A 125568-nucleotide genomic window follows, 5' to 3' on the forward strand; every position below is an offset into this window, starting at 1 on the left:
ACCCTCCTCACTCTGTGTTCATGCCATGATTATATTGTATTCCATTAATGAAACACAAAATTATATGTCTCAGATATATAACTTGAGTGGTGATCTCATTCAGGTATTATAAAACAACTGAAATTGCTTTACCTCTATCAAAAAATCCTCCATACTTTTTAAGAGTTCCTGTGTCAAGCTACCCTCTGCCATCAAGACTCACAAACTGGTTTTCTAGATCAAATAATGGCTATCCTCAAAACTTCTGCTATTGAATCTGGCCATTTTACCATTAGAAAGTATACAGTAGGCAAGCCCTCTATTGCTTCAGCCTCTCCTCTATCCTGAAAAACTCATAACCAAAAACTGTTTTGCTTCATCAACTGACAGTATAAAGACTCATATAATTGGGTAAAATAATAGGTTATACAATATGTCTTTTATGGCTTCTTCTGGCTCCTCTAAAGTTTTTAAAGTTAAATTTTGGCCCAGGCCAATATCCTTTTTTTAATGGGAATCATACATTCTGCATGATTCTATTGGTATGAAGTTTATGAGTGGGTAAAACTAATCTCTATGGTTGTACAAGTCAGAATATATTCATTATCCTGGGTGTGGAGATGAGTATTGACTGAGGGTGGTCATGTGAGAGCCTTTCTGAGATTCTGAAAATGATCTCTAAGGTTTAATTATAAATAAAAATTCATCAAGCTAGGCTCTCAATATTTGTGAACTTTCTGACATATAAGTTATATCTTAATAAAATTGAAGTCCATAATAAATATTTTCATAAACAGTTGTTTATATAAGAGACCACATATTCATTTTCAATAAGAATACAGTGAACTACATGGAAAAGAGTACAAGAACTGTGTATAGTCTATATGAAAAAAACAACTTTAAAATAACACTGAAACACACATAGTAAGACTTGAAAAACTGAAAATTATTATAAACCACAAAAACATACCCTATTCTTGAATAGGGAGATCAGTCTTAAAAAGTGGCCAATTCTCCCTAGGTTAATGTACATATTTGAGAAGATTCCAGTAAAATATCAAACTTTTGTTTTATTTTTTTATTTTTACATATTTTTAATTTTCTTTCTTTTTATTGAATTTATTGGAGTGACACTGGTTAACAAAATTACACAGGTTTCAGGGGCACGATCCTACAACACATCATCTGTACACTGTATTGTGTGTTCACCACACCAAGTCAAGTCTCCACCGATTACTATTTATACAACTTTTCTTTTTTTCTCTTCTTTTTTAAAAAATTATTTATTTGTTTGTTTCTTTACTTATTTATTTTTAGAGAGAGGGGAAAGGAGAAAGAGAGGGAGAGAAACATCACTGTGTGGCTGCCTCTCACTCACACCCCCAACTGGGGACCTGACGTGCAACCTAATCATGTGCCCTGACTCGGAATTAAACCAGTGACACTTGGCTGACAGGCCGACACTCGATCCAATGAGCCACAGCAGCCAGGGCTTTATACAACTTTTCTTTTAAATAGAGAAGCTTAACTCAACCATTTCTCTGAGAAGGTACAGGGATTAAGGAACATAATTGGTAGGTACAAAATAGATAGGTGGGTGTTAAGAATAGTAAAGGAAATGGAGAAACCAAAGAACTTATATGCAGGACCCATGGACATGGACTAAGTGGGGGTATTGCTGGAGGGAAGGGGGCGTACCATGCGGAGGGGAGCAAAAGAAAAAGAATTGGGACAACTGAAATGGCATAATCAATAAAATATACTTAAAAAAGGAAAAAATAGAGAAGCCGATTCTAAAGTTCATGTAGAAAAATAAATAAGGACATAGCTGAGAAAACTCAGAAAAATATGTGCAGTAAGTGAGAACTAGTCCTTTGAGATATTAAAACACATTATAAAGTCTTGATAGTTGAAAGTGTGGTCTTTGCATATGAATACACAGAGAGACCAAAGAAATAGACTAGAAGTTCCAGAAATGCCCACCAAAAATATGTGCGAATATAGTTTATGCTGTAGAGGGTGATAAAAGTGTTCTTTCAAATTAGTGTGTCAGAGATGAACTACTAAATAAAAGCTGCAGGGATAATTGAATAGATTTATATCTGTACTTCACTTCTATATGTATTTGTGTTATATTTTTTCTTAATTATTAACTGCTGTTCCTGTATGAGAACTATGTTTCTTTTTAAAAAAGATTTCATTTATTTATTTTTAGAGAGAGGGGAAGGGAGGGAGAAAGAGAGGGAGAGAAACATCAATGCGTGTTTGCCTTTTGCAGCCCTCTAGCTGGGGACCTGGCCTGCAACTCAGGTACATGCCCTTACTGGGAATGAAACTGGCAACCCTTTGGTTCACAGGTTGGCACTCAATCGACTGAGCCCCACCAGCCAGGGTGAGAACCAAGTATTTCTTTACACTGCTATGAGGCTTGTGTGTTTCCTTGTGGGAAGAGTCACTCTGCACCAAAGCTACAGCTGACATCAGGGTTGGTCGTGTGACTTGCTTTAGCCAATAGAATTGTAAGTAGATGTGATATACATCTTACCTGAGCTGAAGCTTTAAGAGTCATTGTTTGATTCAGCTATTCTCTTTCCTCACTTCCATGAAAACAGTTTTATCCTCAAAATCATTTGAGTTATGGTCTGTCATTATCCCCATTTCTCTGTGAGAAAGCCAAAGCAGAAAAGTCTAAGTAACTGCCCTAGTCACTCAACTGGTGAGGTTGGGATGGAGCCAGCATTCAAATCTAGACAGTCTAGCTCCAGTGTCTAGACTTTAACCATTGCACAATGCTGTCTGTCTCCAACACATCCTTTAACTTGAATCATTTTAGTCTCTTGTGATGTTCCTTGCTGTCTTAGCTTAGGGAAAAAGAAAAATATTTTCTGTTTCTTCTCAAGAAATATATATGCCTTCCTAGTTTCTATTCAATACTTTTCTTCCCAGCTTCTTAGATTATTGAATGATTTTTTCCTAAAGGTCTCTCAGAACATAAGTTATTTTCAGTTATTGTCTTGACTTTATATGTTACATTCATAGCTGGATTACAAGCAGATATGTTACAAATTTGTACTCTTTACATTATTTAGAACAATGTAACTCTGTGTAAACATGTAATTAATATTTGATGAATAAATGATGGAACAAATAATAGCTTGACTGGAAATATATATTTATTCAGTAAGCCTTTTTTGATGTCTATTTTACAGAGGTAAACAACTTGATTTCTTCTAAACAGATGTACAAGACAGGGGATCCACCAAAATATGTAGCCTAAATATGATCCTCAAACATTTCCTTGCTCTGCATCTATAGTGAGAAGAGAAACATAAGAGTGTTGTGGGGTTTTCTCAGGAATAGTCTCTTAGTTGAGTCTGGGAAGTTAGTAGGTATAGGTTAAAGCAGGGGTCAGCAAACTTTCTGTGAAAGGCCTGATGCTAAATATTTTGGGCTTTGCAGGCCATATGGTATACATCATAACTACTCAGCTCATGATAGCAGACATAGAAAATAGTGATATAATGAGTGTGGCTCTGTCCCAATAAAATTTCACTTATAAAAAAAAAAAGGTGTTGGGTTAGATTAGGCAAGAGAACCATAATAGTTGGCCCTTAGGATGAAGGAAACCAATTAGCTGCAATGTAAAATGTTGCTTATTGGTGATGGCTAGCTATCCTACAAACAAATAAAACTTATTGGCTTTTCTGATAATGGAATGAATATCTTAAATTGGAGAGTCCACCGACAGAGCAAGTTTTCTCTTTGTGTGAGAATATGCCACATGAATTGTCTCAGATCTAGGGGGAAACTTGTAAAGGTTTTTAAACTTAGAGGAATGTTTGGGGAGCAAAGTTAATGGGGTATGTTGGCATGTGACCCCTTACCTGTGCTGCAGGGGGCAACATACTCAGCAACAGCAGACTCATCTGAAAGAAATATTAGGTGAATGGAGAAACAAAAATAATCTATGAACCAGAGGGCATATGTAGTCCAGTCACTTTAATTTTGGTGAAAAATGCATCATATCAGGATTGTTAAAACTCTATTTAAATAGACTAGAGTTGAACAGGATAGAAAACATATCTATATTTCCTCCCCTCTTGAATGGAGGAGAGGGATTGAAGCAGCTTCAAATTTTAAATTCTTAGGAAGATAACCATGGTAGCATTAACTTGTAGCTCTTCCACGTCCATGAACTCTCTTTCTACTCTCTGTGTCCAGTTGCTTCCTGAATCCCTTTTCTAAGATTATTGCTTTAGTCTAAAACACTTCCTACTTGTATTTATTTTAGAAGATGTACTCATCTGTTAAGATCCCACTCAGATCTTTCTTACTCTGTTTCTCTTTCTTTTTCTTTTTTGCTTGGCATTCTTAAGCACCAGTTTTTTGTCTGTTTTCACTTCCCCAACTTCTTATCTGTTAGCTTGCTAATACTCATTTATGTTAACAGTCTTTCCATGTGTATTATGTTCTCCATGTCTAAACTATTTGAAAGCAGTCACCAGATATTATTTTTCTTCTAAAATTATTAAGTTTCTGACTCAAAAAATATTAGTTGATAAATTTGTAGGTAGTTTCTATAGCATGTATCTTGAAGGAGAGAAACAAATAGATATAATATTGAGTGAGTGGTCTAAAACCAGGATCTATTGTCATAATAGAATCTGTTTCTTGGTTCCGGGTTGAGACTAATCATCTCAGTTTTCTCTCACTTACCTGTCTCGTAGTAATCATAGACTTTGACAATTGCTGGCTTTAGGTCTCTTACTGGGATGTCTTGCTGAACCGTGAAGGAAAAGCTTAGTGTCTGATCTGTCACCTAAAAGGAAAAGTGGGAGTAACGAAGTGGCTAGAAATCTTCCTCTCTCTTCCTTGAGTAAAACATATTATTTATTGTTCTCTGAGTCTTATTCATATGCTCTTGTTGTCCTCTGTAAGAGATTAACTTTCTGAGTCTATGTAATGTTTTCTAATATGCAGAGACTTGGCTTTTTACTGTCTGTAATTATAATACCAAACAACTTTTTTTGTGTGTGTGGCTAGATATAACATTCCCTTGGCTTTATAGTTGAATTTGAAGATATTCATGAGTCTACATTTAATTTTGTTTTATATTGTAATATATTAGGACACTAACACTGTCATTAATTAACCACAGTGGTATATTTATTCTTTTTAGTGGGTCTTTAAGATTTTACTTATTTATTTTTAGAGAGAGGGGAAAGGAGGGAGAAAGAAATGGAAAGAAACATCAATCATTGCCTCTTGCATGCCCCAACTGGGGACAGGCCTGCAATCCAGGCATGTGCCCTCAATGGAAACTGAACCAGCAACCTTTCGGTTTGCAGGCTGGTTCTCAATGTACTGAGCCACACCAGCCAGAGTTTTAGTGGGCCTTTAAAATAACACACGTGTAAACATTTTATTCTGTTGATTTTATATTGGAAACCATAGAAGTACTCATATTCAAATTGTAACACAATTAAAAAGAAAGCAGAACATTCTGTGGATTTAAAAGATTTACCTTTTATTCTCTTTAGAATAAAATAAATTTCTGGAAGAGTACTACGAATTATTGCTTTCCTCACATTACTTATCTTTTAGTGAAGAGACCCACTTAGAAAGACCACCAATGTGTATAGCCTCAGCCCAAATGCCAGAGCTCTCACCTGTTCCACATAAATGATGACATGGTTAGTGCTCACTTCTGTCCTGCTCACATGGCTAGATCCTTCAAGCTGAAGAAAATTAGAGAACTCAAAGTTAGAAAATAGATATGAGAACATAGATTTAGAACTAATTGTAGTAAGGGACAAATGTTTAATCTTTAAATAATGTGAGGGCTAGGATGCCTGTGACTCATCTTTATGATTAAATAGTCAAGGTACATTAACCATTACAAAAGATGGGTGAAGGGAAGGAATCACATTTTGCAAACAGGCTTCATTGTTGTCATGTCTTGACTGTGAAAAAAAAAAAATCACTTGGCTTTCTATCAAGTGAAGGAAGCCAGGTATTTACAGGTCAAGATTCTCACTATACTTCAATATCCAAGTAACATATTAGACCTTCTTGGATCTTTGATGATTCTAGTTCACATTAGTTTTATCATTGCCAAATTTAATGATGTACTAGGCCTAAAACACACTTACCATTTTTACTGTTGGTTTCAAAGGAATAAAACCAGATACCATCTTCACATCAACAATCACCATATTGGAGACAGAATGGCTCCCTTTGTAACTATAGTGTCAAAGGAAAAAGGTGTTAGGGTTTATCATGTGAAAGAAAGCCAGATTTCCTCCTTCAGGATCTACTATAACCTGTTCATGTTCATGAAGTTTTCCCTAAGATTATTACCTACAGAGATCTATGTTTCTTGGACATGTATGATACTAATGTATAGACCCCTGAATGCACATCAGATCTGCAGCTTACTAAAATCATAGATGTTTAGGCCCCAGTCCCAAACTGTTGAAACAGATCTTTGGGCATGTAGCTTGCTAATCTGCTTTTTAATGCATCTATACTTTTATTTGTTATTTGGTATGTCTTTTATATTTTCAGTTAACTTGAATGTAGCATGTCTTCCAAGAGTGGCTCCAAGATGTGAGGTTAGATATATTTTTATGTTTTATACTTGGATTAAATTGATGTTTAATAATTGGGTTGGATGTCTAAAATATTTGTTTTATAACATTAATGTCATTAGTATTAGATACAAAGCAATGTCATTTGGGCTATGTTTCCTTAGGACTCTTGTAAAGTTTTTGATGGTTTGTGATAGGGCAACCTCTATATGTCATATGTAATTTATACTTTGTATTTAATATTCACATTTATTATTTTTATTTGATTAGAAAAAATAAGATAGAATATAATCATTCAGAATAGGTAAGAAAGATTTATTTCAACTTAAAATAAAAATATTTGAGGAAAATAATTTATTTGGCAATAAATTTAATAAAAATTAGTGTAAAAGATAAGTAGGAATTGATTAGAACATTTGAAAAAATTTTTATTGACAGATTTAAGACTAGACGTTATTTTCAAATACCTTTAAAATTTATTGAAACTTTAAGAAAAATATTTTACTAGAGGGAAGGATAATTTCATAATGGCAATAAGGAATTTCATTAGTAGATATATTAATTTTAAATTACTTTTATCTAATAGCTTCCACATTAATTACTGATGGTTCCAAGTAGCTTTTAGACCTCAGGATTAGAAGATTCAGTCAGAAGGTTTTACCTGACATTCAGGGAGATCTGGAAGCTGGTATGGGCTTTGGGCCCATTACAAGTGTGGGGCAGAGTTTGTACCTCCAAAGCAAATGGTGAGTCCTTCTTTTCTGGAAGAATATTATATTTCATGGATGTCTGTGAAACACCAAGGACACCATCAGTTTCTCTTTTGGGAGGGATACTCCCTTTTCAACAGAAGATGTTAAAGTTGATTTTTTTCGATATCACTCCAGAGTCTCACCTGAATATACACACATCTTTCTCCAGTCACCGTTATGGCGTATTCCCCAGGCAGTTCTGGCAAGGAGACCTGCTGTAGTAACAGGAGGTTGTTGCTGTCCACTTGGAATTTTGTGGAAAACGTCTGTGAATCACGAATGGTCACCTGAGCGGTTTTCTGAGACCTGGTGAAAGTGGCGGCTCCATATCTAGACAGGGCATGGAGAGCCACCACTGTGTCCTGCAAGAGATGAGTGGAGAATCTGCACTCAATGAGTAAGTTTTTGGTGGCTGAGGTTTTCCTCAAAAGTCTGTGTTAGCTATCACAAAGGGACATTGGTTTTCCCCTACTAATGCTTACTGCTTTTCTTTTTTTTGCTGCCTTTAAGGTGTAATCAAAGTCATGCTACAATTTCTCCAACAGAAATAAAAAGATTATTGATGCAAATTAACCTCACGATTTAATTTCACTCATGTTTGTATTTCTGTACTGAGTTGTGCCCTGCTTTTTCTCATCAATAGTCCTATTTTCTATACCTTTCAAAGTATAGGTTTAAAATTAAAAAGTTAAGACAAAAAAAAAGTGACTGTCATTTACTAGATGACTGCTTAGATGGAAGAATGAGAAAAATTGTCTGTAAATAAAAAGTGCAGTAAAAGACAAGTTGCACTTTCCTAAGTTTCATTTTCCCTTTTCCCTTTATATAGTTTATTATTTGCCCCATCTATTAACCCTAAAAAACAAAATGGTCATTATTTACATCCTAAGTATTGAGAGAGGATGTGTGAGAGGAACAACTCAATTCTCTGGATGTTTAACACATTTTTTTCACTCAACAAAATATTTCCAAAATTGTGGTAGGAAAAAATAATTTAAGAGCTTCAATTTAAAAGCAATCAAGTTAAAGGGGCAGTAAAATGGTGGTCTCAGGGCAGTTAGAAGAGTGAAAAGTCAGAGTTCCTTGGAGTGGTTAAATAGAACTTGCCAATCATTTTATGAAGGTCAAAATGAGCTCTATGTGGTCACTTTTCTTTTAACCACACAATGTTCTGTTCACCTTAGAGAATTTCTTGCAGGATTCTAAAGATGTACACTGTAGTTTAGAACACTTATTCAAAACAAGGGTTGATTTTTGTCTTGTTTCAACTGGGAGTAGGGTGCTACTGGCATCTAGTGGAGAGAGGCTGTTAAACATCTTCCAGTGGATAGGACAGCCTCTCACAATAGTAATTATATGGAACAAAATGTCAACAGTATTGATATTCAGAACTCTGGTCAATAGTGTGGCCATTGACCAATGTGTGCTAATGATATAATACACCTTTAGAGAGGAATAATGTTTATGGTTAAGTAGCCAAAGTGATAGGATAACAGAGAGCTTAGTGAAAATTATTTTTGGGGAATGTCTCAAATCTTTTTCCTTTATTTTCCTACTGTTCTCAAATGCCTCTAAATAATTCTTCCAAGGTTTAATGATTTACTTAATATCTTCTCTTTTCTTTGTAACCGTTGCCTTTTCAAACTTCCCATCTGCTAAGTGAGCTTGGAGGAGACTATTTGGGAACCACAGACCTGGGTGGAGGAGAAGCCCCCATAAGAATTCTGTTGCTTTGTGATCCACTTCACAATGTGCGATGCAGAAGTCAGGTCCTCTGAGCTTGGGGCAGGGTGGGCAGTGAGGTAAGCAAGAAGCACGTAGGCCGTCATCTCCACCTCAGCAGAGGGAGCTCGGGGCTGGTAAAAATAATCTCCTGTTGCTCTGGGTTTTTGAGGTCGCTCCCAGTGGACTGAGTTCTCTTAAGGTTGAGAAAAAAGAGAGATTTATAATTACTGGTAGATACTAAGTGAATAAACATGCATATAACATGGGAAACAATATAGAGATGAAGTAAGGCCCTCTCTGTCATAAGTCCTCAAAACCCACTAGTTTTCATTTCCATGCTGAACTAAGTTTAGTCCTGTGGGCCTAAGGTGGATAATGTTTTTGGAGAAATAATTATAACACACACTTAGCAATCTTGCAAATGTTTTTCTTAATTGGATTGGTGAAAAAGAAGAGTGATGGAGAACATTTTTTAATTTTTTGATATTTCCTGGGAATTGAAGTATAAATTGGATATAAAGCTTTCCTATCACACTTCTCCAAAGAGAGCATATAGATGGCCAAAAGCCTATGAAAAAATGCTCAATATCACTCACTATGCATCAGAGAGATGCAAATTAAAACCACAGTGAGCTATCACCTTACACCTGTCAGAATGACTATTATCAGTAAATCAACAAACAACTTCAGCAAGGATGTAGAGAAAAGGGAACCCTTATGCATTGTTGGTGGGAATGCAGATTGGTGTAGCCACTGTGGAAAGCAGTATGAAGGGCTCTCAAAAAAAAAAAAAAAAAAAAAAAAAAAAAAGGAACTGCCTTATGACCCAGGTATTTCATTTATGGGAATATAGCCAAATAAATCCCCAAAAATAATTCAAAAGAATATGTGAATCCCTATGTTCATTGCAGTGTTGTTTACAATAGTCAAAATATGGACGCAACCCAAGTGTCCATCAATATACAAGTGGATAAAAAAGCTGTGGTACAAATATACAATGGAATATTACTCGGCTATAAAAATAAATAAAATTTAAACATCAGCAAGGTGAAAAGGGAACCAACCTAACGGGACAACTTAATTGCCAAAGATATCTCAGGCAAGGGATTGATCTCCAAAATATATAAAGAACTTATACATCTTAACACCAAGAAGACAGACAACTCAATTAAAAAATGGGCAAGGGACCTGAAAAACACTTCTCCAAAGAGGACATACAGATGGCCCACAGGCATATGTAATAATGCTCAGCATCATTAGCCATCAGAGATATGCAAATAAAAACCACAATAAGATACCATTCTACACCTGTCAGAATGGCCATCATCAACAAAAAACAAACAAGTGCTGGTGAGGATGCGGAGAAACGGGAACCCTGGTGCATTGCTGGTGGGAATGCAGACTGGTGCAGCCACTATGGACAACAGTATGGAATTTCCTCAAAAAACTAAGAAAGGAATTGCCTTTTGAACCAGTGATTCCATTGCTAGGATTATACCTGAAGAATCCTGAAACCCCAATTCAAAAGAACCTATGCACCCCTATGTTCATAGCAGCGCTATTTACAATAGCCAAGTGCTGGAAACAGCCTAGGTGCCCATCTGTGGATGAGTGGATCAAAAAACTGTGGTACATTTACACAATGGAATACTATGTAGCATAAAGAAAAAAGAAACTCCTGCCATTTGCAATAACGGATGGAACTAGAGAGAATTATGCTTAGCAAAATAAGCCAGGCAATGAAAGAAAAACACCATACAATATCACCTAATGCAGGAAACTAATGAATAACACAAACAAACATGCAAAATTGAACCAGAGGCATGTAAACAAGGAACAGACTAATAGTTACCAGGGGAGAGGGGGGAAGGAGAGGAGGGGGGTAAGTAGGGGAAGGGTTTAGTAAAGGAACTAGTATAAATAACCCATGGACATGTACAACAAGGTGGGGATTGACTGTGGGAGAAGGGGTGGGCTGGGTGGGGGGGAGAAATGGGGGTAAAAGTCGGGAAACTGTAATAGAAAAACAATAAATAAATAAATAATTAAAAAAAAGAAATTTTATCATTTGCAACAGCATAGGTGGACCTAGAGGTTATTATGCTAAGTGAAATGTCAGTCAGAGAAAGAAAAATACTGTATGATTTCCCTTATATGTGAAATCTACAGAACAAAATAAAAAAATGAACAAAATTGAAACAGACTCATAGATACAGAGAACGGACTGACGGTTGCCAGAGGAGAGGGATGTTGGGAGGCTGATGAGAAAAGTGAAGGTATTAATAACTACAAATTTTTAGTCACAAAATAGTTCCAGGGAAGTAAAGTACAGCATAAGGAATATAGTCAATATTATAATAACAGGGTACAGTGCCATAGGGTACTTGAAATGTCAGGGGACCACTTTGTAAAGTACACGATTGTCTAATTACTATGCTGTACATCTAAAATTAATATAAAATAATATTAAATATAAACTGTAATTTAAAAATAAAATAAAACCTCCTTATTGATCTCAGAGGACTTTTGAAATAATCTATCTAGCAAAATGAGATAAAAACACTTTAAAAATGCTACTGCACTTTCTTCAGTATGACTGTTGTACCATTTTTCATCCAAGTATGTAGGCACTTATATAATATATATATTTTAAATAAATATTTGTTTAATATATTGGTCTCAGCAGGTAGGACTAAAATTCCATAATTTACCTGCAGCACTGTATCTGTACAGTATAACATATGCAATTGCAGAGAAGACGTTTTTATGAAAGGTGTTTTGATTTCAAAATATGTGACTTGGCTGAAGAATTCAAGACAAAGCTTGTTGCTTTCAGCAGGAATATATTCCTCCTCCTTTTAAAAAACCTGTGTAGGTGGAAGGGAAATTTTTTTTTTTTTTTTTTTTACCATTTGCTCTCACCTTCTTTCACAGCTTCCTCATCCAGAGAGTTCAGTACTTCTCTTCTCCTATCTTGGTTTCCCACTAGGGAAAAAGCATAGGCCAACAATGCCTTGGTGTAGCTATGGCTCCCACGGGTCCCCTGCTTTGTTGTGTTCCAGGCAGATTCCAGGCAGAATAGGGCCTTTTGAACAGCAGAGTGCTGTGAAGACAAAGAAATGATGGTGTTAAACTAGGGTAGGTAGAGGAGGGAGCAAGTCCTGAGCTGGATATTGCTTGACAGATATCATTCATGTTTTTCAGCCAGCCAGGGAGACAGCAAATGTCCACTCTATTTAAGTTGAGAAACATTTAAAATCTTTTAGCTTTCTAGTTAGTTCTCAAAAAATAAGGCTAGAGAGCCTGTGTTTTAGGATTAGTTTTAGTACATAGTCGAAGGGCATTACTGGGCATGTATAAATTCACCTTAATGGACTGATCAAATAGCTCATCTAGCTGAGAAATGTCTCATCATTGAGCAAAAAAACTTGGCTTTTATTAGGGTGCTATTCCAAACATCAGTTCTGTAGTTTTCAGGTTAGGAAATGGGATTGAGGTGGGTCTTACAGTAACTGGAAGGGCACTTTCCAGAAGAGCAATGGTGACGTAGACAGAGAGGGTCACTTCATCTTCTACTCCTCCCTATAAATGAGGGGGCGCGGGGGGGAGAGAGAAGATAGAAATTTTTGATTAATTGTACTTGATAATTCTACTTCTAAATTTTAGTATATTCTCTCATGTATTTTTTATGCAAATTGTTCTCTGTATCTTCTCTACCAAAAAAAGTAACACCCTCTTGCAAAGCACCATTTCTTTCTCTTTATAATTTTTTTCAGGTTTAATACTCCTTCCTGGAGTAATCTCAGACAAGAGATTGATCTCCAAAATATATAAAGAACTTACACATCTCAACACCAAGAAGACAGATAGCCCAATTAAAAAAAGGGAAAATGACCTGAACAAACACTTCTCTAAGGAGGATATACAGAGGGTCCATAGACATATGAAAGAATGCTCAACATCGCTAGCCATCAGAGAGATGCAAATAAAAACCACAATGAGATACCACTTTATACCTGTCAGAATGGCCATCATCAACAAATCAACAAACAACAAGTGCTGGTGAGGATGTGGAGAAATGGGAACCCTACTGTATTGTTGGTGGTAATGCAGACTGGTGCAGCCACTGTGGAAAACAGTATGGAATTACCTCAAAAAATTAAAAATGGAACTGCCTTTTGAACCAGCAATTCCACTGCTAGGATTATACCCAAAGAATCCTGAAACACCAATTTAAAAGAACTTATGCACCCCTATGTTCATAGCAGCATTGTTTACAATAGCCAAGTGCTGGAAATAGCCTAAGTGCCCTTCTGTAGATGAGTGGATTAAACAACTGTGGTACATTTACACAGAGCCCTGGCTGGTTTGGCTCAGTGGATTGAGCGTCGGCCTGCGAGCTAAGTGTCGCTGGTTCGATCTTCCAGTCAGGGCACATCAGAGAAGGAAAACTCTGATTCCAAAAAACCTCCGCTGCCTTGCGGCATACCTCTTCAGGGGAAAGGCTAAGGGAGTAAACCCTGACAGAAAATCCGGAGCCGGAGTCCCTAAGGCGGTTTGACGTTGTAGTCAACACCGGCAACTCCTGCGGCGCACCTGAAGCCAAGCTGTATTGACTCCGTCTTTCCCTTGGATCCTTCAGCTGCGAAGAGAGGGGGGGTCTGCTGCATGGGCAACAGCAGACCCTCCATATCACCCTGCCCAGGCTCTGTAGCTTCAGCTTCACTGGAGAGGACACTCCAGCGTCATCGCAAGATGTCAATTCAACACGGGAGGAGACAGATACCGTGTCACTCCCGAGTCGGACTGCACAGCCATTCTCGGCGGTGCAGATAGACTCTTAAGAAGCTACACCATCGTCTCTAATCTCGAGACGGACGGCTGCCGACGACTCCTTCCTGGTTGCCCTCTCACATTACCTTGGACTTCATCTTTGCAATTTCTCTGCACCTTCTTTCTCCCCTCAGTCTTGGACAAATGTTAATATTGTATCATGAAGTTCAGAATAAGTATCCACAACTCTTTACCTTAATGGCATTGTTGAACAGTGACCCAGAACTTCTGAAACAACCATTTTTCCTCTGCTTTTGGGAGAGCCAAGTGAAGGCCTGAGTAATGTATGTTTCATCAATGAAAATATGACTTCGAGCCTGGGCAAAGGTCTGCAGTACAAAAGCTGTGAGCCTGGTGGGTGAAGAAGAGACCATTTTTTTTCATACAGTATCTTAATGTTATGTTTTGCACACATAGACTCTCTCTCCTCCCAATTCACCCTCATGAGAATCAAAGAGCTATCATTGAAAGTTTGGAAACATTTTTTATTAATCTGTTATATAAATAGGTGGCTAGATGAATGGATGGGTAGATGTAGAGATAAAAGGATGGACAGATACATAGAAAAATAGGTAAATAGATAGATAGAGACACTTCATCTAGTAGAAGGTGGTAAAATATGTACTGAGAGTATTGGCTGCCATTTTTCTAAACTGTTTTTAGAATCTTCTGGCACTAATCAACGTATGAGGGCAAATTACAAACTTATAATGATCCCTTAGCAATATGAGAAAGAAGAAAGCCTTGGTATGTTGAATATAAGAAGAATAAACCTCAATATGTTCTCAGTTTTGCCACTTATTAGTTGTTTGTACTAGAGACATTTATTTATTCACAGTGGATGTCACTTCCCCCTCTGTAAAATGAAGCTAATAGCACTCACTTCACAGGATTGTTGTAAGAATTAAATAGGCTACTATAAAGAGTTGGGAAAAAGTAGGTTTACAGTAATTAGCACACAAAACAGTTTATTCTTATATTATTTATTAATTATTGTATTAATTTCCAAATGAATAACTATAAACCTACTCTTTTGCCCCATCCTCTATGTACATGCTTTGAACTCATAGTTGAAACTCAGAATGATTTTCTCTTCTTACCAAGTGTTGCCCTGGTTCCTGCCAGTCTTCTCCCCAAAGGTGCTATAGGAACCATCTTGATGTTTGTAGTTCAGTTGTCTCTGGTAACCTGCAATAAAAGGTTCAAAGAAGTATTATACAAAGGCAGGTTAATCTGTAGGTGCAGGCTGATGTATGCAAACACCACTGACATTTGACAGTTTCATATGTAGCATCTGTCACGCTTTTATGGCTATTATGGATATGTTAGAATGTGACATCTTATTTGATAGTGGGAAACTTTTAATATCTACAAAAATCACTATTTTAGCTTAATTCCAGTGATATAACACAAGCTTAGGGGGAAAACGCAGTAGAGTAACACAGTAAACTTCTTTATCTCACTTACCACTGATGAGATAGCCAATGGCTTTAGACTTGATCTCCGAAGTCAACTGTTGGGTTTCATTCAGGTAGTTCAAGACATAGATGTTAGGAGCAAAAAGGACCATGTTTTGTTCCCCACAGCCATAGGGCATCTGGAGGAGATTCTGTGTATTTTGCATAGCAGAACCTAGTATGTCACCTGGGGAATGTAAGATTAAATGTCATAGTAATTTAAGTTTATCTGTAGCCAACATTATTAAAGACAAATAATTTTTATATTGAAAATCATATACTCTATCATTTAGGCAAGGAAAAATTTATATTTAGAGAGTGAGCCTCCCAAGATCCTATATAAATAGACATTATCAATAAGTTGATATTTAGCACACAAATATACAGGTAAAACGTATGGTGGCAGCTCTTTTGTCCCATGTTTCCTAGATGCAAGATGACTCACCCAAAACTGAGAAAGAGGCCCTGGCAGATCCTTTCACCACATTTTGTGGGAGCTTCAGGGATAATTGCTCAGATATCTCAGTACCTTTGGAAACAGACAATCAATATCAAAGGATGACACCTATTACAGCAATATAATGCAGTGGTTAGGAACAGGGTTTTAGAACCACACAGCCTCCATGTGATTCTGGCCCTGCAAACTATTAGCTACGGACCTCGGAAAAGTTACTGAACTTCTTCCTAGCCTAACTTGCTCATGTGATGATTCAGTGAAATAATACATATAAAACATGTATGAATTAGGTAAGCCTCTGCAATGTCTTAAATCTCCATGCATGTGAACAATTGTTATTCTTGTTATTATTACATTTAGCAGTAGCATTATGATGTCTTTTTGAGGAACCTTGTTTTCAAGGAATAAGAATTTTGACTTACAATGAGATTACCTTTAACAGTCCAACTTTTCTTGGCACTATGTATGTGACTTCCTAAGTCTTTTCTCTCTCTCATTTTACTATGTTTTGTATTGCTGTGCACAGTAGTTCCCGAAAAGAAAGTTAGGAGCTGGTGAAAATCTATAGTTCTCTGAATTAATTGTATAATTCTCTGATTTTATTAGCCTCTAATTTTATGTCTTAAATTGGTTGTTCTTAAATGACGAGGACAGTGTTGTACATATTATGGACATAGAACTAATATTAATGTAACAATGTAACTTAAAAGCTACAACTGTTTCTTAATGCCTATGTAACTTTAACAACATATATATATATGCAATACCGCAAAATCCCATAATATAGAGAAAAATCCGTGATAAATAATTAAATATAATTTTTAAAAAAATCCTGCGATACAGTGAGGCCGTGATAAGTGAACCGCGATACAGAGAGGGACTACTGTATTTTATTATTAACTTTTTAATTAAATATGTCCTATTACAATTGTCCCAGTTTTTCCCCTTTTGCTCTCTTCGGCCCATCCCACCCCTCCTCCCTGCTCCCACAGTCAATCTTCACCTTGTTGTCCATATCTATGGGTCATTCATACATCTTCCTCGACTAAGCCCTTCCCCTTCTTTAACCCTAATCCCCCTCCCACACTCCCCTCTGGTCGCTGTCAGTTTGTTTCTTGTTTCCATGCCTCTGATTCTATTTTGCTTATTTGTTTGTTTTGTTCATTAGGTTCCTCTTGTAAATGAGATCCTATGATATTTGCATTTTGCCACCTGGCTTATTTTACTTAGCATAATATTTTTCATTTCCATCCATGCTGTTGCGAAGTGTAGGGGGTTCATTCTTATTTTCTGCTGCATAGTATTCCATTGTGTAAATATACAACAGTTTTTTGATCCACTCATCTACAGATGGACACTTAGGCTGTTTCCAGCACTTGGCTATTGTAAACAGCGCTGCTATGAACATAGGTGTACATAGGTCCTTTTGAATTGGTGTTTCAGGATTCTTAGGGTATAATCACAGCAGTGGAATCACTGCTGGGTTGAAAGGCAGATCCATTTTTAGTTTTTTGAGGAAATTCCATATTGTTTTCCACAGTGGCTGCAACAGTCAGCATGCCCACCAACAGTGCACTAGGGTTCCCTTTTCTCCACACCTTTGCCAGCACTTGTTTGTTCATTTGTTAATGATGGCCATTCTGATTGATGTGAAGTGGTATCTCACTGTGGTTTTAATTTGCATCTTTCTGATGGCCAGTGATGTTGAGCATTCTTTCATATGCCTGTGGGCCCTCTCTCTGTATGTCCTCCTTGAAGAAGTGTCTGTTCAGGTCCCTTTCGCATTTCTTTTTTTTTTTTTTCCTTTCACATTTCTTAATTGGATTGTTAGTCTTCTTGGAATACGAGTTCTTTATATCTTTTAGAGATAAAACCCTTGTCTGAGGTATCATTGGCAAATATGCTTTCCCATATGGTTGGATCCCTTTCAATTTTGATGATGTTTTCTTTAGCTGTGCAGAAGCTTTTTAATTTGTTGCAGTCAGTCTCATTTGTTTATTCTTTCCTTTATTTCCCTTGCCCTAGAAGATATATAGGTGAAAATATTGCTGTGTGGAATATCTAAAATTTTACTGCCTATGGTTTCCTCTAGAACTTTTATAGTGTCATGGCTTACATTTAAGTCTTTTATCCATCTTGAGTTTATTCTGGTTTATGGTATAAGTTGGTGGTATAGTTTAATTTTTTTTTGCATGTCCCTGTCCAGTTCTCCCAACACCTTGTTGAAGAGGCTATATTTACTCCATTTTATGCTCCTTCCCCCTTTGTCAAATATTAATTGACCATAGAGACCTGGGTTTATTTCTAGGCTCTCTAGTCTGGTTCATTGATTTATATGTCTGTTCTTATGCCAGTAGCAGATGTTCTGATTACAGTGGCCTTGTAATATAGTTTGATGTTAAGTATTGTGATTCCTCCTATTTTGTTCTTTCTCAAGATTGCTGAGGTTATTTGGGTCATTTTTGGTTCCATATAAATTTTTGAAATATTTGTTCTAAATCTGTGACATATGTCATTGGTATTTTAATAGGAATTACATTGAATCTATAGATTTCTTTTGGTAGTCGTCGGCAGCCGTCCGTCTCGAGAGACGATGGTAGTATTGACATTTTAATGATGCTAATTGTTTCAAATTCATGAACATAGTATATGTTTCTATTTGTTTGTGTCTTCTTTAATTTCTTCCCTTCAGTGTTCTGTAGTTTTCCAAGTATAGGTCTTTTACCTCCTTGGTTAAGTTTTTTTCTAGGTACTTTATTTTTCTTGTTGCTATAGTAAATAGGATCTCCCCCACACCCAGTTTCTGTTTCTGATATTTCTTTGTTGGTGTACAAAAATACCTTTGTTTTCTGAATATTGACTTTCTATCCAACGATTTTTCCAAATTCATTTATTACATCGAGTAGTTTTTTGGTAGAGACTATAGGGTTTTCTATGTAAACTATCATGTCATCTGCAAATAATGACAGTTTTACTTCCTTCTTTCCATTTTTGATGCCTTTTATTTCTTTTTCTTGTCTGACCAATGTGGCTAGAACTTCCAATACTTCGTTGAATAAAAGTGGTGAAAGCAGGCACCCTTGTCTCATTCCTATTTTAGGGAGAAAGCTTTTAGTTTTTGCCCATTGAGTATGATGTCGGCTGCAGGTTTCTCATATATGCCCTTTATTATGTTAATGTATGCTTTGTTTATTCCCACTTTGCTGAGTGTTTTTATCATAAATGGGTGCTACACATTGTCAAATGCTTTTTCAGCATCTATTGATGTGATCATGATATTTGTCTTTCATTTTGTTTATATGGTGTGTGATGTATATTGATTTGAGAATATTGTTCCATCTTTGCATCCCTGGGATGCATCTCATTTGATCATGTGTATGATCATTTTTTAAAAATGTGCTTTATTGTTTATGCTATTACAGTTGTCCCAATTTCTTTTCTCTTTGTTCTCCTCCACCCAGTGACCCCCCTCCCTCCAGTTGTCCCCCCACCTTAGTGCATGCCCATTGGTTGTGCATATAGTTCTTCTCAACATCTTCCTGTCTACTCCACTCCCTCATATTATGCTTCTTAATTCCTGTACCATCTCTCTCCCTTTCCCCCCTTCCCCTACCCCACTGTCCTCCCCCAAGAATGTTCCCCATACCTATAATTATTTTCCCACTCTGTTGCCTACTTAATCTGCCTTTGTTTCAATTCCCTAGCTTCTGTTGTTGGTTGTGATACAGTTTTCATTTTAATGTTCATAGTTTTGATCCTCCTCCTAAACAAGTTCCTTTAACATTTCATACAACAGTGGTTTGGATCTGACGAACTCTTTCAGTTTTACTTTGTCCTGGAAGCACTTTCTCTGCCCTTCTATTCTGAATGACAGCTTCACTAGATAGAGTAATCATGGTTGTTTATTTTTGCTTTTCATTACTTTGAATATTTCTTGCCAGTTCCTTCTTGCCTGCAGAGTTTCTTTTGAGAAATCAGCTGATAGTTTTATTGGGACCCCTTTGTACATAATTCTCTTCTTCTATCTTGCTGGTTTTAAGATTCTCTCTTTATCCTTAATTTTTGACTTTTTGATTATAATGTGTCTTTGTGTGGTCCTCCCTGGGTCCAGTTTTTTTTGGAACTCTCTGTGTTTCCTGGACCTGTAAGTCTATTTCCTTCCTCAAGTTAGGAAAGTTCTGCTTCATTATCTTTTCACAAAATTTTTCAATTTCTAGTTCTTCTTCACCTCTGGCAGCCCTATGATTTGGGTGTTGGCCCGCTTATAGCTGTCCGATAAGTTTCTGAGCCTCTTCTCATTTTCCTCACTTCTCATTTCCTCTTTCTGCACTGGTTGATTGTTTGTTCCTTCCCTGTGTTCTGGTTTGTTGATTTGATCCCTGGTTTTCTTGCCCTCACCGCTAGTTTCATATGTGTTTTTGTTCATTTCAGCAGGACTAGCCTTCATTCTTTCCCCGTCTTGTGTAACCAAAGCTCTGAACTGAGCCTCAGAAAGATTTCCTATCTGCTGCTTTATTAGATTAGGTATTTGCTGTCTGGTCAGCTGTGTCACCAGAATATCTATCATGGTCTTTGCCATCCTGACCATTTTGTGTTTACCTTTGCTTCCTGGGCAGGGCTGTCACACTTCCTACGCTATAGGGGGCAGAGCCCCATGCACTCCTCCCAGCCAGGCGACCCGTCTCACCACGCTGTGGCGTTTTCTGCAGGGGTGGGAGTCCAAGATGGATTACTGCTGTTCACTCTCCGCTGAGAGACAGGGAGCCTGCTCCTCTGTCCCCAACCCCTCCGGGCCTCACAGTCCAAGGCAATGGAGGTCTGCCTTCCCTGGATTTGGAATTGCAAGCTGACGGGTCTGGTCTGCAGCTGGGGGTGCTCCCCAGGCACTTCTTGCCTCTCCCTAAATACAGGTATCTGTGCTTAACTGCTGTCCTGCCTCCATCATTGTTGCTGCCAGAGACAGCACAGCTTGAACTCTCCTCCTCAGCTTCACCCCTCCTACCTGTCTGGATGAGCACCACTTCTTTATAACATCATACATTGGACTTCCATTTATTTTCTGGAACTTCTGGTTATTTCTGGTTTTGCGGTAGTTGTATTCCTTCTTAGTTGAGGAGGGAGATGGAGCGTGTCAGTCTCGTATGATCTTGTTAATGTATTGCTGGATCTGCATTGCCAATATTTTGGTGAGGATTTTAGCATCTATTGATCTGTGGTTTTCTTTCTTTGTTGTGTTGATCTGGTTTTGGAATTAGTATAGTACTGGCCACATAAAAAGAATTTGAGAGTCTTCCCTCTTCTTAATTTTTCTGGAATAATTTGAGTAGGGTAGGAGTTAGCTCTACTTTAAATGTTTGGTAAAATTTACCTGTGAAGCCATCCGTTCTGGGGCTTTTGTGTGCTGGGAGTTTTTGATTACTGCTTCAATTTCACTAGTTGCTATCATCTATTCAGGATTTCTGCTTCTTCTTGGCTCAATTTTGGAAGATTGTATGTTTCTATAAATTTGTCCATTTCACCCATGTTGTCCAATTTCTTGGCATATAGTTGTTTGTAGGAATTTCTTACAACTTTCTGTATTTTTGTGGTTTTGGTTGTAACTTCTCTTTCATCTCTGATTTTATTTCTTTGGGTCCTCTCTTTTTATTGATGAGTCTTGTTAAAGGCTTGCCAATTTTGTTTATTTTTTCAGAGAAACAGCTCCTGGATTTATTGATCCTTTGAATTGTTTTTTTAGTCTCTATATCATTTAATTCTGCTCTGATCTTGATTATTTTCTTCTTTCTACTCACTCTGGGCTTTGTTCTTTGTTGTTCCTCTAGTTCTTGTAGATGTAGGGTTAGGTTGTTCATCTTAGAATTTTCTATCTTTTTAAGATAGGCCTGTATTGCCATGAACTCCCCTCTCAGTACTGCCTTCGTTTTGTCGCATAGATTTGGGGCCATTGTGTGTTGATTTTTATTTATTTCCATAAACGTTTTGATTTCTCCCTTGATCTCATTGTTAACCCATTTATTATTTAATAGCATGTTATTCAGTCTCTATGCTTTAAGTGTTTTTGAGTTTTTTCCTTGAGGTAGGTTTCTTGTTTTTAGCCATTATGAACTGAGAAAATGCTTGATATGATTTCAATTTTCTTGAATTTGTTGAGGCTTTTTTTGTGTACTACCATATGGTCTATCTTTGAAAATGTTCCCATGTGCACTTGAATGTATATTTTTCTCTTTTGGGATGAAAAGTTCTATATAATTAACTAAGTCCACTTGATGTAGAGTGTTGATCACTGCCACAATATCCTTGTTGATTCTCTCTTGGAATATCTATCCATTGTTGACAATGGGGTGTTAAAATGATGACTGTGTTGTTGTCAATATGTTTCTTGAAGTCCTCTAAGATTTTTCTTATGTATTTAGGTGCTCCTATTTTGGGTGCCTATATATTTATAAGGGTTATATCTTCTTGATGGATTACACCCTTAAGTATTATGTAATGTCCTTCTTTGTCTCTCTTTATGGCCTTTGTTTTGGAATCTATTTTGTCTGATATAAGTATTGCTGCCCTAGCTTTTTTTTCATGTCCATTTGTTTGGACTACTATTTCCATCCCTTCACTTTCAGTCTATGCAGATCTTTTGTTCTGAAGTGGGTCTCTTGTAGACAACATATGTGTTGGTCATGTTTTCTTATCCATTTGGATACCCTACATCTTTTGATTAGTGCATTAACCCATTTACATTTAAGGTTATTATTGATAGGTACTTACTCATAGCCATTTTCCCCTTGTACCTCTGTTCCTCTCTCTTTCTTCATTATCTTAAAGCAGTCCCTTTAGCATCTCTTGCAGTGCTGGTTTGATGGAGATGTATTCTTTTAGTCTTTTTTTTTTTTTTTTTGTATGGGAAATTCCTTATTTCACCTTCCATATACTCTACCCTTGCTGGGTAGAGTAGTCTTGGTTACTGGTCTTTGCTTTTCATTACTTGGGATATTTTTGCCATTCCCTTATAGCTTGAAGTGCTTCTGCTTAGAAATCAACTGATAGCCTCATTATGTTTTATTTTCAAATATTTTAAAGAATATTAATTGTGCTTCAAACTTATCATGACTCTGCTCTCTTTTTACCTAGTCCTGTAATTCTCTAAGCTTCTGTATCCTGCTTTGTTAATGAGCAGCCATTGGGCTGTGAAGGTAAATGCTAAAAGTGAACAAAGCCAGTCCCAGTATTAGTCTTCTGTACCCACAATCCATATTAACCCATTCTCTTGGGCTCAGTGTTCCTATCTGAAAAATGCATATAGAGAAATAGTATTATGCCAAATAGGATGAAACATTCTGAAATTATGGGAGGTAATATGTATGAACATGCATTGTACAAACTTGAAAAATATACCCCTATCAGGTGCTGTTTTTAGAATGATTATGAAGATGAACTCTTACCTGAAGCACAGGTCACAGAGTTGAAAGTCTTTTCTTGCTCAATACCTTCAGGCTTGGATGAAAAGAAAAAAATGGAGAAGAGGGATAAACATCTAAGTGACCGAAGGACAACCATAAATTCATTGCTTTGAATGTGCTTTTTACACTGAATGATGTTTAACATCCTTATTATCAAATTAGTATGAATCTGTAAAGCATTGAACAACCAGAGATATTGACCGAGGAGAAAATGGTGTATAATAAGGGCGGAGAATGAAATGTAATACAAGTGCAAGAAATACATGAATCTTACAAGAGAGATAGGAACCAAGAAAAAGGAAAGTCTCCAAACAATATATCAAATAAGTATTTCCAATAAGCTATCAAGGTTATCTGGCATGGTTTCTTATATACTTTTATGATAAAAAATTCAATTAGTGTTATCAGATGAATTGTGTGAGCATGATAGCAATTATCATTTGCTATCTCAAGAATGTCCATACTGTTTTTTATTGTTACTATTGTTAGGGGGTCAGAAAAGTATTCAAAGTGATAGAGACGGACTTACTTCCACCAACAAGGTTTTGATGACTGTGTCTTTCCTCCCAATCTCAGGGACCTCAGCAATCTCATTTCCACACTGCTCTAGAGACTGAACTGACTCTGCACTCACTGAGAAGTTCACATTCCCTAAAACAAAGAATGTAGAAAATATGAGTGCCCATCTTGACAGTAGTCCAAGTCATTGCTAATAGCTGAAAATGAATCTATGCTCTGTAATCAACTCAAAGGTCTGCACTTTAACCTTACAATTGGCTTGAATAAGAAGGAAAGCTGAAAACAAAACAAAACAAAACACTCAAGGCTAATTCTTGCTGGATAACCAATACCCAAGTATAATAATTGTGGGGCCCAGGTGCGATGAAAAAAGTGAGAGAGGGCCAATTTGGGTAGCAAAAGAAACTATGATGTAAGCAGTGCTCAGAGATCCACCACCCTTGTTGACTGGCAAACATTTTGGGGTAATCTCACTCACCCAGAGTTTTAGGAGTTATAGCCCAAGACAAGGTTTGCCGCTCATTTACACAGATGCAGTAGGATTCTTTTCCTTCTTTGTTTTGGGTTGCAAGAAAGGCTGTAGAGGCTTCCAGTTCCACACTGACCTATCACCCACAAGTGAGATGTAGAGATGGAAGTTATCAGAATATGGAGAGACACTGGATGCATGGAATTGGGGCCACATGTGAGATGCAGCACTAGACTGGGATTTGGAAAAAAACTATGACTTTCCTGTATGCTTTGGGAAGCATGCACATGGCAATGACATGCATCAAGTCTGATTATTTAGCAGGAGGAACTGGCATTTAAATTAGGGAAGTTTGGTGACATCTGCAGATATTTTCCCTGGGAGCACTATGTCCTGGTTTCTATCTTCCGGTTCTTACCTCCTGTGTAGATTTTCTTTCTCCTTCTCCTACTTCCTCCAATATATATCATGTCTATTTTATATAAGACATAGCAAATTTTGCAAGGGAAGGTTCCTGAGCTAGAGAATATTGCATTACAAAAGGGATAATCTCTACACAAAACTATGACATAATTTGCAAGTGTTGTAAGAGAAGTTACAAGTACATATTGTAGGAGCGTAGAGACAAAGGCTTAAAGAATGACACCAATGAAATTAAGAAAACTGAGTTTTGTGTCAATGTCAAGAACTTCCCTGTCTAAAAGCTTATCTTGTGTCAGGATTCTGCAAGATTCAGGAAATTTAAAAAAAAGATATGTGGGTTGGTGATTTATGGTTTCAGTACCTATAACTCATATGTCATTGTGTATCTTTCTGAACATGTCCCGTCTTGTTTAGCACTATTTATTTGCAATATTAGCACATAATTTTCATAATTATCCATAGTCCTGGGAACAAATTAGGAGGTGACTGATCAAAGAAGTTCACCTTCATTTTTTTCTTACCCGGATGCATTTGGGAAGGTAGTTTAGGACAGTAGCCTTGAGTGTGAAGGCCTCTCCACGGATCACAGAATAGGGCATCGTGAGTTCGACAAAGAAGGGCTGGAAGGCTCGGAGAGAGGCGGGAAGAGAGAGACCAAGTCCAGTGTCATTGGACAGGCAGAGGGCCCCTGCCTTCCACTCAGTGATGGTGTCAGGGACTGTTACTCCTACTTCAGCCACACCTGATGAGCTGGGAGGATGGCAATGTGAAGAACAGAAAGTGAGCAGGTGAAATGTCTTTTCTCAAATGAGAATCAGTATGTGTAAATATACTGTTAAGGATGAAATCTACTTAAGGGTTCATGTGCAAGGGATCACATGTACCCTAGATTATGTACTGGGAACTGAGGTGGGAAACTAAAAAGGATTAAATGGTGTCTCTTTCCCTTAACAGTCCATAGACACATTACATGTGTGTATTATAAATAGAAATATTTGAATGAGGTCCAGTTTGGTCCTTAAGCTACCCTCATTATTGTACAATCCCCAAAAGCATATTTAAGATTCATGATCCAATGAATAAACCATCACTTACACAGGCTGATTTGTTTATATGCTTATTTCAATCTTGTCTATGAAAGGATCCCTGGATGGCATTAGGCATTACAGAATTTGAATATTTTTAGTTCCCATGTCTGTTTTTTGGCAGTTTCAGGAATAATTATTTTAGACTTATTCAGCTCTGAAAGACAATTATACTAGCAAATTCATACAATAAATGTGTTTTTATTATGTCTCTCATAAAAGGGTAAAAGGTTAAGACAATTATTTAACATTTTTCAGGAAGATTATCTTAGAGTTGAAAATGCTGGAGGGGCCACATAGCCTCACCTGTAGCAAACAGAGTAGAGAGATGTTACTTACTCCACCACTGCCAACTCCCAGATCCAGGTCTCAGGAAAATAACTCCGCACCGTTTCAGAGACAGGCTCTGGACTTTGAATATTATTTTCCGGTATTACATCATGTGCATCAAATTGAGGAATATCTTGACTCCCCGGAAGTCCTAAACCTGCACCTCTGAAACCTAATAAAATAAGAGAAAACAATAACCTAGTCAGGAAAAAGGCACCCATTTATTTTATGGTACATGTGTGTAAGACCTAGAAGGGCAAATTTTCAGTTTTCCTAAGAATTGTAGATGTTTGGAAATAACTTGTTGAGTCCACATTCTTTGAGGAGAGAGGAATCTTTTTTAAAGGGAGACATTCCATGTATTCTAGAGATGGCCTAATTTTATGTTAATGCAGGCTGGAAGGACAAGATACCTTATAGATGGCTTTATGGTTTGTGGAGGCAATGGCAGGTTTTGAAGGTTAAAGAGTACTTTTTTCTCCATAGGAAAGCTAAGCAGAAAAAGTAAAACTCTATTTAGGCAACATGAGTGGTGGTTGTATTGGAAATTGTTTGAATTACCACTGGAGTGAATAGAATTTAGTAACATAAATTCTGTGTGTTTTATTGAATCTTATAAACTCATTTCTCTCTTTTTTTTCTTTCCATTTCTCTCTTGAAACAAGGTTAGAGCGTTAGATTTTATTCTATTTGTTTGATGGAAAGGAGAAGTGAATAATTCAAGATGCCAAAGAGATATTTCCATTTAGAATATCTCTATGGCTGAGGCAAGGAAAATATTTACAAAAGAGAGAGGGTAGAGAACTAAACATAAAGAGTACTGGTCCATGTTGGGCCTGAAATCTTGCTTATAAATTGAGTATCAGTTAGGCTCTCCATTTAAGTATTCCCTCTTATATTTCAGGATTACCTTGTGAAACCATTTATAAGAGAAAACATTTTTCCAGAAATTTTTCTTTAATATTTCTCTCAACTATTAAAAGCATTAATGGTAATTTCTTTAATAAATATCATAGTTTCTTTCCATCATGTCCTTGTCCCTCATCTCCCTCATGTCAAGCGGAAGCCATCTCTGTCTCTAACTTTGATTTTTCACTGATGTTCTATTGTCCCTGTCTTTATTCTTATTTTTAATAGTTAAGTGTCTAAGAGGGTGATGCATCTAAATGAACTATTTCCCATTTCCTCCCCCTGATATCAAAGACTTTCCAACTTCTCCAGCTATTACAATTAATACACCATGGCGTGATGCCTCATTTTAACTTCAGTTATTGGATGATGGCTATATCCTCCTTATTGTCTCTTATTCTCTATGTCAAACTGACTCTCTACCTATTCTTTCACAGTCTCCATGTTAAATCGGATTCTTCCTCATCCTCATGCTACAATAATAAATTCTACTTTAAGTGTTTTAAATTTATTTGCCAAGACAAAATCCATTTTTTCTCCTAATTTTCATATCTCACTTCATTAAAATGTGTTGATCCCTGGACTCACCCACTTACCTTCTGTTCCATTGCTGATTACAAAATATATTCAACTGGATTTTCTCTTCACAACTTAAAAATAACCACTTAATCTAGGTTGTAATAGTTGCATTCATTTTTGACCTTCACTATTCTCAAGCAAAGCAAAAATTATAAAACTTATTTTCTTCTAAATTTCATATCTAGTGTGATTCTTCTAAGAAACATTAAATCATGTAACTCCTCTTCTGGAAATCTCCCCATCTCACTCAGAGTAAAAAGTCAAATCCTTATGATGATCTACAAGACCCTACACAACCTGACTTCAATTATTTCAGTAGTTCTCTCACCAAATGTTCTTACTTTATTTACTCTGTTCCTCCTACACTGACTTCCTAACTTTTTAAAGAACAGTCCAAAGAATCTCTTGCCTGAGAGCCTTTGAGAGGCACAATAGTGAGGTAATTAAAAAAACACGAATCTAGAGTCAGACTACTTGATTCAAATCCCCATTCCCCCATTTACTTACGAGCTGATTTACTTAACCTTTCTGAGTTTAGTTTTTCCATTTCAAAAATGCTGATAACCACAATAAAAGAAATGGTAATATGTGAGTGATGAAGGTGTTAGCTAATGCTACAGTGGTAGTTTTACAACACATTTCAAATCAATACATTGTACACCTTAAACTTATACAATATTATCAACATATGTAACTTATATCCCAATAAACCTGGAAAAAGATGAAAATGAAGAAAATGGTGATAAAAGTACATACCCTAAAAGAATTAAGGAAATCTATTATTTTATCTCATCTTATCTTAACTAAACTTATTTTATTTTTATCTATCTAATATCTTGGTATTTTCTATTACTGTAGTTGCTTTTTATGACTGCAATACTCTGCTTCCAGATAGTGATTTAGTTGGGTCTCTTCCTTCTAGTCTTTGCTAAAATTTTACTCTCTTGGTGAGATATTCACTGATCACCCTATTCTCTATTTGAGTTTTCTCCATAGAATTTATCACCTTCTAATAAACTATGTGATTTACTTGTATATTTTGTTTACATTTTCTTTATCCTCATTAAAATATAACTTTCAGACTTCCAGCCAAGATAGAGGTGTAGACAGACACACTGTGTCTCCTTCCACAACTAAGAAGGAATACAACTACCTCAAAACCAGAAACAACCAGATTTCCATAAAATCAAACTGCATGGAATCCAACAAAGATATAAAGAAGAAATACTCATCCAGACAGGTAGGAGGGGCAGAGCTGGTGCAGAGAGGACGTGGTGTGGTGGTGGCAGCAGCAGCAGCAGTGACAGGCTATCAGAAAGCACAGTTACATGTTTTAAAAAGTCAGAAGGGATACCTGGGGAGTGTTCCAAGTTCCTCACCAGACTGCGAAGCACTGGGGAAAGTCAAGCCTCATTACTTCGGACTGTGCATACCAGTGGGGGTTGTGGCAGAGGCAGAAACTGTCAGTCTCTCAGCATAGTCTGCTTGTCTAAAGGGCCCCCATGGTCCTAGAACATCCGCAGACCCATCCGCTCTGGGAAAGACAGCCAGGGCAACAGCTAGAGAGGCACCAGTCCCATATGGAAGTGGGAGAAGTGCCTGGAAAAGAGATGACTGCTGGGCAAGCAGCATTGTTCCCTCTCAGACCCCTCCCCCACATACAGCGCCACAATGTGGTGAAAGGGGTTGCCCTGTACTGATGAATTCCTAAGGCTCCGCCCCTTACAACATAACAGGAGAGACAGCTCTACCTAAGACACAGAGGTAAACATACACAGGAACCTGTCAAGATCAGGAGACAGAGAAGTATGTCCTAAAATGGGGAATGGATCAAGATTCCAGTGGGAGAACTAAGCAATGAGGAGACAGCCAACCTAACAGATGCAGAATTCCAAATACTGGTGATAAAGATGCTCACAGGCTTGACAGATATGCTTAAGTATGGCAAACGTATAAGAGTAGAAGTGAAGGCTATGCTAAGTGAAACGAAGAAAAATCCACACAAATCAATGTTAAAGGGAAGAAAACCAGGGTTCAAATCAATGATTTGGAACATAATGAAAAAAAAAAAAACGATCAACCAGTATAGAATGAGGAAACAAGAATTGAAAAAAATGAGGAGAGGCTTGGGAACCTCTGGAATAACTTTAAACGTGCTAACATCTGAATCATAGGGGTGCCAGAAGGAGAAGAAGAGCAAGAAATTGAAAACTTATGTGAAAAAATAATGGAGGAAAACTTCCCAAATTTGGAGAAGAAAATAGACATACAAATCCAGGAAGCACAGAGAGTCCCAATCGAGCTGGATCCAGAGGGGGCCACACCAAGACACATCATGATTAAAAAGCCAAAGGTGAAAGATAAAGAAAATCCTAAAAGCATCAAGAGAGAAGTGGAAAGTTGCCTACAAAGGGATGCCTATAAGACTCTCAGCTGATTTCTCAAAAGACACTTTGCAGGTAAGAAGGGACTGGCAAGCAGTATTCAATGTGATGAAAAGCAAGGACTTACAACCAAGATTACTGTATCCAGCAAAGCTATCATTTAGAATAGAAGGGCAGATAAAGTGCTACCCAGACAAGGTAAAACTAAAATAGTTAATCATCACCAAGCCATTATTATATGAAATGTCAAAGGGACTGACTTAAGAAAAAGAAGATCAAAACTATGAACACTAAAATGACAACAAACTCACAACTATCAACAACTGAATCTAAAAAATAAGAACAAAATCCAAATAAGCAAACCAGAATAGGAACAGAATCATAGGTATGGAGATCATTTGGAGGGTTATCAGATAGGAGGGGGAAGGGGGAGAAATGGGGAAATGGTGCAGGGACTAAAAAGCATAATTGGTTGGTACAAAATAGACAGGGGGAGGTTAAGAATAACATAAGAAAGGATGAAGCCAAACAACTTATATGCACCACCCATGGACATGAACTAAGGTGGGTGGGATTGCTGGAGGGAATGGGGGTTCTGGGCAGAGCAGAGCAAAGGGAAAAATAATTGGAACTACTGTAACAACACAATCAATAAAATATACCTAAAAAAATAAGGTGCAAACAGGTAGTCACAGAATAGCAATGGGGCTGTAAAATGCAGTAAAGGAAATGGAGTAGCCAAAGAACTTATAAGAATGACCCACTGACATGAACAGTGGTGTGGGACTTGCCTGAGGGAGCAGTGGGTGCTGGATGGAGGGGTGTGAAGAAGGAAAAATTGGGACAACTGTAATAAAATAATCAATAAAATGTAATTTTTTAAGTCAAAAAAATATAACTTTCATATAGTTGAAGATTTTTCTTCTCAATATTTGTTATATATCCACAAGCTAGGCCAGTAAGTATTTAATTAATATTTATTCAACACATGAATAATAATATCTGTCATATTTGTAACCTAGTTTTTACTGTTTCAGGCACTAAAGATTTTTATCATTGTCCAGCATAATTTTACTCTTTTTAAATTAACCTTCATCTTCCCCCATCCACCTCTATCTCTCTGTCTCTGTCTATCTCTCTCTGGGGTCCTAGGGACACTCTTATAGTTATATTCTCCATATTTACTGTTCTTCATCATCAAACACTTTGAAGTTGCATGATGACTTCCCAAACAGTTATAGGAATGAATTTATGCTCTTCAAATTATTTTCAAGAACTTTCACTAAATATCCTAGTTATCTTAGCTCTTACATTGCTTCATATACCCGAGTCATTTATATAGCTACCCATTTCAATCTCCTTTGTATATTCATCACACATTTTATAAGTCACTTTTTCTGCTCTATATCATATGCCTAAAATTCTTTTCTTTTTAACTTCCAAAAATTTCCCTTTCCCTTAAACTTTCATGGTATAAGCTCAAACTTCTTTCTGTGTAACTTTTAGGATTATTTTTCTTTTCCTTAATCTCTCTCATTTATAAAATATCTTAGTTACCTGACAAAATCATATTTACCATTACTAAGAAACTGTTTGGAATTGGTGCTATTGTTGAAGGTTATACTTGGAGAAAACTGTCCATGGTCTTTTAAAAGTGAGCTAACAGCATTGCTTTCTGTAATACAGAGTTGGTTTATAGATGGATATTAACCCCACATGGTTAGTACAATAGGTTCAATGTCAAGGAACCCAGAAAAAAAATTTTAAATGGTCAAAATTCTTAATTTATATGTGATATTTATTTTATTGGGTATTTTGAAATGCCTTGCAGCACCTCTAATCAAATTGCTTCAATTTATTAATGAAGAACTTGAGGCTTAGAAAAAAGGCATTCCACACCCACTTTACATATAGGACCTCTAATTCATAATCAAAAACTAAAAAGAACCCTGGCTGCTGTGGCTCAGGGGATTGAGCGTTGGTCTGTGAGCCAAGTGTCGCTGGTTCGATTCCCAGTCAGGGCACATGACTAGGTTGTACTTAAGGTCCCTAGTTGGGGGCACGAGTGAGAGGCAACCACACAGTGAAAAAAAAAAAAAAAAAAAAAAAGAACTAAAAAGATATGAATATTTATGAGAGATGGACATCAAGAATACTTTGGAGAAAAGATAGCCAGAATCCCTTGAGAAAGGGATGAAAAAAGCTAAAATAATGGGCTGCAAGTGTACCTGGAAATTGTACAGATGTTTTAAGGGGGAAATTGAAGGGCCTAGAAAAGGGCTTCTTTATGTGATGTTTTATTTTCATGTTTTTTGGCCCTGGATTATGAAATATTCTGCCATATTTATATTGTTTCTTTTCACCAGTGACTCCTTTTCTCCTCCTTTCTATTCTTTAAGATATAGCATCTCTATGAATGTCTTTTCTGATTCCATAATTAGAATTATTGTCTTTTTCCATTATAAACTTGCTTTTCCTCTCTTATAGTATATTAGAATCGTGTATTTCATCTGAATTTGTGCCCTGAAGTGTCTCACTCATCTAAAACAAACAAACAAACAAAATTCTGACCAGTTCTGGCTATGTCATTTCCCAGCTAAATGATCTCAGCAAAAAGTATTTTACCAGAAGAGAAGGCTGCAATATGTATCTCATTGTACCTATCAGTTATTTATTTATTTTTTTACAAAGTATTACTGCTGGATGTAACACATAAGTAAAAGCATTTTTTTACCTTCATTTAATACAGTATTTCTTATTATTGCTGGTCCTGCGTATTGGTAAGGCACTGAACATGACTGTGGATTTCGGATTTTAGAGTTTGTGAACACCTTTAATCCCATGCCCTGTAAAAATGACAATTCAATAAATTTATAAACTTGATTAGAAAGCATGAAATATATTTTCCTTAGAATTTCCCTATGTAATTTCAATAACCTTAATGTTATATTAGTCCTGTGGACAAAAAATATAGAATGGTAAAATTACAGTACTTTATGGCTTATTAGAATTGTATAACTGGTTATCTTTTTAAAATCTGGGTATAACTAAGATATCTCAATGAAATGGCAGACATTATGCTTAGCCCTGGCTCTAACTCACTGTCAGACTAAACAATTAAAAATTTATTTATATATGTATATATATATATATAAAGTTTTACTAACACTGAGACTTTCATAACTAGTAAGAATTTTACCTTTAGGAAGCTATACATATCTTCTCCATTGTTAGTTTCTTGGCCATAGGTATAAATATAAATACACGCTGCTTGTTCTTCCTGCTGGTCCACATTTTCAGGGATATAATTGAGGTCCTTTATAGCAAGAAGATTATATACCTGTAGCAGTGGAGATATTAAAGACAGCATTATTACCTGCTTTTGTTTTGAAATATCCAGTGAACTGAGAAAAGTATGATAATTATCTCTTTTCTGAGTATCTTAATGTAGTTGGTACCTTAGGGATAATAAAATTTTTCTTTAATTTAATAGTGTTTTTTGTTCTAAATATGTAAAACCTACTTGGGAAAATACTGCCACTGAATAATAAAATCTTAAATTACCATGGATTAATGAAAACTTCACTGTAACTTTAGAGATAAAACTAGACCAAATATAGGAGAGATCTAACTTGCTTCTGTGTTGGATGAATAGTCAATGCCCTGAGAAATTTAGGTAGGAATTATTGGCATCTGTTAAATTATTTCTATTTAACTTTATTCATGGATAGGAGAACCACATAGGTACATACATGACTATATATCATCTCTATTCAATAGAACAATGTCTACATAATTGTAAATAGGTTATCTTTTGAAACAAGAAGGATGACGAATGAAAGAGTCCTGGGTATTTATTCCTGATCCTGAGTAAGGCTGGGTCCTAATTAAAGAACTTCCAACATTTGCTTGCCTGGGTCTCAGAATTGCTATAGACCAGTAACTCCTGTGTGCCTCTTGTTTGCCCCACTTTAAAAAACAGGAGTGTTCTTTAACAGATGATTGGATAAAGAAGATGTGGTACATATATACTATGGAATGTTACAAAGCCATAAGAAAAAAGAAAAGAAATGCTGCCATATGTGACAGCATGGATTGATCTTGAGAGTATTATACTAAGTGAAATACATCAGGTAGAAAAGGACAGGAACTGTATGATTTCACCATATGTTGGATATAAAACAAATAGCAACAAATGAACAAACAAAAACCATATAAACAAAAAAACAAACAAAAAACTAGTCATAGAAACAGAAAATAGAATGGTGGTTACCAGAGGGAAAGGAAGGTGGGAGAAGGATGAGGAAGGTAAAGGGGTCTGTTATAAGGTGACAAAAGGAGACTAGACTTTGGATGGGGTGTACAACTAGAGTATACATCTGTCACATTATAAAGTTGTACAACTGAAACTTATACAATGTTATTAGCTAATGTTATATCAATAAATGTAATTTAAAAGATAAAGAAAAAAATAAAAAAAATCCAAGAGTGTCAGTATGCCACTTTTGCCATTGTATGTTGTGTGTGTGTGTGTAGGGGGTAAATAACTTTTGTATACTTCCGTTAAAGGCCTTTATAGCTAGTGAAACTGTACTTAAGGATCTATACCCAAAGAGCATCATATGCACCTAGATCCAAGTTAAATGATGAGGTTAAGTCTTTGAGCTGTTGCTATTTTAGTATGAGACTTGTAGGAACTTTGGGGAGAAAAGTGAGTGCATTTTTACATGTGGGAGGGTCATGAATCACTGGACATCAGAGGGTAGACTGTGCAGACAGCCTCCCAATAATCTCTGCCTTTTGGTATTCATGCCCTAGTTCCTCCCACAATGAGTAGAGCTGACATCTGTAACTAGTAAGATTTTGTAGTAATGATGGTGTATGAATTGCAAGGCTAGGTTGTAAAAGATATTGCAGTTTTAGCTTCTCTCTTTGACTCACTTGTTCTGAAAGCAATTGCCTGTCATGCTATGAGGACATTCAGGCAGCCCTATGGAGAAGTCTGTTCAGTGAACAGCTGAGACCTCCTGCCAGCTGTTGGAGAAACACATTTTGGTAGATTTTCCGACCTCAGTCAAGCCTTCAGATAACTAAAGCCCTGGCCAACATGCTGACTGCAATCTCATGAGAGATCACAAGCCAGGGCCATGGAGGTCCATCACTTCTGGATTCCTAATCCACAGAAATGCTTATTGTTTGAAGCTACTAAGTTTTGGGGAAAATTGTTATACATCAGTAGATAACTAACATGACGCCCCTTTAAACTTCTTTATTGACTTTTGTTCCTGCATAGAAGAGCCAAATAGGTACATAAATGAGCATGTCCTATCTATATTAGCTGAACCAATGTTTTCCAGGTTATTTTCAAAGCAAGTGAGCTTAAAGAATTTTACAATTTCAAAAGCCCAAATGTTCCATTTTGTTCATAATTCATCCCCACCTGTATAACACTCAAAGCTTTGTTATGCAACTGGGACAACTGTTAAAGCTATATGATCAAACACAATAGGGTAGACATAAAATAATAAGAAGCAGACCAAATTCCTTCAATAGAAGCTGCAAAAAAGTAACTTAGAATAGACTACCGTAAACACGGAATGTAAAAACCAAAGCATGTCTCCAAAGAAAGCACCCAGAGAGAAAATTCTCTTGTTTCAGGTTAACTTCCTGATGTTATTGTCTAATTCAAATAGATAAATATGGTCATTGTCTTCTATGTAGTAATTATTATGCTATGAGGAGATATTTTGGTCTATTAATAACATACTAATTAAGGTTGAGAAGAATTTTAGTTATACTTTCCATTTTGAAGAACATCAATTTTGATGATTAAAAACAGGGTTGTGATCCTTGATATAGCAATCTTACAGTTGAAAAAATTTTTAAAAATGAATCCAAGGTTTTTTTAAAAGAGTTATTTATTTATTTTTAGAGAGAGGGGAAGGGAGGGAGAAAGAGAGGGAGAGAATCATCAGTTTGTGAGACAAAGATCGGTCAATTGCCTCTTGCACACCCCCAACTGAGGATCTGTCCTGCAACCCAGGCATGTGCCCTGACTAGGAATCGAATCGGTGACCTTTCTGTTCACAGACCAGCACTCAGTCTGCTGAGCCACACCAGCCAGGGCTAAAATTTAATATATAGATCTAAAGTTTGAAAAATAGAAACTTGAATAAACCCCAAAGAAACTGCAGTATTACTAATTTATCTCCCGAAATTGATAAATAACAATACCTCCTAAATAAACAAGTTAATTGTTCCTTTTAAATATTGATGCATGAAGCAATTAAAGCTATAAAGTTTGCAAGTGATAACTTCTTGACAATGATATACTTCCAGTAACATATCATTTTACTTGAATTATACTGAAGAAAATTTAAACTATGAATAATCTAGTTCTAAATTTTCCCCTTCTGCTGATAGATTTCTCTTCAAAAACCCCGTGTTTGAGAAGGGATTAGTCAAAGAACGCATATGCATGACACAGACACAGACAACAGTGTGATGCTGGCCAGAGGGAAGGGGAGTGGGGGCTGGGTGGGGGTGGCAAAGGGGGGAATGCGGAGATCTGTAATAATGTTAACAATAAAATGAAGTTAAAAAATATTTTCTCTTTTGGTTAATTATTAACCAATATTTCCCCTGAGTCATATATAACCTTTTATTATTATTTCTCTCAAGTCACTACTCTACAAGGACAAGGACTGTCATATATTTACTGCTATTTCCCTGGCTCCTGCAACAGACCTAGTTCATGGTGCAATGGTGATGATGATGATGATGATGATAGCAGTGAATCAGTATGGCACTCCAAATATTACCATTATGAATTATATAATTCTAGAAAAAGGCAGTGACTTAAAATTATTATAGATAACTTGTGAATTACTTAGTACCAGTTTTACAGATTTCAAGCACTCTAGAGACATACATTATTACATCCATTGAAAGTTCATGATGTATGCTCATATTATAATTTTATAAAAAGCTTAATTACTCCATTGAGCAAAAATAGAGTAACTTATTAATTCATTTTCTTTTTAAGCATGACCTATAAGCAGTGAATCTTAACAAAATTTAACTTTCACTAAGATTATTGTACAACAATGAGTAATTGGAGTTTAGATTTGATTTCTTACAGAAATAGAAGTTATATCATAAAAGAGATTAAAGTTTGTAAGCAATTTCAGAATGATGTCTCAGCTATGTCACTTCTGGGTAAACTTGCACAAGTCTCTCAACTGTACCAAACCTTAGTTTTTACATCATAAAATGGGGCTGTTACTCTCTGGGATGTCGGAAAGATTAAATGAGAAAATGTATGAGAGAGCTTGAGAAATTATAAAAAGCTAGACAAATGGTAGATATTTTTATTATATTCTTGTATTTTACTCTCAGCAGGGACTTCTTGCTCTGAGCCCCTCATATGGCCCTTTGTAACCCTTGAGTCAGAGGAAACTCACCGAGGACGGGGAGAGCTCTGCCTCGGGCCTCATGAGCAGCACACTTTGGTCCACTGCGCGGAGGGCACAGAGGGACTGAGGAGAAGCCGTGACGCGCAGGCGGGCCTGTGAGGCGGGAAGACTTTGTGCTGGGCTGAAGCTCAGCTCCACCTGTGAAACATGCAGTAAAAGTCATCCAGCACTTCTATTTGTGTGATCCTGCAGAAACTCACATTTTCTTAGTCATCTTAACATTTAGCTTTATATGACTATGTTTGGAAGTCTCAGACAGGAAAGATCCTTTCTTCATCTTTCCTTTGCTATTGAAAGGTTGTGTTTTCTAAGGATCAATGGATGATAATAAGAGATAGATAACTTGTTTGAATTTTAGAGGTCCATCTTTACCTCTGATTCATAACAGAATATTTGTATTCTTCAGGTTTTTGAGATTTTTGTGTCATAACATTTTACATACCTCACACAATTGAATCAGTGGAGCAGAGCACCATGGACACAAAATTAAGTTATGTTTTATGTGGAAACAATTTTGTGTAATTGAAAAAGTATTGTATTAGCTGCCGGGAGATTTGGCTATGCCAGTAATTTGCTGGGAAACTTTGGACAGCTCATTTTACTTTTCTGGGCTCATTTCTTTTCTCTGAGGTAAAATAGGTGGCTTCTATAATACCATTTATTTATTTTATGCTAAAGACACTTACCTTGTTGTTTAGGCAGTTTTCAATCTCAAAACGCTCTGAATCTCCAATAACTTCTCCATTTGGGAAAATGGTAAAGATGAACAATCGTGCAATGGGAGCAATGTCCGACGTCACAGGGAAGGATAAGGAAAAACTGCCTTTTGTAGAGCATTGAGAGAATGAGACAAAATGGTCATAGGTCAGAATGCTGATAATAGGTCTTATCCAGTTTAGTACTGTGCTATGTATTCAATGACTTGATCTCTTTAATGCCATTGTGGTTAATTGGTAAAATTAATAGGCTAATGTCTCTCTTCACAACTTCATTTGTAAAATAAGTTAAAGTTCCTTACACTCATGTTTTTCTTTATCTGATTTCACACCCAACTTATGCCTAAACCAACTTAAATATGAATACCTCAAAATTATTCTGCTGACACACACACACATACACACACACACACATACACATACATATTAATTTTGTGTCCTCTTTCTTAGTATAAAGGGATAATGGAAATGATTTTCCCATTTTTGAACTTTCACTGAGGTATAAGGTGGATGTGTTAGGAAAAAAATGGGGAGACTAATTGGGAGGTACTCACCGTCTCGTGGCTCTACAGGCAGTGCGTGTTTTCCTGATCTGACGATACCTCCCTTAGCCATGACCTGAAATGAAAAATGGCAAAAAAAAAAAAAAGAACTTTTCTTGAGCTCACACAACCTACTTTTGATTGGTGAGCCCGTGCTGGAGAGAATCAACCTCATGAAAATCAAAGAATCAAGGGAAACATAGATGAGAAAGCAAGATGGTAATGCAAGAGTAATTTTTACATTACTGGCCCCATTCACCATGTTTGTCTACTGATAAACTCCAATATATTCTGTGGCTTCAATCTTACCAGGTAATAGAAAATGACCTCCTTCAGTTCCCCAATGGCCGGCCCCTTGAGTATATAGCGTGCCTTGATAATCTGTGTTTGGCCACAGGGAAGGGAACTAGTCACAGGCTCCACATGAATATAGCTTCCACTTAAGGAGTAAACTTGATGTGCAGTGTGAAAAGCTGTCTCGTGTTCTTCTTGTAGCCATGCGTAGCTAAAACACATGCTAAATTGCTGATGGTAGGCCTGATTAAAAACAGAAGAATGAGGAATTAATATTGTCTTAAAGTTCTTCATGTTAACCTCCCACCAAAATGTATAGTTAATATCTTGTGTCTTCTAGTCTACAGTATACTGTGCATCTCCCTTGGTCCTGTTGACCACCAACTAAATGTATTGTCAACCTCTGAATTTACACAGATTTAAAAAATTATCTACAAATGTATCTCTTTCACCCTGATTCCTCTAGCTCATCACTGATTTGACTCTTCTTCAGCTCAGAGCCAGAGGGAAAATAATGTCCCAATTAGAATGGTTAAATCTTCAGATAATAGGAGTCCCTTGTAAGTTGGTTTAATTAAAATCACATTATAGATAAACAAACTATCTTACTACCTTATGCGTCTCAAAATTCTTTATAAATAATCCTTAGCAAATTAGCATTTATGTCTCATCATTATTGACCTCTCATTTTTAAAGTCTGTATAGTTTATGGACCTATAACTCTTGGCAATATTGCTTAGCAGTTATTTCCATTTATTTCCCCATGCAGTAGTGGCTCCTTAGCTCTTTTCTGGGTGCACTTACACTTTTCCTGAATTTATTAGGTGTATTTTGTGGACCCTCCTATTTGCTCTAATAATTAAGTTCCTTTGCAAAAAAAATTATCGCACTTAAATAAATCAGACTAATAATTTACAGTTCTTTTAACTTCTTAGAAAAATTTCAAGCAAAGCGACACTGTTTATCCACCTTTTCAATCATAGGGAAGAACAGGTATCTATTACACAGAAAACATTAAAGATGATTACATATTTTTAAGTTGAACTAACATGAACCTTGGAAAATACAAACAATTTATATGGCATTTATCTAAGCTAGAATCAATAAATCATAATATTTTATTATTGTTTGGCTTGAAATTACAAGCATGAAAGCTTTTTAGATTTAGAAACCTCTTTATCCTATTCATTAGGCAATATATAAGTGTGCATGTGTGGGGAGGTTCTAATCATTTAAAAAATAAGTAGACATGGAAAAACAACATAAAACAAATTACATGAATTACTTATTGAAGAACCGATAGTTTAGGAAAAAGACCAGTAATATTTTTTGGATAATACATAAAATTCTAAAAATAATTCTAATCAAATTATCAGGCACTTCTATAGTATCTCTTCTAATGTCTTTATTATTTTAAATAAAATTTTCATATCCCCAACTTTATCCCGAAGTTGCATAGCTTCTTAATCTGTGTGCTTCTTCACTTCTTAATGTATGACTCACTAAGGTTTCTCTTTGTCTTGAAGTCTTTTTTATTTCTTTCATACTTACCGTAAGATAAAGTCTGCTAGCCAATATATTGGTCGTATTAATTGAAAACTGAGCAAGACCCTGTTCATTGGTAGTTGCGTTAGAATGATAATTGGCTTCATTTGAGGAAATGAAGATGACTTTATTGGGGATGGGCACATTCTTTGCATCCACCAGAAGCACCTAAAGGAGAAAAGTACTTGCTAAGTTATAATACTGAGAGAAAGAAGAACTCATGGGAACAGACTGTTTTGCTGCCATAACTTAACAAAAACCAAAGAACAAGAATCAAGTTTTCCTTATTGACTGCAAAGCTGTTTCCTTCCATTTGGATCCTCATGTCTTTCTGTCTCCTTTTTATAATCTGGATCCTCACTTTATTTTTGTTTTCTGAAACAAATCCACAGAAAATGTTTCTTTTGAATAAAATTAAATAACTATAAAACTGGTAAAAACTTAATATAAAAAATTATTATTATTTGTTCATTTTATTATTTTTAACATATACCCTGAATATGAAAATAATACCATATTAATAGCCATAAACTTCACACTGTTATAATTCCAATGTTAGAAATTAAAACAATTTATTCACTTATTTTAAGCAGAATAAGAGATATAAAGAAGGATACTGACAACACTTTGAGAGTCATTTGTGAGAAATTCTCTTAAAATTCTGATGCTGGTTGGATAATGGCAAAAATATACTTATTTATTATAAAATGGGTGGGACAAGGGGCTTGACATAATAACTAAAATATTACATTAAGCATCCTGATTAGTTACATGTCAAAAAAAGAAACTACTTCTGATTCTCATAATACTATATTGTGTGTTTGTGCATTTTATCAGTGATATTAAAAAAGAAAGTATCTACTTTTGTGTGGTTCCATGATTTTTGTCACATTAATTAATTGATAACACTAAATAGGTATGGACTACATTAGTATGTCCTGGACCTAGGTACAACTGGCCACCCATTATTTACCTGTGAATTGCAATACACTATACCTGAGCAAAGAAGGGTATTCCTCGTCTGAAGTGTGAATCCACTTTCACAAACTTGAGTTTGGTTATAATATTTGTGATTTTACTGATGCCATTTCCAGTAAACTCTAGGTCTGAAAAATATGTAGAAAAGAGTAAATACTCTTGGAAGTTACTTTAGTCCTAAAATTAATTTTCTACCACCTCTGTTATGATCCTTATTTACTATGAGAAACAAATCATTTATTGTTTTATCTCCCATATTAATTTAGTACTCAAACCTGTTCCCTTTTCTCTGATCTTGGCTTCCACATTAAGCTCCATTTCATAACCCGTATTTTTAATCTGGAACAAGTTTGTATTTACTTCTTGGGTGAGGCAGCCATTGCTGTTGAGCTGAGAAGAATTCAAAAATTGATAAACATCATACTAATTCAGTTCAGTAGTCACTAAATCCACTGTTTTCTTTCTGGTGCAATGACGACTTCTTTGGTTAAATGTGTTACTTGACCTTTAGGAATTTAATGTTCATATTTGATTTGTAATCTCTATGATTAGTCATCAGTATGGGAATTTTGTTGACTAAAAATAGACATTTTATTTTTGGTGGGGAATATTTGGGGATTAGCTTACTTTGATGTCCTTTAGTAAAATGGGGTAACTCACTGTCAACAACAATAGTCTTGAGAGAGAACCCTGTATACTAACCTGTTGACTGAATTCTTCACAAAAATCTTGCCTTTTACAGTTAAAAGATTGAAGTAATTTTCGACACATGCGCACAGTTGCAAGTCCTGGGACAGGTTTCCCATAAGTGTATCTGTCACAGAAGAAATAAATCAGAAACTGAGGGAAGGTATGCACATTTTCACTACCAACCCAGCCCAGAACAATTACTCTCTACAGTTCCCTGTATAACTTTGGGGTATTTTTATTTTTTTCTTTTAGTCTATTTATTTTTCTTATTCTTTTTATTTTGTCATTATAAAATCAAAACTTGTTCTTTATACCAAATAAAAATTATGTGATAAATAAAATAAGTAATAAGCAAACACAACACACACACACACACAGAAAGCCCTGAAAAACAAATCATGGGGTATATAAATATTTTTGTTTACACGTGTGCATTCTATACTTACATTAGTTCTTTCTGTCTGTTTTTAATACAGATGGAATAATTGCTAATTCCTTAAGGGGGATCATTTGTTTTCTTTGCTATTTGCAAATGCCTCCAATATCACTTCAAGTAAAAAATATAATCAGAGCAACCACTATGAAAAACAGTATGGAAATTCCTCAAAAAATAAAAAACAGAGAGATTGTTTTAGTGTTTAAAAATTTGTTCATTTACTGCATCCAGAGGATCTATGCAAAATACTCAAAGTTTTAAAACTGTCCAGAGGAGAGAGTAAAATTAATTAAATCAATGTACCATGAGGGAGCACTCAAGCAAATGCAACAAGTGGCACATTTACAGGTCAATTGGCCTATTGTTTTCCATAAGCTAGTACAATGTCAAAAAGGAGGTTCTAGATTTTTAAAACTTTGAGCTAATTATAGATTTCCTATGACTTGTTTAAAAATATTAAAACTGTAGGGGAAGAATCAATTGAACAAAATTGGCAAATTTTATAGTTTTTATAATAGGTGATAGGCGCATGCAATTATATTTTACTATTCTGTCAACTTTTATATTCAATTGAAAATTTTCACTAAGTTGAGACGGAGTTCAGGGGTTGGAGGGATTGAGCAAAAATGGAAAAGTACTCATGGACATGGATAACAGTGTGGTGATTGCTGGAGGCAGGGAATATAAAAGGGCTAAATGATCATGGGAAAAAATACAGTAAAAAAAAAAAAAAGAAAATTTCCATTGTAGGAAGTTGGAAAAAACAGGTATATATGAGTCATAATAACCAAAAGCAATGTGTAAAAACATTTTTATGAAAATATGAAACATTTTTAGGAAAATCAAGGGTACTTGAGTATAAACTCAAAATTAGTATTGAATAATTATCTTTAATTTTATTAAGTGTGATAATGGCATCATGATTACATAAGAAAATGTCACTAATTTTTTAGAGGTTCCTACTGTCACAGCTGTGTGAAAATGTCATTATTTTTGTAATTTATCCTGAAATATTAAAGCAAAAAAAAGATGTATCAAATAAGAAAAGATGTTACTTATTAAATCATAATTATGAGTGTCTCCACTCTTTTGTGCATTAAAAAAATTTAATGATAAAAATAAAGAAGAGTCATTAAAAGAAGTTTTAAAAAGTGCCAAGGAAAATTAATTTGTAATTGCGTACCTAGCTAAATAAACACTAAAACTTGAGGGGAAATACGGAATTTCAGGAAAAAACAATTAAACTCACGTTCCACATACTGATATGTTCACTTTTTCATCCAGGATACTGATTATCTTTGGGACTTGAACTTTGACCTCAAACTTGGGAACCACTGTTGACAGAGATAAACAAAATAAGGAGGCTGGTAAACATTTAATGGAAATATAAATATCTTTATGTCTGTAATTTTTTCCACAAGAGTACCACTAAAAGTTACATTTATTTTTAATGTACAGTATCAACTTCAAGATGATTAAGTTTAACAATTTATGCAAAATTTGACTTTGTGACCACTACAGATCTCAGTGATGTTAACAAATGATGATGGTTCTACTGAAATAAGAATTTTGATACTTGGAAAGTGTAACTTCCTACTGAATCACCAAGCTCTTACAAACTTCTGTGTTCACAGAATAATGATGGCCTTAGAATAAGATACAGTTGACTCTAAGTTCAATGTATTTGTGAAAAATTCAAAAGATCTGAGTTCACATTATGAACCAAAAAGTTATGTCCCTTTTATCTTTTGTAATTCATACCAAATTCCTCCACGGTGAAGAGGTGCTCTATATTTCCACCTGATTCCTTCTGTACCACCACCTTGTAGGAGCCCTGAATCGGCTCTGATGAGAGGGGAAAGGCTAATTGTTTGAGACCACTCTCTAACTTGAGGTCCTGCCATTGTCCAATTCGATTCCTTTTTGGGTTCTAGAGGTAAGGAAAGAGCATGGGGATAATATTTAGTCATGATAGCCCTTGACAATACATGACTTCCGAATTAGTAACTGGCATTGTCTTCAGGAAAGATAAACATAGAAGGAAGGTGAACCACAATAAACCTGACATCTGAGAGTAGGAAAATAAAGATCTGAAAGTGTTTTTAACAGCAGTTTATTTGTCTGGAATATTATCAGAACACCTCTTCCTTACATGCACTGATTTCTTTAGAAGGTACTTTTTCTGAAGCTTACCTCAAGGTATACCAGTGGAATCTATATGAAAAAATAAAAGAAGAGATGTGATTAAAATTTCACCAAAGGCTACAATTTCAGACTTATGACCAAACACCTGACTAAGGAAAAATAATATTTATAGTAAGATACATCAAAACTAAACCTGAAACATAAAACAAGTAGAATTGTTCAGGGAACTCAATAAATAGTCCTAATAAAGGCATAATGATATATTTCTACAAGTCAGTGTGTTGTTATTTCCCTGAAAAATGTTATTGTTAAATAATACTTTTTGATATTTATTAATTTATAAGTATTATTTATCAATAATATTATTTTGGTACTAAAATAATATTCTGGTGAAGAATATGGCCATACTGTTTACTTATTTACATTAGAAATGGATATTCATAGTTATATGTCATTATGATTAAGTCTCAACAGGAAGAGAATTCGCAGAATTATTTGGTTAAAAGTAAACCAAGAATATTTCTTCTAATTTCAAAATTGTCTAATATCTTACTTTTAAAAGTAGCCTTGTTTCTCTGCCTTCATATTGAAAGCTAGTTGAAGGAAGGGACACACAATTAACATAAATGGAGACTTCATATATAATATACATTATATATGTATAAATATAAATTATCATATACAGTGGAACCTTGGTTCTGGAACTTAATCTGTTCCAGAAAACTGTTTGAGAAGTCATTTGTTCCAAAACCAAGTCTCCTTTGTTGCCTGAGAGACACATGACTGATCATACAGGTGTCAGGTAGAGAATCAAGACACAAAATTTTGTTAGACAACTGGGACATTTTTTTCCACAAACAACTTGGTCAAGAACTGAATTGTCCAATAAACAAGATGTTTGAGAATTCAGTTTTGACTGTATGATAAAATTATAATATATTTTATAATATATACACATATATTCAGAAGAAGTGAAACTCTTTGGTGCTTTAGTTAATCATAAACTCCTTCAGAGTGTGGATATGGACAGCACATAACTTTTTATTGTGCTTCTTCATTATGCTTAATGTGGTGTTCTGAAAGCAATAAATGTAGGTGACTATCTCCAGACTGATTAATTACTGTTATAAGAGAAAAGAGCTTCCTCATCTCTTACCCCTCAATTATGCCTTGTATAAAGCTCTAGATTTGTAGTAAAGCTGGAATCTAGGTTCCAAAAGGAATTTCTTCCATCTCTCTTCTCCTGGATCTTCCCACCCCACCTTGGGTGACTGCTGTCATCAACCACCTGCCCAAACAATAGATATTGAGATACTTACCAGTTCATTCAGGGGGTGAAAACTTTCATCCACAGAGACAATACGGAATTTTACTGAAAAAGAAATTCTCTGATAAGTCTCAGACATGATAAAGCAGGTAATTTGGGCAATAACCCAGGAGGTCAGGAGATCAGGATAATAGTGACTTGGCTGGAAAACCTGTTGAGGAGGTGGCTCTCCTTAGTGTTGCCCCAAATGGTGGAATTTCCCTACGTACCTGTCTGTCCTGGTTTATAGATGGGTTTGTCTGTCTGGACAAAGACCAGACTTTGATCATTCTTTACCAATACTTTGTTTCTCTTCTTGAAGTCTTGTGTTGGTCCCTTTATCTGGACAGCAAAGAAAGCCACCTCTGAAGAGGATGAGATCCTTGGGAGCTAAACAACAAAGGATGCTACTGAGGAACAGCTCAGTCTTCTCCCTCTGACTCCTTCAACCACGACTACTTTCTCTCTCTCCTTCAGCTTCACCAAGGGCTAGGTAAGTATGAATACTTCTCCAGATATAAGAATAACGAATTAATATAAGATATAGGGGAACTATATCAGTGAGAGCAGCCATCAATGCAGCCCAGATCTTCATAGAGCTCATCTGGAACTCCACTTATTAAACTGTACTCCTTTTAATTGAGAATGTGTATTCTGAAGGAATGGAGAGTAGCATCTCTGAAAAAGTATGGGAGAATATAGGATCTTAGTATCCCAAGTTGGGCAACCTCACAGAGATACTGTATATTTGCTTGGAGTATCTTGAACCATTTATACATTCTAAGGACAAAGACACCTAAAATCCCCCCACGAGAGAAAAATTCTGCTACATGCTGTCCCATAGTGAGGTACTTGTATAAGCTGTTTCTAGGCATTGTCCAACTTTGGCTCAAAAGTAATGCTTATATAGCAAAGCTAGAAAATCCCTCTAAGTCAGTGGTTCTCAACCTTCCTAATGCTGCGACCCTTTAATACAGTTCCTCATGTTGTGGTGACTCCCAACCATAAAATTATTTTTGTTGCTACTTCATAACTGTAATTTTGCTACTGTTATGAATTGTAATGTAAATATCTGATATGCAGGATGTATTTTCATTGTTACAAATTGAACATAATCAAAGCATAGTGATTAATCATAAAAACAATATGTAATTATATATGTGTTTTCTGATGGTCTTAGGTGACCCCTGTGAAAGTGTCGTTTGACCCCCAAAGGGGTCGTGACCCACAGGTTGAGAACCGCTGCTCTAAGTCATTCAATTTCTGTGGCTAATACAATTATTTTTATTTTTTAGGAATTAAATTGAACTTTAACATGTAGAAAAATATTTCTCCCCTATTCTGGTGAAAAAATCCATGGTTTTTTTCTCAATAGCTAAAAACTCATTCACCTTGGTTCTTTCTAAAATCCTCACTAACATTCTAAAGTCATTCTTTGGGATTGAACACTAGCTCTCTATCACCATGATTCAATATAATGTATCAAACAGGGATAGGCAATACTCACAGTGAAGGAGACACAGTGGAATAAATCTGTCTCTGCCACCAAGTCATTGAAGAGGTTCCTTTTCTCCCCGAGAGACTCCAAGGAAACACTTACACTCACTCTCTCATTCAGGTGGCTCAGAAGGAGGCAGGCCTTCTCAGGGGTCCCAGTGTGGAGCAGGGCGGGGACCAGCACCATATACTGCCTGGGAAGGGAAGAAGGTTGAATCAGACAAAAACAGAAGATAGCAAGCATTTTCAACCATAATTGTGTTTTCCATAACTACATATTTAACCTCCTGTTGAGGCTAAATCAAAATTATATATATATATGGCTACAATCAGTGCTACACTGCCACCTCCATCTTATTGGCACAAGAATGATACCTTTTACTCATCAATATTACCTCAAGCAGTTGACGTCAAAGATGTTTCAATTTTATAGGCATTCTTCATTTTAAAGAGTCTTAATATCTAAATTCTTGAATATATACTCATATAAGTAGCCATGTATATTATGGATAATTACTTTATAAAATGATTTACATTAAAATCTATCTAAGTAAACATCACTTGTGCACGAACACCATGACTGTATTTACATAAATTCAGCTGAAAAACCTCAGTGAACACATATCCGTTACATAAAATAATACATATGTATATTGCAAATTTTCTTAACACAGAAAAAAAGAACATATACACTGCTTTTTCTATATTCCTCAGATATAGCCTGCCCCCAAATTAATAGTTTTTAATCAGTAAGTTTTAATTTTTATCAATAATTTACATGCCACACCAGTACACAGAACATTTGACTCCCATTTTCCTTCATTCTCATTCTCCTGAGGTAATCAATTTGAATATCTTAGTGTTAATATTTCTATATTTATAAATATATGCTTGTGTCAATATTCTATCAGTGGATAAATTATCTTTTTTATTAAAAATAAGTTCTGGTAATATGTTATTTTGAAAAATCTTTTTCACTTAAATTCTTGAATGTATTTAATTATTCAGAGGCACGAGACATTTTCTGTGTGAGCTTTGTTTTTTTGTCTTGACTTCATTGATGAGTTTCCTTTTTCTATGATATGCTCATATTTTTCTGTCACAGTTGATCCATTCTTCAGGAAGCATTTTAAGTGACACCTTTCTTGCAGCATTCAGCTCAATATAATCTCTCTATACTCTGAACTCCTATGGGCTGAAAGAGAATCTGTGTTTCTTAAGTATCTGCTACTTGCCAAGAATTGTGTTAAGCAGTCTCTGTATTAAGCCATTTAATTCTCTCAACAATCCTGTAAGGTGCATGCGACATATTATTCATGTTCATGAGAACTGAAACATGTGATCCTCATTAATTTCCACATTGAATATATATAACAGTGAGGTAAAATCTCTGCCCCTTCATTAAATCAGTATATTATTTATGAAATGTGAATCCTCAAAACTTTAATGATTTAGTGCCTGTAGGTTTAAGCCATTTATTTATAGAGCATCTTTGCAATTAAGAGAATTATTTTTATATTATTTTATTATCTTTTCCTTTCTACCACTAACATAATACACAATCTTATTACTTTACAAAGTTAATAGGTGTGAAAGTAGGAGTAGAGAAAACAAAGACAGTTTAGTTGTTGAATCTGGAAGTCAAGTGCAGTCTCTACATAGTCTGCTCTGGCCCAGCAGTCTTCCTGTATATATTTTAAATTCTTCCTTTGTAAAATTATATGCCATGAATCTTTAGTACCACTCTTAAATTATTAAAACCTTAGATTGTTTATCCAGTTAAAAATGGGCAAAGGACCTGAACAGACACTTCTCCAAGGAGGAAATATAGGCATATGAAAGGATGCTCAGCATCACTGGCCATTAGAGAGATGCAAATTAAAACCACAATGAGATACCACCTCACACCAGTCAGAATGGGCATCATAAACAAATCAACAAACAAGTGCTGGAAAGGATGTGGAGAAAAGGGAACCCTAGTGCACTGTTGGTGGGAATACAGACTGGTGCAACCACTGTAGAAAACTGTATAGAATTTCCTCAAAAAACTAAAAATGGAACTGCCTTTTGAACCAGCAATTTCATTGCTAGGATTACACCTAAAGAATCCTGAAATACCAATTCAAAAGAACCTATGGACCCTGACATTCATAGCAGCACTATTTACAATAGCCAAGTGCTGGAAACAGCCTAGTGCCCATCTGTAGATGAGTGGATCAAAAAACTGTGGCACATTTACACAATGGAATACTATGCAGCAGGAAGAAAGAAGCAATTCCTAACTTTCGTGACAGTGTGGATGGAACTGGAGAGTATCATGCTTAATGAAATAAGTCAGGCAGCAAAAGACAAATACCACATAATCTCACCTAATCCAGGAAACTAATGAACAAAACAAATGAGCAAATAGAACCTGAGGCATGTAAACAAGGAACAGACTGACAGTGACCAAGGGGGAGAGGGAAAATGGGGGAAAGAAGGGGAAGGGTCTAGTCAAGGAACTAGTATGCATAACCCATGGACATGGACGACAGGGTGGGGATTGACTGTGGGAGAGGGGGGAGGGGTGGGCAGGGCAGGGGAGAGTAATGGGGAAAATGGGGCAACTGTAATAGAAAAACAATAAACAAAGAAACAAACCCCTCATATTATTGCATAAATGCTAATGTTTTGTTCTAAAGCAGAGAGGCTCAGAGTAGTTAAATAAACTACCCGAAGCCATTTGGATAGTACCTCTCATCCAATCCCTTTCTTTTATTTGGATGTTTCTGATCTACTGAACATCTGCTCTTTAAAGATGTGAAAAACAATAACATTTTTTTATTTTCCCAACAACAACAGCCTTCTACAAGGCTTACTGCATTGATAGTAGTAAAAACAGCCTTATGAGAGCTGGCACTTTCAGTGTCCATTTCTATACATTTTCTTCCTATTCTGAATTACCATATTTTTCACACTGCAAAATGCACCTGACCATAAGATGCACCTAGGTTTAGAGGACGAAAACAGGAAAAAAAATCTTAATGAAATGGTGTACTAGAATATTTAATAAAATATAACAGAATAATATTTCAACCATGTAAAGTGAACAGCAGTCAACAGCAGTATTAAGAACCGTCATCACTGTCATTAACAAATGAGGAGAGACTTTAAGGTTCAAGTACTCTTCTAGTTTTCTGGGAACCCCAAGAACTCATCATTGGTAGTGTCATAATTTATGAAGCTCAGTTGCTCACAATCACTGGTATCACTTTCTTCGCTATCTTCATACTGACCAGATGCCCTGAGATTCAGCAGTAAAGTGGGACATTTAAGCATCCCCAGGGGTTTCGCGTGGGCCCACCACTTCCTCTTCTTACAGCTTTTGCAACTGCTGACAGGTCAGGTAATACATATCACAGTCTGTGATGCAATATTTGCTCTATAAGACGTACAGACATTTCCCCCCCACTTCTGGGGAAAAAATGTGTCCTATGGATTGAAAAATATGGTATGTCCTGAGCTCTTTCTGTCCAACTCAGGAAAAACATATGTGGGGCAAACTTTTAGGTTGATACTTTGAGATATTTCTCTGCAAATTTTACTATTTCCCCCAAACTCCTTGTTAAACTCATCATTCATTAGTAACTCCAGACTATGCTTAGGAAGTAGAAGATTACAGATTTTTATCTGAGTGGCCCGTACATTGGCCTATTGCCGTAACTCCTCCACCTTTCCAAGTTGTATTGTAATATTATTCTCTGGACTTGGTTTGCATAAGAGAGTTAAAGACTAAAGTTATGCCTACTTTAACTCTTCATTTCCAAAGGCTTTATATTTTCTATATATTTTAAAAACACTTTATTGAGGTATGATCGACACACAAAAAGTTAAACATATTTAGTATGTACTACTTGACTAGTATGTAGTTAAATATACACCTTTGAAATCATCAGTACAATCTTTGCTATAAACATATCCATCATTTCCAAAAATTTCCTCCTCTTTAATTACTATTATTGTTATTATTATAACATAACTAAGATCTATTTTCTTAGCAATTTTTAAGTATGCAGTACAGTACTAACTATAAGCTGTATAAAATAATTATCATTTTTAACCTCCCCATTCACTTTCTCCCCTTATTTCTTTGATATTAATAGGAAAGAAATCATTAGTATATTATAACTTTATTCCATATAATACTTGTATTTTTATTAAGCTAATTGAGATCACAATTAAAAATTATTTCTCATTTATATGATATTTTATACAACCGTTTTGCAAAGATTTTGTTAGTATTCATTCTACAAATATTGAAATTGGGACCTACCTGGGTTGAGTAATTTGCCCAAGATTTCACTTGTACTGAGCAAATAAAATCTTTTAATGTATTACTTAATCATGAATGTTTGAATTTTAAATATTTGCCTTTGTAGGAGTGGTTAAATTTTGCAAATATTAAACTGATGACTTTAAATTTTCTTTTTTTATCATGTTCTTCTGTAACCTCTATCTCTCTGAAGCTTACTGATCAAAGGCAGGGGAGAGGCAATAGCTGTCATTTATCACATCAAGGGCTAATGCTGGAGGATTAAAGTGAAGTTTTCTACATAGTGACAACTAGGTCATGAGGCCTGTTGTTCTTTGCTAAATGGTGGGACAGATATAAATTAAAGGTTTTCAATGAGCAAAATAGTTCTATGTTGTGTTGGATAGAAAACACAGGCTGCTTAACATTCCAACCCCCAAAATGTCACTTGCTTCTATTTAGCCTGCATTCAGAAAATTGGACAGCCCCACATATTTCCCAATGCTCTGTGAGTGGAATGCAATGAAAGATGGTACCATCCACAGTTGTAGATGAAGTGGAAGAATAATGAAAGAGAAATGCACTCTTACTGGTTACTGGGAAATTGTGCATGGACAAAGTCTGAAGAATGAAAGAGCTCGAGATGGTCACAGTTCTGATTTCTGCTTTGGCTTGAAAAAGACCAATTGTGTTAAGTGGCTAAAAGTAATACATTGAGGTCCCTTTACTCCTCTCTCCTGTATCAATCTGGGATGTAGCTCATCGGAGTCATCTAGGAGGATAGAGTGGGTAGTAGGCACAGGAGAGTTAGAAGTTTAATCTTTCCAGGATACTTCAGTGCCTGCGTGGTGGACCTAAGAATTGTACAGTTCTCTAGAAGGAAAGTAAAGGCAGCTTGGTTGAGGCTAGAAGCCTCAAATGGGTGGCTGACAAAGTGATCCTGAAGCATAGACTGTGTTTGAACAATGGCCACAGAATTGGAGGCATAATGATGTAGAAAGCTGGGAGTTCTATGTGACAATAAAGAGCTAAAGTGAGTCAAAGTCAGCTAGAGAGAACTTCTGGGACTCCTTGGCAAAGGGACCAAACTGAGAGAAAGGATATAGTTAAAGACTCACATGATGAATATTAGCAGGTAAGGATAAACCAGAATGGCAGTGGCCAAGGAAATGAGAACTCTGAGACCAAGGACCCTGACCCTTCTTCTCCACCAGTAATTAATGAAGATCACATTCTTCTAGACACTACCTTGGAGAGGAACTAGGGAAATTGGAAGAGGAGTCTTATAGTATTGGGATTTCACAAACTTTATAGCTAAATAGGGTTAAAATTACTTTTTCCCTGCATTGACCATTTACTGAGGTGTCTTGATGAAGACACAATAAATTACTGAAAATTGAAGGAGCTGTATTTTTTCTATGCATGTGATCTACAATCTGAGTTAAATTACAACCTACTGTACACTTTAAATATGTTTATAATCAATGTTTTCTCTCCAAAAGAATGGGTCTATCAATATGGAACCTGAGGTTTCAGTTTATAATGAAAACATGCTTCCTAGTGATGACTTACTGTGTCGATGACTATTATTTTAAGAGTACAGATAGACTCTTAAGAAGCTACACCATCGTCTCTCGAGATGGACGGCTGCCGCTGCCGCCGACGACAGAATAAATAAAAGGAAAAACGTATTAACCCTTTATAATTAATCTCATGATTAGAAGGTATTTTAAAGAATGAAAAGGTAGCATTTAATAGAAAAGACAAAGCAAAGATATAAAGGAGAGGCTAAAATAAAGAACAGAATCTTGAGGGAAGGACTTTGAATGAGACTTACGGTTCTGCAGAGTTTGAGGCATTGGTAGAAAACAGGACAAGGAGAAGGAGCACAAAACCTGATTGAGGATGGCTGTCTTTCCCCATAGTGAGGGGCAAAATTCAAGGACTGTTTTATGCCTGCCTTCAGCCTGATCTTTGAGTTCTCCCAAATTTACCAGGCTTTATATGGCTGCTATTTATAAACAAGCCCTACCCTAAGGCTTCCAAATAGAGCTCAGAGTTGGGCACAGATTCTCTAGAAAGGTGGTTGCTCTCAGTGATTGCCTCATTACTCTCAAGGCTATTTTTTTCCAAGGGAAAAAAAAGAGCAGTTTTTTAAAAAAGTGTCTGGTTCTTTTATAGTGTACAATAGAACAGTGAAAGAAAAAACCTGAATGGTGATAGAATAAGGTCTGCAGTAAGTGAATTTTTTCTTTTATTTATAACATTGATCTGGAAAAAATACTTTTTCCATAGCTGCACATTTTTAGCAATTTTTAATTTAAAAACAATTTACATAACATAAAAGTCACCATTTTAAAGCATACAATTAAGTTATTTTTAGTATTTTCAAGGTGCTATACAACCATGATCACTATCTAATTATTGAACATTTTATTACCTTCAAAACAAATGTCCTTGTTCCCAGTTCCCTTCTCCCTCAGTCTCTGAGAACCAGTAATCTATTTTCTGTCTTTGTGGATTTGTCTCTCTGGATATTTCATATAAATAAGTGGAATAATACCACGTGTGGCCTTTTGTGTCTGGCTTCTTTCACTTAGCATTATGTTTCAAGGTTCACCCATGTTGTTCCATGTGTCGGTACTTTATATGGGTGACAATTATTTCACTGTATGAATGTACCATATTTTGTTTATTCATCAATTGATAAAACATTTGGGTTGTTTTAACTTTTTGGTTAGAATAAATCATTCTGCTATGAACAGTTGAGTAAAATGTTTTGTGTGAATATATGGTTTCAATTTTCTTGGATGTATAAATAGGAGTGGAATTGTAGGTCATATGGGAACACTTGTTTAAAGTTTTGAGGAACTGCTAAGCTGTTTTCCACAGCAGCCGCAGAGTTTTACATCGTCACCTGCAGTGTATGAGGTTTCCTTTTACCCCCCACATTTCTGCCAACACTTGATATTCTCTTTTATTTTTTTATTTTTTCATTATACCAAATCTAGTGGGAATGAAGTGGTGTCTCATTGTGTTTTTGATTTTGCATTTTCTTTATTAATGATGTTGAGCATATTTTTTATGAGCTCATTGGCCATTTGTGTATCTTCTTTAGACAGGTTTCTCTTCAATTCCTTCACCACATGTTAATTCAGTTGTTTTCTTATTGTTGAGTTGTAAGAGCTTTTTATATGTTCTGGGTCCTAAATACATATTGGATAAACGGTTTGTAAATATTCTCTCATTATATGATTTGTATTCATCCATTGATAGTGTTCTTCAATGTACAACTATTTTAAATTTTGATAAAGTAAAATTGATCAGTTTTTGCTTTGGTTGTTTGTGTTTTTGTGTCATATATAAGAAATTAGTGCTTAGTCTAAAGTCACAAAGATTTACACTTATTTTCCTTCTAAGAGTTTTATCATTTTAGCTCTTATATTTAACTCTAGGATCTATTGTGAGTTGATTTTTGTATATTGTATGACTTAGGAACCCAACTTTCTTCATTTGTATGTGGACATCTAGTTGCCCTAGAACCATTTGTTGAAAATACTATTCTTTCCTCATTGAATCTTCTTGGTTTCCTTGTTGAAAATTAGTTAATTATAGATGCATGGTTTAGCTTACGAAACCTCAATTCTATTTTATTGTCCTATACATCTATCCTTTTCCAGTGCCATACTGTCTTGATTATTATAGTTTTGTAGGAAGTTTTGAAATGAGGGAGTGTGAATCTTCTTACTTTGTCCTTTTTCAATATTGTTTGGCTCATTCTAGGTTCCTTGCATCTCCAAATGAATTTTATGGTGAGTTTGTTTATTTTTGAAAGAAAAGGTGAAATAATAAGTTGTGAAGGGTTTTAAAAGTCTAAACCAATATTCCATATAAAAGTTTCTGGACAGAAGTTAATTATGTGGTTTTAGTAGTTGCTCAGTACTGAAGGCTCAAGATTTGCTGACAAACTCAAAGCTAATTAGACAACTACTTTCTCTTATTTGAAACCAATAATTTTTGGAGAGAAAACTGTCAGAAAAATTATCAGAAACTCAGAAATAAAGCAAAATGAGAAATAACACTTTCTATTAATACAATTTTAGGGCAAGGACCACTTAAGAGAATAGACTTAGTTTATTTCATTTTTTTTCTATAAATGAAAGTTTCCAGACTTGAAGTTACTTGTTGACTTTTATAAGATACATGTGCAAATAATTTCTGTCCCATGGAACAGATACAACCCCAAAGATTTTATGGTATATTTTATGTATTCATTTATATACTTAAACCATTATTCTTATCCTGAGTTTATTTTTTGTTGTTGTTAAATTCTCTGTAAATTTTCTAGATACTGAGTGCTCTTTAAAATAATTATACTATCTTACTGGTTACTTCATTAATTAATAAATAGGTTAAATAAAAAAGAATCTTTGACATATGTTCATTTTAAATTTACCTGGGAATATAAATTTCATACATATATATATATATACACACACACACACACACATATGTATAAATATATACATATATATACACATACACATATATATCTATATAAACCTACCATAGTTAATAATACTTATTTAGAGTCCCAGTATGAATTATACAATATTTTATTAAAAATGTCTTTTACTCTGAACAACTTTTAAATTTAATCTTTATTGTATTATTTTCCATTATCATTTAATTTTCTTATACTCCCTACCTCCAGCAGTCACCTCTCTGTTGTCCATGTTCATGAATCCTTTTTCTATTTTGCTCAATCCCTTCACCCGCTAACCTCCCCCACTATCTGTCATCCTGTTCTCCATCTAAGAGTCTGTCCTCCTTTTCCTTGTTAGTTCATTTGTTCATTAGATTCCACATATGAGTGAAATCATATGGTATTTGTCTTTCTCTGACTGGTTTATTTCACTTAGCATAATGTTCTCCAGGTCCATCCATACTGTTGCAAGGGTAAAATTTTCTTCCTTTTTACAGATAAGTAGTATTCCATTTTATAAATGTTCCATAGTTGTTTTATCCACTTATCTACTGATGGACACTTGGGCTGCTTCCATATCTTGCAATTAACATAGGGGTGCTTATATTTTTTCAAATTATTGTTTTGGATTCCTTCAGATATGTTACCAAAAGTGGGATTCACTGGGTCAAAAGGCAGATCATTTAAAAATATTTGATGTATTTCCATACTGCTGTCCACAGTGGCTGTACCAATCTGCATTCCTACCAACAGTGCAAAAAGCTTCCCCTTTCTCCATGTCCTCACCACCACTTGTTTGTTGATTTATTGACGACAGCCATTCTGACAGGTGTGAGATGGTATCTTATGTGGTTTTCATTTGTATTTCTCTGATGATTAGTGAGGTTGAGCATCTTTTCATGTCTATTGATCATCTGTATGTCTGCTTTGGTCCTCTGCCCATTTCTAATTGGGTTGTTTGTTTTTGGGTGTTGAGTTTTGTAAGTTCTTTACAAATTTTGGATTAATCACTTAATCAAATGTATCAGTGAATATGTTCTCCCATTCTGTGGGTTGTCTTTTTATTTTGTTGATAATTTCCTTTGCTATGCAAAAAATTTTTGGTTTATTCCCTTTGTTTATTTTTTCTTTTGTTTCCCTTGCCTGGGGAGGTATATCTAATAAAATATTGTTACGAACAACAGCCAAGATTTTGCTGCCTACTTTTCTTCAAGGATTTTTATGGTTTCATGTCTAACATAAAGTTCTCAATTCATTTTGAATTTATTCTTGTGTGTGGCATAAGAAAGTGGTCTCGTTTCATTTTTCTGCACGTACCTGTCCAACTTTCTCAACGCCATTTATTGAATAAAGTATCTTTAGCCCATTATATGTCTTGCTTCCTCTGTTGAATATTAATTGACTATAAAGATGTGGATTTATTTCTGGGCTTTCTGTTCTGTTCTGTTCGTCTTTTTCTGCCAATACCAGAAAGTTCTGATTACAGTGGACTTGTAGTATGGTTTGATATTAGTAAATGTTTTTCCCTCTAACTTTGTCCTTCAGTCTCAAGATTGCTGTGGCTATTCAGGTCTTTTTTGGTTCCATATAAATTTTTGAAGTATTAGTGCTAGATCTGCAAAATATGTCATAGGTATTTTAATAGAAATTACATTGAATCTATAGATTGCTTTGGGTAGTACAAACATTTTAATGATGTTAATTCTTCCAACCCATGAACAGTGTATATGCTTCCATTTATTTGCATCTCTTTCAACTTCTTTCTTCAGTGTTCTATAGTTTTCTGAGTACATGTCTTTTACCTCTTGGTTAAATTTATTCGTAGGTAGTTTGTTTTTTTGTGTGTGTTGCTATAGTAAATGAGATTTTTATCTTAGTTTTTCGTTCTTTTTTTTTCTTTTTTCTTTAAGCATATTTTATTGATTATGTTGTTATAGTAGTTCCAATTATTTTCCCCTTTGCTCCCCTCTGCCCAGTAACCCCCTTCCCTCCAGCAATCCCAGCCCCCTTAGTTCATGTCCATGGGTTGTCATATAAGTTATTTGGTTTCATCCTTTCCCATATTATTCTTAACTTCCCCCTGTCTATTTTGAACCAATCAATTATGCTTCTTAATCCCTGCACCATATCCCCATTTCTTCCCCTCCCCCTCCCAGCTGATAACGCTCCAAATGATCCTCATACCTATGATTCTGTTCCTATTCTGATTTGCTTAGTTGGATTTTGTTTTTATTTTTCAGATTCAGTTGTTGATAGTTGTAAGTCTGTTGTCATTTTAGTGTTCATAGTTTTGATCTTTTTCTTAAGTAAGTCCCTTTGACATTTTACATAATAATGGCTTGGGGAAGATGAACTGCTTTAGATGCACCTTGTCTGGGAAGCACTTCATTTGCTCTTCTATTTCAAATGATAGCCTTGCTGGATAGACTCGTCCTGGTTACAGGTTGCCTTTCAACACATTGAATACTGCTTGCCAGTCCCTTCCTGTCTGCAAAGTGTCCTCTGAGAAATCAGCTGGTAGTCCTATAGACAGCCCCCGGAAGGCAACTCTCTGCCTCTCTCTTGCTGCCCCCGGGACTCTGTTTTTATCTTTCACCTTTGGCATCTCAATAATGATGCGTCCTGGTGTGATCGTCTCTGGGTCCAGCTTGTCCGGGACTCTCCATGCCTCCCAAACCTGTAAGTTCATCTCCTTCACAAAATTTGGGAAGCTTTCCTCATTTTTTTCAATTCTTGCTTCCTCATTCTGCACTGGTTGACTGTTTTTTCTTCCTTATGTTCCAAATCATTGATTTGAACACCAGTTTCCTTCCCTTCACTATTGGTTTTGTGTGGATTTTCCTTTGTTTCATTTACCATAGCCTTCACTTCTTCTCTTATGCATTTGCCAGACTCAGGCATATCTGTCAGGCCTGTGAGCATCTTTATCACCAGTGTTTTGAATTCTATGTCTGTTAGGTTGTCTATTTCCTCATCTGTGAGGTTGGCTATCTCCTCGTTGCTTAGTTCTCCCACTGGAACCTTGATCCATTCCCCCTTTTGGGCCATACTTCTCTGTCTCCTCATTCTGACAGGCTCCTGTGTTTGTTTGCCTCCGCGTCCCAGGTAGAGCTGTTTCTCCTGTTATGTTGTAAGGGGTGGAGCCTTAGGGATTTGTCAGTGCAGGTCGACCTTTTTCAGATGTTGTGGTGCTGTATGTGTGTGTGTTGGGGGGGGGGCGGCCCAAGAGGGAACAATGCTGCCTTCCCAGCACTCGCCCCTTTTCCAGGCACCTCTTCCACTTCTGCACTGGACTGGTGCCCCTCTAGCTGTTGCTCTGGCCATCGTTCCCAGAGTGGGTGGGTCTGTGGATGTTCTAAGACCGTGGGGGCCCTTTAAGCAAGTGGACCCTGCTGAGAGACCAGCAGTTTCTTCCTCCACTCCATCTCCCACTGGTCTGCACAGTAAGAAGCAATGAGGTTTGATTTTCCCTGGTGCTGGGCAGCTGGGACTCTGAGCTGCTAGGCCCAGTGAGGAGCTTGGAATGCTCCCCAGGTGTCCCTCCTGACTTTAAAATGTATTACTGCGCTTTCTGCGGGCCCACTGCTGCCACCGCCACTGCTGCTGCCACCACACCACATCCTCTCCACCCCTCCTACCTGTCTGGGTGAGTATTTTTTCTTTATATCTTTGTTTGCTGGACTTCCATGCAGTTTGATTTTCTGTAACTTCTGGTTGTTTCTAGTTTTGAGGTAGTTGTATTCTTTCTTAGTTGTGGAGGGAGAGGCAGCGTGTCTGTCTACACCTCCATCTTGGCTGGAAGTTAGTTTCTCTTTCTGATATTTAATTTTTGGTGTATAAAAATGCCATTGATGTCTGAATATTGACTTTGTATTCCCCTATTTTGCTGAATTCACTTATTACATCAAGTAGTTTTTTGGTAGAGCCTATATGATTTTCTTTGTACAATATCATGTCATCTGTCAATAATGACATTTTACTCCCTCTTTTCCACCTTGAATGTCTTTTATTTCTTATTGTCTGATCACTGTGGCTAGAACTTCCAGTACTATGTTGAATAAGAGTGGTGGGAATGGAGAGCCTTGTGTTGCTTCTGATCTTAAATTTTAATTTTTACCCATTGAGTATAATATTGGCAGTAGGTTTTTCATATAGGGCCTTTAATATGTTGAGGTATGCTCTGTCCATTTCCACTTTGATGAGTGTTTTATCATAAATGGGTGCTGGACTTGATCAAATGCCTTTTTTAACATCTATTTATATGTTCATGTAATTTTTGTCTTTCATTTTGTTTAACAGTCTAAACTGTTAAATTAGTCAATGATATAGCCTCAAGCTATAATCAGCAGCCTGTCTTAACTCCATAGGGTGGGGCAGAGTAATCCCTGTTGGCAGGGCTATTGCTTTCCTTAAGGCTGATGCCACCCAGAGAGGAGTGTTCTGCTTGAGAAAGATGGCTTCTGCAGTATGCGGAATGAATACTGGTGGCTGTTCCTTCAGTTCTCTCTCCAGGGTCACCAAAATCAGACTCCCCTCAAGCCTCTCTAGTCTATTCTGCCATCCCTCTGCCATTGCCAAGGTGAGTGGCTGCAAATGAAATTTTTTGTGTTGCCCTTTTAAGAGGCTCTCTGAGTCTTTAGCTGTCTCTTCATGGCAGACAGAAACCCTGTTGCTTTTCACAGTTGGATGTTATCTGGGTTTCTTTCCAGCTCTGGTGCTGGAGGTGGGGGAGCCCAGCTTGGGGTTTAGACCCGACGCTTCTCAGGGGGAAACCCCTGGCCACTGAAATATATCTCCAAAATTTCAGCCTCCAATCATGGGAGCCCAGCCAGCCCTCCTGTGCCTCCTCCACACTCCTTATCAGTCTCATTGTGGTGAAGTGTTTTCTTCTTTCTGCCTGTGGTTATAAGGCTTCTCTCCAGTGCAACATTTTGTTATTCAGGATGATTTCTCTACAACCTAGTTGTAATTCCAAATTGATCCTGGGAGGAGGTTAGTGTACCTTCCACTTTACTCCTTCACCATCTTGGATCTCCTACTCTAAACAGTTTGACAAAGACATTTCCCCTTTTTGTTTTCAATTTTTTAATACCTGGTACCAAGAAGAAATTTATTTTTATATTCAGCTTCTCAGAACCAGTGAAGAGAGAATTTTGGGGTCAAGTGTTATCCAAGTGTACTGATGATGAAAGTCTTTTGCATGGTTTGTATATTAACAGACTTTGGGTAATCAGAGATCATTTACTGGACATGACAAGTTTCTTTTCTTTTTTTTTTATCTTAATTTTTTTTTAGGTATATTTTATTGATTATATTGTCACAATAGTTCCATTTTTTTCCCTCTTTGCTCCATTCGCCCAGCACCCCCCTCCCCCAGGAATCCCCTCCAGGCCCACAGGTCATGCATACAAGCTCTCCAGATTCTCCCTTTCCTATATTATTTTTTTTAAATTGATTAATTAATTAATTAATTTTTTATAACAATAAAAAATAACATTCCCTCCCTCTCAGACTTGAGACCCTTTATAATCTTATAGAGGACAATGGGCGATGATCTCATGCTCCTCTAGCTGCTTCAAGCTGGACATGGTCGTCATCCTACCTACCCTTGGGTGCAGAATTTTCTAATAAGAGTGGGGGTGTGGAGGGGAGGGTGGTCTTCCCACATGGGGAAGGATCTTGCAGACTCCAGGTTGGTTGACTGTCCCTGGACAATGGCGCGCTTGGCTTAACAGGCTGGCTTCCTTCTTGTATTCTGGGAGCAACAGATTTGGCAACAGGGTTAAAAGTCATCATTCAGTCCATAACCACTAGATGACAAAAGACAGGGATTAATTTTTCAATGTCCCACATTAGGGGAAAAAAAAAAGACTTCTTTGGAGGAAGGTGTGCCAGGCATGTCATACCTGCCCAAAACCCTTTTGCCCATTATACTTATCTTGGGCTGAGGGGAATATTTTAGGTTTCCCCCTCTCAGACATCTGGGTCCTTTCTGTCCAAGCCATTAGGATAGAAAAGAGAAACCTGTTTTAAGGTGAAGCCCCCAGTCTATCCCATTCTTCACCAACCCAGTTACTCGGTTCAGCCAAACCATTGAGTCTCAGGAGGCAGCGATGCAGACAGGATTAAGTGAGGCCTATATGTGCAATCACTCAGGTAATGAGATCATAGGCTTATGCATTTTGAAAACAGAAAACACATGTTAATTTATGCAACATAACCCACAAACCAGTCTCTAAATCTGTAAGACTGTCTTATTGGGAAGACATCCAGTAGCAAGGCATTTGACATTCTTTTTGCCTGTAGATTAAGCATCTTTGATGATGCCACAGACCTGGTTTAACTTTCAAGTGAAAACAAACTTTAAATGAAAAGAAACTTTAAAGATGGTTAGCTGCATTGACAAGTTTCATTTTTGTTAGATCAAATACATCTTACATTGGCCAGATTTTCTCAGGCAAAACTTTGTTCAATGATAACTTGACTCTTTGCAGAACTTTTGCTTCTGGTGCCTTAGATATTCTTAATTTTAATGTTGTCTTGTTAATTCTTAAATTCTACAAGAAAAATACCTGAGCATATTAAATGGAAAGCATAAAGATATTTCTCACACTCCTTTATATATTTAAAATGATGAAGAAGAACTTTAATAATACTCCTATTTTGTATTAAATACTAATCAAACATTCCTTGAGAGCATGTGCCAGAAGAAATTAAAATCTACAAATCACCCTTTTCACCCAAATGTGCATTGAAGTCCAGCAACAGTAATGACTCATGGATTTATTTATTTTTATTATAAATTATTTTATTGTGTTTATGATCACAGGAGAAATGAACAAGAAAACTCTTCCTGGACAACTTTAACAACAAAAGAGTCTGATCTTTTTTTTTAAAATAAGCTATAAGGATGGCAGGGAGCTAGAAGTGAAAACTCTACCCCATGCTACAGATTTTATTTGTTTGTTTTTAGTTACAGGACAAGACATTTTCATTGTTGAATAAAACTGTGTGGAAATACATAAAACAAAAAGAAATTTCTCACTTTCTGTTTTGTCCATCCAATCATTTGGGACCCCTTCATTTATTTGTTCTGATTTAAAACACAAAGGAGAATGGACTAAGTAAACTGGGCCATTGAATGAAAATATATTATTTTAATTGGATATTACAGTAGTTGTCATAACAAACTGGGTGGCTTAAAACAAGAGAAAGGTATTTTTCCATAGTTCTGGAGGCCGGAAGTCATACATCAAGGTACTGGCAGGGCCCTGTTCTAAGGGGAATCTGTCCCATGCCTTTCTCTTAGCTTCTTTGGTTACCAGCAATCCTTGGTGTTCCTGTCTCTGTCTCCATAATCACATGGCATTCTCCCTGTGTGTCTGATATTCTCTTAATTTGTGCATGTGCCTGTCTCTGTGTGTCTTTTCCTCTTGTTATAGAACAGTAATATCAAACAAAGGACCCATCCTACGTCAGCGTGACCTCATTTAACTTACATCTTATTTACATCTGCAAAGACACTATTTCTAAATAAGTCACATTCACAGGTCCCAGGGTTAGGATTTCAACATATCTTTTAGGGAGATGCAATTCAACCTATAACAGAGATAGTTTATATTTACCCTTTTAATGATTGCTGACAGCCAGTGTTGCAAGATAGAGGCAATGATTTTCCTCCTACAGCTCAATGAATGCATAAAATGTACTTTTAAACATGATTCACTTAAAGTCCTAAAAAATAACCAAATTTTATTTATCTTCATGTATTTGACTTTGGAAAAATATGCAAATATTTTCTATAGAGCATTTGTGAAACGTTAAACAATAAGTCAGGTTATGGGAAAATGATCCTTCTAACAGTTCTTTTTTTTTTTCTTTTTGTACGAGCTTATGCTAATACCTTCGTATTACTCCATTTCTCTTCTGTCTACCTTTGGGAATATGTTCAGTTAAGCACAGACCCATATAACCATTCCTTTGTGTTTGAGTGCCTACCACATTCTGAGCACCGTGCTGAGTGAGTGGGCCATAGATGTGATTAAGACACAGATTTGACTTTTAAAGAGATTTGAGTCTATAGATGAGAGGAAAATAAACAATTTTTAAAAGTGCGGGATTGTATGAGCATGTGTGCTAAAACATTTGATATAGCCTGAAGAAGAGAGCTCAGTTCTGTACAAATGGGCTGTGTATTTGGAGATCAGCAAAAACTTGCTTCCTTCTTCCCATAATTGCCTAGAAGATAAACTCTCATAATGTGACATATGAAATACTCTTTCGCTAAAATATTTTAGTGGTTTTTACCAACAAATGAGGAATATTGATTTAGTTTTTCATTACCTTATAATTTTATTTTTGTCCATATCTTTAATTTTTTCTTTATGTATGTTATGTTATGCTTTCAACTTAAATTACTATATATGTCTATAAAGTTAATATTTAGTTTTAACTTCATGTGACTTGAATAAATAAAGATAAAATGTATCTAAATAGGGATGGCTAAACACTATAAAATGTTTATGTTCATAATCATTATAAATTCACTCACACCCAATTCTGTACTAAACAATATTGAGTATGACTATGGGGATAATTAACTTGATAGGTGGGCTTAAGTGTTTTACCTGGAATAAATAATGAGCATAGTAGTGCAAAGAAAACATGACAACAGAGAAACAAGGAGTTTCCATGAAAGAACAGAATAAATCACTCAGAAACAAGCCTAAGAATGTATGATAATTTAATGTGTGAAACAGGAGGCACTTGTTACTAGCAGGGAAATATATAATTGGTCAATAAATGATAATGGAATTATTAGAAAGCTACATGAGAAAAAATCCATTTAAATACTTATCACACAACAGATACCAAATAATCTGAGATGGAATTAAATGTAAAAACTTGAACCAGGACTTCTGTTTTCACGAATGCAGGATTTCATCACCACAAAGGTCTCTCTATTGCTACCCCTTAACAGGCACACCCTTCAAACTTGTTCTATCATTCATAACCCCTGGAAATCACTAATTTGTTTTCTATTTCCATAATATTGTCATTTCAAGAATGTTATATAGAAAGAGCTATACAGTATAACCTTTGAAAATTGGCTTTAATTGCACTTAGTATGTTTTTGAGATTGACCCAAGTTGTGTATATCAATAGTTTGCTCCTTTTTATTGATGAGTAGTATTTTGTGGCATAAATGCACCATAGTTAGTTTAACCATTCACCTTTTGATGGGTATTTTTGTTGTTTCAATACTTGGAAACCTTGTTTTCTTTTATACTTTCCTGTGGGTTACTTGAACATTTTTTGCAACTCTATTTCATCTCTAGTGTTTTTGAATGCACTTCTTTGTATAATATTTTAGAGTTTTTAAAAACATTATGGGGAATGGAAACATATTTCAGAAGGGAAATGTAAACATTGATAAAGAACAAAAGAAAAATAGAGTTGTAAATGTCATAAGTTTATTCAACATAGAAATTTTATCTATTTCCAATTTCTGCCCCTTCTTTCTCCCACTGTCTTCTCTCCTAATACGTTTTTGTTCTTCATTTCTGGAGAAGTTCATTTGATGAGGTCCATAAGTTTCCATTTTCAAGCATTTCCAAGTTCAGATTCTAAACAGTAAAAAGAAAGGTAGAAATATTAGGGAAATTCTGTAATCTACTAAAGTAATAATTTTTATATTTTAATTATAAATATTTGAACTTAATATATTTTAGTTATTTTTAATGATAGAGCTGACTGTTCTCATTTAAAAAAGTATTTTAAAGTGGAAAATTGAAGGACTCACAGCAAGTGCTATATTGTCAAAGATGAACCCCGTCAACCAGTTTAGAGGAAGGTCTTGTAGATCACATCTTTCATGCTATGCTATATGAGTAATTACAGTGAAAAGTTTCCTGACCTTAATCAGTGTAGTTTTAGAAATATTCTAGAAAGGTGATAGGTGATAAATGTATTACAGCTGGGTAGAGAATATAGCTAAATATTAGATGATTTGTTTTTTATATGAGGCAAATTACTGAATTCATCTTCAAACAAGTTATCCCAGACACCAGTAATTATATTTGACTTGCATTTTTTCTATTGAGAAATTCTATAATACATCTGAAATTGCTTAACTCATAAATAATAACCCATGGAGTTCTATAATATAAGGATATGTTGAAGAATCTTCCTCATTCAGACAACAGATATTTACTTATTTTCTTTATGTTGGCATTAGATTTTTCCATTTATACTTTACCAGCACTGCAGGGAGCACTGTACTCCTCAACAGCGAATTCATCTGCAACACAAAAATGATGAAACAGAAAGAGTGAAGACATTCAGTAATAGGCACATGAGCAGTGAACTGTAAGTAAACTGTACAATGTAAGCTAAGAAAGAAAGTACAAAAACAGTCAGATAACCAATAAAAGTGACCTCCTTCTGTACTAAGGCTTTTGGGATTGGGGTGGAGGGGTGAATAAGAGAAAATTGGGCTCAGAAAATTGGGCTTGTTTCTATGTATAGAACACTGTACAGTACTTTTTCTCATTGGAGTTGTACCTTCCTCTCTGAACTTTCCCTTAATCTAAGAAGGAGTAGTTTTAACACTACTAGCATGCTGCAATGTTGGTAAGTTCCTAGTTCAAAGTTATGAGTAAATGAAAATATTTTCCATTATGTTTCAAAGTTAACCAAATTTTGTGAGACTATCCAAGGCACAAGTCAAAAACAGATTCAATTTTAGGTCCCATATCACATAATCAGTACTGAGATGTGGTTTTTTAGTTATTGCTGTTCTTCTTGTCTTCCTGGAATAATTCAGTCCAGGGCAAACAACTTTATAGGATAATTTAGAAAGAGTTCATCCCCTTATTGCTCCAAGATCAATTTCAAAGAATGTCTCTAAGACTTGTTTAGGGGCCACATGAGAGGTTAATGTATAAGAACATGATTATCCGACGACCATAAACTCACTTTTATTTTCCTGTGACAAATCGTGGAGTTTTATTTTCATCAAGGTAACCCTTTACTAGGTTAGCCTGTTTTTTTCAAATTTCTACATGTCTGAATCCTACTCACCTGTCTCATAATAATCATAGACTTTTACTGTAGCTGGTTTCAAATTCTTTACTTGGATGTCTTGTTCCACTGAGAAGGAGAAACTCAGGGCTTGTTTGGTTAGCTGCAGAGACAGAAAACTCAGTTACTAGTTATGACCCTCTCTTCTTAAGAGATTATCAAACCCCGTAGTTAGGCTATCTATTTACAAAACCTGGGGAAAGAATGGGACATTTTGGGAATTGCATAACACACTCAGTGGCAGATAAAAGAAGGGCAAAAGAAGCAATTCTATGGAAAGTCAAATGTACTAAATTGAGCCTCATTGACCAGTCCTGTCTTCATTTCCTATGTAGTTATTTTCTTCTCCTTCACCTCATATTTCAAAAACACTAATTGGAACCTGTACTGGTTTGTTGGAGCCTCTAGTAGTTCTCTCAGATCCAGCAGAGTTACAGAGAATCTTACCTCTTCAAAGTAAATCAGGATATGGTTGGTGCTCAGTTCAGTCCTTTGAATCTCACGCTTTTCTTGGAGCTGTTGACCAGGAGGATAAGACAGAGAAACAGGGTGAAGATATTTTAGGCTGAGAGCAGTTTTCAGGTATTTATAATTCAAATGGTTGCTCAGAAACATCCAAGCTACTAATTTTGATTTCTTCAAGATATATTATAATATTTCACATATATCACTTACACAAGGTACGGCAAAAGTAAGTTTACAGTTGTTTGTATGGAAAATACTACAATACTTAATAAATAACAATACAAGGATAAACTTTTGTGTACTCACAACTGTAAACCTACTTTTCCCCACTGTGTATGTATATACATATATATGGAAGATAATTCAATACCTCTTCACATACCCCTAGGTGTCTCAGGGCCTGCTGGAACACTATTAACCATATTTATAAAATATGTCTTATACTTGAGACCATATAACAATGATACCCACTATTAAAATGATGAAAACATCCTCTAGATAAGCAAGTGTGAGGGAGCAAACCTCTTGAAAACTGAATTGATGAAATAAAATTGACAAGCATAAATGGTAACATTTATCATGACTCTATTATTCATAAGGGATTTAGGGATTACCGTACCTTTTTCACTGATGGTTTCACAGGTATGAAGCCAGATATCATCTTTACATCAACAATGACCATGTTGGAGCTGGGTCGTTCCCCAGTATAACTATGAAGTCAAGGCATAGGGACAAGGCATTCAAACAAAATTCTTTGGAATTCATTCAAGGCAGAAATCATTCCTTCTTCTTTAGTCCTAGTGTTCCTTATCCCTACCAACCACTCAGCTTCTCCTTCTACTCTATTTGCCCCTGCTTCAGTTGTTTGGAAAACTCATCTTCATGAAATTGCATTCTGCAACTATGACAACATTTTATTCTCAATGTTAAGTCTTTTTAGTAAGAATAAAGAATTTTTTCTCATTCATAGATATTGTAAGGATTCCATCTACATTATGTGTGACTTTGGATAATGGCATTCCCCCACATAAGAAAATCAATTTGTCATATTCTACAAAAGTTCTGGTATTGATTTAGGATTTACCTGATGTTGATGTGAATCTGAAATTTCCTGTGACTATCTCCATTACAATTCTTGGGGAGAGTATCAACCTTCAGAGTGAAGGGAACTTTTCCTTCTTTCTTGGGCAGGACATTGTATCTCAAGGATGTCTAAAACAAATTTTAAAAATTATTTATTTTTGCACTCAAATAGACCGTCTCTTCTAGGTGATTCATATCTCCCCTTAGCACACATTTCTTTTTCTATTTTGAAATTCAAATCTAATTCTTGAGACTTTTTCCCCCACTTGTAGCATCCCCTTCACCCTGGCAGTCTCACCTGGAGATACACACATCCTGACCCTGACACTCTTGTGCTGTACTCCCCTGGAATCTCTGGCAACGCCACCTCCTGCACCAATAGGCGATTGGCATCATCTACTTGAAATTCCTCTGAGAAGGTCTCTGAAGACTTAATGGTGACTGTAGCTGCTTTCTCCCTTTTAGTAAAAGTTGCTGCTCCATATTTGGAGAGGGCTTGAAGGGCTACTACCGTGTCCTGAAAAAGATGGATGCAGAAATCACTGCAGTGGAAGGTAATAACATTACACTAGATGTAAACCATACCAGCATTACTCTCCCAGAGCTATTTATTTATAAACACAGTTCATTAACTAAGTTTCAATTCAGCTTAGTCATGATTATTAACCATAAATTATTCTAGGTAATTTGAAGTTTTATCATTCAATAACTTATAATATACATGTGGAAATAAAACTCAAATATGTGTCACAAAGCAGAGGCTATTTCAAAAGTGTATAACTTTATATAACAATTTTTGTTGTAAAAATTCAAAGAAGGTTGAAGAAATTGGAGCTCAAATAGTAACAAGAAATGAAGAAGGTGAGAAATATGATTATCTCTGAATAATGAGAAAAGTTTATGTAGACAGAAGAGAGGCATCAGGTGTGGGAAATGTAAGTGAAGACACAGAAAAGAAGTGAGCCAATTCCCCCCAAATTGAAGGGATCAGCCTAATGGGATAGAAATACTCATGTTTACTAGGGAGAGGAACTATTTTGGGTATTATATAATTTTAGTCTTCGGATAAAAATATTTATGTTAAAAGGAAAGTAATCTTATAAAAATATTGCTTTAGGATGATTGGTCTGCTTTACAGTTGAGGGTCCACTAAAGAGAAAAGATATGGAACTGTACAGAGGACAGAGCACTAATTTATGTATAAAATAATGAGGCTGGAACCTTTGTGGCCATGGAGGAATGAAGTAAGTTTGAATCAGAAACACTATTCAATTATTCAACTCTTAGAATATGCTTGCATCTACATATGTATTTATTTTTCTTCCTAGAGTCTCTCCACAGACCTGAGTGGAGGAGAAGCCTCCGTTGGGGTTTTGTTGCTTGGTTATCCATTTCACAATACGTGAGGCGACAGACAGGTCTTCTGAAGATGGGGCAGGATGGGAGGTAAGGTAGGCAAGGAGCAAGTAGGATGTCATCTCCACTTCAGCAGAAGGAGCCCGGGGTTGGTAATAGAATGCCTCAGCTTCTTGAATTTTCCCAGGACGTTGCAAGTGGATTGAGTCCTCTTTGAAATGGAAATAGACACAATCGTAAGTTTAGGGAATGGTTTCAAAATCTAATTTGTGACATCATTATAATTAGAGCTCACCTAGGGAATTCATGTAAATGAAGTAAAAATACTAAGTAATCACCAATCCAGCAAATCTTTGCCAAGACAGTAAATTAAGTTCCCAGCAAATCCCGTTGTGTCTTTCTGCTTATTGCATACTTGCATGATATTAGAAGTTGGGCTGTATAGAGTCAATAAGATGTGAATTGGTAAAATGATTCATGTTACCTAGAGAATTTATTTTTGGTCACTGATAATTATTCTTGCTATCATAATATAATGTAATGTGACATAAACAATCTATAATATAATATAATATGGAATAATAGGTGTGAGTTTAATAGATTCTCTCCCTTCTTCTGAAAACTGGTGATTTTTGGAAGTAAATTTTGCAGGAGTGGCTCTTACCTTCTTTTACAACCTCTTTGTCCAGTGATTGAAGCAGCTCGCTTCGCTTGGCCTGGTTTCCTGCTAGGGCAAAGGCATAGGCCAATAGTGCCTTGGTATAGACAAGACTTTCTTGGGCTCCTGAAATGGATGCCCATGCACTTTCCAGGCAGAATAGAGCATTGCGGACAATTGAGTGCTACAAAGAAGATAAAAGGAGATCTTAAGATAGGAGAATCAGGCTAATGAACTGTTTCCAGGCTAACTGTTGCTTAAAAATACCAATGTGTCTGTGCGACCTCACAGTTTGGACCAGAGAATAATTTCCTCTGCAGCTTACAAATGGAATGTAGTCCTTTATGTTCCAGTGAAATATACCGACAATAAATAACACAAAAACCACAACTCATTTTCCTCAGAGATTCAGAGTTTTGTGATTCTTCCCCCCTTATCTTTTTTGAGAGGCAGGTACAGGGAATGTGCTAGTACATACAGTGACAGGCAGTGGCATCTCCAGCAGGGCAATGGTGATGTAGGCAGAGAGTGTCACCTCATCATCTACTCCACCCTGTAAGGATCAGAGGCAGAGACACTAAAACACTCTAATATTTATTACCCAGAGTCAGCTAACTCTATATTTCCCTGTGGGCATCTTCACTAGAAAGCATCTTTTTTTGAGTAATATTATTGATTTTACACCTTCTTCTACCCTAAAATTCTCGAATCTGTCCTGAATCCCTTTTCCTAACTTAGTAATATATTGGGGTATTTTTTGCACATTATTTTTATTCATTAAAAAACTGCTAATTAATTGCTAGATTTCAGAAGCTTTAGCATCTACCATCCTCTCTCGAAGCTATGCCACCAGGACTTCAGGAATGAATAGGAACATCATTGCTCTGACATATCACCATTTTTAGGACTGGGACAATGTTAAAGGCATCACCTTAATAGCATTGTTTAGCAGTGATCCAGAGTGCTGGAAACAGCCATTTTCCTTTTGCTTCAGTGAGAGCCAGGTGAGGGAATTTGTGATGTCTGAGTCCTCCACAAAGATGTATGACCGAGCTTGGGAAAAGGACTTAAGAACAAATGCAGTGAGCCTGTCCAGCAAAGAAGAGATGAGGCATCAGGACAAGCTCACTTTGTGCACTGCCTCCAGACCCTGATTTTCATAATTCAGTGAAAGGAAATTACTGGGGGGGAGTTGATGGAGAAATGACACTAGAATATTGAATATTTTCTTATTTGTCCAAAAAACATCTGAGTCTCTTTCGTAAATCTCTCAATTTTATTGGTTTCTCCAGAATTGATGCTTTTCTTTCTTTCTTTTTTTTTCATGAAGTGTTTGCTTGAGGCTTCAAGCCTTCTCACCACCAAAACTTCCATTTTTTGGAATGATTTTACTACATTACAATCTCCTTCTGTTCTCTCCAGGCTCCCCTTTCTTACTATATGATGTAAAATCTTCTTCCTTAATCATTTCTCATTATGACACTTTCTGCTTTATAGTTCCATTTTGGGCGATCCTTATTTCACTGCTCTCTACTGTGCTATCAGATCAGGGAACCTTTCGTAGATGAATGGTGAGCTCACCCAGTGTGATGACACTCATGTGGGTTTTTAAAGGAAAGCATATGTCCATAAAAGAACTCCAGGCATCAGAGAATAGCTATTTCCATAATCTGAAATATTATGGATCTCCAAAGAACATATGGAAATAATTATCTTACCAAGTGTTTCCCTGACTTGTACCATCACGATCCCCAAAGGTGCTGTATGAACCATCGTTGTGCTTATAATTCAACTGTCTTTGATATCCTGAAGAAGAAGTTTTCATAGATTTATGAAATAGTAGAGACAGTGGAGAATTACATTTTATTTCTCACTCAAAACTTGTTGAGGAGTCATAGGGACACTGTTATTTTGTAAGATATCTCCAGGACTTAATGATGCCATTGAATTTTTTGATTGTATGGAATAAATGTGATTTTTTTAAACTAACTATATTAGAAATTACCATAAACAATGAAGAGGAAATAAGTATACCTTAAGGTACACGCATCAGAAATCTATAGAAATTTAGCACAAATATATATATATATATATATATATATATATATATATATATATGCTTAATATGAACTACACTTTGAGATGATTCATGGCTTTAGGAGAAACTTGGATTGCATTAAAGAAATTATGTAAGAAACAAGAGAAATGAGAGGTTGGATCTTGACCATATCGTTGTCGTCGTCGTCGGCAGCCGTCCGTCTCGAGAGACGATGGTGTAGCTTCTTAAGAGTCTATCTGCACCGCCGAGAATGGCTGTGCAGTCCGACTCAGGAGTGACACGGTATCTGTCTCCTCCCGTGTTGAGTCGACATCTTGTGATGACGCTGGAGTGTCCTCTCCAGTGAAGCTGAAGCTACAGAGCCTGGGCAGGGTGATATGGAGGGTCTGCTGTTGCCCATGCAGCAGACCCCCCCTCTCTTCGCAGCTGAAGGGTCCAAGGGAAAGACGGAGTCAATACAGCTTGGCTTCAGGTGCGCCGCAGGAGTTGCCAGTGTTGACTACAACGTCAAACCGCCTTAGGGACTCCGGCTCCGGATTTTCTGTCGGGGTTTACTCCCTTAGCCTTTCCCCTGAAGAGGTATGCCGCAAGGCAGCGGAGGTTTTTTGGAGTCAGAGTTTTCCTTCTCTGATGTGCCCTGACTGGAAGATCGAACCAGCGACACTTAGCTTGCAGGCCGACGCTCAATCCACTGAGCCACACAAGATGTCGATTCAACACGGGAGGAGACAGATACCGTGTCACTCCCGAGTCGGACTGCACAGCCATTCTCGGCGGTGCAAATAGACTCTTAAGAAGCTACACCATCGTCTCTCGAGATGGACGGCTGCCGACGATGGTGGGACATTTTATTGACTATCATAGCAATAATAATGATTAAATCTTAACCAAAGAGATACTGATTTGAGTTCACTGAAGGAGATATTTAGGGACTCAATTAATGTTTCTCATGTTAGGGTAATTTCTTACCACTAATTAGGTGGCTAATGGCTTTGGACTTGATCTTCTCTGTCAGCTGTCGTGTCTCATTCAGATAGTTCAAAACATAGATGTTAGGGACAAAAAGGACCATATTCTGCTCCCCACAACCATATGGCATCTTGAGGAGATTCTGAAGATTTTGCATTGCAGAGCCCAGTATATCACCTGGGGAACAAAAGGCATAGGAAAATCAGAAGAACTCAAAGTTTATTTATGTTTGGATGGGAAGATAGATACTAGCTAAGTAAGAGGTCAACTCACTTATGAAGGGGAGGACAAAAAAGCATAGGAGGTGAAGAAGCACAAGAAATAGAAAGAGAAGAAAAAAGTAGGAAAAGTAAAGTAGATGGTTTAAGAATGGAAAAAAGAACAAGGACAAAACTGAATGGCAAGATACATCTTTTCTGATGAGGGACGTGTCTAGTATAAACTAAATATATTCAAATATATTAAGAAGCACCACCATATACTCAATCCTTTGAATATGAGGACACAGAGAGGTCACCATTCTTACTTTTTAGTATATATCAAGATATATATCACAACATCTATTCAACTCTACTTCTGATGAATACATAATGCAATACTTAGCTTAGTGCTCTTTCCCTCACTCCAGTGACCAGAGTCATTAACCACAGATGGTGAGGCCCCAGAATTATGGAGATGGACTGCTGCTTCCTTTGGGCTGGGGGACTCACCCAAAACTGAATATGTTGCCCTGGGAGATCCTTCAACCACATTGGAAGGAACTTTTAGTGACAACTTTTCAGGTAATCCAGTTTCTAATGAAAGAAGAAAAATATATATAAGGGAGGAAAAAAATGAGAGATATGTTCTATTTCTGTTTGAATACTTTTCTTCTATATGGTCAAGATCCAACCTCTCATTTCTCTTGTTTCTTACATAATTTCTTTAATGCAATCCAAGTTTCTCCTAAAGCCATGAATCATCTCAAAGTGTAGTTCATATTAAGCATATATATATATATATGTATATATATATATATATATTTGTGCTAAATTTCTATAGATTTCTGATGCGTGTACCTTAAGGTATACTTATTTCCTCTTCATTGTTTATGGTAATTTCTAATATAGTTAGTTTAAAAAAATCACATTTATTCCATAAATATGTGTGTGCTATATATAGGTTCTGTTTTAAGTATAAAGATATAGCAATTTTCAAAACAAGTTTCCTGACTTCTTGAAATATTTATTTTAATGAAAGTAATAAGATAAGTCAATATTTAATATTATAGATGTTAAGTTTATAGAGAAAATTAAAGCAGACTAAGTGTTTATATGGGTAAGTTAATAAGAAAAGTCAAATCAGGAAGTGCAGGGTATGGGGAGGGAGCTCCCTACTAAAAAGGTCATTGATTAAAAAATCATAAGTGACTGGAGACTTTAAGCAAGTCAGGGAGTAAGATTTATAGATATCCAGAGAAGAGAGTTCCAAAAAAGAAACAAAGCGTGAAAAAGCTCCAGAGAGTAGAGCATGTTAGATGGGCTCCAAGAGCAGATTAGACCTAAAATTCTTTTTATAATTATTGTTTAAATAAAAACATGCATACATTTAAACAATTAATTGAATAGTAGTGTTGATGCCAGACAGATAGCTCAGTATTTTGAAAACTGTTTAAAGAGATGTATGCGAGATACAGTTTTCTGTTGGGAGAAATCCTGTCCCACAGCTATTAGCCTTTTTCCTCAATATTAGCCATTATCTTTTAGGTCTATTAACTTCTCTATGCCTTCACATGGAAAAAGTTGTTCATTACGTGTCCTTAGATTTGTACCTGGGAAAGTATAAAATCCACTCCCCCAAAGGACCACATTCACCCAAGGGCATTCTATGACATATACTTTGGTAAGTGGCAGCATATGAGGATTTTGTCTATTTTTGACACTTACCTGATGCACAGAGGAGTGAGTTGAAAGTTTCCTCCTTTTCTATTCCCTCGGGCTTTAAATAAAAAGAAAAAAAGTGACACTGAATGTATAAGAGAAAAATCAGTCACTCTTAAAGGAGAGGAGAAAATGTTAGTATAAAATTGAGTTGTGGATACATCGTGTGTTTGGGAATTAAATGTCACTGTCACATACACGTTAGATAATATGCTATTATACAATAAGGCCTCTGAGGAAGTATACCTACATACCTCAACTAATAAGGGCTTGATTACAGTGTCCTTGTGCCCAAGTGCTGGGACTCTGGGCATCTTATTGCCACATAATTCTGGAGACTGCAGGGCTTCCGCACTCACTGTGAAATTCACGTGTCCTGAGGAGTTAAACAGTGATTCTACATTGAATGTTTTTTTTCTTTTTAAATTTCCCTAACATACATAATGGTTTTCTCTCAATTGATCATTGTTAAAGGAAAAGGACAGACATATATTTGGGTCAGAGAGGAATGCAAATCATTACCACTCACCCAGGGACTTGAGGGTCACAGCCCAGGACACAGTTTTCCGCCCGTCTCCACAGACACAGTGAGATTCTTCATTCTTCTCTACTGGGACGGCCAAGAAGGCAGGAGAGTCCTCCAGCTTTATGCTGACCTGTCCCCAATACCCACCCACAAGTTTGAATACAAGCAGAGGCGCAGCAATAGGGGACTGAAGCTTAAAGAAACAATGCATACTAATTGAGAGGCTCTGAGAATTGTTCACAGAGTAAATTCTGACAAATACTTTGTTGTTTAGATGTTTGCAATAAGGGAATTGAAACACTGATAGGAATTAGGATAAATGTGGAGGATTTAAGCTTGTACCAACACAGGGAAGAAATATTTTCTTTTTCTTAGAGTGAAAAAATGAAGTAATCAGGTGGAAATAATATCTGAAATTAGGGACAGAGATAATATAGAGCCCCAAATGAATATAACCTAACCACCTTGGACTTGTCAGGTAGTTTTGCTCTTAGTACCTATTCCACTCCAAAATTAGGTTCTATCATATTCAGTTACGATTTACAAGGAGATTGCCTAGGAGACATAGGTACTGAATGGTGCTCCTTCCTTCTACTTTTGCTCACCTCTACAGAAGTGCTCTTACCCGAATGCAGTGGGACAAGTAGTTGAATACAGTGGCTTTGAGTGTAAAGGCTTCTCCTCTCACCACAGAGTAAGGGAGAGTGAGTTCTAGGAAAAAGGGCTGGAAGACTTGAAGAGAGATGATTGGGGAGAGGCCAAGTCCAGTTTTTCCAGACAAGCAGAGTGCACTGGCCTTCCACTTCGTGATGGTGTCAGGGACCTTTATTGTCAGCTCACTGTTACCCGAGGAACTAATGAAAATAAAGAGGAGGAGAGTAAATGAATCCCTATCCTCTTGCCCTTTCTTGGCCTGTACCATAGCTGATCCTATAGCATGATAACTTAGAAACCTAAGTGGTAAATATTAAACTTGATATAAAATGTCACTATTATTGAAGTCTCTGAAAGTTTTTCTTTTCTTTTTAGAGTTGAGACTAGCTTCCTACTTTCTATTATTTTAGGTACCTCAAGACCAAATTAGAAAAAAAGTTTTGTTGCTTCACTATGAGATCAAGGGCCTATGAACTTAAATATTTATCAGAAAGGAAGGAATGGAACAAAACTGAAAGGATCAGGGACAAAGGATAATACTAGAATCATAGAGAAAGATGCAGATCTCTTAAACTAAATTCCAAGTAACGTACAACTTACTCGAGTGGCACCAAGTCCCAGATCCAAGTCTCTGGGAAGTACTTCCGGACTGTCTCTTTTACGCTTTCAGCTGGGAGGTCTTCTTGCGCCATCATTGGATAAGCTGCAACACGATATGCTGCAGGTATGCCTTGTGAAAACCCTATGAAAAGACAACATTCAGGGCCCAATGTAAATTTCATTTTATCATTAGTTTTTTATAGTTGCCTTAGAATAAGGTCAGTTGCTCAGTGAATATTTATTATTGGAACAATTTAACCTACCAGCCTGTTATCCATACTAGAAGGCTAATCCTATTACTTCCTCAGCCTAAAGGTGAATGTATTTTCTCTAGATATGAAAACAAATGTAGATTTCCTTAAGCTGATTATTCAACTAATGGAGGAAAGAATAAAAAGTAATTTAATACACCAAATATTGCTCTTATACTGAAATGATGATCACATGTTCTTCATTTGTGGTGAGACTCAAACTAGAAGGATTGATAGTTGCAATTGCAAGAGAATTTTAGGAATGATTTTTAAAAAATTAACAGTGAATGAGATATGGAGACATAAAAAATATGATATAGTACAGTATACATCATAGACAACAGAGACTCAATGAAGGACAGAAAATGAACTTTAGGTTGGACAGGAAAGACTTTCAAAGTAGACATTAAAATGATTATTGAAGGATGAGAAACAGGAGGACGGAGAAGGTATTTCAAGGCAACAGCTATCCAAGTAAGTACAAAGAAATTGAAAGGGAGTGTCCAAAATCTTACCCTTCCAGAGTAGAATGTCTGTTTTGGGGGTGTGTTTAACATAACTGAGTAAATAGTAGGTGAAATTATATAATAAAATACCATGAAGAATAGGACAAATAAATTATAACTGTTAAAAAATGTTATTCCATAGATCAGAAGATATATAAAGATAATATGTATAATATATAAATATAAATATATATGATATATAAATTAGAGTTGGACATGCTCTTTTAAAACCTTCAATATAATAATTCTACAAGTTCTGTGAGTAAGGACTATATATATGAGAAATAAGTGACATGATAAAATCAATGTTTAAGGATGATATGCCTCTCATAGTAGATGGAACAGATTGAAGAGAAGAGAGATCAGAGACAAAGAAAGTAAATTAGTGTGGTTTTTAAGTAATAATTTGCTTATAAAGTAATACGGTACAGGACTACGGTGGTATAACTGAAAATTAAAAAATGAGTAAGTAACAAATACCAAATATGAAATTTTTATAGAGTACTGCAGTATAGTTGGGATAAAAATGTAATTGCTACTCCAATTTTAGGTTTGTTGGACCACTCCATCAATGTGTTTTCTCTTAAGATTGAAAAATATATATACACTTGGTTTTAAAAGGGAAATGAAAATAAAGTAATAGTTCTTTCAAGTTATTCTGAACAAAGAATATGCTATCACATGGAATCATAATTATATATTTTTATTTTATGCTCACAACTCCTCAGTGACTTTGGTGTTGTAATCCTAACTTCAGATATGAGGAAATAAAACCTCTGGAAGGTTAAATGAGTCTTCACATTTGAAAGTCACATACATCGTACCAAATAGGCATATGATACAAACACATTGCTTTTCTCTTAGCACAGTGTTGTTTTTCACTACACAAAATTTTATTTCTGTTGGGAAAATGTTATTATTCCAAACATGCAGAGCAAAACTTCTCTAGACCTGATAGTAGTAAAAAAAAATTCTCAGTATTAGAACCTTTTCCCCTTTTCATACTTCCAAGTACTGTATACCCAAAACACACCAAGAGACTAATAGTATATCTGTCAAAAGATGAATTATTATATTTTGTTCAATATATCAACATCACTTTGATTTTTTAATAAAAGAATTTGACAGGAACAATTAAGATCTATATGGTCCTTCACATTTCTCAGCCTCCCTTGTAGTTGGGGTAGATATTGTATATGTCACTTACATAGCTGGTCATAAAAGTCATGTGCAAACCCACTCCTCTTCCCCATGGTAATAATCTTGAAAGACATGTTGGAGATGATAGAGTCATAAGATGAAATTAGAATGAATATCTTTGACTCATGATTGGTAAGGAGCTGCTCTGGAGAGCTATTGGACTCATAGGCAGTTTTTGTGTAAAAAAACAACAACCATTATATGCTTAGTCCTGAGATGGGGGGGTGGTATTTTTGTTACTGCAGTATAACCTAGCTTTTCCCGACTAACTTAGGTATTGAGTCCATAGTGAATAAGAAGAATTTGAAGTAGCAAGGCTATTAAAGGCCAGGACAAAAACCAGTCAATTTTAAAGAGAGAGAGAGAGAGAGAGAGAGAGAGAGAGAGAGAGAGAGAGAGAGAGAGAGAGAGAGGGAGAGAGAGAGAGAGGCAATAATTGCTTTAAAAATCCTATTTGTTAGAGGAAAAATGTCATTTGAAGAAAATTTACCAATAAATTGCTGCAGTCACAACATTCAATACTTAGAAAAAAAGTTATAGATTTTTTTCTGCCAACTGAACCTAGCAAAGCATCATTTTTCTTTTTTGTTATTCTGTTTTCTATTATTTTATAATATCAATATAATATAATCTTTTCTATTATATAACAGACAAGTAAGTCTCACCTCGTTGAACTACGTTGTCCATATACAATACTCCTCCTAATGCTTGAGGTGGCTGACATAAATTTGGCTTGCGGATTTTTGAGTTGGTAAAAATATTTAATCCTGCAGACTGGAAGAAAATTAATTATTAGAGCATATTGGCAATCTAATCCTAAGACTGGAATATTTTCTTACATTTGTTATATGCTTTCACTGTTATTATATACATAGTTCATAGGATCATGAAAATTCTACACAATAAAGAGGAAAGCTATTTTATAAATTAAATTGAAGACATAGTCCAGAATATCCAGTTGGTGAATGGAAATTGGGATTTGAACCTACTTCTTCTGATTCCTATTTCTGAATTTGTGTCTGCTCTATGCTGATTCCTCTTTATCTTTTGTATCCAGGAAACTGAGTATTTTAGCATTGGATGTTTTATTCCTTCCCTCCCCAAACAAATGTAATGTATATATGCATATATAACATACATATACATACATACACAAACATACATACCTCATAGCTTCATTGAAGAGAGTAATTTTAAATTTTTTTCATTTGAAATTGTAGGATTAGAGATTTTTTTCAGTCTTAGTAAGCTTTGCTTTGTTTATGTTTTATTGGAAAATATGCCTTTCCCTGAATAGTTCTGCTCAAGTCATCTGTATTGTAATTTATCTTTTCCTTTTTTTTTCTCAGTTTTTTAACTATCTTGAATCTCTGCATCTGAAATGCACATGTCTGCAGTAGCCTGATTTGTAGAGCCCACCTGTTCCCGACTTCCTCTTTCTTCAACAGTAGCTACAGGTAACTATTACTAGCTGTCCTGTCTCAGAGTTTATGGGGAACTGTGGGACTCTGAGGCACAGTGGTCAGTGGTGGTAGCAATATGAACAGGAGAAAGAAGAAATAAATGTTAAAGATGACACAATGGGCGAATCAAGCTAGAGTCCTCTTTCTATTCTTCCACCGCCAAGGAATTTATGACTCTGAAGTTTCCAGAAGGAGAAGACTTAAATTGCTCTCAGTTAGGCTGCGGACCTCTATTGGAAGAATGACATATGTTTTCCTCAAGGTATAATGAGATTTTTTATTCCTTTTTGGTAGTGATCAGATTTAATCTCACAACCTGGATTAACTCCCCTTTCATAACTCTACCTGGTTATAGTTATAGAAGCATGCTAACATCTCTATTACAAATATTGTCAGTCTTTTCTTCATGAAAGGTGACTTTTAGTTTCCTGAAGTTTACTGCACAGAGGGGGACGGGGCTCAAGTATTGTCCTTTGTGTAATCAGTCATCCAACACGCCTTCATGGTGCAAATGACTACTAGAATGGCTTCCATTGAGTACTCACCTTTCCAGGGCTGTCAGAGGCACTATGGAAAATGTCTTCCTCACATTATTAGAACCTCTGCGAATCACTGAGAGGGGCATATGACAGTGGTAACTAGCTTTGGGATCAACTTCATTAAAGTTATGGGCCCTAAAAATATATCACTTGCTATTTAAAGTGCCAAAAAAAAAAACAAAAAAAAACCCCACAATCAAATAGCTATGCATAAAGTTGTCTATGTATTTGAGGTTTTAATGCTTTTCAGTTAAATATAATTTTGTTTTGGAACAGAGGCATAGGCAGGATCAGATTCTAGATCTTAGAAATCTATTTGTTCTCCAGTTTACAAGGACTTAGGAAGCAATTTTGGGTGTTTTGGGGACAAAAAAATTACCTGAAAGATACTGTAAACATCGTCATCATTCAGGACCTGCTTTGGTGTGTAAATGATTCCATTGTGAGTTATATCTTCTACAGTTATGCATCTTTCCGTCTCTTCATTCATATTATATTCATATTGAACATTGAAGTTACTCTTTACTGGTAACAAATTATAAACCTGCAAAATGAAGAAAAGAATGGAAAACTCTTATGTTTTATTTTCTTATTTTAAGAGTGATAATATTCAGTCTGGGATTTACAAGATCATAAAGTTTAACACCCCCATGTCAACATTATAAAAAGCAATACAGGGAATCGTGGAGAGATATTAATGGTATGGATCCTAAGCCTCCTGTGAAGGACAAATATCATATGATTTCATTTACATGTGGAATCTAATGAACAAAATAAACAAATGAGCAAAATGGAATCACAGGCATAGAAACCTGGAACAGACAGACTGACAGCTGTCAGAGGGGAGGGGGAGGGGAAGACTGGATGAAAGAAGGTGGAAGGGATTAGCCAAAGAACATACATGCATAACCATGGACATGGCCAACAGCGTGGGGATTGACTGTGGGAATGTGTGGAGGGCGGCAGGTGGAGGGAGGCAAAGGGAGAAAAATTGGGACTACTATAATAGCATAAAAAATAAAATATAATTAAAAAACAAATATATGAATATAAAAAGAAAAAAGAAATTACTATAGAAAGAAATCAAATTAATTGATTCACGTCTCAGAGCCCATTTTGGCTGTGTCACAGTAAAACCCAAGTCACCTGTCTCCCAGTGCAGATGCTTAGTTTTAAAAGGAAGCAGAAAATGTGGCTAGTACAAAGAGGGGTAATACGAGAACAAAGCCACTTATAATTCCATCATCCAGGAGTAACCCCTGTAAATACTTGAATTATTTCCTTTTCTCATTTTATAGGATTAAGGTCTTAACAACTTAAAAAATATTGTTTTAAAGCCTACTATTTTAAAATCATGTTTAAATTGAGAAAAAAAATTAAGTGAAGTTTTTTTGCCTCTGAAATAAATCAATTCCAGTTCAGCTTTTGCCTCAAATAAGGCCACCTGCACAGTTATATAGTGTTCAGGCCATTAAACACACGCTGGACATATGCAGACCTTCTAATCTGGTCGCCGTCTTTTCTTATCTGAGCTACAACAATAACCTCTTAACTGTTTTCATTCTTCTGTTCTTGTTCTCCTACTTTCAGCAGCAAACAGGATCTTCTTAATAGATCAATCTATATTGCCACTCTCCTCCTTAAAACTTCAGTAATTTACTATTGCATTTATTGTCAACTCCAATCTCCCCTCCAAGTAAACAGAGCTCATCATGATCTTCCTTACTTTCTATTTCACCTATAGCCTGTCCTATTCCTTTCTGTCACAACTACATAACAGGTCATTACCTTATCCTTTTTGAGAGCACTCCACATTTATTCAGACCTCACACCTTCAGGCATACTGCTTTCATTCATTGTAAAGCTTGCCCCATCCCTTCTTTATCTGACATGCTAAGCAGACACTCTTAATCACTATATCAAAAATTGTTCAACTCTTTTTTTCTTTATCTCAACATCCTGTTATTATTCTTATCAAAACCTCTATTATATATGTTTTTGTTGTTTGTTTGTTTAATACCTCATCATTAGAACTATTTCTAGAGCATTATTCATCCTATAGTCAAGATGTCATGAACACTTGCTAACTAAATAAATGGACCATGAAACCTGTAAACTGTAGGACCCTTTTGAAAATGTTTTATTATGAGATATCTTTAAAAGACAAGTTTGAGTGAAAACTTTTTTGTCCATAATTAAAAGCAGTGAGTAAGTACCAGATTTTAAAGAAAGCTTAAAAAGGTGATATTTTACATATTCACTTGAAACGTGGTGCAGTAGAAATGACATTGAGTGAAATTTGGTTCAAATGCCACCTTTAACATATATTTAGGGCATACTCTTTCCACAGTTGCTTAGTCTATCTTTGCTTTGTTTTTCATTTATAAAATTGAGGTAATAATACCCATCTTAAAGAATTATTATTTATTTATTTATTCATTAAAATATGTTGAGCATTTTTCATATATAAGGTACTGTGCTAGGCACAAGGAATGTAGTGGTGAGCAAGACTGTTCCTTCACCGAGAATGTATTATAATAGAAAGTGAAATGAGATGATATATGAGAACCTTGCGCAATGTCTTTTGTGGAACTGAATTGAATTTCAACTCATTCATAACAATACATTATGCCTGACATGCTGAGGAACCTGTCCTTTGCAATTATAACTCCCAACTTCCAAAAATGGTCTTATCATGTGTGCATTTTCTAATATTCAAGACTGAAATAGGACTCACTGATTTAGGTGAGAGCTCAGCTTCAGGCTTCATGAGCAGCGTACTCTGATCAATTGCACGAAGGGCACAGAGGGACTGAGGAGTGGCCGTGACCTTCAGGTTGGTGTCTGATGCTGGCAGGCTCTCGGCTGAGGAGAAGCTCAAACTTACCTGTCAAGAGACTATGGTTATAGCAGCAAATTTTCTATTACAATGCAAAACTCTCTTCTACCTCCGGCTAGGCCTACTCCTTTCTATGCCTCCTTTCTCTGCATCCATTTTAGAGCAGGATTAAGAGATGAATCCACCTAGGGATGACCAATTAACCATCTCTGGGATAAACTGAAAATGTGATTCTAGTTAACTCAGGTTTCCCACTCCTTATATAACTGGTGAAATATAAATTGGCATTGATCACCATGAAATAGAATCCTGAAAGGGAACAAGAACATACATGCTAACAAAGATGCATACCTTGTAGCTGACCTATCTCTATGTAGTGCTTTTGTGATGAATGCGTGTATTTTGCATGATACTGGGAAAATTCACAGTTTACTTCTGAGATCAGCCAACCCAAGTCTCCCCTGGGTGACAATCTTAGTCATCTGATGTTCTAAAGAAGTGTAATATTGGTTATAAGGATCAGAGGTTAATTGGATCTTAAAAATTAAATGTCTACTATTCATCCTAAGAGTTAATGGATTGAGAAATTCAAAGAACTGAATAAAGAATAAGAACTACAACATAATGAAAAATTATGCACAATTTTTTCAGAGATTTGATTCTGCTTTGGTCAGTAGTAATTCATTGGTAAGTAAAGCTATTGGTTTCTTATGTTTGTGTAAATATTTATTGAGTAAACTCTGAGTTTTAAAGTCAAAATAAAATAAAGTAAAACAAAATAAAATAATTTGAAATTTAGTTACTGTAGTAGCTTCAGGTAATTTAGGTTTTTGAACTGAAAGCTGATTTGTATTGGAATAAAAAGTGTGTTTAGTGAAGTAATAATTTGACTTGGATTGCTGAATTTAACTCTGATAATTCTGTTATGCCATCTACTGAATTAATGTAATGGTTTGGACTTATGTATTATGAGACATATATGAAAAAAATTACAATTTTTTTTGTCAAGATGCTATAGTAGTCATCTCTACAGTTCAGTATATTATGAAAATACTGCTTATGAAAATTCTGTTTTAAATATGTTTGTATTTAAAAAATTTAAGTTCATTACAATATGTTTGTATGTCCACATCAAGTCAGTTATTTGGAATTATAATCAACTAAAAATATTTTTAGCTAAGAAGTGGATATGTTAGAAAACATAAAATGTTTTACTGGTCTGTGAATGAAAAAAGCCTTTAAGACATATTTTGAGAGTCTGTACCTATCTATATTAAGTAATGTTCTCCTCAATGAACAATTATATCTGTTTAGAAATGGCAGGCAATTTGAACTGGTACATAGTGCATAATATTTATACTAAATCTGTTCTTTTTAAAGTAAGAAAGGGTTATATGAATTATAAATAGAAAATAGTGTTTCTTTATCCCAACAAAGATTGAAAAAAATATTTAAAGTACATTGGTTGAATGGAACACATGTCTCGAACTGACCTGGATCTTTCCTCACATTCTCAACCCACTCTTGACTGTTTGCTCTTCATCCTGTGAGAATGTCTAACTTCCTGGGGCCTTAATTTTTAACTTTAGTAGTCCTCTTTTTATAATTTTTTTTGTGGTAAATAAAAAATAGTCTACTTTCTTCTAGATATTGCACAAATCTTCATTTATAATTACTTATTTTTTATAACTGATCTCCATGTCTGATCAATGATAAGTTAAAAGATATTTGACAAAAGTGATTGATTACAATGTGTATGGAGTTTTGCTTCTATATGGAAGTTTTGTGGTTTACATAAGAGGTTTCATGTGATTTGCACTACAGAGAGACCATTGTTAGAATGAATGATTATTGGAAGTTGTAGCCTAATGTGGCCATTCTAAGGTTTAATAAACAAGCTAACTGTCTGTGGTTAGTAACAGGGGCATTGAAGTTCAAAGCAGGAATTTCTTCTGGTTTATATAAAACACACAGAACATTTAAACAGGACAGAAACTATGCTCTTGGTCACCTGTTCTGGTTTAATACTATTCTGTGACGAGGTGGATTTGAACATTTATATCAGAATCCCTTGTGTATTTTTTTAGATCATAGTATATCAAGACGTGGATAATCTAAATATAGTTCTGATTACAGAAATGTTCACTTGCTATAAATGTGTATTGTTTTAATCTCCATAAAACCACATTAAAGAGTCCTTCTAGGTATATATATATATATATATATATATATTTTTTTTATCCAAGAGAAGTTGATAAAAGATGGCTACTTTATTTATTTATTTTTATTTTTTACAGTATTTAATCCTTTATTTATTTATTTTTTTGACAGTCCTATTTCTTGACTTTTATTTATTTATTTATTTTTTAAGTATATTTTATTGATTATATTGTTACAGTAGTTCCAATTTCTTCTAGGTATATATTTTAAAAGATACCTGAAGTTTGTGGATCCTCCCTGATTGTTTACGTTAAGATTACAGCACCACATTCCATTAGGATAATGCTAATTTATACTTCAGTAGGCTTCTCATTACAGCTAAGTATTTTTTGGAAATATAAGATCCCATTTGCAGTTGTTACATTTTTCTGCCATAGTCATTATTAGAGTGCTCAGGCTCTGTTTTTCAAAACGGGGTACATATGAATACCTCTGTTATGTATTATCAAACTAAATTAAACCTCATGATAAGTTACTGGTTTCTGTATTAGTACATGGAGGTGTGTCAGGTAGGCATGATGGGATAAAATTGACACATCCTTGTGAAACATCAATTTTAATTGAAAAAAATGTGGAACAAAACATTTCAAAATTAGAACTATTAAAGGTTTATAATAAAATAGATTCTGAATTTCATGTAAGTTTTAAGATAAAACAAGAGACAAAAAAATTGGTGCTAATGGCAGTCTGATTTGGACTATCCTACTAGATCTCTCAAGATATGGCATGACTCTACCTCTAGAGGTCCTTTGGAGGCAAGTTTTAAAAGCACTATATGACAATCTTTTAATGCACGTATGTTCTTATTTTCTTACTTCAAAAAGAGAGTTGGCTAAAGGGCTAGGCTTAAGCAAAACACCCACCTTATTGGCAAAACAGTTTTCAATTTCAAGTTTCTGTGTATCTGCAACAATTTCTCCATTGGGTAAAATAGTATAAACAAGCAACTGGGCAGTAGGAGCGATGTCTGACTCCACTCGAAAGGAGAAGGAAAATTCCCCCTTCACTGGAGAATAAAGGAAGTTCAAGAAAATAGATTAGGAAGCAGGAAGAGTTCTCAATTTTACAAAGAATTTCTCAAATAACTTAACTTATTTATATTTGGAGTATACTGAAGTAAGACAAAACTTGCAATTATACCATTATGCCTGCAGCAGTGTTCAATAAATATATGCTGAACTAATGACATTTTTCCTTAAGGATTTAGGATACTTTGCTCATTTCTTCTGCTTAGGTAGAAAAAATATTAAGTGCATGTCTCAGTTTTTAAATTAAAAACAATTTATTAAAAAAGAAGTCAAGAGAGAACTCCTAGACATCTTTAATTATCTCTAACTATAGTCCAAATCAGCACACTTCTTGTCATGTGTGAGGACAATTCAGAGAAAGCAGCACAGTTGCTACCCTCAGGTCATTTACAAATGAGCAGAGATACAAGTACAAATAATCACATATAGAACAAGCTGTCCCTCTAATTTTTATAAAATAGTTCTCTGTATTTATCTTAGTGGTTGCTTTCTGTCTGAATTGCATAGTGCTTATACAATGCACCTGCTTGGTTTTCTCATAAATGTCTTAAGTTTGATCTTTGTAGCATAAAATTCTTTAAAAAATAGAGACTTCCAAAAGATTTGAAGGCAAATTGCAGTGAAAATACCAAAAAGAGAAGGAATAATATAAATTTGAAATAATAATATTGTAACTGTATGAAGGTGGATTTCTGAAGCCAGGTTAAACATAGGCAGAAATTAATTTTATTAACAAAATTGTTATACACTAGAGTACTTAAATTTAGCATTCAGTTTTCTACAAGTATAAAATGAAAGAAAGATAGTAGACCCATCAAATTCTACAGGCAAGAAACAAGAGGATTAAACCATTAAGTTGCAAACATATGCTACGCTTTATGAAAAAGAAAGAATGATTCTGAGAGTGAAACCTTGAGCTCTGAGGGCAGAAACATGAACCCAAGAGGATTTTTACCACCTCTTGAAACCTAATGCTGTGAATCTGGATTTCAAACTTTCTTGAGACTGATAAGCCACTTTGTCCTAGAATTTAGTATATGTAGTGCCTTATTAACACGTAATTTAGATGATGCAGATGATGATATTTGGGACTTCTGAGTTCATGAGATTTACTTGAGATTTTGGACTTGAGTTAATGTTATTATATATTGAGGCATTTAGGGATGTTGGAATGAGGCGAATGCATTTTGCATGTGAGATGGATGTGACCTTTTGGACCAGAGGGCAATTTGTGGTAGACAGAGTAATGTATCTGCCAAGATATTCAGGTCATAATCTCAAAAACGTGTGTATATGTTACTTTATAGAGCAAAAGGGACTGTGCAGATGTGATTAAGTGAAGGCCCTTGAGCTGCGAAGATTATATCAGGTTATCCAGTGGGCCCAATGTAATCACAATAATGTTTAAAAGAGAAAGGCAGGAATGAGGAACTAGAAATGTTTTCTTTTTTTCTATACAATATTTTAATATCATTTTTTAATTTTTAAATTATAGTTGATGTACAATATTATATTAGTTTCAGGTGTACACCCCAGTGATTAGATCACTTACTAAGTGATCATCCCAATAAATCTAGTACACATAAATTTATGGCACTGGTAATTTATTGTGATCTAATTTCCCATTTTAATAAATATTTTCCTTTAAACCTAAAAAGAAAGGGAGAGAGAAGATCAGGAATGTAAGAAGTATATGAAGATGGTGTGCCACTGGCATTGAAAATAGAGGAATCATGAATTAAGTAAGGAATGCAAAAGTTCTTTAGAAGCTGGAAAAAGCAAGGAAATTGATAATCACCTAAAGCTCTAGAAGGAAAGTAGTCCTGTGGACACTTTGATATTAACCCAGTGAGACCTGTGACCTACAGAACTGTAAAATAATAAACTGGCATGGTTTTAAGTCAGAAAGTGTATGGTGCTCTACTACAGAAGCAATAGAAAACTAGTACAAAAACATACAGAGTAAAACTTTTCTTTGGTGATTTTCTGGATTTTCAATTATCTTCTGCATTAAACATTTATTTATTTATTTATTGTTTTTCTATTACAGTTGGTTGTCTAATTTTTCCCTCATTGCTCCCCCCAACTCTGCCCAACCCTTGCGCATTTTAAAAACCATTATAAAGTGAGTATATTTTATTTTAGGAATAAAATTTAGAATAGAGACATGCTATAAAAAGAAGAAAAATATTAAATAGATTAAAATAAACATTTTGTATGAGTTTTCTCACACTTGGTTGGTGTAAGAAAACGTTGACAATTTTCTCTAATGTAAAAATAATTCTTGATAAAATGTTCAAAGTTTGACAATATGAGAGAAAAAGTAGGAAATCCTAAATGTACTTACTGTCCCCTTGTTCAATGGACAACACATGGATTCCTGATTGGGAGATGCTTCCTCTTGCTTTAATCTAAGACAGAGGAAAATACATTTATTATTATTTTGAAGGGTAAGTATTAAACAATCAAAACAATAATATGTAAATAAACAATAATTTCTAACCCAGAAGTTACTTTTGATCAACAAATTTCTCTTCTAATACTTTCCTATATGTATAATTATGTACTTTTTAAGTGACATATACTTTTAAAAGGTTTCATTTTTTACTTAATATTTATTTTTTATTATAAATATTATTTCAAATTTACATATGCTTTTTAAATATTTTAACATCTATTATATGCAAAGCAACCTATATAATGAAAGCAGATATAGAATATATGTAAATATTCTGTATAGTTTTTATTTTAAAAAAACTAAAATGTATTGACTGTGTTCCAAGCACTGAACTAAACAGTTTTAGGATTTAATTTAATTTACACAGTAACCTCATGAAGTCTTATAAATATTAATTTTTGTGTTAGGATGAGGTGACTGACATTTCTCTTTACAGATGAGATAAAGTAAATTGCTCAATGTCACAGAAGTAGGAAACAATAAAGCCAGCATTCTTATTGTCAATTTTTAAGTTTTTAATAAAATTCTGAAGAATCTTACTTATAGGTAATGTTCTTATACAGAATTTCCTACACATACATTTTTTCTTGTAACAATGACCTACTTGGGTAACTACTAGCTTTGAATATTTTTAATTTGGGGACATAAATAGGTATATTGGCTCCAAAAATATTGTACCAATTTATAGTGTGCCTGTGAAGGTACTTTTCCTTGGAATTACACCAGTCATAAACTTCATAAATTATTAGAACCTTTATAAGTATACAATGTTACTGTATTATTGTTTTAATTTTCACTTCTCCAATTAATGTCAAAAATTAAATACTTTTCCAGATTTTTAAAAAACATTTTAATTTCCTGTTGAGTAGATTCTTGATTCTTATTTTTTGCTTACTTATCTACTAAAGTCAACTTCTCTTCAAGCATGAAAACAAAAAATATGCATATTTATATTGATATCTTATATAGGACATTATTTAGATAGGAACTTAATCTTTTGGGATCTACACAATTAGGAAGAGCTACAGTGGCTTTCATTCTCACCAAATAATAGAAGGTTAACTCTTTTTCATCTTTGAGAATTTCTCCATTCAGAATGTAGTGTGCCCGGATCTCTTGGGTTTTCCCACAGGCTATGGTACCAGGCACAAGTTCAAGGTGAACATAACTCTTGCTTGGAGAAAAAACATGCTTTACAGTGTGCTGTGCTTGTGAATGAATCTCTTCAAGCCACCAGTGATCAAAACAGTTGGAATTCTGTTTGTAAGTGACCTAATGGAAGGAATAAAGATCTTACTTAGGCTATTTTAATATATATTATGTACCGTATTTGTTAGTCACTTTCTATAATTTACTGAAGATTTTATATAAACCATGCTTACCTGGTTTTATAATAGACTGCTTTCTCAAATAAAGCATAATCTATGAATGACTTTCCCTTAAATTTATTTTAAGTTATACTATACTGATTTAGTAGATATTATCCCTCACAATCAAGGCCGATGACTTTTCTAATACCACTATGTCTGTAAATCACACAAGATCATTTGAATATTCAACACAAAATTTAAAAATAGTACACTGAAGAAACCAAGAAAACCCTAATTTTATTATAAAACTGTAAAAATATTGAATTTCTCAAGGGAATATCAAGGTCATCTAATAAATATATACTGAAGCTAGATCATGTTGCAAACCAAATAGAGTCAATGTAAAGTAAAATTAGACCAAGAATTTTTTGTTTCTTACAATTTGTCTCTACATGGCTTAATTTCCACTTTATTCTTTATCATCTTTCCTTTTATCCCTAGAATCATGTGTTTCCCATATATCCTTAAATTATGTGGCTCTAGTGATCTCTGTCTTTTTGGTTCCAGATGCCCTTTCCACTTACCGTAAATCTAACTGAAGAAGATGTGAGGTTGGTGGTATCAAGGGAAATGTTTGCCAAACCATGCTCATTAGTAGTAAAGTGGGACTTGTATGCAGTTTGATCCACAGAGAAAACTAGAGTTTTATTGGGGAGTGGCTGATCCTTCTCATCAGTTAGAAGAACCTGGAAATATGAAAGTGATAGCTGGTAGACATCACACCATCCATTCTTTGTCGTGTTCACCCTTGACATCTTGGTCACTGTCATTTACTGAAGATCTTAGAATCTAAAAATAAGATTTGTTTTCTGGGCTCTAAATTACCTTTATTTTTGATATTTCAATTTAGATAACTCAGGAGCAGCCAATTGAAAATATCCTAAAGTGGACTCATAATGTTACCTTACTAAATTTTCTTTATGTCTGGTGTTCTCTATCAGTACATGGTGCTTCCATCCATCCCATAGTTTCCGCAGAGATAATGAGGGCTTTTTTTGGGGTCATTTTCTCTTTCACTCCCTGTATCTAACCCATTATCAAGTGCTATCTGTTTCCCTGTAAAATATATTTTATTGCCATTTATTTCTCTCCAAATCCATTATTATCATTCCAATTAAAGCCACGATATTTTTTCCCCCGTCTGGTTTCCTTTAGCTTTCTATTTAATCTTATGCAGTCTATCTTCTTGCTGCTTCCTCTTTGTTTCTAACCATTCTGTATACTGCCTCAGCTAAACAGCCAAACTAATCATTGTTATTCTTAAAACCTCCTATAATTTCCCAATCCAAAATTCTAAATATATACTAAAAAGCCCTTTAAGGTCTGTTCTAGCTTCCCTACAACTATTCAATCAATACAGTTGTACCTTCTATCTCAGCCATTCACACTGGTTACATCTTATTTCTTTGCCCCTGAAAAGCTCTTTCATAGCTAGAACCTTGGACATTCTCCCATATTTCTTAAATTTCTGGCCAAGTTACACTAATATTTCAAGTCTTCAGTTTCCTCATGATTTTCTGCCAACCTGAAGTGATCTTGTCCAATCATATCTATATATGATTTTTTTGTCAATTTAATATGAAGTACTGAAATAAATGGAGATAATATAAAATTTATAATATGCCACTAAAATGAGGAAATTGGCTATATAATGTCAATTCAAAGATTAGTTACTGTGAAACAAAAATGTCCAGAAATCTTGCATTTCTTAAATGAAAGAAAATTGGTAGTTTACTAAATTGGATATTGGTTCTAAAATTTACCAATATTATTAGCAATATTGAGCCTTGAAACTAAATAAAAACTTTTATTTAAAATAAAACACCTTTTAAAAACTATCAATAATTTAAAAATATAATCATCTTGATTAATGACTTTTTACTTTTTTATAGAAAATTATAGTACAAAATCATTGCTTAAAAAGAGGCAAAAAATATGTAGCCAAACTACTCAGGAAAAATGAATTCTAGATGTGTGTTAGAAAGTTAATTGATAAAAGTATGCTTTATTTTTCTGGATTTTGTGATAACATTTGCCTTTTAAGTTTGTAATTTTCTATAAGTTATTTTCTTACTGTCAGTAAATATCCATTTTCATAATATGTTTTGATTTTGATATAAAAACTCATTTTATTAAAGACCACATCCCCCAAATTACGGTTATATTGAAAAGATATTTTACCTGCCCGAAGAAAGGGAGTCCACGTCTATAATATGAATCCACTTTTGTAAATACCAGTTTGCTTAAGGTATTTGTGATTTTGCATGATCCATGCCCAGTTAATTCCAACCCTGAAAAAAAATAAGTGCAGTCGAACAGTTCTATGTACTCCTACTTTCATCCCAGCTTTACTCCATCATGACAAAATACCATCCATATCCTTTTAAAAATTCTTTCCAGGGTTTCTCACACTTAGAAAACACCAGCAATTTGACATTAACTTCACCTTCATATAAACAAGTTTATTGGCGTTCATAATTCTCCAGTTCCTCTGGTTTCACAAGTATCTTATTTGTTCCAACGATGTGCTTAAGTTTTTCCCATCTCCTCTGTTGATTTTGCTCCATCTTTGTTTCTGTCTCTCTCACATCCCTGCCCTCTCTCCACAACTTTTTGCACATAACATAATTCTTCACATTGACATAAAAATATGCTTGAATTTCTTACACAAACAACGTTTCCAGCAAGACCCTTCTTTTCACTGAAAAGCATCAGGTATAACCAACACCCGATGCTTTTCCATTCAGTGAAGGATAACCAGTATTTTGTCTTCAATACCCAAAGCACCACTCTATCAAGGTGTAAAAGATCCCCTACTTGCTTCCAATGTGGGAGTCTCATCTCATAGTTAAGAAAATGAATTCTCAGAAGTAATTCATACATAATAAGTATAATTGAAACTCTTCCAGTGGCTTCTGATAAATAGCATTTATAATTTTTCCTCTATTCTTCTGACCACTAATTTTTTTATGCTGACTTATTTGATACTATCTTTTAAATACAAAGTAGTAGCCTTTATTTATGAGGATGTGTTTCAAGAGCCCTAGTGGATGCCTGCAGCCACAAATAGTACTCAACCCTATATACACTGTTTTCCCCTATGCATATATACCTATGATAAAGTCTAATTTATAAAGCATGAAAGCAATTTAAAATTTATGACTTGCTTATTTCTGGAATTTGTCATTTAATATTTTTGGACCATGGTTGACCATGGGTAACTTTAACTGCGGAAAGCAAAGCCACAGAGAAGGGGACTACTGTAGTTTGTCCTTGGGCCACTCCTGTTCCATATCTAGCCTTCCTTTAGCAACTCTAAGTGAGCTCACTTTCAAAACAACTGCATTTACTCTTAGGAGGATATGGACACCATGGGAATTGTTCCGGATTTACATTTCTGGTCTTGATTTTGCTCTGGTTTTCTTTCTAAATTATCTGCTGAAGGATTCAATTTCTATTTTAATATTCCAAAATATAATTAGTTATCTTGGACGCATTCTCAACACCATAGTTCTTTCTCATCTACTCATTATCTTGGTTAATGGCATTTCCATTTTCTAGTACCCAAATTTGTAAGCACTGGAGTCATCTTTGGATAGTGTTCTGATGTATCACATTGTAGCATATTTTTCATCTAGCCTGTCCTCTTCATGTCAGTTGGAATTGAATTATCTTTTTAAAATATCAATTTATTTAGGTCCTTCTCCTGATATCCAATGCTTTTTATAATAAAGTCTAAGCTCTTAGTATATGATTTATTTTTTATAAACACCTCAACACCAGCCTGCCTTTGCAGATTCTTCTGAGACCAAACATGTTCATGTTATGCTTATCATGTTTTCCCGGCCCATTACTATCATTCAAAATATTATTCACTCTATACAAATCAGCCTTCTTTTGCTTTATGTTAGAATTATTTCTCTTCATACTCATTTATCCCTTATATTTTGCATTTCTTCTGGTAATTTTATTATGGTTATACATCTATACATACATACATATATACATGTACATATATATAATTTCTTTTTAGATTTCTAATTTCTTGAGGGCAGAGATCATGCTATTTTCATAGTCCCCAGAAGCAATAAAGTATTTTACATGTAATTAAATTTTGATAAATGTTTAAAAATTAATAAATGATGAATTAATATTTAAAAATAATACAAACCTGTTCCCTCTTCTCTGATCTTGGCTTCCACCTTTAATGTCATATCGTACCCATTTAGTCTCAGCTGATATAATTTAGTCTTTACGAGTTGTGTGAAACAGCCTTTACTGTCTGCCTGAAGAGAAAGGAAGAGAATTCCTGGGTCTTCTGATTTGCTATCAAAAGAGTTAGTTATTAACCTATGGAAATTTTTTGTTGGCTACAGAGGAAAATTTTACAAATATTCCAACCATCTTTTAGTTGCTTACCCTTTCTCAAGCCCCAAAATGACATAAAATGTCTTCATTAATCATTGAGTTACTCTTGCTAATCTTTGTCTCGTTTCCCCTCCTAAAAGCCTATTCCATTTTTGTCATACTAAACTTCCTCGAGCTTCCAAATGTGCCACAGTATTTTGCAATTCTATTTTTTGCATACGTGTTCATCAAATGATAACATTCTTTTCCCCATTCACATCTTGGTCAACAGTTAATTGCTCTTCTAGACTCAACCCAGATCTAACATCTAAGAAACTTCTGTAATGACCTCCACCTAAATATTGGCTAAGGATTACATTTTCCCAACTGTATTTTCTTGATGTCTCAAAAATTAGTAAAAAAAAGAAAATTAATTGAATAGATAAATTATTATGGCACAGTCATGCATCACTTAATGATGGGGATACATTAGGAGAAATGCATCTTTAGGTAGTTGTGCAAACATCATGGAGTGGAATTTACTTAAACAAACCTAGGTGACATAACCCACTACACACCTAGGCTATTTGGGATAACCTATTGTTCCTAGGCTATAGGCCTGTATAACATGTTACTGTGCAAAACAACATGAGGTTAAATCAAGCACAAGAGAAAATGATGCAGTCAAGAGGGAGACAGTAAACATGAGCTGTAGGAGGCCGCTGCTGGAATGATATAAGATACCGTTTTACAACTTTTTTTATAAGTATAAAGAATACACTCACAAATAATGATAAAATGTGTAGTATAGTAAATATGTAAACCAGCAACATAATAATTTATTATCAAGTATTATGTACTGTACCTAATTGTATGTGTTATACTTTCATAAGACTGGTAGAGAATTAGGATGGTTTACACCAGGGTCACCACAAACACATGAGTAATGGGTTGCACTGTGTGATAGTATGGAGAGGAGTAGACCAGCCCTGTTATTGACTAAAACAACATTAAGCAGTGAATGACCGTAATCAGACTTCCAAACTAAATATTGAGAGTCATGTTTTAATAAAAATTTGTTTTTATTTTTGTACTTACATGAGAATATTTATTGCATAATAAAATTTAATTATATATTGAGGTTATGACCTACTTGAAAAATAAAAATTAATCTCTCTTGTATATTAAAGATTTTGACTGCTAGATTTTTCTCATATTTATCTAGAAACTTTGGATAATTCCACATCTTTTTATGCCCTTTTACCTGGCATGTTGATTACAGTTGGAAGAAAATTAAAAAACTAGCCAAATAAATATTACTGTAAATTCATGAGCCCAAATGTCAAGTGGGCTCCTAAAGTTGTTATGCGATTACACACGTTTTCTTTACTTCACAATTTTTCAAAGTGATTATTTCAAACACTACTCTCTATTGTATTGTATTCCTCATAGTACTACAATCCAGGAAAAAACAAGATCTGGTTTTAATGTCTTGGGGAGAATGGTTTCCATGTACCTGTTGACTGAATTTTTCACAGATTCTTTGTGAATGTTTTCCTTGACAGGAAGAATAGAATTGTGAATATCTTCTGCATACATTAATTGTCACCAGACCAGGGACAGGCTTTCCATAGGTGTATCTATAACAATAAAGCAGTCATACAAAAATATATTTAATATAAATAACTTGTTTTTCTCATGACTTGACCCACTTATATAGCCATATTACTCATTTATAGCAATTGTATTTATTTCTATAGCATTTGTACTTTAAAAACACTTATTCTGAAACTGTCATAATTATCTATGTAAGCATACATCTATAAGATGTATGGAGAAAATACTGAAATTTTTGAAACACCTCCAAATGAAAAATTAACAATGCAGATTTTCCTCAAATCTTTCCTCCCTGCAAGTTGAAATTTTGTTATAAGTCAATTTTATTTCCATCTTTCTCTGATGTCACACTATTTAGGTTATGATTCCAGCTTCAAAAATACCTCCTAATTTTTATGTATTTTAAGAGGATAAAAGAAGTTAACTGGAAAAGCACTAGCTATAAAACAAAATGTTATAAATAAATATTATCCAATTACTAGTTCTGGTTCTGCCAAATCAGATGGAAGGATGTAATGTGATATGGTCTACAGGTTTAAGTTCCCCCAAATTCATTTATTGAAATCCTTATTCTCAAAGAGGATAGTATTAAGGTGTAAGGCCTTTGGGAGGTGCTTAAATCAGGAGGGTGGAACCTTCATAAATGGGATGAGTGCTTTTATAAAAGAGGTTTCAGAGGGAGCCCTTGTCCCTTCCACCATGTGAAGACATGGTGAGAAAGCACCAGCTTTGAACCAAAAAGAGGACTTTCACCAGAACTTGACCATGCTGTCACCTCAATCCTAGATTTCTCAGCCTCAAGCACAGCGAGCAATAAATTTTCGTTGTTTATAAGCTACCCAGTCTGTGCTATTTTAGTATGGAGTAAGACAGGATGTGAAGTCCAACTTGATTTATTGTTTCTCAAAATGTGCTTTATGGATCACCTACAATGAAACTACCTGAGATATGTACTGCGATTCAGAGTTCCAAATCTCTCCTGAGATTTATAATTAGAATCTCTAGAGGCTAAGCTGAGGACTCTACATTTTAACTAAGCACCTCCACAAATTCTGATGCACACTTAAGTTTGAAACCTATTGCACTATCCTAAATGGTGAGGAAGGGGCAATTTGGGCTCGGTGTCTCCAAACTTCTCCCCTTTTTTATGTTTCCCCCAAATTTCTGCAAGTACTAATAAAGTAATAAGTTATTTCATAAACTTCAATCACTTTGTTGAATCTTATTTTTAAGTGTGAATCAAATGGTGTTTCCTGTGCTGGAAAAATTTTAAGCATCAAAGCTGGTAAGAAGATTGAAAACATTTCTCATTCAGTTTTCAAAAGGAAGAGGTAATGTCTGTCCTTGATGCATGTGGAGGATTCTTTACTGCACTAAAAAACAATAAGGGAAGAAATAACTATGATATATATTTTGAATTCTACATTATATATCAGCATTTAAAATAAAGGGTCAACTTAGCTTCTTATAATTTATCATAGTTTTAAAAATTCAGAGCAATAAAAAAAAATGGGGATAATAGAATGCAGAATAACACATAAGTCATGAGCTCCAGAGTTGGATAGCCTAGGCTCAATTTACCACAGTGTCTGGGAAAATAAAAGTGCTTATGAAGCTAGATTTTTTTTTTTAATTGGAGAGGAGGGAATATTGATGATGAGTTCAGTGTCTGGAGCCAGACTGTTGAATTTAAATTCCAGTCTGCCATTTACTATCTCTAGAAGCTTGAGAAAGTTTTTATTTTTTTAAATTCCCTATGTGTTACAGTTTCCTCATTTGTCAATTGAGGATAATTGTCCCCTTCTCAAAGGGTTAGTGTAAGGCTTAAAATATTAATAAGTGCAAGGCACTTAAATCATTGTTTAGCACATTTTAAGTGTTCGGTAAATGATTTTATTATTAGTAGTAAAAGTGTCATATGTTATCATTACTTCTCCCTAATCAGGGCTCAGGCAAGTTGGAGAGAGAGTCATTCCTTCTGTAATTAAAATACTTCCAAGTCAAGTAAACAGTTATTTTCAATACAAAAAAGTAGGAGAATAAAAATGAATACTGTAACTCACAGGCCACATGCGGATACCTCAAATGCTTCATCTAGAAAACCAATAGTCTTGGGCATTTTCAATTGAACCTCAAACTTGGGCAAAACTATTGTCAAAAGAAGAAAAAAAGAGGTGAGAATGGGTGGTAGAGCTTGCAGTATTAGTAACAATTCTACTATAGAACCTTATAAGATCACATGAAATGATTTCAATTGCAATTTGGAGCAGCAGGGACACTACTGAAAAAGGTGATGTCATCCATAATCAGAGGCACTTTGTATCACGTTAATTTGGTTAAGCTGGTACTACGTTTCCCAGAATCTCCTTGTTCTAGATTTCAAAGGTGGAAAGAAAGCAGCACCATGAGTTTCTGAAGATCATCATGGTTTGATGCGGTAACAGGTTCAGTGAGGTCAGTAGGTTCCATCTGCTCTTCTTCTCGCTCTCTGTGTCCAATTCTTCTTCTCAGCTGCTATCCCTGATGGCACACAGGCCCTAGACCCACTGCCAGGCACTTGGTTACAGAAACCGCGAAGTGGTAGCTGTGAAGAAGTAACAGCCTTCCATAGATTCTTCTATCAGTTTTTCTTCATAGTTCACTCTGGCAGCTGAAGATGCCCTTGCCAGGTCTGATTCATTTGTCCCCACCATTGCTTCAGGAGATCTATCAGTAATTTCCTCTGATCCATCAACTCCTTCTGGGCACTTACTTTTCTGCCCCCTCCCACAGTTGTATAAGGTTAGTTATTCAGACACTAAATCCCTGTTCTATAATTCTCATGGAAGTTTCAGTGAGTTTTGAAAATCATTCTTTTTGTTTGTTATAGGTTTCCTCATCCATGGCATGATATGCTTAACTTATATTAAAAAAAGTACATAAGTGATAAGTAATAAGATAACTTTAATAGTGATTATTATGATTTAAGTAGTATAGGTCTAGGTTATAGACAGCCAGGAGATAATCCCAGGAAATACCATTAGTTATAAGATAAAGACTGACAGATGCATAGAGGTAACCCAATGTTTTAATTAATAATATAAGTTTAAATAGGGTCAACTGGCTCTATTAAAATCCCTCTTGTCTCTTATTTGTTCTGCAATTTAGGTAACTTATTAACTTTTCTAGTAGTGATATACTCATTTATAAAATAGTATCTTTCCCACAGGGCTGTTGTAAGGATTAATTAAGATAATGCATAAAAAGTACTTAGCAAATATTTAAGTAAATAAAAATTTTGGTAATTTATGGCTATTGCATGCTAGATTTTTGCTTGTTATCTATTTGTAAAAGCTAGCTTATCTTAAATACTCTAATGTTATAAATGTCTTAGACATGTGCAGAATTCTTACCATATTCAATCACTTCAAAGGAATGCTCTATTTTTTTCTCTGACTCCTTCTGCACAATGACTCTGTAGACACCCAGAGTGGGCTCTACTGAGAGTGGGAAAGAGAGCTGGTTGAGTCCCCCTTGCAATCTGAGATTTTGCCATTGGAAAATTCGGTTCCTTTTAGGATTCTATAGGTAAAAAAATGAGTTCACAGAAACAATTGAAATACATACTTTTGATAAAGAGACACTGGGGAGGTTGGATAATTGATGGTTGGTAAATTAGCGCCAAAGATATTAGCAAAATTTTCTAAGAATTCTAGGTTGAGAAAAGGGCAATAAGTTTAACAGCTATGAGATATTAGAGATTATAGTACTTCTTTTGGAGATTAATCATATTTATTGTGTTCAGAAATATTGAAAGGGTCACTAAGTTGCATCATTTCAGGAAATTTTCTTCCTTAATTTACACCTTATCCACTCTTCAAAAGATTTAAGATAAACCAGAAAAACAGTGTTTATTTAGTTTTGGTGAAATGCTGGTGGGGACAGAACAGGCAGAGAGAGGCAATTTAACATAACTTGTAGTAAGTCTTCATCCCAATTAAGATACAATGGTATATTACCTACCTCAATATAAACCACTGGGAACTGAAAAGAAAGAAATAATATGAGTGTGAGATAGAGTTTAGATAGAGAAAACCATGATATTAGCATTGATAGAGTATCTGGGTCAGAGGAAGTGAATCTGTATATTTCTTGTCCAAGTAAGGAATTATTGCTCCAATTTTTCTCACAGCACTCTATATACTTAGTTTGGGACATACATCTCTTAAGAAGTCATGCTTTTCCCTTTATGAAATAATGTAAAATTGAGGAAATCTACACTTAGGTGAAAAAAAAAAGGTCTGAATAATGTTTATTTTGCAAATATTTCTAAGAAATTCTCTATTTCTCTAAGAAAGAATTCAAATGCAGTGATTTTTCCTTCGTTCAATAAAAATAACTGGTATCTTTAAGAAGATCAGGTAAAATATTTAATTTATTTTAAGGATATAATTGATGAACTGATTTCTCTTATGAAATCTTTCTGTGGCAGTTTAAGTATCTCATATTGGTATTAGGCTCTCCGAAAGAGTGGGCTTTTAACTTTTTGCATATTTCTCCCAACCTCACCCATCATTTTGAGACTCACCATTTCATTCAAAGGGTGGAAATTGACATCCACAGAGACAATGCGGAATTTCACTGAAACAGAGATTTTTCCCATGAAACCCTCCAATGGGGATCCAAGGTAGTAACACAGATAACAACATGCTGGGGCTTCCATGACTGCAGAATAAAGTAATAAAGAATCCCGCCCCCTGCCCCCTGCCCCTTAAGGTGCCTTTGCTCATTTATCCTTATACCTGTTTGTCCTGGTTTGTAGATAGGTTTGTCTGTCTGGACAAAGACTAGGCTCTCTACTTTCTTTATTCGTATTGGCATCCTCTTTTTGAACTCATGGGTTGGCCCTTTCACCCGCACAGTAATGAATGCTGAGGAAGTTGGCAGCTCTGGAATCTGTAAAACAGAAATATGAGCTAAAGAATCTGCCCAGACTGACCCACTTCTAAATGTTTCAGCCTTTATGATTTTCTCATTTCTTTGGTTAGTTCCAAGAGAATTAGTAGGGGATATGGTCAAGGATTATTTCCCTTTTTTATAGATTATTATGATTGTTTAACATTATAATAACAATTCATTGATTTAATTAAGGGGAAATGTCATTGCAATAAAACAAACTTCAACCAGTGATGACAGAGAAGAAAATAACAGGCTTATATTTACACAGCAACTATATGTTATCATTGGTAGTATGCCAGTATGATTAACTAAATATTTAATACCTTAAGGACAACACATTAGCCATTAGCTATCAGCCATCTGTGAGATCTTAGATAAGTCATTTAACTTCATGAGTTCTAGTGTTTATATCTGTGATGGCATGAACATTGTCTTAGAAGTTTAAGAGCAAACAAAACCTTTCCTATGACTGCTGTTAACTTTTGCATATTCCACTAGATCTGTTTGTAAATATTATCTAAGAACATTAGATAGAATTTTTATGTTTAGAATCTAATTTGAAATTCACTCTGCACTTCTCATTCTTTTTTCTTTTTTTTTTTTTTTTATTGTTCGGGGTCAGAACACAAGGTATCAACTGATATGTGCTTTCATTAACTATCTCCCATAACCCAAAGAGTGATACTGACATTGAAGGGGCTGCAGTAGAAGGAGTCCTTCTCTGCCACGAAGTCTGTAAGGAGGGACCTGTTGTGGATTCCATCCTCCAGAATTACATTAAGTGTCACTGTCTCATTCAGGTGATTAAGCATGACACAAGCCTTCTCAGGAGCTCCACTGTACAGCTGTGATGGGATCACCACCAGATACTGCCTGTGGAGAAAGAGAGTCTGGATCAACTATGAAGAGGTTAAAAAGACATCATTATTGTGGCTGCTTCCAAGGTAATCTTTGTGATTGTCACCAATCAGAACAAAGCCAGATTTCCTCATGAGTATAGAGGAGTGTATTCTTCAAAAGCCAATCCAAAAGATCTTAGAAGCCCAAAAACCCAACAAGCTAAACATGTATATGCTTCTCTTGTGGAAATATTCGCCCTGGTAATATTTGTAAAGCTGTTCTTAAGCTATAAATAAACAATCCACGAGTTATTATATATTTTGTATAGAAATACTTTTCAACTTTATGATTAGATCAAGAAAATATGATTATGTGTAATGGAATATTATTTAGCCTTAAAAAAGAAGGAAATCCTGTCCTTTGCGACAACATGCATGGACCTTGAAAACATTATGGTTAGTAAAATAAACTAGAGAAGGAAAACATCACATGGTATCACTTACATGTGGGACCCTATAAACAAACAAACAAACAAACAAATAAATACAGATTCATAGATAGAGAGCAGGCTGATAATTCTGGGAAGGGGACTTGGAGGGTAGAGGATTGAGCAAAAAAGCAGAGGAACTCATGGACACTGACAACTGTGTGGTGATTGTAGTGGGGAGGGGGTGGGTGGAGGTGGAAGAAGAGGGTGTGGGGAGAAAAATGGTAATGGAAAAAATACAATAAAAAATAAACTATTAAAATTAATTAAGTAATTAAAATATAAAAAACAAAAAAAGAAAGAGAAAAAGAAAATCAAATTCATAGAAACAGAATAGAAAAATGGTTGCTGGGGTAAGATGTGGGAGGACTAGAGAGATATTCGTAAAATGGTACAGACTTTCAGTTATAAGATGAATAAGGACTGAGAATCTAATATAAAACGTGGTGACTATAGTTTATAATACTCTATTGTATAACCTAAATTTACTAACAGACTAGTACTTAATGGCCTCACACACAAAAAATGAGTAAATATGTAAAAAATGCATGCGTGTGTTAATTAACTCAATAATTAGATTCCTTTTACAATATATACATATATCAAACCATTAGGCTGGCCACTTTAAATATCTTATAATTAGTTTGTCAATTGTCAATAAAGCAGAAAAACATTTTATTTTCTTTAGCAAAAAAAAAATGTGATAAATCATCACTGAAAGCATTAAGAATCTGTCTTCATGTAGTCTTGTGTTTGTTCCATATGGAGGATATCATGAAATTTCATTGTTCCAGGAAGCACTAAAAATATATCATTTAACACATAAGGAAGAGTTGAATTGCTTTTTTACTACTGATTTATTTATTTATTTATTTATTTATATTGTTTTTACTGTTACAGATGTTCCCATTACCCCGAGCCTGGCTTTTTACTACTGTTGTAGAAGCAACTTGAGCTCTTTCTGTCTTTCACTATCTGGTGATTAAAGAGAAGCCATGACAAACTAGCCTAATCACCAAACACATTACCACATATACCCAGAAGAAAATATCACTCTCCTGTGTCTCTTTGCTCATCATTTATAATCACCCAAACATGCTGCACACTTTGAGAAGCTCTGCTTGCCCATGGGTTTTCTCCTTTTGAAGGGTCCTTGTGTGGAGAGCAGGACCAATAAAATGGCATTAGTCTGGTCGAGATAACATAAAATATATAAAACTAAGTGGAGTCGCTCATGTCAACCAACATGGCTGCCATTCAGCCATGACACTTTGGTTCAAGAAGGAAACTGCCTAAGTCATGCTAGGCACATCTGACAAGGAGACACACCTAAGATATCTGCACATGTGGCCAGAACAGCCATGTCTGCAGAGTGGGACCACCCATAGATAGGCTCCTGGGAAAATTCCCCAGTTGCAAGCAGGGGTGCTAAGACACTTATCAGGAAACCAAGAAGGGTGGAGTACACGACTTTTCAGGTATAACTGAGGCAGGCTCCAGACCACTGCTGAGACAGCTGAGCTCCACACATGCTAATCATGCTGATCTCTCTTGTCATCAACCACCCGAGGCTCTACCCTGCTGGACTGAGCATTTCACCTGCCCTGCTGCCCACCTGGCTGCAGAGATCATTCCTTGTAAGATGCTGCAGCTCCTTTGTCTATTCCTTGGTGCTGGGTTGCTCAGTAGGCAGTTAGCTGAACAGTTGTCCAGCTGACTTATAGGAAAGACTATATCATGAACATATACTTGCGACACCTTGTCTATCTGTAAAACTTCTATTTGCTTCATAAGACTTACCTTGAAAGCAATTGTCTCTGTGCAAGCTTCAGTGATGCCTCTTCCCTTATATCAGGTCCCACAAGGAGTTAATTTTTCTTTGTAAATATTCTCACAGAGTCCTGCAATACCTGCCTCTGGGTCTGCACTGCATTTCACTCTGTGCACCAACTTTCTTATCTATACTGTGAGGTAGAGAGGGCAGGGTCCACATTTTGTTAATCTTTGTAGTACCAAGATCTAATGCTAGCTGCTAAAGTTTTGCTGAAATATTGAATGAACTGACATGCAAACCCTGGCTTGTCTGTAGGTATACATCCATTTTCTCAAGTCCTGACTGGAGGAAAGGCAACTGGCTGAGTTACTTCACGATGGTCATGACACTGCAGGCCTTTTCATGAGCCAATAAAAAATTTATCATTTTGGGGGGGGTAGTTCAGAATTCTATGTTCTCTATATTTTATGTGTGCTGTAGAATTCTATAGTTTTAATTTTTACTTTTTTCTAGAATTTTTATATTTTGACTTGGTGAATGTTTCATAAATGTTACTGCCCTATGTCTTCCATTCTAAACAATAGCTTTGCTGGATAGTGTTCTTGGTTGTAGGTCCTTGCTTTTCATCACTTTGAATATTTCTTGCCAGACCCTTTTTGCCTGCAAAGTTTCTTTTGAGAATTCAGCTGATAGTCTACTAGGTACCCCTTTGTAAGTAACTCTCTTTTCTCTTGCTGCTTTTAACAGGGATGTTAAGAATTGTATAGGAAAGGGTAAAGTCAGGGACTTATATGCATGAAACATGGACTTGAACTAAAGAGGGTGAGAGTGATGGAGGGAGGGGTGAGCTGGGCAGAGGGGAGCAGAGAGAAAAGAAATTGGGATAACTGTAACAGCATAATCAATAAAACATACAAAAAATAAAAATAAAATAATAAAAAGAAGCAGATAACACAAGGGGAAAGAGGAGAACAATAGACTTTTCTGGAAATGTTGCTTACGGTTTTGAAGTAGCTGAGGCATCTCTGGGAAGGAGCAGGAATAGCAGAATCAAGACTGGAGTGGGCAATTCACTTCCCTTCATGGTGTGGAGAAGAAAAGGAAATAAAGGGAGTCTGAGCACTTGATTCTTTGAACTCTGCTCTCGTTTCAGAATCACTGGTTTTTATTTTACCTGATGGTCAATGAAAGTAAACGGCTAACCACTTATTTTTGTAACATATTAACTACTTCCAGTATAAAAAAGTCAATTCCGGGTAATTTTCACAACTATCAATATTCTTCCACCTACTTTCTCAAATTGTCTAAAAGTTTGAAAAATAGTACTTTGAGGCTACATTGGCTCTGTTTATTAATCTGTACTCTAAATAGTTTAAGGAAAAATAAAATAAATTACATAATTTGATGAAATCAATCAATATTTTTATTTCTATTTTCTTTTTAAAAGTGAACTATTAATGTAAATCCATATCGGGGCATTGGAGAAGGGGCAGTCTAAGAAGGTCTCAGTCATGGAGATAGCCACTGAAATCAATTACTTGGTGCTATTTGTCAGGCAGAAGGAAACTGGTTTCTTAGAGTTTGGGCTAAATAAGAGATGAGGTATGAAAGCAGCAGTGATACGCAGTTTATTTTATTTTTTATTATTTTTTAGAAACTTTATTTTTCATCAACCTTATTTCCATTCTGTTAAGAGTTTATGGAAGACAAGCTTAAGACCACTCAGTGGTTGTTCCTACCCATTCAGTGGCCTGCGCAGTGGGGGCTGCAGACCAGTCTTCGGGGCAGGCTGAGCATTCCTGTCCTCAGTAGGAAACTGCTGAATAGGCACAGGGGCCACCTGCACACCTTCAGACGAGTCAGTGACCTCAGGCTGAGCAGCAGTGAACTTGGCAGCTGGAGCAGTCCATTCGCCCTGAAATTCCTCTTTGGTCACAGCCTTTTCAGCAGCGGCCTGCTCTTCCTTCTCAAGCTCTTTAGGATCTCTGTAGAAGAGGAGATCAGGCACCATCTCCAGGGGTGTTCCCGGTAGATGGTGCTGTGCATGCGCAGAACTTCCCGGGCCAGCATTCACCGCATCGCACCCACTGGGTGAGTCCCCTTGTTTCTGCAAGGGGTGGCGATGTCCACGTAGCACGGAGAGTCTGTGTGACACAGCGCGATGGTAGGCAGGTTAACGTATGACGCCTCAGTGAGAGGCTGGTGGTCCGCCCTGTCATCGGTGACCACCAATAGTCTCGGCTCCAGGAAGGCTGCCTGGATCTGGTTAGTGATGTTCCCGGGGTGAAGCGGCCAGCAATAGGAGTGGCTCCAGTGGCAGCAGCAAAGTTCAACACAGCTCGCTGACCAGTGTTCCTGGACGATATGTCACTGACATCAGCAGGGTTTTCAATGGCAGCGGTGGCACGAGCTGCCAGCAGAAGCTTCTCCCAGGTTCTCTTCAGGTTTATGATGTAGATGCCATCATTTTTCCTTTTGCAGATGTACTGTTCCATTTGGAAGTCAAGGTTGGTGCCACCTAAGTGGGTTCCTGTGGCAAGGAATTTAAGGACAACCTCCTCCTTCATTTGCAGGACATCAAGGGCTCTGGACATTGTGAAAGTTTCCCTGTAAGAGAACAATGCTATATGGAACCGTCTCTGGGTAGCACGGAAAGGGATATGCATTTTATTTATTAATGAGAAAATAATAGTAACAAGATTAACATTTTTGAGCTTTCACAATATCTCAAAGTTCTAAGTCCTTTTACATGTAGTCATTTAACCCTTACAGCAGTGCTAGGAGGCACATACTCTTTTGTCACCATTTAACGGGGACGTGGATATAGAAGCGAATGGATAGAAGAAATCTCATGAGGACACATGGTGGATATGAGTGGCAGAGAAGGAGTTCAGTTGGAGACAGTGACAGTAGAATTTAGAGAGATGGGGGAACTAGATTAGGTGGGTATGTGGATGCTTCTCGGGGGCTGGGATGGCACTGGGGGATGATGTGATAACCAAGAAGGACGGCGATGCTGCAGACATTATCAGAGCATGTTTCTGAAAATAGATGAGTGCAGAATAAGAAATATCTGTTGTTTGTGTCAGTATTTGATTTGAGTCATCGAGTTGCTGGGTAGTAGCAGCAACATGTGCATTGATTGGCCATTTGAGCAACATGGCTCACAGGAATCAAATCTGTCTCTCTTCATCAGCCTGTGCTTTTCTCCTCCATTCTTTCTCTTTTCTCATCTAGTATTCTGTTCTCCTTTAACACCTCTCCGAGGCCATTTTCTCATGGCCTCAGCCTTGGCTCTGCAAGGTTATGATGTGGCTCCTATCTGGCTCAAATCCTCCTGACTGTGTCACACCCTTGTAGCATGAATATCACTGCTGGCCTCCCAGTCTCAGCACCATGTCTTTCCTAGCTGATGGCTGTAATACCCTTTTCTCTTCCCACAGCTGGAGATGCCACCCTCATAACCCCCTTATTAGTTTCTTATGTCTCTGACGAATCACAACCTGGCTTTCATTTCTCTCAAGCCTTCAGAATACTTTTCCTACTGCACTCCCATCTGCACTCACCCCTAACCCTATCCCAGCCTCCACCTTTATTTACATGACAGAGACAAGTGTGTATATGAACCTGTATACTTATTGGACTTCTGTATGAATCTGAATGTGATTATGAAGGAAAGCGACAGTGTAAGGGACATACAGAATTAAGGGTGTATTTGTACCCATTTATATATATGTATGTATACATTTTCTTTGGGTGGGACTAGGCAGCTTGGAGTAAATTCATTAAAGTCAAAATGATGATCTGGTTAACCTTAAAATAAAGAAAAGGTTAAAGGCAAAAGATATGGATGGGAGGGTGATTATCCAATTTTTGTTCATTATAAACATCCTAAATTTCCATTATGAAAAGCTTGATTAATTTTTGGTTCATCATTCAATGAAATAGTATGAGTTACAAAAATATTATGTTACATATTTCTTACATATATGTATAGAGAAAGAGATAAAAATATTAAGTGAAAATAGGTTAGAGCAGTTGTATATGATGTGATGTATTTTTATTGCATTTACATATTTTGCTTGCAAAAAATCTGAGAAAATGGCTTTAATAATGTGGTTACCCTCTGGAAAGTGCAGTTAAATTTTTAACTGCATTTCTGATTTGCCACAGTGAACATTAGTATGTGAGCAATAAAAAAATATAAACTTGTGAGACAACAACACTATTTTATGAGTAAAAAATACGAAGTGTGGATGCACAGGAGGAGATCCACTATTAGAGATCATTTAGTTAGTTAGACATCTAATTTATAAGTCAAATGTCACATTATAATTATCACTCAAAAATAATTAATTTTAATTATATATCAGCTGATAAATCAAATATATCCTCCTTAATTTTGTTGAACGTAAAGTATTAAAGCACCCATATGTTCATTGCAGCATCATTTACAGTAGCCAGGATGTGGAAGCAACCTAAGTGCCCACAAATAGATGAGTGGGTGAAAAATTGTGGTACATATATACAATCAAATATTACTTGGTCATATATAGAATGCAATCTTACTATTTTCAACAGCATGGATAGACCTAGAGGATATTATGGTAAGTGAAATAAGTCAGACAGAGACAAAATCATATGTCTAAAGAGCAAAATAAACAAATAAAATAGAAACAGACTCACTCATAGATGCAGAGAACAAATTGATATTTGCCAGAGGGGAGGGAGATTAGGGGACTGGGTGGAAAAAAGTGAATGGATTAAGAAGTACAAATTGGAAGTTACAAAACAGTCACAGGGATGTAAATCACAGCATAGGAAATATAATAAATAATATTGTAATAACTATGTATGGTTCCAGGTGGATATTGGAAACATTGGGAGGACCACTTTTAAAGTATATGATTGTCTAACCACTATACTGTACACCTGAAACTAATACAAAATTGTATTGAATATAAACTGTAATTGAAAAATAAAAATAAATTAAAAACCATCGAATATACTTAAGAAACTTGGGAAAATTAAAATAGTATTAATTATACTTTTATCAATATAAAATATGATAAAATGCTTTTATCATATTATCTAAACAATGACTTACATATGTAGCTGAATCAATTTCTAGATAATATCCATCAGTAAGCTAATTTGCAAAGCCTGTTCTAATTGTCAAAATAATTAGTCAATTAAAGTTCTTTTTGATAAGAAAAATATCACTTTATTTTTAATTTTAATAAATTAACTAACACATACCCCTTATGACAATTGTCCCACTTTTGAGTGTTAAGGGAGAGAGCCTTGCTGGGTATTTATTTCCTAGATGAAATAAGACTTCCACTTCAATATTTATTTCCATACTTTCTGCTTTATTTTTTTTTAAAGACATAATTATCAAGTTTAATTCAATGATTATACCCAATTCTGCCCTGTGAAAATAAAAAATGTTCCTATCAAAATCACACTGAGATGTGAATGCAGGCTTGTTGTTTTTGTACAGTTCTAGAAAAATGCACCAAATGCACACAAAAAGTTTTAAGGCTTAATAAAAATAGAGATTAGTGATTTCTCATTGCAGTTTGAAGGCTGAGAACAGAATGCTGAGATTAGTGAATCTTCCAACTACCAGCACTTTAAACCCACTCCTAAGAGCCTCAGTGAGAGGGAAACAGGGTGGAGGAAAGATGGATAGAAAGGTAAGGAAGGGAGTTTTGTAATTGCTACCCAGAATTCATAGTTTCTTCATTCCCTCAGACTCTTTTCCCATCTGTGGTTTCCCCCATCTACACCCCAGAAATCCCTGCCAGAGGACAGAACTAGAGAGCTCTTCCTCTAATTGGCTGAGAGTGAGGGTGGGGGGTGAAGCCATAGGGGCCAGCACTACAATTTCAGGTTTCTTCTTGACAATCCAATTTGGAATTTATAAATTATTTTTCTTGTATATTGAGAAACAAAACAAAACATAGTTATAAACAGTATATCATTATATCACATCTATCATTAGAACATTTCAGTGTAAATTAAACCAGGTAGTGTGTTTGGGCTTAAAAGCTAACCCCCATCCATGACATTTTTTAATGGGGAAAAAGTGTTCTGATTTCCATATAACTTTCTTATAAACAACCATTTTAAGAATGGAGACAGAGAGTACTTGATAGAGTCACAAGAAATTAGTGTTTCTTGGCTCCAAAGTCAGTAGGGCAATTGGGAGGGGAAAACTGTTGCTTTAATGAAGCCATGTGCAGATCCCCTCAATGTGCCATGGGAGAAATGTTTGCCTGACAGATTCAAGCAACATAGCTCTTGTCAGCCCATCATCTTTGCTGGCAAATATCATGGAAATGGTCCCAGTTGAGACTTTGCTGCCAAACGACAAAATCTCCTGGCCTAAGGTCTCAGACTCTCTTCTGGAACCTGTGAATATGGTCCAGGAGTTCTACAAAGCTTTATAAAAGGTGGCCTAAGCAAACTTTTCTTTCTCCTAGGTGTACCTGAGCAACGGACTTTTTTTTTTTTTTCTAGAAAGGTGTCAGAAACGGACCAAAGTCAATAGTCACTTATATAAAGCTGGTATTTTAGAACGGCTCTTTAGATATTAAATAATTCAAACCTAAGAACCCAAGGTTCTCAAACATCTCTTCTTCCCATCAACAAAAATAAAGTAAGACATCTGAGGAATTTCAGTTACACCATTACCTGAATATATCTGAATAGAGTTTTAAAGTTTTGCTGAAGTCAGTGGGCCTTGTTGATAGGAAGAGCATAGCTTGTGAAGAGAACTGTCCACATCCTTGGTAAAGAACAAAGGCTTAGTCTTAAGGCTAATAAGAAAAAAAGAGGACACAATTCACAGAAAAACCTGCTTGTGAAGACAAAACCCAGTCCCTTTTGAATGAAAGGCAGAGATCTCTATGTAAGATCTGGCCAAGATTTTGGATGACAGACATGAAGCAGCTCAGAGGATCAGGGCACAGAATTTTCCCATAAAGCATAAGACTTTTTGGTTTTTGTTGACAGCATCCAAAGAAAAGCAATTAAGATGTTTCAAGAAAAAAACTGCAGAACAATAATCTGGGCCTGAAGTGAAAAGGAAGCACTGGGCATTAGCAGCAGTAGCTCCAGGAAGGGAAACTATATCCATGGAAGGCTAATGGCATTAGGATCTGAGGGGGTGGTTTATCCAGATGCCTCAACCTCACCCGCTGTTTGTGCTTATATACCTTGCTCTCCTATCTCACAGCAACAGGTAGGATGTTTTGGCATTTCTTTCAAAGGCTTTACACTCTACTACTATTGGGTCAATGATTCCTAGATACCCAGTTAGCTGGGAGAGAGATAGCTGATCCAGCAAGGACATGGAAGATCCCATGTCATCAAACCTCCTTGTGGCCTTGCACCAGCTCCCTGTCCACCCCTATCTTAGAGTTCTTCCCACATCTGCAACTAGAAGTGAGTGCACACCAGAGAGTCACACTTTATCCCCATGCAGATGGGTCTCTAGCAGCCTGGAAGGCTAGGTCCTTGAATGCCCTTGTGATGACAATGGAGCCTGAGCAGCAGTTCAGATACACAACACACTCCCTCTCCACGTCCACTTGTTTGGGGCTAAAAGAAACTATAGTATTTGAAGTCCTGTCTCTTGAGTGCTTTGGCTATGTGGAAGCAGCAAGTTTTCTTAGTAGAAGATGTTGGATTGGTCTCCGGGTTCTTTCAAGACTGTGTTGTGGGAGTGAGGCCGACATCCTGGCTTGGTTCTTGGCCGTCACCTGGGTGCGTGGGCCCGGCTCCTGGGTGCTGTCTGCTTCTTTCTGCCGCCTTTCTCACCTGGCTCTTTTCTGGGTGAGGTGTTCCTTGCCACTTTAAGGTTCAATTTTGGGTCTTCTCCCTCACACCAGCACACACGGTCTTTAGGTTTGTTTAGGTATGCCAAGGGTGAAGTAGCAGTGACTGGGGACCCCAAAAAAATGTCACTGGTCTTCCCACCAGGTGGGTTCCAGAAATGTATAATCTGCACAAGTGTTGAATCGTCAAAGATACCACTTCCTTTTCCTCCTTGGGGATTGGTCCTTTTAGGTGTGTTCTGAGGTTCTTTAGTTGATCCAAAAATACTAGATGCCATTCTATTAGCCCTCCTTGAAGGAAAAGCTTTTATCTGGGTTTCTAAAAAGATTGCTCGATGTTCATCCTGGGAGCTTCATAGTCCGGAAACTGGCCTGGCTGCCCTTGCTTTCCTGGCCCTGAAACATGCACTGCTGGTCACCTCCTTGCCCCTCTGTTTTATTCTTACGGAACTTTCAGGGGCAATGCAAATATTAATAAGAGTTAAAGGAGGGAAAATATGGGGGATTTAAATGAGAATGGTCATTATTTCTGCTACCTATCCCTACAATAAGTATATGTGCAGAAAATTCCAAAATGGGCCAAAAGTACCCATTTCTAATGTCATACTTTTAAAAATACCTGAAACATATTTAGGATAGATGGATATATGAGACTTACAATGAACTTATGGTGTTTTTGGTGAATTTCTGCAAATATATGTAACAGTAAGTGAATATTTATACATTAAAATTAATCTACATCATGCCTTAATTATATCACCAGCATTATTATAGTAATTTTATTTAATAATTACCTACAAAGATCATAGAATTATTGATCATACACAATTTCAGAGATACCAAAAATTATGTTGAAATAGGTTGTGACCAAAGATGAACCTGAATGGCAGATTTTGGCCAAATGTCAAAGTCAAAGATCAATGTGACAGCATTCCAACTTTTAATAGTAGATAACTCACATGAATGAAGATATAGTAACAAATTTCCAGTCATCAGTGTAATAGGCAACTCAATAAATATTTGTTGAATGAGAGAATAAATAAAATAATTGGCATCTTTTCTGGGATAAAGTAATGTTTTAGGAAAAAGAAAAGCACCTGGAAAAAGAAGCGATCTGAACTACAATAAGGGACTATTTTAACTGTTCAAAGCAGCACAACATGGTGGTTAAGAGAGTACTCAACTGTCAAACTGCCAGGTCCCTCACTTACTGTGTCATTTTGGGCAAATTACATAAACTCTTGATGCTTCAGTTTCCTCATCTATTATATTGGTTTAATAATAATTCTATTATTGGACTACATTAATTAACATATGTAGAGCACTTAGAAAGTATATGGCCTTGAGTATTATACAGGTGTCAGTTATTATTAATTTTTAACTGAGAAACTCTTCTTTGTGTTGGAGATATTTGCTATACATAATTAATGTGTAAGACCCATGATTTTGAGCTTCAAGTATGACTGACTTAGTAAAGAAATTCTCACACGAAGAATAAAAATGAACATACTAAACCATTCACTAAAGCAAAATTTAATATTAGTAAAATTTTAGATGAAGGTAAATGTTGAATAACAATTAAGATACATGTCATAGGTTGCCTTGGTAGAATATTACACATCTATCAAGTGATAAACATGAAGATTTTATCAAAACATCAAAAGCTTTATTTACTGCTACATGAAAAAACAGATCAAAATCTAAATTCTGACTCTAATAATAGTGTTTACAAGGACTAGGGAATAATGAAATGTGGAAGGAGTTGACATTGTAATTTTTGATAATTCTGATATCATATTAATTGTATAGTGAATTAAAAGTATTTTCAAAATAAAGCTACTTAAAAAAACTATGAAAGACATCATTACCTTTGAACATATTTCTAAACCAATGTTATTTCCAAAGAAAAGTGTGTTTACAGAGGATTGAGCAATTGGGAAAGTGTCCTTGCCACCTCAGTGTACATTGGGGGAGGTAGAGTTAGAATCAGTAGTAGCATATGGAGAATGAAATTAAAGTTCACATGAGATATTTATAATAATATTTTCAATAAATAAAAGAAGCAGGAATCCTGGGTGTAGTAATTTATCCTTCATGATAACTTCCTGATTTTCTGTATATTTTCCTCTTTTATTTTTATTTTTCAAATATGCTTTATTGATTATGCTGTTATAGTTGTTCCAATTTCTTTTCTCTTTGTTACCCTCCACCCAGTGACACCCCTCCCTCCAGTTGTACCCCCCTTAGTCCATGCCCATTGGTTGTGCATATATCTCAACATCTTCCTATCTACTCCCTCCTACTATGCTTCTTAATTCCTGTACCATCTCCCTCCCTTTCCCCTCTACTGCCTCCCTGCTGACCTCCCCTCATAATGTTCCCCATACTTATAATTCTTTTTCCACTCTCGTTGCCTACTTACTTTGCCTTTGTTTTGGTTCCCTAGCTTCTGTTTTTGGTTGTTGTGATACAGTTTTCATTTTAATGTTCATAGTTTTGATCCTCTCTCCTAAACAAGTCCTTTTAACATTTCATATAACAGTGGTTTGGATCTGCTGAACTCCTTCAGTTTTACTTTGTCTTGGAAGCACTTTCTCTGCCTTTCTATTCTGAATGACAGCTTTGCTGGATAAACTAATCGTGGTTGTAGGTTTTTGCTTTTCATTACTTTAAATATTTCTTGTCAGTCCCTTCTTCCCTGCAGAGTTTCTTTTGAGAAATCAGCTGATAGTCTTATTGAGACCCCTTTGTATGGAATTCTCTTATTCTCTCTTGCTGCTTTTAAGATTCTCTCTTTATTCTTAACGTTTGACATTTTGATTATAGTGTGTCTTCATGTGGTTCTCCCTGGCTCCAGTTTTTTTGGAACTCTCTGTGCTTCCCGGACCTCGAAAATCTATTTTCTTCCCCAAGTTGGGGAAGTTCTTCTTCATTATTTTTTCACGTAATTTTTCAATTTCTAGTTCTTCTTCACCTTCTGGCAACCATATGATTCAGATGTTGGCCCACTTATAGCTGTTCCATAGGTTTCTGAGCTTCTCCTCATTTTCCTCACTTTTCGTTTCCTCTTTCTGCACTGATTAACTGTTTGTTCCTTTCGTATGTTCTGATTTGTTGATTTGATCCCTGGTTTTCTTTCCCTCACCACTAGTTTCTTATGTATTTTTGTTCATTTCAGCAGGACTAGCCTTCATTCCTTCCCCTGTCTTGTTTAAGACCTGCTGTTAGGTCTGTAAGCATTCACATAACCAAAGCTCTGAGCTGTGCCTCAGAAAGATTTCCTATCTGCTGCTTCATTAGATTAGATATTTGCTGGCTGGTCAGTTGCATCACCGGGATCCCTATCATGATCTGTGCCATCCTGACAGTTTTGTGTTTACCTTTGCTTCTTGGGCAGGGCTGTCATACACTATAGGGGGCGGAGCCCCATGCACTCATTACTACTGGGTGACCCTTCTCACCATACTCGCATTTTCTGTGGAAGTGGGGGTCCAAGATGGATTTCTGTCATTCAGTCTCTGCTGAGAGACCTGGAGCCTACTCCTCCATCCCCACCCTCACCGGGCCTCACAGTCAAAGGCAATGGAGGTCTGCCTTCCCCGGCCTTTGGAATCATAAGCTGACGGGTCTAGTCTGCAGCCAAGGATGCACCCCAGTCGCTTCTCACCTCCCCTTAAATATGAATGTCTGTGCTTACCACCATCCTGCCAACATCGCCACTGCTGCAGCTGCCAGCACAGCTTAACTTCTCTACCCTGGCTTCACCCCCCCTACCCATCTGGATGAGCACCACTTCTTTATAACTTCATACGTTGGACTTCCAGTTCTTTTCTGGAACTTCTAGTTATTTCTTGTTTTGCAGTAGTTGTATTCCTTCTTAGTTGTGGAGGGAGACAAAGCATTTCAGTGTAGGCCTCCATCTTGGTCAGAAGTCTCCTGTGTGTGTTTGCCTCTGTGTCTTCGGTAGAGCTGTCACTCGTGTTATGTTGTAAGAGGTGGAGCCTTAGGGATTTGTCAGTACAGGGCAACCCGTTTCACCACGTTGTGGCGCTGTATGTGGGGGAAGAGTCTGAGAAGGAACAATGCTACTTGCCCAGCACTCGCCCCTTTTCCAGGCACTTCTCCCCCTTTTGTATGGGACTGGTGCCTCTCTAGCTGTTGTCCTGGCTGTCATTCCCAGAGTGGATGGGTCTGCGGATGTTCTAGGACTGTGAAGGCCCTTCAAACAAGCAGACTCTGCTGAGAGACCGGCAGTGTCTTCCTCCGCCCCAACCCCCACTGGTTTCACAGTCAAAAGCAATGAGGCTTGATTTTCCCTGGTCCTGGGACAGTGAGCTGCGCAGTCTGGTGAGGAGCTGGGAATGCTCCCCAGGTGTCCCTACTGACTTTTCAAATGTGTAACTGCTTTCAGCTAGCCTGCTGCTGCTACTGCAGCTGCCGCCACCATACTGCATCCTCTCTGTCCCAGCTCCACCCCTCCTACCTGTCTGGATGAGTATTTCTTCTTTATATCTTTGTTTGTTGGGCTTCCATGCAGTTTGATTTTCTGGAACTTCTGGTTGTTTCTAGTTTTGACGTAGTTTTATTCCTTCTTAGTTGTTGAGGGAGACACAGCATGTCTGTCTACACCTCCATCTTGGCTGAAAGTCTATTTTCCTCTTTTTTAATACTTAGCCTGGTAGAGAGGAAGTGGGAACATTTTGGGGCTTAAAAAACATATTTTTTAAAAGGATGTCCTGGAAAAAGTTCTGAGAGGCAGGACAATGATAAAATAGAATGCAAAGAATGTGCAATTTCTTGTTTTATTAGGAAGACTCATGTTTAATATTTACATGCTGATTAGAGATCAAGCCAGCAGACTTGTCAACTGAGTTGTTGAGACTGCAGTGATATTCAGTCAGACACATGATTAAAAACTTCCCTAGTGGCAAAATAATGTTCTATCCAGCCTAATATTCTTCCTCTGAGTCATCAGTGGTGAGTTTGTCCACCCTCCCCACAATGATCCCAGTTCCTATACCACCAACCTGCTGACTCTTTTACTTTGTTTGTTTTAGCCAGCATTTGAGAAACTTCCTGTCTTAAAGACTTTGTGCTTTTTGTTCCCTTCTCCTGCATTTTCTTCCCTCGGATGTTCACATAGATAACTAACATCCTCACCTTAAACCTTTGCTTCTCTAGCAATTTCTCATTGAGAAGCAGTGTCATGTCTCATGGGCACATGATTCTTCATCCATTTATTCAACAAATAATTATTGAGCACTTGCTATTACTGGATATAATTCTTAACAACTATTATGCCAAATTGTGGTTTGTGAAATTTTAAAGAATTCTTTCAAAATCACATTGTGATGTGAGTCCACGTTTGTTGTTTTTGTATAGTTCTGGAAAAATGAACCAAATGCACATAAAAATGTTTTAAGGCTTAATAAAAATACATACTAGTGATTTCTCATCTCAGTTTAAAAGTTGAGAATAGAATGCTAAGATTAAGGAATCTTCCAAATACCAGCAGTCCCCAATGTATAGAGTATACTTTAAACCCACTCCTAAAGTCTCAGTGAGAGAAAGAAAGGGGATAAAGTTTATATTCTGTTTTTCAAATTTAAACTCTAGAAGTGAAAAACATAGGGTCTAAATGGAAGACTTCTTTTTTTGTACAGATCTTCCTAAATTTTTGGTGCAGGATAGACATGACTATATTCAATACTTGAAATTTCCCCAAGTTCTACTAATTTAGAGAGTACACCAACATGACAATTTTTAAGTGATTTAAAAGTGGACAAAAAAATAATATAATTTTCTAACTTTTAAATTAAATAGGATTAATAATAAATAAAATTAAATGTATTTTAATGAAGATGTTCCTGCTCCATGAAAAAAGAGATTTCTCAAAATGCTGCATGAAATTATGAAAGAAATGAGGAGTTATATGAATACTCTTTCTCTATCTGTCCCATAGTCACAGAATAATGATCACTTCTCAATACTCTTATGTGTTTCTTTGCAATATTTATTTGGCTTGATGAGCAGCTGTGGCCTTAGGTTCATATAAACATTGAAAACCATGAGCCAATGGTTTCACCGTGCCCAAATTTACTTTTTTTATTTATTCAGGTTTATTATTTTTTATGTTATGATTTTTTATTGTTTATTCTATTACATTTATTCAATTTTTTCCCTTTTGCCCCACTCCACACAGCCCATCCCTCTTTCCCAGTCAGTCCCTTCCCCGTTGTTCATGTCTATGGGTCATTCATACATGTTTTTTGATTAATTCCTTCTCCTTTCTTCCTCCATTCCCTTCCACCCTTCCCTTCACCTCTCCTACAGCAATTAGTCTGTTCCATGTTTCCATGTCCCTGGTTCTATTTTTCTCATTAGTTTATTTTGTTCATTATATTTTAGTTACAAGTGAGGCCATATGGTATTTGTCATTCACTGACTGGCTTATTTCACTAAGCATAATAGTCTCCAGTTCCATCCGTGCTGTTGCAAAAAGTAAGAATTCCTTCTTTCTTTCTGCTGTGTAGTATTTCATTGTGTAAATGTACCACAGTTTTTTAATCCACTTACCTACTGGTGGGCACTTAAGCTGTTGGAAATATTTGGTTATTACAAATAGCTCTGCTATACTTTCTTTATGAAAATATGCAAGACAGGCAAAACAACAGTTTCAGGTACAATGTAGCAGAGGTCTCCCAGAATGACATTCTGATATTTCCAAATCATGCAGCACTTAGGACTCTAGTGGTCTTGAGGTAAACAGAGTTGAGTTGGCTCAGATCCCTTCAGCTCTGGACAGCCATCAGTTCCGAATACTTTAAGTTTTTATGCTTTATTAGTCACATTACCTTCCCTGATGACCACGCCAAGCATATGTGACTGGCCCTGTTCTCTAGCATCTATGCCTCACCATCATCAGTTACTCTACTCAATAAACTTGACCGTGAGTACAGGGTAATCTCATCCAGATTCTCATTTATCTTAGATATGACATACTCATAAATTCTTTAAATTAGTGTATCAAGGAAAATTTGATCAAAGATAAAATCTTCAAGCATCCCCAAGGCTGGAAGAAAGGCTCAGCTTCTCCTTCTCTGTTCGTTGCTTCTCCTTGTCCTTTGGAGTTTTTCTCTCTCTCTCTCTTTTACATACACACTCTCTCTGATGGAAAGTTTTCTTACAAGTCTTAATGTTAGTCCATCAAGTTGTTCTGTAGAATACCATTATAATATGTAGAATAAATTCTTCAGGTAAACTAGGAAAATATTTCTTTATACATTTTGTTTCAGAAATGTGTATTTTATGCACACCTTCTAGCTATCCAGAAATACATAAGACTGTGCAATTAATTTGAACATCATTTTTTTCATTTCTTCCAGGAAAATCTTATTTCAAATATCCTTCATTTTCTAAAATGAGCACTGCTTTTAGAAATCAGCCAACTGGAAATATTTTCTTTCAGTGACTTATGATTGGTGCACTATTAATACATTTACTTTTCTTTTCAAATACTAAAACACTGTAAATATATGTTAATGTTTTCTATATTGGTCCTCTTACTTGTTACAAGCACAGTTTGAAGTCTAAGAGTAAAATCTAAGTTTGAGAAATGCTTTTTAAAAAGAAACTTTAATTCTGATTGGTGAAATATAATGAATACAAATTGTTGATATACATTGTATTAAAAGGTGTCTAAATATTAAATTACTCTTGTATTTTGTAAGTAAAATTTTTTGATGTATTCCTAGATAATATTTGATAATACTTCACTTAAAATTAATAGATATTGATGTTAGTTTTTGTTTGCAGAACTGTATCTCTTGGCTTTGGAATTATAAAATGAATTGGAGGTGCTAGAATAATTAAAATATTATTGGAAGTCTCTAGCTCTCTAAATGTTAGTTATATCCCAGTTAGGAATCCATAAGAAGTGACTTTATTAGTAAAATTAACTTGCTAGTCTTTTCAGTGGTGTTTACTCCAGCTTTTCATTCCTTTTGGGTCTATTTGTCCCTTTTTTGATACTGGGAAATACTTGTTTTCTCTCTAGTTTCAAATTATTTTCTGGTATTCATTGTAATAATCTCATGTAATTAGGGAAACTATTCATTATATTTCCCACGTTAGGACTTTTGAGAGCTAGTGGCCACTATTAATCATTTGAAGGCAATAGGCACCAGCCAGTTGGTCCCAGGGCAACTGAGATTTATGTTTCCCACTCATAAATTTTTTGTTGCTTGTAGGCATAATTTAGGTATTCTTTCTTGCTGCAATGTTGTTTTTGTTCTCTATTCTTACCGTTTTGTGCGAGAGTTAATTTTTATTTTTACATTGAAAGAATTTGCTTTTAGATTTCTCTCCTCCTTCAGTTTTATTTTGTTTTATTTATTTTTACATTGATCTTTATTAATTCACTCAGTTGTCTTCATACATTTTCGTCAGAGTACTACTATTCTTCTGCACTGGTGGTTATGGTGTGAAGGGTCTTTGATTTTCATTTCTCTTCAAATTGTATTCTCAGTTGTATTAACCCTATAGTATATTTACAAGTAATTTTTAGGATAAAATATAAATAAGATGTATGAAGTCTGTATCTTGTGAATATATTACAACAATGTCAATAAATAGGGTATACTTATATATATATATATATGTATATATATATATAGTATATATATAAAACAATTACATTTTATATCCACATAACACTACCATGAAAAATGGTTAAAGAGCATTAGGCAAGCTACACTTTTAAATTAGTAGATAATACATACTTGTGAAAAGTAAAAAGAAAAGAGTAAGTAATATTTCCAGGCATAATGAAAATATATTCTCAGTTCCAAAGGCGATTTTTGAGAACTTCTTTTCTGTCCTATGCCCTTTCCACATTTTCTGCTTCACCTTTAAAGTATGGTTCCTTGGGTGTTATTTATAAATTTTAATATTAGGGAAATACAAAACTTCTGGTAAGAACTTTTGTTCTCTCATTACTTTACATAACATTCAGTGTTAGACAATGTCTTTTCTTAGACAGAGACTAAAGGACTGAGGGGAAATCTTCCAGATGCTTACTGTGAGTCCTGAAACAAATGAGAACTTGTTCTTGCCTCTGCAGGACCTGTTCTTACCAAGAATTCCAACCACAACCTTGGCGGGCAGATATACAGCAGATGGAAAGCGTGCTCATACGTCTTCTCCCTTCAGAAGTCTCTCTCTTTGTGTAAGACCCACAGGAGTATGTACCTGTGGTGCGACACTTTCAGGGGTAGCAAGCTCACACCGTTCTCTTTTAGATTACCGAGTCTAAATATAATAAGCTGTCTGTAAACTTGTTTTGTGTTTGGCATCAAAGCTGTCACAGCAAGTTATAAAAATTTTTAGTCTTTCACCACCAGAGGCAGACTTAGTCTTTCAGTCAGTGTGGCTGGGAATGAATGCACCTTGTTGGGGAAAGTTCGCAAAAAATACAACTAACCCTTTTGTGTAAAAACGTTATATTTTTGTTGTAGCCCAAAGGAAACTAGATATACTCTTCCTGTATTTTAAATATTAATATATTAAGAATTTGGTTTTTATGTGGAATATTTCTTCCTTTCTTTGCAAGGCAGTTACAGAGAGATGCCAGGGTGTGGGACCTCACAGTGTTTTGATCCTTGGGTGAGAGAGGAAAAGGGAGAGGGAGAAGGAGAGGGGGAGGGGGAGAAGGAGAGGGAGAGAAAGCTATTGGTTATACTTTACATATACACCTAGAATCTTCTTACTACCTCCTCTGCTACAACCCTGGTCCATCCACCATTACTTTTACCTGGATCACTGCAGTGTCCTCTACAGGGTCTCCTCACTGTACTTTCTGCATTCCTGCAGCCTATTCTCAACACAGAAGCCAGGCAATCATTTTAAAACATCACTAGATCAGGTCACTCCTCCATATAAAACCCTGCATCTGTTCCCACTTCTGCTCAGAGTGAAAGTTCAAGTCCTGAGAGTGACCCACAGTTTTCTACCTATTCTCTCTCCCCATTATGATTTCTATCTCCTTACCTTCTACTATATGCTTCTCTTTGCTTTCTCTTTTCTGGCCACACTGACTTAGTTGCTGCTCTCTGAATACACAAGACACACCTCTACCTTATGTCCCTACTTTTTTTTCCCTAGCTACTCCCACTGCCTGGAATATTCTTCCCTCAGACATCTATCTGGCTAACTCTCTCACTTTCTTTAAGCCTTTGCTCATATCTCACTGCCACAATAAAGTTGACCCTAAATTTCCTACTTGGTATTTTAGTCTTTTTCTCTCTTCCCATCACTTTTCAATAGTAATTAGTAGAATGTGAGAGATGAGAGAAGGAAGGAGTTAAAGTTGATACTCATATGATTGTTTGGTGACATTATCACACATAGGAATCTCAGTAGACTATGGTTTGAGGGTAGATGGTAGAGTTTATTGAGGTGTCTTTTGGACATTCAGTTAAAGAATATAAATAATAGGTAATAATAGGTAGTGTCATATATGGGCTTATTGTAGAGGTAGGGGCATGTATTCTGAAATCATAAAAATACAGGTGGTAATTTAAATCTCAAAATTTTTAGTGTTAGTAAAAGAGAAGAGGGCTTGCTATGATCATTAAGAAGATATCATTTAATGTTTGGGAAAAGAAATTGAAGCCAAAAAATATTAACAAGTTTCCAAGAAAGAGAAGAAAAATGTGAATGTTGTGGGAAAGAAATAAAAGCCTTAAAGTGATGATGGAAGAAAAAAAGAAAGGAAAAGAAACTGAGACTAAAGAAAAGAGAAAGAAGACAAAATTGATGAAATGAAATGAGGAGGCCAAAGAGGACTAGATTTCTAGAAAACACTAAAAAGTGTTAAGTATTTCAGATATTAGTTAAACGTATGTATAATTTATTTCAAAATGCAAAAATAGTGTGATTACTATGTTAGAACATGATAGATGGAATGAATTCCTATTGTCCAAAGAAAGAGGAGCGAGTACCAGATAATCCTTTAATAACACAAGCCTCTTCCAAAACAGAGCTGAACAGTTGCCATGAAAAATGTCATGGGGGTATAATTTGCTAAAGACTTCTTAAATGCATACACACACGTACAATCACATCAAAGCTTGGCATGTCCTATGCGATACTTCTAAACTGGAATGCACCTTATACCCAATTTTCTGTTAACATTTGAACCAGGGAAATGATTGGTTTTCTGTCCAAAATAAACTGGAGAGAGTTCGATGAAAAAGGTAAATAACAGAGAAGTAGTGTCCATCCACAGTTTTCAATTATTTGAAGATATTTTTATCTTAGTTCTTTGTTACATCCAATATTTATTGTGACACCAAGAAATTTTACAAATGTAAACATTAAATCCAAGACTTTCTTTGTGCCTTGTGGTATAGCTACTAGTTGACTCTGCATATCCTCCATGCTTGGCTTACAATTTTGAGGAACAATTTTATTATGTGAGCAGACTTATATTGAATACATGTCAAGTAAAATGAGGACTAAGAACTGATTACTTACTTTGGAAAAAAAATGTTTCCCACCAGAGAAATTATTCACCACAAAGCAAATTCCCTTCATTTTTCTTGACCCTTTAGCACAAAATGTTTTAGAAGACTCATGTTTTCCTTGAGTTAAATCCTTGAATAGATATAGAGCCTGGAGTATTTTTTAAAAATATGAATACTGATATCTTATCTACACATGTAATGTGCCATGTTTTGGTAAAATAGGAGAATTAAGGTGGTGTGAAGAAATTCTTAACACAGTAAAATAAATTTTGTAGCACCAGACATGGACTGAGTTTGACAGTTCATCTATGATAAACCAATAAATAAAGATTTATTAAGGGACAATTGTAATTTAGGTATTATTTAAAGTATACATGTGCAGGGAGGCTACAAAAATAAATGTCTAACAATCTTCTATGCAAACATTATGTTTTAAATTCACTGAATATTGATAGAGTCTAGGACATTCTGTTTCTAAATTTTTTTCACTCCAAAAACTGGAAAATTTATCTTTGGATTTTTCTTCTCTGTAGCAGTTTCTCAGCAGAGTCAGAAGCCTGTGTTAAAGTTATAAAGAAATTGTTTTCATTTCCATCCCTATTTTT

The 125568-nt window shown here is 35.7% G+C and overlaps 2 protein-coding genes and 2 pseudogenes across 2 annotated transcripts; all 4 read right to left on the reverse strand.

Annotated features, from left to right (window-relative positions):
- Positions 1-3134: 3134 nt before the first annotated feature.
- LOC150011341 (pregnancy zone protein-like) lies at positions 3135-53823 on the reverse strand. The gene is made up of 36 exons (XM_090272835.1): positions 53698-53823; positions 47580-47763; positions 46303-46462; positions 46086-46138; positions 44815-44835; positions 44383-44551; positions 43871-43955; positions 42198-42309; positions 41771-41885; positions 41514-41623; positions 40524-40685; positions 38988-39215; positions 38691-38754; positions 38107-38243; positions 37409-37558; positions 33145-33285; positions 32658-32791; positions 26083-26238; positions 25180-25408; positions 24245-24371; positions 23777-23898; positions 23230-23281; positions 15782-15865; positions 15347-15523; positions 14980-15067; positions 14074-14230; positions 12554-12628; positions 11969-12149; positions 9016-9239; positions 7465-7683; positions 7231-7358; positions 6132-6222; positions 5649-5717; positions 4696-4798; positions 3864-3905; positions 3135-3288 (listed from the first exon to the last, which is right to left on the reverse strand). The coding sequence occupies exons 1-36, from the start codon at positions 53781-53783 to the stop codon at positions 3266-3268; spliced, it is 4458 nt and encodes a 1485-aa protein (XP_090128961.1). The 5' UTR covers positions 53784-53823; the 3' UTR covers positions 3135-3265.
- An 11974-nt stretch (positions 53824-65797) lies between these two features.
- Positions 65798-106716, reverse strand: LOC150011342 (pregnancy zone protein-like). Its single transcript, XM_090272836.1, has 36 exons — positions 106596-106716; positions 103183-103366; positions 102337-102490; positions 102123-102175; positions 101558-101578; positions 100948-101116; positions 99619-99703; positions 97455-97578; positions 95763-95877; positions 93773-93882; positions 92116-92277; positions 91266-91493; positions 90111-90174; positions 87599-87741; positions 84414-84563; positions 82056-82220; positions 80340-80448; positions 77718-77859; positions 77089-77317; positions 76467-76593; positions 76192-76313; positions 75944-75995; positions 74729-74812; positions 74019-74195; positions 72709-72796; positions 71922-72078; positions 71469-71543; positions 70997-71174; positions 70320-70543; positions 69275-69493; positions 68978-69105; positions 68513-68603; positions 67876-67944; positions 67429-67531; positions 66605-66646; positions 65798-65972 (listed from the first exon to the last, which is right to left on the reverse strand). Exons 1-36 carry the CDS (start codon positions 106676-106678, stop codon positions 65950-65952), a joined length of 4449 nt encoding a protein of 1482 aa, XP_090128962.1. The 5' UTR covers positions 106679-106716; the 3' UTR covers positions 65798-65949.
- A 590-nt stretch (positions 106717-107306) lies between these two features.
- On the reverse strand, positions 107307-108188 carry LOC150011343 (small ribosomal subunit protein uS2 pseudogene; annotated as a pseudogene).
- Positions 108189-113272: 5084 nt separating this feature from the next.
- Positions 113273-113843, reverse strand: LOC150011344 (jupiter microtubule associated homolog 2 pseudogene; annotated as a pseudogene).
- Between the last annotated feature and the right edge of the window lie 11725 nt (positions 113844-125568).

This window comes from Furipterus horrens, unplaced genomic scaffold (genome assembly GCF_987537825.1).
Source record: "Furipterus horrens unplaced genomic scaffold, mFurHor1.1.pri manual_scaffold_4, whole genome shotgun sequence".
Taxonomy (NCBI): domain Eukaryota; kingdom Metazoa; phylum Chordata; class Mammalia; order Chiroptera; family Furipteridae; genus Furipterus; species Furipterus horrens.

Bases quoted from the DNA above. Each gene is read 5' to 3' on its own strand.
- LOC150011341 (XM_090272835.1), bottom strand. From the start codon at position 53,783: ATGGGGAAAGACAGCCATCCTCAATCAGGTTTTGTGCTCCTTCTCCTT. The intron at 38,755-38,987 runs GTAAGATTGAAG...TTTTCATTTCAG, and splicing joins AGGTCATTTTCTATTACCTG to GTCATGGCTAAGGGAGGTAT. The intron at 38,244-38,690 runs GTGAGTACCTCC...GCTCTACAAAAG, and splicing joins GCCTGTAGAGCCACGAGACG to GCAGTTTTTCCTTATCCTTC.
- LOC150011342 (XM_090272836.1), bottom strand. From the start codon at position 106,678: ATGAAGGGAAGTGAATTGCCCACTCCAGTCTTGATTCTGCTATTCCTG. The intron at 102,176-102,336 runs GTATAAGGATAA...TCTCTGTTTCAG, and splicing joins CTACAAACCAGGACAAACAG to TGAAATTCCGCATTGTCTCT. The intron at 101,117-101,557 runs GTAGGTAATATA...TTTTACCTATAG, and splicing joins TCCCAGTGGTTTATATTGAG to AATCCTAAAAGGAACCGAAT.